The sequence below is a fragment of the Bubalus bubalis genome, chromosome 2 (genome assembly GCF_019923935.1).
Source record: "Bubalus bubalis isolate 160015118507 breed Murrah chromosome 2, NDDB_SH_1, whole genome shotgun sequence".
NCBI lineage: Eukaryota > Metazoa > Chordata > Mammalia > Artiodactyla > Bovidae > Bubalus > Bubalus bubalis.
Window position 1 is genome coordinate 187,987,584 of NC_059158.1, and position 138,893 is coordinate 188,126,476.

The 138,893-nt window shown below is 54.4% G+C and overlaps 4 protein-coding genes, 2 long non-coding RNA genes and 1 other non-coding gene across 14 annotated transcripts; 3 read left to right on the forward strand and 4 right to left on the reverse strand.

Moving 5' to 3' along the window:
- The first annotated feature begins 23,536 nt into the window (after positions 1–23,536).
- FAM131C (family with sequence similarity 131 member C) lies at positions 23,537–45,420 on the forward strand. Its single transcript, XM_025278906.2, has 7 exons — positions 23,537–23,695; positions 38,700–38,803; positions 40,188–40,223; positions 40,440–40,533; positions 42,706–42,891; positions 43,324–43,434; positions 44,610–45,420. Exons 1-7 carry the CDS (start codon positions 23,674–23,676, stop codon positions 44,732–44,734), a joined length of 678 nt encoding a protein of 225 aa, XP_025134691.1. The 5' UTR covers positions 23,537–23,673; the 3' UTR covers positions 44,735–45,420.
- Positions 29,270–29,342, reverse strand: TRNAG-UCC. The gene has a single exon. It is a non-coding gene; the product is annotated as a tRNA-Gly (tRNA).
- Positions 45,421–45,867: 447 nt separating the features above from the next.
- LOC102413079 (chloride channel protein ClC-Ka) lies at positions 45,868–59,055 on the reverse strand. 4 transcript variants are annotated; one of them, XM_006066593.3, is made up of 20 exons: positions 58,976–59,055; positions 58,294–58,400; positions 57,592–57,720; positions 56,739–56,867; positions 55,814–55,953; positions 55,446–55,523; positions 55,274–55,352; positions 54,538–54,663; positions 54,140–54,224; positions 53,962–54,063; positions 53,387–53,471; positions 52,741–52,914; positions 52,240–52,309; positions 51,973–52,083; positions 51,390–51,603; positions 50,398–50,531; positions 47,693–47,781; positions 47,481–47,564; positions 46,659–46,745; positions 45,868–46,329 (listed from the first exon to the last, which is right to left on the reverse strand). In XM_006066593.3, exons 2-20 carry the CDS (start codon positions 58,391–58,393, stop codon positions 46,282–46,284), a joined length of 2,064 nt encoding a protein of 687 aa, XP_006066655.2. In that variant the 5' UTR covers positions 58,394–58,400; positions 58,976–59,055; the 3' UTR covers positions 45,868–46,281. The 4 variants fall into 4 exon arrangements, with proteins under 4 accessions (XP_006066655.2, XP_044794184.1, XP_006066656.2 ...); XM_044938249.1 differs by lacking the exon at positions 53,962–54,063; XM_006066594.3 differs by lacking the exon at positions 51,973–52,083.
- A 4,098-nt stretch (positions 59,056–63,153) lies between these two features.
- On the forward strand, positions 63,154–66,044 carry HSPB7 (heat shock protein family B (small) member 7). Its single transcript, XM_006066595.3, has 3 exons — positions 63,154–63,431; positions 63,948–64,093; positions 65,196–66,044. Exons 1-3 carry the CDS (start codon positions 63,254–63,256, stop codon positions 65,373–65,375), a joined length of 504 nt encoding a protein of 167 aa, XP_006066657.1. The 5' UTR covers positions 63,154–63,253; the 3' UTR covers positions 65,376–66,044.
- A 9,793-nt stretch (positions 66,045–75,837) lies between these two features.
- Positions 75,838–79,425, reverse strand: SRARP (steroid receptor associated and regulated protein). Its single transcript, XM_006066596.3, has 2 exons — positions 78,842–79,425; positions 75,838–76,732 (listed from the first exon to the last, which is right to left on the reverse strand). The coding sequence occupies exons 1-2, from the start codon at positions 78,927–78,929 to the stop codon at positions 76,218–76,220; spliced, it is 603 nt and encodes a 200-aa protein (XP_006066658.3). The 5' UTR covers positions 78,930–79,425; the 3' UTR covers positions 75,838–76,217.
- Positions 79,426–97,531: 18,106 nt separating this feature from the next.
- On the forward strand, positions 97,532–130,550 carry LOC102414273. Of its 4 annotated transcripts, none has more exons than XR_006549074.2 (5): positions 97,532–98,083; positions 99,486–99,568; positions 100,099–100,224; positions 100,479–104,589; positions 104,976–105,571. It is a non-coding gene; the product is annotated as an uncharacterized LOC102414273 (long non-coding RNA). The 4 variants fall into 4 exon arrangements; XR_003107363.3 differs by having other exon boundaries at positions 97,534–98,083; positions 99,482–99,568; XR_003107364.3 differs by having other exon boundaries at positions 97,537–98,083; positions 99,482–99,568; positions 100,479–100,822.
- On the reverse strand, positions 118,954–120,424 carry LOC123465481. Of its 2 annotated transcripts, none has more exons than XR_006640707.1 (2): positions 119,885–120,424; positions 118,954–119,045 (listed from the first exon to the last, which is right to left on the reverse strand). It is a non-coding gene; the product is annotated as an uncharacterized LOC123465481 (long non-coding RNA). The 2 variants fall into 2 exon arrangements; XR_006640705.1 differs by having other exon boundaries at positions 119,728–120,424.
- Positions 130,551–138,893: the final 8,343 nt, after the last annotated feature.

A 138,893-nucleotide genomic window follows, 5' to 3' on the forward strand; every position in this document is an offset into this window, starting at 1 on the left:
GAGGCTTTTTTAAAAATCTGAGATATAATTTGCATACGATAAAGTTCACCATTTAAAAATATACGATTTGTCGTTTTTAGCACATTCACAGGGCTGTGCAGCCATCAAACTGTCAATCCCAGGACACGCTCATCGCCCCCACATGAGACTTTGTGCCTGTCAGTCTCACTCACCCTCCACCCCGGCAACCACTAATCCATCTTCTTTTTTATTGTTTAATTTTTTAATTGCAGTATAGTTGATATACAACATTATATAATATGGGTATACAATTTAATGGTTCACAATTTTTAAACTGCGTTTATAGTTACTATAAAACATTGGTTACATTCCCTGTGTTATACAATATATCTTTATAGTTTATTTTATACATAATAGTTTGTATCTTTTACTCCCCTATTCCTAAATTGCCCTCCCCCCAACTGGTACTGCTAGTTTTTTCTCTGCATCTGTGAGTCTTTCTTTTTTGTTATATTCAGTAGTTTTGTTTTTTTTTTTTAGGCTGAGCCACGCAGCATATGGAATCTTAGTTCCCCAACCAGGGGTCAAGCCCCTGCCAGCCGCATTGGGAGCATGGAATCCTAACCACTGGACGGCCAGGGAAGGCCCTGTGCATGTTTCAGACTCCATATGTGGGTGGTACCGTACGGTATTGTCCCTCTCTGTCTGACTCGTTTCATTTAGCATAATATCCTCCAGAGCGCGTCCGTGCTAGCTCAGGGTGGACAGACCACCTGCCAGTGCAGAAGGCCAGGGTTCAGTCCCTGGGTCGGGAAGAGCCCCTGGAGAAGGAAATGGCAGCCCACTCTGGAGTTCTGGCCTGAGAAATCCTATGGACAGAGGAGCCTCGCAGGCTACTGTCCATGGGGTCACAAGAGTCGGACACGACTTAGTGACTAAAGCACCACCGATGAACCTGCAAGTCCATCTATGTTGCTGCAAATGGCAAAGTCCCTTTCTTCTTTATGGCGAGCAGTATTCCACTGTGCATATGTATGTACACACGTCACATCTTCTTCAACATGTTCATCTGTTGATGGGCGTTTAGGTTGCTTCCCAGTCTTGGCAAGTGTACTGTGAATAATGCTATAATGAACACTGGGATGCACATATCTTTATGAATTAGTGGTTTAATTTTTTTCTTGATATATACCTAGGAGTCGAATTGCTGGATCATCTGATAATTCTATTTTTAGCATTTTGAGAAACCTCCCTACCATTCTCCACATTGGCTGCACCAATTTACATTCCAACCAACCGTATGTGAGGGTTCCCTTGTCTCCACATTCTCGCCAACATTTGCTTTTTGTGCTCTGTTTGATGACCATCATTCTGAAAGGAGTGAGGTGACATCTCATTGTGGTTTTGATGTTCATTTCCCCAATGATGAGCATCTTTTCACGTGCAGTTGGCCATCTGCACTTCCTCTTTGGAAGAACATCTATTTAGTTCTGTCTAAATCAGGCTTCTCTTTTTTTGATGTTGAGCTGTATGAGCTGTTTATATATTTTGGATATTAACTCCTTATCTGTCATATCATTTGCAAATATTTTCTCCCATTCAGTAAGTTGACATTTTCGTTTTGTTGATGTTCAACAAAACCTTGCTCTGCAAAAGCTTTTATGTTTTGTTGTTGTCCAGTCTCTCAGTCGTGTCTGACTCTATGTGACCTCGTGGACTGCATCATGTCAGGCTTCTCTGTCCCTCACTGTCTCCTGGAGTCAGCTCAAACTCATGTTCATTGAGTCAATGATGCCATGCAGCCATCTCATCCTCTGTCACTCCCTTCTCCTCCTGCCCTCAATCTTTCCCAGCGTCAGGGTCTTTTCCAAAGTCAGCTCTTCACATCAGGTGGCCAAACTACTGGAGCTTCAGCTTCAGTATCAGTCCTTCCAATGAATACTCAGGACTGATTTCCTTTAGGATGGACTGCTTGGATCTCCTTGCAGTCCAAGGGACTCTCAAGAGTCTTCTCTAACACCACAGTTCAAAAGCATCAATTCTTTGGCGCTCAGCTTTCTTTATAGTTCAACTCTCACATCCATACATGATTATTGGAAAAATCATAGCTTTGACCAGATGGACCTTTGTTGGCAAAGGAATGTCTCTGCTTTTTAATATGCTGTCTAGGTTTGTCATTGCTTTTCTTCCAGGGACCAAGAGTCTTTTAATTTCCTGGATGTCCACAGTGATTTTGGAGCCCAATAAAATAAAGTCTTCCACTGTTTCCGTTTTTTCCCTATCTGTCTCTTACAGGTTTAATTATGCCCATGTGGTTTTCCCAGGCGGCAGTAGTGGTGAAGAACCCGCCTGCCAACGCAGCTTAGAGGTGAGAGACTCACGCTCCACCCCTGGGGGGAAGGTCCCCTGGAGGAGGGCATGGCAACCCACTCCAGTGTTCTCGCACGGAGAATCCCATGGACAGAGGAGCCTGGTGGGCTGTGGTTCATAGGGTCATAAAGAGTCGAACATGACTGAAGCGACTTAGCACGTAGGTCCCATTTGCTGTTATTTCCCTTGCTTTAGGGAAACAGAGCCAAAGGAAAATATTGCTGGGATTTATGTACCACTTTCCTGGTGGCTCAGACAGTGAAGAATCTGTCTGGATGTGGAAGACCTGGGTTCAATCCCTGGGTTGGGAAGATCCCCTGGAGGAGGGCATGGCAACCCACTCCAGTGTTCTTGCCTGAAGAATCCCATGGACAGAGGAGCCTGGCAGGCTACATACAGTCCATGGGGTCACAAAGAGTCGGACACAACTGAGCGACTAAGCACTGCATAAACTACTTTCTATCTCTACGACTTTCCCTATTTGGGACATTTCATAAAAAATGGGAATGCACTGTTTTGCATTTGGCATCTTTCATTTAACATAATGTTTTCAAGGGTCATTCACAGTGGTATCAGTATTATGTTCCTTTTCATGGCTGAATAATATTCCATTGTATGACTATACCCTTTGGGTTGTTTCCACTTCTTGGATATTATGAATAATGCGGCTATAAACATTCATGTACAAGTTTCGTGTAAACATGTTTTTTATTCTCTTGGGTATCTCTGCTGGAATGGCACGGCTGGGTCACATTTAGCTTTCTGTGGAATTGCCAAACTCTTTTCCAAAGTGATTGCACCCGTTCATATTCTTACCAGCCATGTGTGAAGATTCCAGTTTCTCTAAAGGCTTGCAAGCCTTGTTAACGTCTGTCTTTTTTATTGTAACCATCTTACTGGGTGTAACTGGTGTCTCCTGATTTACGTTTTCCCAATGACTAATGATGTTGCGTATCGTGTACTTGTTGGCCATTCATATGTCTTTGGAGAAATACCCATTGACTTCCCTTGCTCGTTTTTTAAATGGGTTGTTTGTCGATTTTACTCTTGTGCTGTAAGAATTCTTTTTTTTTTAATTTATTTATTTTTAATTGAATGATAATTGCTTTATAGAATTTTGTTGTTTTCTGTCAAACATCAACAGGGAAGAATTCTTTATATATTCTAAATAGTAGGCCCTTATCAGATATCTGAATTGCAGATACTTTTTTTTCCATCCTGTGGGTTGTCTTTTCACCTTTTTAATGGTATCCTTTGAAGTATAAAGGTTTTAAATGTTGATGAAGTCCAGTTTCTCTATTTTCGCTTTGCTTGTGCTGAGTCGTCATTTCTAAGAAACCATTGTCGAATAGCCAAGGTCACACAGATTCACACTTGTTTTCTTCTTCTTCTTTGTGGCCACGTCACGCGGCTTGTGCGACGTTACTTCCCCAACCAGGGATCACACCCGTGCCCCCTGATCTGAAAGCTCAGAGTCCCAACCAGCGGACGGCCAGGGAATTCCCTAGTCTTGTTTACTTCTAAGAGTTTTGTAATTCTAGCTCTTAGATTTAAAACTTTGGGCCATTTTGAGGGAATGGTGTATGTGGAATGTGGGGTCAAACAGAAGTCCAACTCCATTCTTCTGCAGGGAAAATCCAGTCGTCCCACCTTTATTTGTTGAGAAAGCTATTTCCCCATTGCATCTTCTTGGCACCCTTGTCAAAAACCAATCGGCCATAGTGTATGGGTTTATTTCTGGGCTTTTAGCGCTATTCCATAGGTCTGAATGTCTGTCTTTATGCCAGTATTACACAGTCTGGATTACTGTGGCCTTGTAGTAAGTTTTGAGGTTAGGAAGTGTGAGTTTTCTAAATTTGTTATTTTTCAAGATTTTTTTTTTTTCCTAGTCTGGGTCCCTTGAATTTCCAAATGAATTCTAGAATGAGTTTGTCCATGAGGCTCTTTGAACCTATAATTCTGAAGCCATAATTTTTGAAAATTTCAATATCTGAAGTCATTGTGGTCTGTGTCTGTCATAGTTTTAAGAATTTATTGAAATATAATTGACATATACCATTATGCAGGTTTAAGGTGTGCCAGATGCTGGTTGGATACATTTATATATTGTGATGCACTTTCCGCCTAAGCTCCAGTTAGCGCCTCCAGCACCTTCCATGACGGTTATTTGCAGCGCCTTCTGTTGCTGCTCGTTTTGTCTTATTTCCTTATGTACCCAGTTATCCCTGACTGTGTTCAACTCACTGTATTTGAAAATTTGAAATAATTTGAAGTGACTAAGATTATAATTTGAAAATTATCTGTGAAAATGGCACGAGGCCTAAGACGATGGCGTCTCTGGCCAGATGAGCGCATCGTTAGTTTCTACCAGCACCTGGAGACGCTGCTAACCCACGGCCACCGCCACGCAGGTCTTGAGTTTCCTGAGTCATCCTGGTGACGGGGCTCAAGCCTGGGTTTTCTTCTGGTCCACCTTATTCTGAGGATGTTCTGCTTAAAGATGTGGGGTATCAGGCTCCCCGTCTTGGGCAAAAGCTAGGTTTCCCTCTTATTCTTCCTCTTTCCCTGCCTCCCTTGAGGCCATCACAAGAGCTCAGTTTCAAAGCTGATTCTTCCAGATTGGCAGTTACCTTCAGGGCAAACCGGACCTCCAGACTGGGCTTTCCCCTCTGGATTTTTGCCTTCTGCTAGATTCTTACTATGGAATTCTTTTTTCTTTCTTTCTTTTTAAAAATTTATTTATTTTTGGCTGCACCATGGGGCATGTGGGGTCTTCGTTTCCTGACCAGGGGTTGAACCCAGGCCCCCTGCATTGGGAGCATGGAGTCTTAACCACTCGACCACCAGGGAAGTCCCCTTCCTTTCTTTTTAAAACACTGGTTTATTTATGCACTTCTTGACTGTGCTGGGTCTTTGTTAATGTGCACAGGCTTTCTCCAGTTGTGGAGAGCAGGGGCTACTCTCCATAGTTGCAAACCCACGTCCCCTGCATTGGCAGGTGGGTTCTTAACCACTGGATCACCAGGGAAGTCCTTGGAATTCTTGTTAATTGTTCGATGGTCTTAAGAAGATGATCTTTTTGAACTGGATCTAGGATTCTGGTTGTCTTCAGAGGAGGGTTGTTCCAAATTACATCTCCCAGGAGCCCTGGTGTAGAAGTCTCTGCGCTTCTGCCCCCACTGGCATTTCTCTAGCCTTGCCCAGGCTGTGTTCTGGTGGCTCAGACGGCAAAGAGTCCGCCTGCAATGCGGGACACCTGGGCTTGATCCCTGAGTTGGGAAGATCCCCTGGAGGGGGGCCTGGCAACCCACTCCAGTATCCTTGCTTAGAGAATTCCATGGACAGAGGGGCCTGGCGGGCTACAGTCTGTGGGATTCCAAAGAGTGGGACACCACTGAGCGACTGAGCATAGCGGCAGGCTGTGTCCAGGTGACAACCCCTCCCGCCTCATCTCGGGTACGCCTACCCTCAACGCCCTACTCAGAATTTGGCCACTATAGGCTCTCCCAACTCACGGTCCCTTGCTCGCAGCCCTGGTCTCTAGAGTCCACATCTCCACGCCTGTGTTTATTTACCATCAAACATGTGTGTGGTACTCACAGTCTGCCAGGCCCGTTCCAAGCCCCGGGGACTCAGCTGTGACCAACACAGAGGCTGCCCCTTACCCTCCAGGAGGGTAATGAGAAGTTGGTAGCAACACAGTGGGATCTGGGTTGGGAGGAGGAAGCAGGAGCCACGGAGTACATTGCAAGGAGATTCAAGCAGGGGAGGCTTCCAAGAGGAAGTGATATTTCAACTGAGGCCTGAAGGATGTGTAGCAATTATCCAGCAAACACGTCTGTGAAGGTGCTGAGCAGAGCCGGTGAATCAGCCTGGAGGTCGGGGTGGGGGTGGGGGTGCAGAGGGAAGCTGGGAGGTGGCCGCGGCACCCCGACTGCCTTTATGGGTCCCCTCTTCCCACCTCCCCCCAGAGATGGGCCTACAAAGATGAGAGGCCCCTTGCTTGAGGGAAAGCAAACACCCTTGACCATCAGTGCCACGCAGTCTCTTTCAGGAAAGGTCGCCGTCCTTGGCTCGCCTCAGTCCTGGACTCCAGCCTCCTCCTCTGCTCCTGCTGGGGGCGGAACGGGAGAAGCCGGATGCAAGGCTGAATGAAGCCACAGAGCCGGCTCCCTCAACCGCGGCTGCCAGGGCGCCCTCTGCTCAGCCCCGAGGCCCTTCCTGCGCCACCTCCGGCTCCGTCCTCCCATCTGTTTGCCTTGGACAGGATCCCTGTGCTCGGGAACCTGAGGGACGGGGTGATGGGGTGATGGGGTGCAGAGGAGGCCTGAGCCTTCAGAGCAGGCTCCAGTGATGCTCTCTGTGCAGCCAGGGGTGCAGCGACTGGAGACATACGGGACCCCCCAGCCCCTTTCTTGCCCCTACGTCCCCCTTGATGTGGGCCCAAGCCTGGAAGGGAAGGTTGGTTAACCCTCAGGAACCAGGAGCTGAAGGGGCGAAGGGGAGGTCTGTCCTGACCGCTGAAGGCTTATTGCAGGGAGCTGGGAAAGTGACCCTACCTGAGGAGGGACTCCTTTATCCCACCCCATCCCATTGTCCAGATGGATAAACTGAGGCTCAGGTCACGTGCAAATGAGGGGCAGAGGCAAGAGCTGAACCCAGGTGCCCTGCTTCTTCTCCCATCCCCTTCTCAGACACCCCCGTGATGGGGGGGCCTCAAGGCTCACACTCGGGCTGCTCTGGACGGGACCGCAGGAGTTAACCGAGGAGTTAACCGTTCTCCAGCTCCAGAGCCTGAAACTCAGCCTCCTGGGAACAGATGGGGATGACAGGCCCCATCCCACCCCGTGACATTTCATCAGAGGCTGACACCTTCCTGGCCCACAGCTCCAGGGCCAACCACAAAATGCGCTGAACAAAACAGGTCCTGTGCAGTCTCTCTAGGCCTCTGTCAACGCCTCCCAGGCAAAGACCCTCAGAAACACAGCTGAACAACATTGGCTACTGCTTGCGGCAACGAGGGTGGATGCTGAGGGGCGGCTCTGTGAGAAGCAGTTGAGTAGGGCTTGGGGAGGGCTCCGGCTGCTGTTAGGAGCTCTGGGAAGGGCTCGAGGGAGTGGAGTTTCACTCTGGGCTGGATGCATCCGGAAGCGGGGGTGACTGTGTGGCGGGGTACCCTAATGGTTTTAATCTGGAAGTAAAGAGGGATGAATTGAAGCTCAAGCTGTGATCAGCAAAGAAACAGTCATCACTCACTCAGCTGGGATGTCTGGTCATTTTTGTGGTTTGGATCACATTCATCTTTTGTCTGCATTCAGACTTGATTATCGAGTGGTCTTGATTTTTGTCTTGATCCCTCATGGTCCTCGAGGGGCCCTGTCTGATGCTGGTGATCTGTGAAACTGCTTCTGCTTAATGGGAGTGCACGGGGGCCCAGGTTGGGGGGTCGGGCCGCTCCCGGCTGTCTACAGGGGCTGCGTTTCTCTTTCTCAGCGTGAAACAAAATAGCGTGGAGCCTGGGAACGCCGGCCACCTCACACAGGAGATCTGTAACTAGATAAATGTCAGCTGTGCCTTGTCTGTGGGTCCCAAGGCCGCAGAGGAGGTTCAGCTGAGAGAGAAGCCAAGAGCCTCTGGAGTCAGGCCTGGGTTCAGAATCTGCCTCTGTTCAAGCTCTTAGACAGATCACCTTCCTCCTTCCAAATGCATCCACCCACGAATACTTAGCGAATGCCTACTGTATGCCAGGGAAGGGGAGCCTTGGGTGAGAGCCTTCACTCTCTGGACTCAGTCTCGGTTCAGTCCAGTCACTCAGTCATGGCCGACTCTCTGCGACCCCATGGACTGCAGCATGCTAGGCTTCCTTGTCTATCACCAACTCCTGGAGTTTGCTCAAACTCATGTCCATCGAGTCAGTGATGCCATCCAACCATTTCATCCTCTGTCACGCCCTTCTCTGCCTTCAATCTTTCCCAGCATCGGGGTCTTTTCTAATGGGTCTGCTTTTCACATCAGGGGGCCAAAGTGTTGGAGTTTCAGCTTCAGCATCAGTCCTTCCAATGAATATTCAGGACTGATTTCCTTTAGGATGGACTGGTTGGATCTCCTTGCTGTCCAAGGGACTCTCAAGAGTCTTCTCCAACACTGCAGTTCAAAAGCATCAATTCTTTGGTGCTCAGCTTTCTTTATAGTCCAACTCTCACATCCATACATGACCACTGGGAAAAAACCATAGCCTTGACTATACGGACCTTTGTTGGCAAAGTAATGTCTCTGCTTTTTAATACTCAGTTAATGACTGAGTTGGCCATAGCTTTTCTTCCAAGGACTCAGTTTGCTCCTCTAGAAACTGGGAAGAAGGTTGGTCCGTAAGATTAACTACTATCTCCCAGGGTTGCTGTGAGGTTCACTGAAAATCTGTGTGGAGTGTCTCAAGCACGGTCTGGTGCATGCCATCTATTCTTCCCAGGGGCCCCCGCCTCTCCTGATCACCCCAGCCTTGTGGGCCCTCAGTTGGTGGGAAAGAAGGAGAAGAGGCACGTTCCAGGTTTAGCCTGCCTGGGGGAGTGAGTCCCAGGGACCTGAGATGCCAGCTGGTTGCCGAGCAGGTCTGGGGCTCACCAAGCAGGAGGAGGGCCTGGCCCCTGCGGTCTGCGTGTTCAGCTGCTTCCTGGGGCTGGACCATGTGGTAAGCGGGGTGGGAGTGGTGACCCCATATCTCAGGGTTTCCCTGAAGAGAGCCCAGGTACCCCAGCTCTGCCCAGGTACCAGCTCCACCTGGCTGCACCGTGGTCTGGATGCTGCCTGTTCTTGGGCCTAAATCTGTGCCCTATGGGGGCGCCTTCTCTGGCCTTCTGCAGAGCAGTGGTGCCAATTGCTTACCGGGGCCTGGGGAGGCTGCGAGGGTGCCGGGTGTGGGGGTGGAAGACAGCATGCCCTGTCCGGCCCTCTCCCAGTTGTGGAGGAGGGTGGTGACAAAGGAGGGCATGAGGCCAGTCCCGGAGGAAGCGTGTGTATCTGCCGGAGGTGGCAGAAGGGAAGGCCCATTGCAGGGCCTCAGTGGTGTGGCAGATGGGGGCCTCCATAGATGGGGGTCTCCGCAGATGGGGGCCTCTGCAGATGGGGCCTCCACAGATGGGGGCCTCCGCAGATGGGGTCTTCCATAGATGGGGCCTCCACAGATGGGGGCCTCCGCAGATGGGGTCTTCCATAGATGGGGCCCTCCATAGATGGGGGCCTCCGCAGATGGGGGCGTCCATAGACGGGGGCCTCCGCAGATGGGGGCCTCCGCAGATGGGGGCCTCCATAGATGGGGGCCTCCGCAGATGGGGGCCTCCACAGATGGGGCCCTCCGCAGATGGGGCCCTCAGCAGATGGGGGCTCTGCAGATGGGGGCCTCTGCAGATGGGGTCTTCCAGAGATGGGGCCCTCCATAGATGGGGGCCTCCGCAGATGGGGCCCTCCAAAGATGGGGCCTTCCACAGATGGGGCCCTCCACAGATGGGGCCCTCTGCAGATGGGGGCTCTGCAGATGGGGGCCTCCGCAGATGGGGTCTTCCAGAGATGGGGCCCTCCGCAGATGGGGGCCTCCACAGATGGGGGCCTCTGCAGATGGGGTCTTCCAGAGATGGGGCCCTCCATAGATGGGGGCCTCCGCAGATGGGGCCCTCCAAAGATGGGGGCCTCCGCACATGGGCCCTCCGCAGATGGGGCCTCCGCAGATGGGGTCTTCCATAGATGGGGCCTCCGCAGATGGGGCCTCTGCAGATGGGGCCTCCACAGATGGGGTCTTCCAGAGATGGGCCCTCCATAGATGGGGCCCTCCGCAGATGGGGGCCTCTGCAGCTGGGGCCCTCCAGATGGGCCCTCTGCAGATGGGCCCTCCGTAGATGGGGCCCCCGCAGATGGGCCCTCCATAGATGGGGCCTCCGCACATGGGGCCCCCGCAGCTGGCCCCCGCAGCTGGGCCCCGCAGCTGGGCCGCACTGAGGGCTGTGGGGTGCATGTGCAGTGCAGGCTCTGGCACTGGGGAGCGGCCCCTGCACTTCTGTCCGTGTGGTGCCCCCACAGTGGTGGGTGGGTCTCAGGAACAGCCTGGGCTGAGGATTTGAAATAGCTGGGGTCGACCCTCAGAAGAGCGACCTTCTGGCTGTGTGTCCGTGGCCGGGTTGCTCGCCTTCTCTGAACCTCCTTCATTCACTCCACAAGCATCACTTGAGCTCTTGCCGCGTGGCAGGCATTGGGAAGACAGGGACGGACAAGTGAGAGAGAGTCCAATCCCCCAGGCAGCCACCAGTCTCACCTGAGCGTCCCCATTTTTAAAGTGGGGGTGGCAACGCCTGTCTCCCAGATAGTGTGTGCCAAGGGCAGGGCCTTGGGTCTCAGTGGTCTGTGGAGACTGGTTTTCCTCCTCGTCCTGGAAACCTTGGAGCTGCACCCCTCCTTCCAAAGGACACAGCTCTCAGCTGGAGGGGACGGGGGCCAAGGGGGCCCCTTCAGGTGTGACCCAGCGCCCAGATGGCCCTTGTCCTGCTCCGTGGGCCTGGGGAGCCAGTGGCAGAGGCAGGTGGGCCGGGGTGGAGGAGGTGGGGGCCGGGGAACCCGAGAGCCTGGCACCTTCCTGGCACCAGTGCAGGGAAGACGCGGGCTAGGTGCGGGCCTGGAGCATAGAGAGTCTCTGTGGGCACCCCCGCTCACCCCCCACCCCACCCAGGACGGGTACAGGTGAGGGACGGACAGAACTCCTCTAACGAGTTGGGGCACCCTCTTCTCCCAGGGCGGGGCTCCGGGGAGAGGGCTGGGGAGAGGGCAGCGGAGGCGGCTGCCAGTTTCCCACTGGGCTGCTGTTTACACCCAGGCGGTGAGCTGGCTCTTGGCTTCGCTGCCTGCTCACCTGGCCAGGTATGTCAGGAGAGGTGGCCCGGCAGCTCCATCGGCACCCAGCGCTCTGACCCTGCTGGGTCTGGGCCAGGAGAGGTGGCAGCGGAGGAGGACTCTAGGCCCCTGCTTACAACTGTCTGATTTTTCTCACCGCCTGCTTTCTGACATGGGCCGACGGCAACTCCTCTGAGTCTAAGGAGCTGCAGATCCTCTTGTGGGGGGAGGAAGGTAGTGCCTCAGGCGCCCCTGGGCTGGCAAGGCAATCCCACGGGGGGAGCTGGTGACCTCTCTTCTGCACCCACGGGCTTGGGGTGGGGGGGGTGCATCTCTACAAGGGCAGCTGCTAGCTGCTGGCCCAGAGGCAGGTGAGGAGGAAACAGGCCGCAGCTCATGCAGGAAAGATGCAAGTGAGGCCCAAGAGAGTCGGAATAGTCAAGGGGGGCGCTGGCTCAGCAGAGAGGCTTGCAGTTGCTGACCTGAGCCGTCTCAGGGCCAGCCGTTCACAGCAGTGGGGAGGCGGTCCAGCAGAGATGGAGGAGGGGCTGGGAGTCCAGTCCCCTCTCCTGACACCAGCTGGAGGGCACATGGATCCTGTTCCAAACCCACCCACCCACCTGTTCCCTTCCACGTCCCAGCCATAGCCGTGGAAAGAACCAGGCTTGGGAGCTGCTTGGTCAGAACTGTGCAGCAAACCTCTTCAACCTCTCTGAGCCTCAGTTTTCCTCTTCGAAGTATGATGGGCAAAGTGTATCTGCCTCTCAGGGCCCATGTGAGGCCATATGATGTCACACCAGTGGTCAGATTGTTGTTGTTCAGTCGCTCAGTCATGTCCGACTCTTTGTGACCCCATGGACTGCAGCACGCCAGGCCGCCCTATCCATCACCAACTCCTGGAATTTACCCAAACTCATGTCCATTGAGTCGGTGATGCCATCCAGCCATCTCATCCTCTGCCATCCCCTTTTCTTGCCCTCCATCTTTCCCAGCATCAGGATCTTACCGATGAGCCTTCACATCAGCCAGCTGTGCCAGGCAATTTGTATCTGCCACGCATGGTTTAATTTATTCCTCTTGTCAGCTCTCTGAGGCAAGCGTCATTATAGCCCCATTTGACAGTCAAGGAAGCTAGGGCTTAGAGAGTCCAGGGAGACACGCGGTGAGCTGGGAGAAGGGAGGTCTGTGGCCACTCCTGTTGCTCTCAGAGGACAGAGGAGGGAGGCAGGGGCTTGGGTCGGGGCCTGGACGTGTGGCAGCTGCAGGAGAACAGACCTGCAGTGCGGTCCCGGGCTGCAGCTGGCCCCCTCGGAGGGGTGTCTCACCATCCAGACAGGGGTTTCCTTCCAGCCACCTTCCCGACTTTCATTTTCCGCAGCAAAGGGTCCCAGCTGCACGGCTGGCTCCCTAGTGACATGGACTGGCACCCAGGCCCCCCACCCCCAGCTGAGGGGGGTTCTGCTCGCAAGGATGGCCTCGGCTTCTCAGTCCTTGCCCCAGGGGACACTGCCTCCTCCCAGCCCCTCTGCTGTCCAGGCCAGAGCCCTGCCTCCATCCTGTGCACGTTCCCTGCTTCCTTGGGCTCCTGTCGCCCTGGTCTAGGCATCCTCTGGCCGGGGCACTGATGCTGGGGCATCCAGAGAGAGGTGGGGAGGGGTTCTGTTTTGGCCCAGTTCTGACCTCACTTTCCTTTTAGGGGCAAAGAGCAAGGTGCAGGGACTTAAGGCGCCATCAGCACACAGCCTCGGAGGAGGAGCTGGGAGTGGACCCCAGGGAGCCCACTCTGGTGCCCGCACGTCCACCCCCACTCACTCAGCCTCTGCTAAGCCCCACGGCCCCTTTTCCAGACCCCCGCTGCCGCCCAACCTGCGGCCTCCAGTCTGCCCCTTTCAGAAGCCACATCTGGACCATCTCCTGCCCCTCTGCTGAACCGTCATCGGCTCCGCTGCGCTTCCTGGTGACGTGCTGGCTCCTAGCGCCCTCCCAGTGGTGACCGGCCAGGCCACAAGCCAGCTGGGCCTGGGGCCTCCTCCTGGCCCTGCGTCCAGAGTGAGGGGGGCAGAAGTTCCCCGTAAGTCGCCAGGAGACCCCTCACGTGCTCTGGGTCCCACTTGGGCAGTCCAGCAGGGCCCCGCCCAGGGCTGAGTCCTCCCCCTGGAGACCCTTAGGCCCCTGGAAACCAGAGCTGGTGAGCGGGCAGGCGGCCTGTGCAAAGCTCCCTGCGGCGCAGGCGCGCACCGGCCCTGCTGGGCACCCCCGGCCCTCTCCTCCCCAAGCAGGTCCCCTTCCAGGGAGCAACGAGCCGACCAGCTGCCTCCTGGCAGGCAGGCTTGAGGGGCAGGGCGGCGAGGCCTCATTTCTGTGTATCTCCACCTCCCGGCAGGGAGGCCTCCGCCCCAGGGCCCACCCCACGTGCCCAGCCGCCCCCCGCAGGTTGCTTTCCGGCCTGGGCCCGGCTCAGCCTCAGGGCTGCGGGTCACGTAGCCAGGCTCGTTCGGGCCGGGCTGCTGAGCACAGCGGTTTCCTGCCGGGAGCACACAATGAGGCCTGCCGCGCGGGACCCACCCGGGGAGGCATGCCCGCCAGTGCTTAGCGCAGCGACCTGGGACAGGCGACGCCCTCTCCGAGCCTCGGGTGCCCTGGTGAGAAGTGAGGGGTGAGACAAGGTCACCGGAGGCCACTCTCCCACGAGGATAAGAGAAACTCTCCGTGAGTCCCGAGTGTGCGTCCTCATGAACACCGCAGAAGCTGGCGCCGGGCGAGCGCACAGCCACACCGAGCCCCGCTCCGCGGCCCCGCTCCCCCTCCGCGGTCCAGCCCCGCTCCGCGCCCGGCACCCTTCCGTGGTCCGGCCTCCCAGAGCTTCCCCTGCTGCTCAGAGGTCTGCGCCCCGCGCCAGCCCCACGCTCAGCCCATGTCTCCCCATCCTCCCCGCAGAAGGCACCCAGCCCAGATGGGTTGAGCACGAGAGGCCTGTTGGTTCAGATCCGATCAGAGGGACCTGGCCTGCGGTGACCCGAGTCTGCGGACCCCGGGGGGCAGTGGGACAGAGGGTTAGGGCGACGTTGGAAGCGGAACTGAAAACGGAAGTGAATTGAGGCTGAAGGGAGAAATGAAAGCTGAAAACGGCCGCAGGGGCAGACGGAACCAGCCACCTTGGGACCAAGAACCGTGTGACAAGTCCCCAGCCAGGGGGTTTCCAAGCCTGGGAGCCCAACATCTTGCAGAGTTAACTTCTGACCCCCACCTGGCTTCCCCTCCACAGGACCCTCAGCCTCGACAATCCCTTATTAGTCTCTGGGTTTGGACCGGGCTTTCTGACCCAGAGCCTAGGCCCCAGGGCCTGACCATGAACCAGAGCCTCCCAGTGGCCGGGAGAGGGGATGTGACCACACTCTCCAGGTGACAGCGCTCCAGGATGGACCCCAGAGCCCCCTGGCCTGACTCTGCCGAGGATCAGGGTCGGTACAGGGGGTTCCTGGGAGAGCGGGCCCCAGGGAGGGTCTTCCTCAGAGCAGGGCAGGTGTCTGTGGATGAGGAGACAGCTTTCCGCCTGGACGCTGAGGCTTCCCTGAGGGTAGGGGTCGTAGCTACGGTCCCCACGGCGTGTCTCCCCCTCCTCAGGCTCAGTGTCCAGAGCCTGACAACGCCCCTGCCTCCTCACCAGCCCTCCAGGATTAGAATGGACCCTGGTGATGGTCAGCCATGACCTGCATCCTGCCCCCCGTCAGCCACTCAACTCTGAAGCTCAGGGTCCCCAGAAGGATCAGCCCTGGACGAAGCCCCAGTGATGCATCCTCGCCTCCTGCCTCTGGTCTTCTCCTCCTGACGTGGAGTGTGGCCGCCCTGCTCTCCTGGGCAGATGGCATGCAGGATTCCGGCACTCATGTCTGAGTTTCCTCAGCCGTACAAAAGTCCTTAAAATAACCCCACTCCCTAGGTCAGCTGTTGTTTAGTTGGTAAGTCGTGTCTGACTCTTTGCGACTCCATAGACTGTAGCCCACCAGGCTCCTCTGTCCATGGGATTCTCCAGGCAAGAATACTGGAGTGGGTTGCCATGCCCTCCTCCAGGGGATCTTCCCGATCCAGGAATCGAACCTGTGTCTCCCGCATCGGCAGGCGGATTCTTTACCACTGAGCCACCTGGGAAGCTCCTAAGCTTTTAGGACCAGAAGGACAACATGTATGGGAACCTCCACCCAGGGAGGTGCAGGATCCTGAGGACTTTAATAAATTGTTAACAGGATTGACTTGCCGTCCCTCTGCATGCCTGTTCCTTCCCCTCTGCCTCCCTGCACTTCTGACTTCCGTATCTCATGGTTGCCACCACCTTGGGCATCCAAGCCTGCTGGAAGAGCCCTTGGTCCTCAGACAGACCCTGCCCCAGAGCCACTAGCTCTCACGCCACCACAAGCCTCTCCCCAGATCAGCTTCTGCCTCTCCCAGCAGGCCTTGCTGGGCCTACTCCGTCGGATGGCCCAGGGCTGAGGTCATTGCGAATCTAGGGAATTGGGACCCGGGTGGTAGGGCCTGTGGGAGGACAGGAGCAGGGTCCTGGGACCTGCATGTTGAACCTGCTTCCCAGTGGGTTCTGCTGCCCACTGTCCTGCCAGCTGGAACAGGAGCATCTCACCTGTCAGCTGAGTCCTGGGGGCCCCTATGTCAGCTCTACCCTGACCTGGTTACTGCCACTCCCTGCACTGGAAAGAAACACTCGCAGAGTGTCTGTTTCTCCCCCGACTCACCCCACCTGCTTCTTGGGCCGCAAAGGCAGGAGTGGGCAGGGCAGGGCTGGGCAGGGCTGCAGAGACCAGCTGGGCTGTGTTTGTGTTGGGGGTTTTCCTCTTTAGCTGGTTTTCTAGACAAAGAACCTGGGAGGTTGTGGGGCCAGAGCCAGACCCACCCCATTATGGGACTGGAGGGGTCACAGTGGAAGAGGCGGGCGTCCCAGAGCCAGGCGCTCTTAAGGAATCCTGCAGCTCTGTGATGCAGAAGCTATTACCCCATTTTACAGAGGAGGAGACTGAGGCTCAGAGAGGCCCAAGGACATGCCCAGGAGCACACAGCTGGGGAGGGAGCTGGGAGGGGTGACTCAGCAGGGAGCCGAGTCTGGGGCTGCCGCACTGGGCCCCCAGCTGCTCTTTCCTCGACCCTCCTGCCTCACCACGTCCCTCCTCCCCACTCTGTGCTCCTGCCCCCCTCAGGCAGCCTCTTTCCTCTTCAGGAGGCCGGTCCTCAGCCTGTCCTCAGCGCTCTGCTCCTAAGTGGACGCAAACTCCTCGTGGCTTCACCGGTCAAGGTGCAAACTGTCCAGACTGGGTCACAACGGCAACGTTTAAGAGGCTGGCCCAAGTCACGACCTGCTCTCAGGTGTCACCCACGGCTAGCTCGTTCGGTTCTCACAGCAGCTGTGTGAAGCGGGTGCAATTATTACTCCCATTTTACAGGCGAGGAGCACGAGGCCCGGAGAGGCAACCTGCCTGCGGGGGGCACAGCCAGGATTCAAGTCCAGACAGCCCAGACTCTTCTCCACAGTCTCCGCCTGGCAGTCCAGCCCAGACCGCCGACCTCCTGCTTTCTCCTGGGCCCCCGGCCCGGGGGGTCACTACCCCTGCCCGGCCCTGCCATGCTGCCCATCGCTCGCTTCAAGTGCCCACCGCCGCCCCACCGCGAGGTCGGGGGTCTCTCAGGCCCCTTTGATGAGTCCGCGCTGCGCGGTGCAGGTCCGCGCTCAGAGGGACAGGGCGAGTTCGGCCTCCGCTTCCCCACAGCGCCCCCTGCTGGTAACAGCGAACGCTGCCCCGGGACCCCCGGCTCAGGCCAGGCCCCACCGCCCTAGGAACCCTCTGGGTTTATAGAGACCCTTTCTTCCAGCAAGCTCAAAGCACTTTCCCATCTGTGATCTCCCTGGCCAGGGCCCAGCCTCAGGAGTGTGGGAGGGCTCAGCATTTCTCTCCCCACTTTACAGAGACAGACCGAGGCCTGGAGACAGACGGGGCGAGCCCCAGCGTGCCGCTGCAGATCCAGAGAAGAGCTCTTTTCTCCAACCTTCTCAGCTACAGATGAACAAACTGAGGCCCAGAGGGGAACAAGCTTGCCCAAGTGATACCTGGGCTAGAGCCCTGGGGTCCTAAATACTGTCCAGGGCTTTCCCACGACATCAATATCTCTGCCTGCAGCTCAGCTAGACTCGGCCAAGTCATTAAACGTAACGAGCCTCTGTTGTCTTGGGTGTAAAACCAACCCTGCTTCCCGCTCTGCCTGCCTCCCAGGGGACAGGGAGATGGCGGACAGTCATGACCGGCTGAGGTCTGGTGAGGTGAGAGAGAAGGCGGTGACCCCTCAGCACACATTTCAGTAGGACCCCACGCCTGCCGTAGACACAGCACAGGAGGAGACTCCAGTCCCAGGCCCGCCCTTCAGACAGGCCAGTGCGTTGATGTTCTGCCCATGTCCTGCCCCCACCGACTGCTCAGAGAATCAAGGGCGGGAGGGAGGAAGTGGTGACCGTCTCACCCTGTGTCTCAACTCCTGACCCTTGCGGTGCCCCTCCTCGCACATCTCACCATTTGTCAATTTATTTATTCCAGTGACTTGTTCTTGTCTGCCTTCTCTGCCAGACTCTAATCCAAGTGTCAGCAAACTTTTTCTGCAAAGGGCCAGGTAGCAAATATGTTTAGCTTTGAGAGCCATGGCATTTCTGCTGCAAGAACACAATTGTGCTGCTGTCAGGCAGGGCGGCCATACATAAACAAATGAGTACAGATGTGTTTCCACAAAACTTTATTTTAAAACGATGGCCAAGGGCCAGATTTGGCCCATGGGTCATAGTTTGCTGACACCCACTCTAAACTCCATGACAGCTGGGGCCTTCTGATTACTCTCAGCTGTGTACCATTATCTGCGCAGACAGCACACTGCTGATGCTGATTTGATCAATATTTGATGAAGACACGAATGAGGAGGGACACAGGGAAGGCCTCTGCGGCTGAGACTCGAGGGATGGATACAGGGGACATGAACTAATCGAGGGGAATGCACAGTCTGTGCAAACATCCAGAGGCGGGAATAGGGGCAGACTTCGGGACGGGCACGCCTGGAGTCTCCCGGCTGCCCCAGCACGGCCACAGCTCGGGCCTATCTTGCAAGGTTCCTGGAAGGATTAGTTAAACAGGACAGGACTGGGAGGGTCTCAGTACAGCAGCTGGCATACAGGAAGGCCTCAGCTGCCATGATTATCATTGTTGTTGTTATTAACCCAAACATACCCACCTGCCCCCCAAGCCCACACCAACGGCCCCCTGAAATCAGGAGGCTCTCCCACACTGGGGGTGTGCCTCTGATGCCCATGAGAACGGCCCCCGAAACAGCTGGGGGACAGCTGTCCTGACGCAGGAGACACCTCACCCCGCTGGTGCCTCCTCAGTGCCTCGTGCTGTAACTGATCCTCCTCCATCAGACTGGGGCCATATTCCCTGTCCCTCCCCCGTCTAGTCCCCCTGGTCGCCTGGAGGGACTCCGACCTGTCATCTCAGTCCATCTGGAAGCCCCCCCAATCTCGAGCCTGGAGCTGAGAGTGCAAAACTCTGAGGTCAGCCTGCGGCCTTTCCTCTCACTTCCCTGAAAGGCCCCGAGCCCTGGTCTCCGGGACCCCTAGGCAGGGCCTGACCTCCAGAGGAAGCCCCTGGCAACTGAAGCCTCCAGGTGGAGCAGGCAGTCCCTCCAGCTGCAGGGTTCCAGGCCCAGCTGTACTCCTAACTGGCCTTGGTTGGCTTCCCAGGCCTCGGTGTCCACATCTGTACAGTGGGAATCAGGACCAGGTAACGTGAGCTCAGGAGTGTTGCTGGCCTAAATGAAGACTGTGTGCAAATCTGGTCAATGCAGCCTTGTATTCTGAGGCATGGAAGGGAGATAACAACTTTGTGCTAATAAAAAGGCACCCTGGGACTTCCCTGGTGGTCCAGTGGCTGAGACTCTGTGCTCCCAATGCAGGGGGCCTGGGTTCGATCCCTGGTCAGGGAACTAGATTCCACATGCCACAACCAAGACTTCACATGCTGCAACTAAGACCCAGCAGAGCCAAAAAAAAAAAAAGAGGCAGCCCTTACTAGGGCACACCCAGCCCGTGCCAGAGCCCAGGGCTTGCTGACCAGAGCACAGGCAGGGTTTCCATGTCCTTCTGCTTGGCTGGGCCCCCTCGTGCAGAACACACCACGCACAACCTCACACAGTGGGTGAGTCCGAGTCGCTAAGCTCCCGTACTTTCCAGGTAAATTGGCCTTTGAAGGTTAATGACAGCCGTGAAGAATGAGGCTGTCTCAGGCTGCCCCCTGGTGGTCAGATAGCGCATGACACACACGGCCCCGGAGGCGCATCTCAGGGGGGCCTTAACCCGCCTTCGTCCCTGCAGGGGGCCTCCTCCCGCCGGCAGAGTCAGGGTACCAGCCTCGGAGCCCTGAGAAACGGGTCCTGTCATGGAGCAGCTACTGTAGGCCAGGCCTGGGCCGGGCACTTTAGAGATGAGCTCAGTGAGCCGCGCTCACTCACTGGGCCAGGGCCGGCCTCACCCGAGTATCACCGGTGCCCATCACAGCAGCTCCTCTGTCACCTGGGAGCCCGGTGCAGAACTTACCTTTTTCCGTTTTCCGGTCCCACGCAGTCATGAGGGAGGAGGCGGAGCTCTCACTAGGCCCCCGCTCTGGCTGGAAGCCGCGGCCGACGCTGGATTGCAGAGCACGCACCGTCTGAGGTCAGCAGTGGGCTTCTTGCCCAGGCGTCTCAGAAAGGCCCCCGGCCCTGGTCCTCAGGACGCCTGGGTCAGGCTGGGCCTCCAGAGAGACAAGGAGCTGTACTGGGGCCCTCATCCGGGCCTCGACAGCCCCCAGCCCGCGCCCCAGGGGTGACTGGAAGGGAGGCTGGCTTGCAGATGGAGAAGGAGGATGGGGCTTCCCAAGGCCCTCTGGATGAAGACGAGATCCCAGCACCTGGGGATCTGCGCCCACGGCCTGGCCAGCTCTGCCACCCCACCAGCTCACCCTGTGCGCGCCAGCCACACAGGCCTGGCGGGGAGGGAACGGTGCAGGGCAAGGGGAGCCACACGCAGAAATAGCTAGGTCAGGGAGGCCAGTGGTGCACACCCGTTCCAGCCGAGTGTGGCAGAAGAAGAGCTGGAAGGCCAGCTCGCAGAAGAAGAAACACAGACTCGTCCTGCTGAGAATCGGACCCTTCCTCCCTTCTCCACACCATCACCCACGCCGTCTCTCTGCCGGGCCGGGTCCCACACACCTTCCATCTGTGGACTTATCACCGTCACCTCCGCTGGACGCTCCATCCACCTGAGAGACCAGACCAAGTCCTCCTCTTCCACCCTCTCAAGAGCTCTTGTCTAGAACCTTCCAGGGCGGTGGGTCTCAATTTGCCTGGGCCGTTATCAGGTTAATGCCAACCTCCCCCACCAATCTGTTCTCCCTCCCCAGGGAATGTGTCTCCATCACCACCCCACAGCTCTGGGCACATAGTAGGTCTCTGGGAGTATCTGCAGGATGAAGGAGAGTGAAATCAGACAGCCCTGGCTGCAACCACTTTCTGGATGTGTGGCCTCGGAGAAGTCTCAGGTTCTGTCCTCTTTCCACTTATCCAGCTCTGTCTTTCCTGAGAAAACCGGTGTTGAGGAGATGTCTGAGGCTGGGAGGTGGGCACCTCCAGTCTGAAGTCTCATCCTCCCCCACTGGACCCTGGGTGTCATAGATGCCAGTCCCTGTGGGCCCATCAGCACCCTGCCTCCGAGTCTTTGTGGACACGGAGCCCTCCTTCATCTCTGCATGCCAACATCCCTCTTAACCTTTAAACTTCCACTGCGGGCTCACCCTTGCCTTGACACCGTCCTCCTGACCCTTGGCAGAAGCAGCTCTCCCCCGACCACCCCTCGCTGGCGTGGGGTACCCCTCTGGCCACCCTGACCAGAGTTACTTATGCACGTGGCTCCCCTGCACCCCGCCGTTCCCCCTCCCGGGACTGGGCGGGGACCGAGTCCGACTCATCCCTAACCTCCCGTTGGTTGACCTCTCTCCCAACAAATGCTGCAGTGTCTCCTCTCCATGCTCCAGCGCCCGCCCAGGGCTAGGCACTCAGCATGGTGGACGTTCACTGTCCACCAGGAGCAGCGGGGCAGGCCACGCAGAGGGGGTGCTGGCTGGACCCCCCAAACCATGTCGGGAGAGCACAGCTGGCACGCTCCTCTGGCCCCTCTCCCACCAGGAGCCCCCCTCCCCCATGCATGGCTGGGGGTGGGGGGTGGAAAGTCACCAGGCAGATGGGCTCTGGGCTGAGCCGGAAAAGGACAGCCTGCCCCCGGGGAAGGACAGCCACACATCTTGGCGCTGTTGGGGAATCGTCCACTTCGGCAGAATTCCAAGGACTGGGAAGGTGAATGTGGGTGTGCTGGGGGTGGCCCACCCCCTGAGGCCCAGTTTCAGCCGAGGGCCAGGGCTGGGCTGACGGGCAGCAGGCCTGCGTTCCAGTCCTCACTCGGCCACCAGCTGGCTGTGTGACCTTGGGCAGGCCCCTGCCCCTCTCTGAGCGTCCATCTGGACAAAGAGAGCAGCAGTCAGTGGAGAGCTGACCAGCGTGAATGCTGAGGCTGGGCTGGCCAGAGCCCCACCCTGGACGTGTCTCTGGCCGGGGGGCAAGCGGCCTGGGGTGGCACACTGCCCAGCCTGCCCGCGGGCCTCTGTCTCAGCCTGAAGGGGTGCCGTGGCTCCCCAGGCACCCTCCCCCGTGAGTCCGGCACCCCCGCTGCCCCCGGAGCGGTGGGCCACCAGCAGGGAGCCTCCGAGGCTATGACCCAGCGTCCTGCGTCAGGGTGAGTCACAGCCCTCCCTCCAGCCGGAGCCAGGCACCCCATGCTGGGAGGAAGAGAAAGGACCCCCCCCACCCCAGCCTGGGCCGCAGAGCACGGACGGGGCCTGGCTGCAGGCGCAAGGGCGAGGGCACATGGCGCACGGCGGGTCAGAGCTCCCCTCCAGAGCAGGCTCGGCGGCAGGCTGGGGGTGTGAGGCAGGCAGGGCATGGCGGCCTGGAGCAGCCCAGTCCGAGGGCCGTGCTGGGCTCCAGGACCAGCGCGTCTGTTGTGGTCACGCTGGCACCTTGTAGGCGCTTTGCATGCGTCCGCTGAACGGAGCTTCCTCAGCATTCCCGCTGCGTGAGGAAATGCCGCGCACCTGTGTTCACCATCACTCTATTTTTGCTCTAAGTACCTACCACGGCGTAGTCATCTTGCACACATTACCTCACGGGGCCTTACAGCAATCCCGTGAGGTAAGACTTCTACCCCAGTTAACAAGCAAAAACCCTGAGGCTCAGAGAAGGGAAGCAACGCAGTGGGTGTGAGCTGAGCCCACGTTCTCACCAGCTGTGGACACCCCTGGCCCGGGTCGCTCCCCATCAGGACTTTTCTCCGGAGAAGGCTCCAGGCCTGAGGAAAGAGGAGGCGGCAGTGCCCACCCCAGGCCCGGATCCTGCCTGGCAGCAGGCCCCGAGCCCCACCACACGGCCACCCCAGCTGCCTTCATCCCTCAGAGCCCTGCTGGGCGGGCACCAGGGAACCTGGCCTGCTCACTCGTAAAAGGGGCACCGTGCTACCCGCCCTGCCTGGCGCACACGGAGGTGTCAGGATGGATCGAGATGGAAGGAGGCGACAGTGAGCGCTCGGTGCCTGAGGGCTGTGTGGGACCGCGGGCTGGGGAGCTGGGGTGTCTGAGCACGACTGCGAGTGGCTAGAGTGTGTGAATGTGGGCGTGCGCGGCGGTGAGCGTGTGGGTGAAGCATATGTTCACACGTGCAACTGTACGCACGTGTACTCACGGGTGGGCATGTGAGAGGGTGAGTGTGAGTGACTAGAGGGGCCCCGGTCACCCGCCCTCACGCGGAGGGGAACGCAGGCCCTGACCCTGACCTACGGCTCACCATCCCCACCGTCTACAACCCCGGCCTGGCCCATCGACCCCCAGTGAGGGGCTGACGGGCAAAAGTCGCGGTCCCTCCCCGCGCAGGAGCCCTGGGCAAGGCGTGTGACCGCCTCTGTTTCTTCCCTGCAAAGCGGTTCACTGCCGGTCCTGCGCTCCGCCCGGCTGGCCGGACGCTGGAGCCTCCCCGCCCCCGCCGCCCGTCCCTGCCTTTCACCCCGCACCCCGGCGGCCGGAGGGCCCCGGGTCCCCACCGCAGCTCCGCCTCCGCGCTCAGCACCGCCCCCGCCGCGCGGCCACAGGTGCGCGGCCGCCGGGGCTCGGGCCCCGCCCGCGCTGACCGCGGCGGGGCGGTGCCAGGCTAGCGGGCGGCGCGATCCGGACGCCCGGGCGGCGGCGGGAGCCGCGGGCCCGACCCCTCCCCGCTCGTCCGCGCCGGCGCCGCGCGTGGGCCCCGCGCCCGCGGAGACATGAGCGCCCGGCGGCCCGGCCCCGCGGCCCCGTGATGGGCTCCTGCGTGTCGCGAGGTGAGGGGGCCCGGGCCGTGCTGGGGGAAGGGGCCCCGCGCCGGGGTCGCGCGCAGTCCCTCAGCCGCTCCGAGGGGCCTGGGCGGGTTTGGGGGAACCACCTGCCCTTCCCGGCGGCCGCACCCCACCGGCGCCCCGGGGACGCGGTGCCCCGCCTTCATCCACACCCCAGCAGGCGGCGGGAGCCGGGTCTAACCCTAACACCCCTACCTGGGGCGGGGGACACGGAGCGTCTGAGCGCCCCCCCGGCCTCTCCGGAGGGACTCGGGGCACTCGCGGCGCAAGCCGACCCCCGTTCCCACGCCCCCCAAGACGCAGGGCCCACCGCTGTCCGCGAACCCCACTCCCTGTCTTCAGACTGCCTGAACACCCACGGCAGGGGTTAGTGGGATGAACAGGGTCTAAAGAAGGCCCCCTCCCCTCCTGCCGGCGCCTCACCCCCCCCCCCCCAGCCTGGTCCGGGGACAGGTGGGGACAGGCAGGGACAGGCGGGGACAGGCGGCCGGGCCCCCAGGAAGCTGCGGCCTGTGTCTCCACCCGGATCTCTGCTGCCCGCCGGTGCCTGACCCCTGGCTGTCCTCGGGGTGGAGCAGGGAGCCCCCGGAGCTGCCCTGGGGGGCGGTGGGGTGGGCAGGGAAGGGGTGGGCAGGTGTGGGAGGCTGCGCCTGGTCCCTTCAACCCTGCAGCGGGAGCAGCTGGGCTGAGGTGAGGGGGGACAGACCCTGGCTCCCACTCTGCGGTATGAAGCCAAACCCACTGACCCCAGGCACGGCCTTGGGGGGCCGCCGCCTCATCATGCACCCCAGCCCTCCTCAGGTGTGGAGGGGTAACCAGGCATTGGGAAGGGGCTGGGCCGGCTCCAGGGGACCCGCCATGGGAGACAGTGGGGAAAGGGTGCTGCCTGGGCGCTCTGCTCACCAGGCCCCTGGGCTTCTGGTAAGCCGCTCAGGATGTCTCAGGAGGGTGGGATTGTGCGTGGGGGCAGGGCTGGGTGAGGTTCTTTCATTCATTCATTAAACTGACGTCAGCCTGACACCTACTGTGTGCCAGCCACTGTGTACACGCTGGGTGCCGAGAGGCGGTGAGCCCAGCACAGCGTCTGCTCTGAGGCCTCCAGCCTGGCCAGAGGGGAAGGTACTGTTTAGAGTGGAGAGTACTTAAGTTTCTTTAGAACCGGCAGGCTCTTGGTGTGTCTGCAGAAGCCCGGAAGGCTGGGCAGGCTCCTGGTGTTGGGGTCCTGGGGTTCCCTTTTCTGTGGCCCTCCCGCACACTCGGCTGTCCTGAGCCAGGTGCCGGAGGCCCGGCCCCAGGGGACTTGCCCGTTAGCCGCAGACCAGGGCGGTGCTGTCAGGACTGGGGTGGGGGCTCGAGTCCTCTGATGCCCCTGTAGCTGGTGCTGGGACCCTCTGCAGTGCCCTCTGTGTGAGGTCACCCTGAGGTCTCCACCCTTCCTGCAGTGGCTTGGGCTCCTCGTTGTGTATCCTGACCTTGTGCCCTCCTGAGGGGGTCTGCCCACTCCCAGTGCCAACATGCCCTCAGGCAAGTTGGATGCAGGTACAGAAAGTGTGAGCCATTACTCTGGTTCTGGGGGTCTGAACCCCTGAGTGGAGGCCACCTGCCCCTCTAGCTGTCACTGCTCCTCCCAGAGTACGCTTGGCTCACCAGGGAATGTTCCAGGCTCAGCTCGCCAGTGCGGGGTCTGTACTAGCACAGCCCCCATTTTACAGACAGGGAAACAGAGCCTGGGCTGCATGGTTAAGAAAGAGCAGAAGCGAGGCTTGAACGCGGTCATGCTGGCTTCGGAACCTGCGCCCTTGTTCTCTGTAATACACAGCCAGCCGTTGGACCCAGGGCTGGCCTGGCCCGCTCCTCTCCAGCCCCCGGCCTCTGGCTTCCAAGAGCCTCTGAGTCTCCACGTGCTAAGTCACTCAGTCGTGTCTGACTCTGTGCAACCCTACTGGCTGTAGCCCTCCAGGCTCCTCTGTCCACGGGATTCTCCAGGCAGGAACACTGGAGTGGGTAGCCATGCCCTCCTCCAGGGGATCTTCCCGACCCAGGAATTGAACCCGCGTCTCTTAATGTCTCCTGCATTGGCAGGCGGGTTCTTTACCACTGGCACCACCTGGGAAGCCCTGGGAGTCTCCACACCCGCCCCCATTGCTAACAACAGCCCCCCGTACTCCACGTACCAAACTCGCAGCCCAAAGCCAGGCCAGAGACTGCATCCTGCTGCTGCCCATAGACACCCAGAGCCCGCAGGCGACTGCCACTGCCCAGCCAAAGTCCAGGCTTCGGGCCACAGCTGAGAGAGCCACCCCGCCCAGCCCCGGGCAGCAGTTAGCCCCCTCAAGCAGGCCCGAGTGTGAACTTTGGAGCCGGCCAGCCTGCTCTGCCACCTCAGCAAGTTACTTAACCTGTGTATGTATCTCAGTGTTCTCATCTCTAAAATGGGAATAATACTGCTATGGATGTCTTAGGGGGACTGAAAGTGAAAGTGAGAGTCGCTCAGTTGTGTCCGACTCTTTGCAACCTCATGGACTGTAGCCCGCCAGGCTCTTCAGTCTATGGAGTTCTTCAGGCAAGAATACTGGAGTGGGTTGCCATTCCCTTCTCCAGTGATCTTCCCAACCTAGGGATTGAACCCAGGTCTCCTGCATTACAGGAGATTCTTTACCAGCTGAACCACCAGGGACACTAGGAGGGGATTAAATGACTTAATTCATGTAAAGCACTCAGACCACTACCTGGCATGTAGCAAGCCCTCTAAGTGCTGGCTGTCACTTTAGTTTTTAATTTTTATTATTACCCTTCTGTGCAGACAGCTAATCCAGACCCTCTTGGCTGGGACAGGGGAAGCTACAGGGGCTTTGAGCACCATCCCGCATTGTAGGAAAAGACACGCGTGAGGGGCTGAGGACGTGGGGAAAGTGATTGGGCCCAGATGGAGGCACCAAACGCCTTTCCTCAGAGCTGTTTTGTGTTGTCTTGAGTGCTTATCCTGAGCTGGCTGAGGCATCACTCTCCTGACCTTGTTAGACCCCATTCAACCCCGAAAGGGGGGTGTAGGGCTCAGAGATGGGAAGGGTCTTGGCTGAGGTCACACAGGCAGGACCCAGAGAGGCAGGATTTGAATCCAGGACTGCCTGATCTTGGAGCCTGAGCAAAGAACCCCTGCCTTTTGCTTTCTCGGGTCCCCACTTGGAGAGCGGTGCCGAGCAGGTGGCCTGTGCTTGAGACAGTCAACTCTGGAAAAACGCCCATGTTGGCATTCGGTTTGGCTTTGCCGCCACCCACGGTGACAGTCTGTACGGAGCGATCTGTGTCTGCCCGCCTCGCTCCAGCTCCAGGTCTCTCCGGGCCCATCTCCTGCCCCTGGGGCTGAAACTCTCTGCCTGCCCCTGCCGACTGCTCCAGACCACCCGTCACCCTCCTGGCCCCACCCTGGGTCCAGTGCCCTGGGAGCTGTGAGTTGTGAGACCGGGGAGTTCCTTCTGGAAGGTCAAGCATCTGATGATGCCTGGGAGGGGCTGCAAGCTCTAAGGGGCTGACCCGAGCACCCCCAGCACCCCCAGCGCTCTGACCCCTGACTGTGACCCCCATCCCCACCCGCAGTGCTCTGACCCCTGACTGTGACCCCCCCATCCCCCACCCCCAGTGCTCTGACCCCTGACTGTGACCCCCCCATCCCCCACCCCCAGTGCTCTGACCCCTGACTGTGACCCCCCATCCCCACCTCCAGTGCTCTGACCCCTGACTCTGCCCCCCCATCCCCAGCACCCCAGGCCCATGAGCAGAATCCCTCTGGGCACCATGGGGGGACTGAGGAAGGGGTGGATGGGGCCCTGCCCTTAGAGGCTCACAGTCTGAGGCGGAGACGCAACCTTGTCCTTGCAGCTTTGTCTCCGGGGGAGGCAGGACACACACACTGGGACAAACAGCCTGAGGAGCCGCTCAGGAGCTCAGCGCTGGCCAGCGGGCAGGGCACACGCTCTGGGGTTTGACTGGCCCAGGCTTCAGCCTCTTTCTGCCACTTACGAGTAGGTGCCCTGAACCTCTCTGAGCCTCAGTTTCCCCATATGTAAAATGGGTGTGAGTGAGTGAGTGAGTGAAGCTGTGCAGTTGTGTTTGACTCTTTGCGACCCCATGGACTGTAGCCTGCCAGGCTCCTCTGTCCGTGGAGATTCTCCAGGCAAGAATGCTGGAGTGGGGTGCCATTTCCTTCTCCAAGAGATATTCCCGACCCAGGAATCGAACCCGGGTCTGCTGCATTGTAGGCAGACAGTTTACTGTCTGAGCCACCAGGGAAGTAAATGGGCGTTCAGTTCAGTCGCTCAGTCATGTCTGACTCTTTGCGACCCCCTGAATCGCAGCACGCCAGGCCTCCCTGTCCATCACCAACTCCCGGAGTTCACTCAGACTCATGTCCATCGAGTCAGTGATGCCACCCAGCCATCTCATCCTCTGTCGTCCCCTTCTCCTCCTGCCCCCAATCCCTCCCAGCATCAGAGTCTTTTCCAATGAGTCAACTCTTCGCATGAGGTGGCCAAAGTACTGGAGTTTCAGCTTTAGCATCATTCCTTCCAAAGAACACCCAGGGCTGATCTCCTTTAGAATGGACTGGTTGGATGTCCTTGTAGTCCAAGGGACTCTCAAGAGTCTTCTCCAACACCACAGTTCAAAAGCATCAATTCTTCGGCGCTCAGCTTTCTTCACAGTCCAACTCTCACATCCATATATGACCACTGGAAAAACCATAGCCTTGACTAGATGGACCTTTGTTGGCAAAGTAATGTCTCTGCTTTTGAATATGCTATCTAGGTCATAACTTTCCTTCCAAGGGGTAAGCGTCTTTTAATTTCATGGCTGCAATCACCATCTGCAGTGATTTTGGAGCCCCCCAAAATAAAGTCTGACACTGTTTCCACATCTATTTCCCATAAAGTGATGGTACCAAATGCCATGATCTTAGTTTTCTGAATGTTGAGCTTAAAGCCAACTTTTTCACTCTCCTTTTTCACTTTCATCAAGAGGCTGTTTAGTTCCTCTTCACTTTCTGCCATAAGAGTGGTGTCATCTGCATATCTGAGGTTATTGATATTTCTCCTGGCAATCTTGATTCCAGCTTGTGCTTCTTCCAGCCCAGCGTTTCTCATGATGTACTCTGCATATAAGTTAAATAAGCAGGGTGACAATATACAGCCTTGATGTACTCCTTTTCCTATTTGGAACCAGTCTGTTGTTCCATGTCCAGTTCTAACTGTTGCTTCCTGACCTGCATACAGGTTTCTCAAGAGGCAGGCCAGGTGGTCTGGTATTCCCATCTCTTTCAGAATTTTCCACAGTTTATTGTGATCCACACAGTCAAAGGCTTTGGCATAGTCAATAAAGCAGAAATAGATGTTTTTCTGGAACTCTCTTGCTTTTTCGATGATCCAGCGGATGTTGGCAATTTGATCTCTGGTTCCTCTGCCTTTTCTAAACCAGCTTGAAACAGCTTGAAAACGGGCGTAATTTGTAGAGCTGTTGTTTGCCACTCTGACTCTCTCGTTTGGCACCTGGCTTGCAGGGTCTTAGTTCTCTGACCAGGGATTGAACCTGGGCCCCCAGCAGTGGAAGCACTGAGTCCTAACCTCTGGACCATCAGGGAATTCCCTGAAGGGTTGTTGTTAAGATAAAATGGGAGATAACGGATGGCAAGGCCTAGCAGAGGAAGTGTTCAGTCAACAGTGTAAGGAAATCACTGTACACCAGACTATGCCGAGTAGGGCTGCTGGTTAGGTAACGGCCTAATGCAGCTGAGGCTGATCTAGGCAGGCTGCTTGGAGGAGGTGAGGCTAGATCAGGGTGTTCAGAGAAGTTGGGCTCTTGTTGCGCAGGCACACCAGCCCGGGGAGTGAGGGGCCAGGATTCGTGCTCGGGGCAGGCCCCTGGGGGGAAGGCTGTGCCTGCCATGCTATCTCCAGGGCGGGGCTGGAGCCTGGCCCGCCCCTTGCACTCAGCCCTGGGGCCCCGAGACGCATGGGGGAGGCCCGAGACGGCCCAGGGAAAGCGTCACAAGGGCCTTCGGGCCTTGGTTGTGTCTCAGATCCTGCGTGTTTTCGAGAGGAGCCTCACCCTCTCTGGGCTGCTGGGCTGGAGCAGGGTGAAGCCTGGGACCACTGTGCCCCCCAGGGCATGGGCCCTGGGCAGACGGCAGGCACTGACTGATGGGCAGGGGCACCAAGGCCCAGCTCAGGGGCTGGAAGGCAGAGAGAGGAGTGCGGAGGGTTACGTGGCGGCCTCACCCCAGGCACGAGCGGAGAGGACCAGTGTGGGAGCTTTGCCGCAAAGGGTGAAGCATCGGGGGCAGCTGCCTGCGTGGCTGGACGCGGGCGGACTGAGGAGCCGGCATGGGAAGGCAGGGGGCACCTTGGCGTGCTGAGCAGCTCTGGTGGAGGCAGGGGATGGGGGGGATGGAAGGAGAGGATGGCGCCGCCCTGCAGGGCCAGAAGGCCCTGCTGCCACAGTGACCGGGCCTGTTCTGCGCCCGGCCCGTGGTGGAAGGGCAGTCAGAGAAGGGACCTCAGACTCTGGGTTCAGGGGAGTGGGCTGTGCACTGGGAAAGAGCAGGTGCCCCACGGCTCCCGTGGGAGAGGAAGACGCCCCCAGGAGCGCAGGCTGGGGGTTTCTGCAGGCTGTCCCCCAGCCCCCGCCTGCATGAAATGCTGTGTTTTTCCAGTTGCCTGTGGTGACGTGGCCTCTGGTCCCAGCTGGGCGAAGAGCAGCCTGTGATTTCCCTCGGGGCTGGTTCATTACCTGACGTCTCCATGGCAACCAGCCTGTGACATCACGGGGCCAGAGTCCTCAAGGGGAGAAGGCGGCTTTGGCAGAGGCGCCTGCACCCCTCCTGAGCTGGGGGGTAGGAAAGCTAAGGAGGGGCTGGGAGCAGGAGTCCAGGTCTGCACCACGTGGACAGATAGTCTTGTCCGAGTCCCATCTCCTCCAGGCTTCAGCATTACTTGCCATCTCCCCTCGTTTCCACTCTGTGGTCCCAGTTTCCGAGCAGCTTCTGGCAACGGGCAGGGGCCTGGAGGGAGCCCTGCACCCTCGGGAGTTCCCGGGGCAGCTGGTAGCTAGTGTCACCCGGCCTGAACATTGGAGGCCCTGGCTGGTGGGTGCAGGACCCTCAGAGGTCCTTTCAAACTTTTCTGACTGGACCCATAAGAATAAATGTGCTTTGTATTATAACCCAGGACACACACATAGAAAATCCTTACTGTATACACACGGGTGTCTTTGCAATTCAAAAGAGGCTTCACGAAATAAGGCTTAGCCTGATTGTGCAGTGAGTTCTGATATTTTTCTGTTCTACCCCATTCTGTTTCATTCTTTTAAAATACGACCTAGGAAATTGCTTGCTTGACCCACTGAAGGTTTCCACCTGCCCTCCGCCTGGTTTGAACACCAACTCTGAAGGGCCTGGAACATGGCGTCTGTACACTGGAAAGTCTGAGGGCCAGTGAGGCACAAGATCTGCCCAGAGTCACACGGCCAGAGCTGAGGGTAAGGAGCACAGTGCGTTGCACGCTCCGGGGGCACACGGCCCCATCCTCATGGCCCTGCACTGCCCCACTGCTCCTAGCGCCCGGGTCACTGAGCTCTGGATCCAGGGCTGGAGCTTCACCTGACTCCACTTCCCTTTTCTCCAGTCCCTGCCCCAGACGGTCTCACTGAACCGCCCCGACCTGCCAGCCCGTAACACCCTTTGGGCAGATCACAGAACCCTCTCGCCTCTTCTGGACATAAGTCCAGTCCATCCAGTTCAGATGACAGCTTTCCTCTCCCGTCCCATCTGACCCTCCCCTCATCCCCTGTGGCTGAGGCTTGTTCTTGTTTTGTTGCTAAATTGTATCTGACTCTTTGCGACCCCATGGACTGCAGCATGCCAGGCTTCCCTGTCCATCACAAACTCCCAGAGCTTGCTCAAACTCATGTCCATCGAGTCCGTGAGCCCATCCAACCATCTCATCCTCTGTCATCTCCTTCTCTTCCCACCTTCAATCTTTCCCAACATCAGAGTGTTTTCCAATGAGTCAGCTCTTTGCATCAGGTGGCCAAAGATTTGGAGTTTCAGCTTCAGCATCAGTCCTTCCAGTGAATATTCAAGACTGATTTCCTTGTATTCCAAGGGACTCTCAAGCGTGTTCTCCAGCACCACAGTTTGAAAGCATCAATTCTTTGGCGCTTGGCTGGCCGTACCCAAGGGTCATGGTCTGCTCTTTGCTCTGCTGGCCCCTGTCTCCTTTGGGTCCCATTCTCCTGCGGCATGCTGGAGTTGGGCACAAAAAACTTGAGAAAAAATGGGGCAGAGACCATTTTGTATTTGTATCTATCTGGAGCTCTAACAGTCTCCCTCGGCTACCCCTGGCTCACTGGTGACTCCTCTGTGTGGTTAGCACCCAAATGTTCATTCCTTCCTTCTTACATCGAATATTTAACGAGCACCTACAGTGTGCCAGGCCCTGGGCAGGTGCTAGGGCCATTGTGGCAAATAAAACAGAGTCTCAGCCCTCCCAGAGCGCGTGTTTTAGGGGAATCCATGAACAAGGAAACAGACACACGCTTTGTGGAGTGATGGGTGTAAAACAGGGTGAGGGGCTGGAGAGGCGTGGGTGTCCTGTTAAATGAGACAGTTGGGGAGGCCTCACTGAGGTTATAGCATCTGAGCAGAGACCTGGGCGGAGTGAGGCATGAACCGTGTGCATGGGGAGAGAGTCCCAGGTGGAGGAAAGAGCGGCCGGCTCACAGGATCTGATGCAGGAACGCCTGGAGTGAAGGGGCAGAGGAAGGCTGGGGGTGGGTGGTGGCCAGGGTCTCCCAGGTTAGCACGGGAGATTCTCCAAGCCCATGGCAGTGGAAGGGGGTGGGCCCATCATGGGAGATCTGATCTGGTCTGACCTCTTCATCCCCTGTTCAACTCGCTTTTCTCCCTACAGTGGTCCATCTTCCATCCTCTTGGGGCTGGGATCCCACTGCCTGCAAGTGGCCCTCTTAGGGGGCACCAGCAAGACACACCTGGCCCCTCTGTGTCTGCCTGAGCTGTGACAACACAAACCTTGCCTTACTGGAGGTGGGAGGGCAGGCTGCCCCTGCCCCAGTCATGGACATCCAAGCAGGGAGGGGTGAAGTGGGCAGATGTGGTGGCCTCTCCTCTGCAGGCTTCCCAGATCTCTGCAAGTGTGTCCCTGACATCCCCTCATTCAGCCTGTGGGGAGAAACGGGTAGAGTCAGAAGACGCTTGCTCCTTGTGGTGGGGGGGCAGGAACTATGACAAACCTACACAGCATATTCAAAAGCAGAGATAATCACTTTGCCGACGAAGGTCCGTACAGTCAAAGCTATGGTTTTTCCAGTAGTCATGTATGGGTGTGATTTTCATTCTTTATGTGATTCTCCATAAAGAATGTGCAGTGCCAAAGAATTGATGCTTTCAAACTGTGGTGTTGAAGACTCCTGAGAGTCCCTTGGCAGCAAGGAGATCAAATCAGTACATCCTAAAGGAAATCAGTCCTCAATATTCATTGGAAAACTGATGCCGAAGCTGAAGCTCCAATGCTTTGGCCACCTGATGTGACGAGCTGACTCCTTGGAAAAGACTCTGATGCTGGGAAAGATTGAAGGCAGGAGGAGAAGGGGATGACAGAGGATGAGACAGTTGGGTGGCATCACCGACTCAATGGACATGAGCTTGAGCAAACTCTGGGAGACAGTGAAGGACAGGGAAGCCTGGTGTGTTGCAGTCCATGGGGTCCGAAGGAGTTGGACACGACTGAGTGACTGAACAACAAGAGTCAGAAGGGGGTTGACGGCTGGGGCGGCAGAGCTGGTTTCAGCTGCTTTGAAGAGGGTGTTCGCTCCCCCCACTCCACGTCCACCCTCTGAGTGGTTTTCTTCAAAATCGGGGCCCTGAAAGCCTCCTGGGTCTTAGCTTTGGATCCTAGTAGACAATTCCTGAGGAACGAGAACCACCTCCCTCAGTTGCCCGTTTTACAGATACGGAAGTGGAGGCTAGGAGAGGTGAAGTCACTTGTTCAGGGCCCACGGGAATAAAGGGATTTGAACTGGACAGTCTGGCACCAGAGCCTCAGCCAGCTGTCTTCAGGGCAGTTCCTCGGGAGCCGACCCTGAAACTGGGATTTGGGTGCGACTGGAATGTGAAGGGAACCTTCCAGACGAAACCAGTGCAGAAGTGGAGAGAGCGGGGCGGAGGAGACGTAGCCAGGAGAGGTGTCCGTTGTCTTGCAGGGGTGGTTTCAGCCTGATCCCACCGGGGACTCGGATGAGAGTGAAGCTCAGAGTTTTCCCACCCGGAATAAAGTACGTGGGGCCCTGCCCCTCCAGTCACGGGCGAGGGCCGCTCCGCTGGGAGCAGCATTGCTTCTTGGCTAGTTTCAGCCCAGTTGCCCTTGGGCAGCCGTCTAGGAAGAGCCTCAGGAGCTGCCTGGTGGAAGCCCAACCCGCGGGGCGGGGACTGTGGGCGACAGAAGCAGATGGGGGTCCATGGGGCCTGGGGGGGCTGGGTGGGGCACCCGCAGCCTCCCCTGCCTGCTTTCCCTCCTCGTTAACCCCGATCTCTGAGTCTCCAGTTCTGCCCACTCTCCTCCGCCCAGCCCTGCCTTTGGGGTTGCCTGGCGCCTCCCATCTCCAGCCTCAGACCCTCTCTGGCCTCCGCCTCCTCCAGGAAGCCGCGTCTGTGTCCACGCCATCCGTTCGTCTGCTTCTGTCCAGGCGGCTCCCAGCCAGAAAGGGTGATGGGAGTCAGTGCCCAGGGCAGGACAGTGGAGGCCCGGACAAGCGTCCTACAGAGGCTCCCCTCCCGGCATCGCCCCAGACGCTCCTTCCAGACTCCATGGCTTGGCTCAAGCCCCGCCCGCCTCACCCCCTCCCCGCCCTCCTCACCCCCCTCCCCTCCCCACCTCACCCCCTCCCCTCCCCACTTAACCCCCTCCCTTCCCCCCCTCACCCCACCCTCCCTACCATCCCTCCCCGCCCTCCTCACCCCTTCCCCTCCCCACCTCACCCCTCCCCTCCCCCCAATCCCTCCCTGCCCACCTCACCCCTCCCCGCTCGCCTCACCCCCTCCCCACCATCCCTCCCTGCCCGCCTCACCCCTCCCCTCCCCACCATCCCTCCCCACTCGCCTCAATCCCTCCCCACTTGCCTCAACACCTCCCCGCCCGCCTCACCCCCCCCTCCCCACCATACCCCTCCCCTCCCCACCATCCCTGCGCCCACCCAAACCGTCCACCTCCAGACACCCCCTCCTGGCCAGCTGCCCCATCAGCGCTCCCATGCAGCCCCTAGTCCCCACCGAAAATCATCACAACTCCTCCTGTGCTTTGCGAGAGGAAGAACCTCGGCATCAGATCCTCAGGGTTCAGGTCCTGACCGCCCGTGGAGGGCCGTGTGCCTGGGGCTCTGACCCCCCCCACCTGCCCTGGGTTTCCTCACCTGCCAGGCTGACCACGGAGCCCCCTCTCTAGGTCATGGTGAGGACTCTGCGACCACGCCCGGACAGGAGGGTGAAGAGAACAGCAGTCGGCGGGTGCTGGCGTTCCTGCCGCTCAGCCTTGGGTTTGAGTGAGGGGCTTTGCAGGGCTTCCTGCATGTAACTGTGAGCTCCCTGAGGGCAGGGACAGAGTTGATCCCACCTCGGTCCCCAGGTGCCTGCACAGTGTAGACGTCCAGGAGATGGGTGCTCAGTGGCTGAAGGAATAAATGGCTACATGGGTGAATGAATGAATGATCAGTCTACAGCTCTTCATATAACTGGACTTTTCTGGATACCCAGACCTCAGCTCTGAGCAGCTCTCAGAGCTTGTGAGTTCTGGGTTAACAGTCTGTCTCACTTACTAGAATGTCAGCTCCACGAGGGCAGAGAAATCATCTCTGTCTTTTTTTTTTTTTTTGGATCATGCTGCACAACATACGGGATCTTAGTTTCCCAGCCAGGGATCAAACCCACGCCCCTTGCAGTGGAAGTGCAGTTTTAACCACCAGACCACCAGTGAAAGAAAGTAAAAGTGAAGTCGCTCAGTCGTGTCCAACTCTTTGTGACCCCATGCACTGTAGCCCACCAGGCTCCTCAGTTCATGGAATTCTCCAGGCAAGAATACTGGAGTGGGTAGCCGTTCCGTTTTCCAGGGGATCTTCCTGACCTCAGGATCGAGCCCAGGTCTCCCACATTGTGGGAAGATTCTTTGCCATCTCAGTTGCTGGGGAAGCCCAGGCTTCACCACTGTGTCCCTAGTACTCAGAACAGTGGCGGCACATAGTAGTTGCTCAACTAATACCGTTCAGTTAATAGAAGAGTAAGTAGCACATTAATCGGATAAAGTGTTCCCTGTCATCCTGGGGAACTGGAGGATTCCTCTTGGTTAGACCAAGGATTTAGTCCAGCAATTCTAGTTGCTTGGTTCAAGGTGTTCACTCCCTCAGCAATGACTGTGAACCTAGTATGTGGTAGGCCCTGATGATTCGTCAGTGGCGGGCTGATCTGGCCCTCCCACACGTAAGTACTTTTACCAGACAGTAGACGTCATCCCCCAGGTATTTACAGAGCACCTATTAAATGCAGGTGCTGTGGACGCAGAGCCCCAAGCAGAGCTGCCATGGGCTCCACCCTCGCGGCACTCACATTTGTTGTGGGGGGAGAGGCTGGACACTTAAATAAACACAAATATCGGGGTGATGACTGTGGGGGGGTGACTGGTGGCCGACATGGCAACAGGGAGGTGGCCAGGGACGGCCTCTCTTGAGCTGAGCGCTGGATGATGAGGTTCCAGAGGATCTGGGGAACGAGTGTTCCAGGCACGGGGGGGACAGCAAGGATGAAGAGCAGGCCTGGCCATTTGAGGAGCAGCACGGAGCGGAGTGCCGAGGACAGTGAGCGCGGGCGTGGGCCGGGGACTGTGGTCAGAGTGGGCCGGCTGGAGGCCCCCAGGCTGCGAGGCTGGAGCTGGCTTTGACCCTAAAGGTGATGGAAGGGAGGGAGCCGGGCAGATGGAGACAGCCTGACCGGGTGTGACGTCTGTGCTGCTGGTGGAGAATGGATGGTCAGCAGGGGAGGGAGGAGGAAGGCGACAGCTCTTGCGGGGCAAAGCGAGAGGCAGCAGTGCTGATGGAGAGGGCTAACTCTGGGGCAGAGGCCAGAGAGAGGGCCCAGGGGGCTTGCTGGGTGATGGATGGGCTTGGTGGAAAGAGTTGGGGAAGCAGGACTCCAAGAAAGTGCCTGGGTTTTTCATTGGGATAGCTGGGTGGACCATCGCATCATTTTCTAAAGCTGGGGAAGGAAAGGAAGATGGATTGTGGCTCACAAATTCCATTTTGCCTGCGTTTGCTTGACATGCTTAGTGGGCAACCATGTAGGGAGCTGGAAATTCAGTCAAGAGCTCCAGCAAAGTCGGGGCTGGAGGCATAAATGTGGGTGTCAGCTGCAGGGGTGAGACCTCCTGGCAGAGGGGAGAAGGGAGGTGAGAAGGGGCCTGGAATGAGCGGTGGGTCGGCTCCGGGGTTGAGCAGAGGAGGAGGAAGAGGAGCGGCCGTGGAGGTGGGGGGTCAGGAGAGGGTGTGGCTGGAGGGGGGGCACACTCGTGCCTGCTGGGGGGCCGCCTAGGACGGGCCAGAGGTTCCCTCTGAGCTTTCTGGCCACTTGCCAAGGGCTGTCTCAAGGAAGGCTGGTTGGAACCGGTGCAGGAGAACAGGAGAAGACGGGGAGTAGAGGCTGGAGACAGCTCTAAGTTGGGGGCAGAGGCTTAAGCAAGGAGCGGAGGGACAGGGGTTGGGAGAATGTCTTCCAAGGGTGGAGAGGCTTGGGTTGCCAGGACGGGAGGGGCTGGGGGCCAGCCCAGTGCTGAGGGGACCCCACGCAGCAGGAGACAGGAGAGGCGATGCCAGCAAGAGCCCTTGAGCCCAGAGGCAGCGCAGCCACACCGGTGGGCCGACTCTGGGGAGAGAGACTCGGACAACATGGGAAGAGAGAGCACGGGGCCCCGGAGGAGAGCAGGCACAAGACCCCAGTGGACGGGCTGGGCTTGGACTGGGCGGACGGTTCTTCCTTTGTCACAAGAGGGAAAGTGGACGGTGTGGCATGCGGGCGGGGCAGTAATTTGAGGCAGAGAGAATGGGTGATACCTGCCGAAGGCCCCTGGATTGCACTGAGAGCCGGAGAGGAGCCGGCAGTAGGGTGCAGGGACCCACAGGGGTGTCAGTGTGAAAGTTCGAGAAGGGAAGAGGAGCAAGTGGTCAGCCTCACAGGATGCAAACTCTCAGGAATCAGAGACACGTAGAGGGATCCCTGGGTAGACCGGTGGGCACCAATTTAACTTGACACCCGTGACTTCCCCCGGCAGCCAGCAGCTCTGAGGGTCCCCACAAAGCGGGCGGAGGGTTAGGCCAAAACAGGGTTAAGAGAGGCGAGTCAAGGACATCTGCAGAGGAGACCTTTAAGGATATGCCAAGGAGTCTAGGTGGGGCACAGAGGGAAGCGGGGACATGAGTGTCTTACAAAAGACAGGCGAACAAACGGATTGGAGGTCTCCGTGAGGTCAAGGAGTTGCGGGAGTGTGAGGACTAGAGGTAGTAAAAATGGAGTAACGAGGAGAGGGCAGGCAAATCCCACTGGTGGGATCTGGCTGGACTCCTCACCTGCTGTGGGCCTGAGTCTGTGTTCTTTTTCTTTTTTTAAATTTTGTTTACTTGGCTGTGTCGGGTCTTACTTGCGGCACGCGGGATCTTTTGCTGCACTGCGCCAGCTTAGTTACTCCAGGGTGTGTGGGATCTTAGTTCTGTTATCAGGGATTGAACCTACATCCCCTGCATGGCAAGGCAGATTCTTAACCACTGGACCACCAGGGAAGTCCCTGAGTCTGTCTTCGATGAAATGATGTAATAATAAAGTAACGCCATCTCTCTGAACTGGCTTGTAATCAAGAGAGCTCTGGGCTCGTGTCTTCCTTTTTTCCAGATTTGCTCACAAGTGCCCACAAGGACTGCCCCATGCCCCAGGGCACGGCCCCCCTGAACCCAGACTTGCCCTCCATCGTGGCTCCAGACCATGTCACTGGCAAGGTAACTGGTCATGCTTCGTCCCCCTGGTTCCTGGGCTGTGCCCTGGAAGCAGAAACTGTTTCAGCCTCCTTCTCTCCCCGCTGGGCCTGGCTCCTTCCTGCAGGGTCAGGCCACCCAGGGTTGTATTCAGCTGATGAAGCTCTGAATGGAGCGGGGCATCCAGGCCCTGAACCTGGTCTATATAGATAAGAGTCCCATCATGAAGGGTCTCCCACCCAGATTCACTCAGTCCTGCAGAAAAGATATTGTTACGAGCCCACGACTCCTTGGCCGCCTGCACTGCAGGCTGGGGAGTAAAGGAATGAGTCCTCAGTTCAGACAGATCAAGCCGAACTTGTTAGGGGCCTCAAATCTGGTGCACAATTTTGACTTTTGCCCCAGAAGCTGTGGCCTGAACTGACAAGTTGATATATATATCACAAATCTATATATATGATATGTATATCATAAACAAGTGTGTACACACACACACACACACACACACACGATTGCCAAGTGGCGCTAGTGGTAAGGAACCTGCTTGCCAATACAAGTAGACGTAAGAGGCGTGGGTTTGATTCCTGGGTCTGGAAGATCCCCTGGAGAAGGGCATGGCGACCCACTCCGGTCAGTACTCTTGCCTAAAGAATCCCATGGACAGTGGAGCCTGGTGGGCTACAGTCCATAGGGTTGCAAAGAGTCAGACATGACTGAAGCTACTTAGCACGTAATTATGTTGTTTAATCTGTAAGTCATATCTGACTCTTTTTGACACCATGGACCAGAACACCAGGACCCACGGTTCCTCCACCCGTGGGATTGCCCAGGCAAGAATACTGGAGTGGGTTGCCATGCCCTCCTTCAAGGGATCTTCCTGACCCAGTGATTGAACCCGCATCTCCACTGGCAGGCGGATTCTTTACCACTGAGCCACCTGGGAAGCTCAGTGGTAAAGAACTGGTGTGTGTGTGTGTGTACATATGTATATATAGAGAGAGCCCACACACCACGTGCTCAGTGTTGTGCCGGCACTTTGCCTACATTATGGCGTTTACGCTTCCCCACAGCCTGTGGGATGAACGGCACTGTCCCATCTTACAGAGGTGCACAGTAAGGCTCTGGGATGTGAGGTGACTAGTCCAGGGATGTCCAGGAGAAACGGCAGAGTCACAGTCTGAGCCCAGGCCTGCTTGGTCCCCCACGCCCGCTGTCTCTCCTGCAGAGTCATGGTCGCCCCGTACCCACCCGCTTCTCTCTGCATGCCAGGGGACAGGAGGGCATGCCCCAGGAGCAGGCAGACCCCTGCTCTGTCAGGGAGCACCGCCCCCTGGGGCTGCAGGAGCTGTGCCCTCTGCCGGCACAGCGTGCCCGGCCCAGCCTGTTCCTTTTTCCCCTCTTGTTGCAGGACAAACGGATGGATTTCTGTTGGGATCCTTGGCAGGTGAGTGCTCTCGCCCCTCCCGCAGTCTGGCCAGCCCCAGCTTGGGCACACAGCGCTGCCAGCCCTGGGGGGGTCTGATGGACACAGGGCTGGGGAAGGTCCTGTGGGGGTTGGCAGGACTGCCCAGGACCTGGGGAGGGTGGGTAGTGGGGTGGGAGGGGTGGGGAGTCATCTTGCCCATCTACCCCCTTGCTCACCCCGCTCCACTTCCTACAGAGGTGCTTCCAGACCACCAATGGCTACCTGTCCGACTCCAGGTCCTGCTCCAGCAACTACAGCGTGGCAGCCCTGGCCACCTCGTCCCTCGTGGGTGAGCTCTGGCTGCCCCCTCCTGCCCTGGGAATCTGCACAGCGTCCCCTAGCCACTGGCGGTGGGAAGGTCAGGGCAGAATTGCAGCTGGAGGGACTGCAGCCCTGTTGGACGCAAGAGTTTTCTAAGCGCCCCGCTCCGTGCGGGACTCTGCAGGACTTGGGGGTTCCTGCCCCTCGGGGGGGTTCAGTTGCTGGGTTCTCCTGAAGTTCTGGGTGTCTCCCCGGTGGTCTCCCTGCCTCTCTGCAGCACATAAAGCAGCCAACGTGTGATGGGTCCCCTAGAAGCAGAGCCGAGAGGGGCGCTGCGCCGGGGATTCACAGAGGGGTTGTTCTCGAATGAACCCTTCGGGGAGCGAGGCGGGCAGGGCAGGGGCGGGGCTCGGGGCGGGGCTCGGCGGAGGGCTGCTTGCAGGTCTCCTCTCTCCCAGCCTGACCCACAGAACCCGCGGCTCCGAGGCCGTGGCTGATTTCACACGGCTCCTCCTTCCGTCAGTGTCGGCTGCCACTCGGGAGGACTCCCAGCTTCCGGGCCTCTCTGGGTGAGGCAGTTCCCGTCAACCAAGGGCAAGGCTCCCGAGGGTGCAGGTGTGAGCACAGGTGTGAGCACAGGTGTGCTCCCGCGGTGCCCGCAGCAGCAGGGGGTGGTCGCCCCGGCGCGGGGCCTTCCGGGCTCTGCTCAGCCGGCTCTGCTCACAGGCTGCTACATCCTCAGCCCCTCGCAGCCCCCCCGAAGCTGCCCCCTATTTCCTCCACCCGAAATCCCTTCCCTCCGCCTCACCTGCCCCTCGGGGGCTACTGAACCACCCCCTTCAGAAACGTCCTCCAGTTGCCAGCGCTCCCCAACCTGGGGGCCTCCACCTTCTTTCCTACCTTCATCTTTCCCATTCTCCCAGAGTTTTGTCTCAGCTTCCTTCATGGATGCCTTCCTTCCTTCTTTCCTTTCTTTTTCTAAAGCAAGTCAACATTAGCTTTTTTTGAATTATTATTTTTAATTATGTATCTGTCTATCTGTTTGGCTGTGCCAGTTCTTAGTTGGGTCGTGAGGAAGCTCAGCTGTTGCATGTGAGATCTAGTTCCCTGACTGGGGATTGAACCTGGACCCCCTGCATTGGGAACGTGGAGTCGTAGCCACTGGACCACCAGGGAAGTCGCCCTTCTTTCTTAAATATTGCTTTTCCTCATGTCCTGCTTTCTGGGACCAGTGATCCGCAGATCTTTGTTCTCAGCCTGGGTTCGAGAAGATACTGGGGATCGTCCTTGACAACGTGTTGTCCATCAGCCTGCTCATCCAGCTGGCCTGCTCCTGAGAGCCCCCCAAGCCCTGCTCCCCATCTCCTCACCCTGTCCGGTCCCTCTTTGACCCCCTTCAGTGGCCCCTAAGGCCCACCCTTGGCCCCAAGTCCTCCAGGGAGGACATTCTTCCTCAACGGCGGGCACGCCCTGTGCTGCTCTCCTGCTCGTCACCGAGCCGTCGCCGTAAGGACAGGGCTGGTCCGCCCCAGTCTGGACTGTGTTGAGCTTCCCAGACTCTTGTGCCACCCTGTTCCCAGGGTTGCCCTGTGGGTTGCCCCCTGGTGGTCCTGGAGCCACGCCAGACTCCTCTATGCCTTTATTCTCTTCTCATCTCTGAAATAGCCTCCAGCCTTGCCTCTTTTTATCCAACCCAAACTGCCTTCAAAGGCTGCCTCCAGCCCACCTCTCCCAGGAAGCTGTCCCTGCCTGCTGCAGGCCTCGCCCTGGGAAGAGCAAGCAGTGTCTAGGCACAGAAGATGCTGTCCCCTAGCTTGTTAACTGCTGGAGGAAGGGACAGCTGGTGGGTCTTGAAGGATCCACGAGTGAATCTCCTTGAGCAAATGGGTGTGAACTTGGTCAGAAGAGAGCAAGGGGTGTGGCAGGTCTGGAGAAGAAGGGCCAGGTGGGCGGGAGCACTGCCTAGGAGCAGACCGCTGGGAGGACGTGGGGCCTGCAGGTGGGTGGGGAACGTCTGTGCAAGGGGACCTCGGGGTTTGGGAGGGTGTGGGCAGGCGGGGCGTGAGGAGCGGGGAGGGTACGGGCACTGCGGGTGGGACTCTGAGGACACGGCTCTGGAGGGACATGGGGTACAGGGCACTGGACCGGCTGGAGGTTCTGGGAGGGCTGGGGCTGGCTCAGCCGCCCTCAATCTCCGCAGGAGTGGTGCAGAGCATCAAGGACCACATCACAAAGCCCACGGCCATGGCCCGCGGCCGGGTGGCCCACCTCATCGAGTGGAAGGGCTGGAGCGTGCAGCGGGCGGGCTGGGAGCTGCCCCCGGCCGCAGACGAGGAGCCTTACTGCCGCCTCCCGGATGAGCTTCGCGAGGCCCGCTTTGCCGCAGGTCAGCAGGGGCGGGGGCTGGGGGATGGACTGGCCGGGTCTGGTCTTGAGAGGCCCTGGGGTACCCCCTGTGTGTTGTCGGGGCGTGCTCAGTCGCTTCAGTCATGTCCAGCTCTCTGTGACCCCATGGACTGTAGCCCGTCAGGCTCCTCTGTCCATGGGATTTTCCAGGCAAGAATACTGAGTGGGTTGCCATTTCCTTCTCCAGGGGATCTTTCCGACCCAGGGTTTGAACCTGCATCTCTTATGTCTCCTGCATTGGCAGATGGGGTCTTTACCACTGGTCTGAGCAGGGAATTACAGTGCTGAGTGTGGGGGCATTGATGGGAAGTCCGATCCCCTGGGCCATGGATGGGCAGCCTCGAGAGCCAGCATGTGGTGCCCACCCACCCATACCCTCTGCGCCCCTGCTGAGCTGGGTCCATCCCCACAGGGGTTGCTGAGCAGTTTGCCATCACGGAGGCCACACTGAGCGTCTGGTCCTCGTTGGACGATGGAGAGCTGGGCCTGGAGAGCGGCCCCGCGGACATCCTGCAGCTCCAGGGTACGGCCTGGGGGCCGGGGTGGGATGCCGCAGAGCCGGCGTGCAGGCCTGCTCTGCTACCTGTGCCCTGGGACCTCAGAGAAGCCCCCCGACCCTCAGCCTTAGGTTTTCTTCATCTGAAAAAGGGGGCTGGTGATCCTTGCCCTGCCCATTGCCCTGGAGCGCCATGAGCATAAAGGGGATGACAGATAGAGAGGTAGGCTATAGGTCAGATGAGGGACGGAGAGATGACAGTAAGTAGGTGGCAGACAACGTGCATCAGGTGCTCACTGTGCCAGGCACTTTACACATGTTATTTCGATTTATCCTGTGATACTCTGAGAAGCAGAGCGGCTATTATCTCCATTTCACAAATAGGGGAAACTGAGGCATCAGGAGACTTGCCTCAGACACTTCCCTGGTGGTTAAAACTCTGCGTTTTCACTACAGGGGACATGGCTTTGACCCCTGGTTTGGGAACGAAGGCCCTGAATGCTGCATGGTGCAGCCAAAAGGAGACTGGCCTCAGACTGTGCTGTGTGCTAGTCGCTCAGTCGTGTCCGACTCTATGTGACCCCATGGACTGTAGCCCTCCAGGCTCCTCTGTCCATGGGATTCTCTAGGCAAGATTACTAGAGTGGGTTGTCATGCCCTCCTCCAGGGGATCTTCCCAACCCAGGGATGGAACCCGGGTCTCCCACACTGCAGGCGGTTCTTTCCAGCTGAGACACCAGGGAAGCCTCAGATTACACACGCTGAAAGCATCAGGATCTGAACCTCAACCTCAGGCACCATCAGTCACCTTTGTAGATACCCCATTACCCCTGAGGGCTTCCTGGGTGGAGCTCGCAAACCCACTGTGTGCTCCTCCTCCTGACATGAGCAAGGGGAGGGGCTGAGGCCTGGGGAGAGCACTGGTCAGCCCAGTTCTCAGAGCACAGAAGGATTTGAGGCCAGCAGGCTGGCTCCAGAGTCTGTTGTTAACCATGCCGCTCACTGCCACCACCACGCCATCACCCAGGGAGAAACAGGCTCAGAGGGTCAGTGACATGACCGAGGCCACACAGCTTGGTGCTGATAAAGCAGGATTCCGAGGCAGGTCCTCTGCCGCTGGCCCCCACCTCCTACCCTGGGGAAGGCGAGGGGCAGGGCCTTCCCAGCTCCATCCTCACCCCCACCCCCCGTTGCTTTTGCAGACCTGGGGAGTGTCTACCTTCAGGACAGCCTTCTGAGTGTCCGCTCGCAGGACGACAGTCTTCTGGCCTTCTCCTCCCCCGACGGCTGGCCCTCCCCTGACGAGCCCCCCAGCCCCGGATGGTAGCTCTGGCCGCGGCTCCCAGGGGCCCTGGGCCTGAGGCGGGGCCGGACCGCAGGGCCCCCTCCGCTCCGGGGACGGCGGCCTGCCCTCTGAGGAGGAGGACGAGGTGTTCTACAACTGAGGAGGGCCAGGCCGCTCCCGCTGTGGCCCAGCAGGCAGCCCAGAGCCATCAGGACCCAGGGCGCTGGGTGGGCGTTTTGTGACCCCTCGGGGTAGGCGCGGGGTTGGGGCGGCACTCCTGTGGAGTGTGCCTCCTGGACATCCCCTGCCTCCCCCATGGGAGCCGTGATCCCCTTCCCCCTCTCTACCTGGCTCAGGAGGGCGCCTTCCCTGAAGGGTGTCTGCCATGGGCAGGCTCGAGGACTCTCAGCAGACACCCGGGCAGACTGCCCAGAGGAGCCTACAGCTACGCAAGGGCGTGGGGACCCCGCTCAGCCCCAGGCTCAGCCCTCCGCCCTCTGCCTGTGCTCTGGCCCCATCAGAGGCGGCGGCCCCTCGGGGTGCTGACCCCTGCTTCTCGGGGCGCTGACCCCTGCTGCTCAGCGCTCTTCACGGGACTCTGTCTCGGGGTGTTTGTTGGCCCCTCACTCTCCAGATCCACTCCCTGGGGCCCTGCTTCCCCTCCTCACACCCCCTTCCACCTCCAGGAAGGTTCTCAGCAGACATTAAAGTGGTGGATTCTCCATGGATGACCTTGGCCTGGTCTCTGCAGGGGATGGCATGTCCTTCGGCTCCCAGCTCGCGGGAGAGGGCCCTGACCCCTCAACACAAAGACTACCGGTCACCCTGCTGCTGGTGGCCAGGATGGTCCCCATGGAGGAGACTTAAGGCTCTGTGGACCATGAGGAGCCCCACCTGGGGACCCTGCTTTGTCAGCCCCGGCTCAGCCAAGGAGGAGGCTGAGGCTGGAGTGGAGGTAACTGAGTCACAGGGTCATGTGTACCCATGAGGACAGGCCTCATAAGACCCAGTGGGAGCCCGCTCTCCCCCATAGCTCCCTGCCAGGAAGGGGGCACAAGGAGTGGGGGTCCAGGGTCCAGGCCTGGAATGCCCACGCAGCCACCTGGGGACCCCCGAGAGCTCACTCGGGGTTGGCGCAGGTGAGCCGCTAAGGAGGCGAGACACCTGGATGCTGAGATGAGCGCGGAGCGCAGCTCTGGGAACCGGCTTTATTTGCCTTGGAAGCCTCCTGTTGGGAGTCACACAACCCCCAGAGGGCACCTGTGCCTGCCCTTGCTGACAGAGGACACCAGGCTCTTCATCTGTGAATCGGATGCTTTCTTGCAGTACCCACCACATGGCTGCTTTCTGCTGTCTCACATCCTGAGCTCCCAGGGTGGGGTTTGTCCTTCAGGACATGTGGCACTTGTCCCACGAGGATGGGACATGGCGACCGTGGTAGGTCAGTGATAGGTCAGCTGCCTGTTTCGCTGAGGAGTTGAGCTGGGCTGGAGGGGAGGGGTGTGCTGTCGTGGGGACACAGGCAGGGTCTTTGTGCTGCTTCCTTCACGGGGTAGCTGAGTGGCTCTGTTTCATCCTGCCAGGCTGGCTCACTTTGGGGCCTGAGGGTTTGTCAGCTTGGAAATCGCTTTCTCCAACTAGAACAGAGACCAGAGAGAGGGAGAGTGAAGAAGAGACTGAAGATGGAGGCTGCAGTATAGTCTGCCTCCTCTGAGGGCTGATTTTGGAGTGAGTTTTAGAGCCAGTGCCTCTCTACTGCATAAATGGGATCACAGAGGCCCAGAGGTAATGGCAGGGCCGGCCAGTGGCTGCAAGATAAGGTAGGCGTAGCTGGACCGAGTGGCCGGCTCATCAAAGTCCCACGAGGCCCCTCCCCATGTGACGGCGGTTACTGGTCCCCCCGCCCCCACCCCCAGCTGCTCAAGCTTGGCTGCTCCCCTTTGTTTCACCCTCGGGGCCACGGTACCTCCACCCAAGACACGAAGCCCACAGCTCTGCCCTGAGATGTCACGAAGAGGGACTGAAGATTCAACAGCTCGAAGAGGTTGTGTGCCTGCAGGAGAGGGGTTAGGAAATGCTGGAGGACCGGCTCCCACCTCAGTTTCTTCCCAGCCTGTGAGTCCTGCGCAGAGATGAAGGCCCTGGCCAGCCTCTGTCCCGGGGTGCTGCCCCCGCTCCCCCTGCCCGCCCCGCTGCTTCCGAGCGGATTCTGAGCTGTTTCTCAGCCTGGAGGGCTGGGCAGTTGGGATGGGCCTGCAATGTCCACTATGACCACCAGGGGTCCCCAGAGTCCACACAAGGGACCAGTGGGCCTCACCACTCAGGATCATCCAGCATCAGCCGTGGACACAGGGGTTGAGCCACCTTTAGGCCCCCAACACGCTCTGTCCCTCCATGGCCCCATGTGCCAGGCTCTGTGCTTGCAGCGGGGAGGGACCAGCAGTCAGAGTGATTAAGTAATTTGCCCAAGATCACACGGGCAGAATGTGGGAGACCTGGAATTGAAACCCACGTGTGCCTTGATGAAAGACAAACTTCTAACCACTATTTCTGTCCGTCCAGAGTCTTCAGCTTCCTAAGCTCTCCCTTTCCCCGAGTCTGTGTCCCAACAACCCTGGGACTGAGGGGTAGAGAGGTGGGGACTGCACGTGCCTTCCACAGCGGGGAGGTAGACGCAGGAGGAGCAGAGCACACTGTGTGTCGAGGACTCGAAGCTGAGTTTCCCTCTCAGGTTCCTCCCCTCCGTCCCAGGACCAGGTCTGCCCACAGCTGGAATTTTGCCCATTACCTGGTGCAGGGACGTCTCCGGGGACAGCTTCAGGGTCACTGGCTCCACGGGGCACCCCTCAGCCAAGATGTCCTGGAGGCACCGCTGGGGATGCGGGAAGGGTTATGGGGGCCTGGGATAGCCCCCTCTCAAACCACAGGCGATCAGCTGGCCACTCTGCGAAAACCCTCCTGACTCCCCATCCCCTCCTGACACCTCACGAGAATACTCACCTGCTGTCCTGGAGCCCAGGAGGGTGGCTCAGCTTGGAGGGCCTGCACCAGCTGTGCCCTTCGCACGGTGCCCACCAGGGTCTGGGACTCTGGACAGGCAGAGAGGGAGATGGAAAGAGCCACGTTATGAAAAGGAACTTCTGTTTCCTGGGCTTCCGTGATGTGCCAAGAACCGTGCTGGGTGTTCTCATGACTCTCAGGAACCTGCAGCAACCTGTGAGCCAGGAACTACCATCACCCATTTTACAGAAGAGGAAACAGGCTCAGGGGCACAGAGAGGTTAGTTGTCTTGCCCAAGGTCACTCAGCTTCTGAGGGCAGCTGGGCAAGGATGCCAGGGGGCCAGGAGGACACTTGCCCACCCTGAAATGCCCCATGTGGTGGGGCCTCAAGCAGGAGCAGGCCTGGGACACCTCCTGAGGACAGCTGTGCCCTGGGGCTGGGCTTTGCCTCTCATTTCCCAGTGAGGGCGTGAGTCCAAAGCCCACCTTGTCTGTCCTCCCTACTTTCCAGCTGAGGCAACTACAGTTCATAGAGTTTAAGGGGTCTATTTACCATTCTGCTGCTCATAATCGCTTCACGCTTCTTGGGTTCGGGATGTGGATGGCACGTATGGCTGTGCAGGTTGCTCAGTGCCCAAGAAACCGGCTCACAAGACAAGCGGGGACCAACGTCCAGCCACACTACGCTTGCCAAGTGTGCACCTTTCCTCATTTACACAAAGGGGATGTACGGGCTGACGGAGGCCCTGAGTGGACACGGCTGTCCCCTCCCTAAGCCCTGCTTATCTTTCCCACTCACACTGTCCTTGTCCAAGAGAGAAACGATGTTCCAGCTAGGCCCTCCCTCAAGATTCGGCTTAGGAGGCTTTTAACAAGGGCCCCCATCCATGTTTCTGTGAAAAGATCTTTCTGATGGTGCCAGGACTGAGGGAGGTAGTTAGTTAGGCTGGGGAACGCTGGGCGGGGAGGCTGAGGGAGGAGCCTCCTGGGAGGAAGGTGTGCTCCCATCATGCTACCCTCCTCCCCAAGCACACCAGGCCTATTCTAGGACTCGCACTGTGCCTTACCAGCCCCCTCTCATCTCTCATTCAAATGTGTCGGGACGTCCCTGGTGGTCCAGTGGTTAAGATTTTGCCTCCAATGCAGGGGGGTGTGGGTTCAATCCCTGGTCAGGGAGTGAAGGTTACACAAGCCTCATGGCCAAAACAAACAAACAAAACCCCGAAAAACAGAAGCAACACTGGGACTTCCCTGGGGGCACAATGTATAAGAATCCACCTTCCAGTGCAGGAGACAGGGGTCAGATCTCTGGTCTGGGAAGATCCCACATGCCGTGGTGCAACTAACCCCGAGTGCCACGGCCACTGAGCCCGAGTGCCTGAGATCAGGAACCACAGCCACTGAGCCCGAGTGCCCGAGACCAGGAGCCACAGCCACTGAGCCAGAGTGCCCGAGACCGGGAACCACAGCCACTGAGCCCGAGTGCCCGAGACCAGGAGCCACAGCCACTGAGCCCGAGTGCCAGGGACCGGGAACCACAGCCACTGAGCCCGAGTGCCCGAGACCGGGAACCACAGCCACTGAGCCCGAGTGCCAGGGACCGGGAACCACAGCCACTGAGCCTGAGTGCCCGAGACCAGGAGCCACAGCCACTGAGCCTGAGTGCCAGGGACTGGGAGCCACAACCACTGAGCCTGAGTGCCAGGGACCGGGAACCACAGCCACTGAGCCTGAGTGCCAGGGACTGGGAACCACAGCCACTGAGCCTGAGTGCCCGAGACCGGGAGCCACAGCCACTGAGCCCGAGTGCCAGGGACTGGGAGCCACAGCCACTGAGCCTGAGTGCCAGGGACCGGGAACCACAGCCACTGAGCCTGAGTGCCAGGGACCGGGAACCACAGCCACTGAGCCTGAGTGCCCAAGACCAGGAGCCACAGCCACTGAGCCCGAGTGCCCGAGACTGGGAGTGCCCGAGACCAGGAACCACAGCCACTGAGCCTGAGTGCCCGAGACCAGGAGCCACAGCCACTGAGCCTGAGTGCCAGGGACCAGGAGCCACAGCCACTGAGCCTGAGTGCCCGAGACCAGGAGCCACAGCCACTGAGCCTGAGTGCCAGGGACCGGGAACCACAGCCACTGAGCCTGAGTGCCAGGGACCGGGAACCACAGCCACTGAGCCCGAGTGCCAGGGACCAGGAACCACAGCCACTGAGCCCGAGTGCCAGGGACCGGGAACCACAGCCACTGAGCCCGAGTGCCAGGGACCGGGAACCACAGCCACTGAGCCTGAGTGCTGCAACTGCTGAAGCCCTTGAGCCCTAGGGCCCTTGCCAAAAATAAATAGATAATTTTTAAAAACCCAGAAGCAATATTGTAACAAATTCAATAAAGACTTTACATGAAAAAAAGAAAAAAAAGAACCTTTAAAAGAAAAGGACTGCAAGGTCAAAAAAAGATCAATAAATAAACATGTCGAGGACCCCAAGATGGGATGGTTATTATCTCCATTTTACCAATGAGGAAGAAGGCTCAGAGAGGTGAAGTGACTTGCCCCAGGTCACACAGTTGCAGAGCCTGGGTCTGGATTCAGGTTCCTGACAGGTCCAAGGCCCTGCTCACCCTTTGCTGAGTCTGACTCTCCCAAGTGCAAGAGGGAGCAGATGGAAGCCCCTTCCCCATCCACACCCTGCTTCCTGTTGGGCACCTGTGCTCGCCACCAGTGGATACTCGGCCATGTCTGTGGAGGTCACGACCTTGACCACCTCCTCCTGTGGTGTGTCTTTGGCCAGCGTGGTGATGGCTCGGTTCATGAAGTGCTCCACAGTCACCCTGTGAGAGCTGCAGGCAGAGGAGTGCTCCCATCAGGCCCTGGAGCAGTGTGTCCTCCAGACCCAGGGCAAGGCGGGGTCCCCGGTGAGTTCCGCTGGTTCTCCAGTGCAGGCCAGGACTAAGGGATTCCTAGGAGGAACAGTTCCTCACATCCCAGGTTGGGGAGGAGCCTGGGGAACGACTCACCTATGGCCTGGCTCTGGATTCCCAGCCCCCCAACCTCTATCTCCCCAAGACCAGCTCCAGTTTCATCAGAAGCCATCCCTGGAGAATTTCATTTGAAGAAAAGCTTTATAGCATAAAGGGGGGAAAAAACTTCAAAGTTTGAAAATGACTGGAGTAACCACCCCCATTTAACAGATGGGGAAACCGAGTCTGGAGAAGGCAGCAGCTTGCTCATCTTTGAGTTGGGCCTTGGACCCAGGAGTCTCAGAGGCTCTTGGTCCTGCTTTGCTGGGGACAGAGGCTGCTCGACCCTGTGTGGTCGAGCGAGGCCCTCAAAGCCTGTTTCCCATTCTAGTATTCCAGCCCCACCTCTAGCTCCCAAGGCCCCAGTGAGGACCGCAGAGCAGGAGCAGGGGGAGGGGTGGGACCTCCCCGAGCTGGTGCTGACTCGCTGTGTGACCTGGATCAAGACACGGCACCTTTCTGAGCCCCAGCATCTGTCCTCCTGTTGTGAAGACAGACTGAGGACCAGGAAGACACTGAGGCTCGGGAGGCCGAGGACTCATGTGAGGTCACACGGGGAGCTGGAGGGCATGCAGACTAGACAGCCGCGTGTGTCAGCCCCTCCCACACTCACCCGGGACCGGGTTCAGCCCACCCGGACTCTGTCGCCTCGGTCCAACCTGAGCGGGCACCGCTCACCTGATTTTTCGGCCCCGGATCCACGGAAGGTATGGCAGCTTCTTGACGATGATCGTGCCGTCGTAGAAGGAGGGCTGGCAGCTCTGGGCGATGGCGTTGGCAGCCAGCACTGCCATCAGCACGGGCAGCGCGTGCACGATCTGACCAGTCATCTCGAAGGCCAGCAGCGCAGTGGAGATGCTGTGGGTCACGGCCCCTGAGAACGCAGCAGCCCCTGCAAGCCGGGGAGGGCGTCACAGCCAGGGAGCGGGGTTCAGGCTAGGAGACAGCTTCGTGCAGAGGGCAAGGCTGCTGTGAGGATGGCTGTGGGCTCAGCTGGGAATTGTCCAGAGGCTACAACTGGCTACTGTGAGAAATGCCTCGGGCCTGGGCTTGGTGACGGAGAGAGCAGTAAGGGAGAGGGGGCATCAGGGCCCAGAGAGAAGCTAGAGAGTAGTGGGGGCTTAGAGGAGGGGTCCAGGGTGGGGTGGGGCTCATGGGAGGCTACTGACCTCCCCATGCCCTGCAGAGCTGCTAGCTGATTCTCCAGGTCCAGCCCAGACCCATGATGTATGCCCACCCAGTAAGAACCTGGTCCACTCACCTGCCAGCGCGTACCCCCCAGGCATGATGGGGTTGGTGACCCCTCCGGCCACGATGCCCTCGGGGAAGGCCACAGAAAGGGCCTCTCCTAGGAAGCGCCCAATGGCAGCTCCTGGCCACAGACTTAGTGTGAGGATGGGGGCTAGGCTGACCTGCTTCCCAGAGCCCTCCCCACCTGGGGACCAGTCTCAGCACCATACTGGGGAGGCAGGTGGACGAGTGGCCACGGCCCTGTCCCAGCACCCTGAGCCTCAGACCCTTGACTCACCGAAGATAAATATGGGCATGAAGTACCCGGCAGGCATGGGGATCGTGGTGGCCAGAATCAGCATCCAGAACTGCGGGGAGAATGGGGCAGGGTTGTGGGGGCGGAGGTTAGAGGCGGCAGAGGAGGGACCAGCTGGGGCGGGGAGTCTCCCTGGAGGAGGAGGAGGCCCAGGCGCACACCGGTCAGCAGCGTCCGGTGTGAGCGGAGGTTTGAGCCAGGGAAGGACCTCCACCCTGGCAGCGTGCCTACTGTGTGCCTGGCACTGCACCAGAGCCTCTCGTTTCTTCCCTCCCAACCTGCTATGATGTAGGCCCGGTGACGACCCCACTTTAAAGACGAGGAAAGCAAGGCTCAGAGAGTTGAAGCAACTTGCCAGGGACCACACAGCAGGCAGAGGTCAGGGGAGGGGGTCTGGGGGAAGGTGCAGGCCCTGTGCTGCATGCATGTCGTGGGGAGGCACCCCGGCCCACCCAGGCTCTGTGCACACCCCTGGGGGCCCACCTTCATAACGAGGAAGAAAGCGAGGGTCCCGAAGATGGTGAACTGTGGGTGGTACCATTCGAACCACAGGTTCTGGGGGTCGGGCTCCACGGGCCAGGGCGGGGACGCGTTCCGGGTCAGCAGCGCCCATGAGTTATGGTCGAGCAGGGAGTCCAGATACTCCCTCATGGACAGCTGGAGGGGAGGGGGGTCAGAGTTCCGCCCAAGGGCCGGGCAGCAGTGTCCCCACCCCTCACGGCCTCAGACCCCCCTCTGTCACTTCCTGCCGGGGAGACTCCTTGGGAACCGCTCTGTCGCTGCAGGAGCGGCTATGTGCTCAGTCGCGCAGTCGTGTCCGACTCTTTACCACCCCGTGGACTGCAGCCTGCCAGGCTCCTCTGTCCATGGGATACTCCAGGCATGAATACTGGAGTGGGTTGCCACGCCCTCCTCCAGGGGGTCTTCCTGACCCAGGGATCGAACCCAGGTGTCCCATACTGCAGGTGGATTCTTTGCCATCTGAGCCCCCAGGGAACTGCCATGGCCTCCCATGAAAAGCGCCACACAGCCCTCCTCTTCTGGGTGTTGAGGGGACTCAGGGAGATGGTGGACACAAAGCGGACAATGATGGGTGGCTCCCCCCGGCTCCCCCAGCTCAGGCCCTTACCCGAGACGCCATGAAGCGGCCCGCGCCAGGGGGGTAGGTGACGGAGGCAAGGACCAAAGCCGCCAGTGCTGAATACAGAGGCTTGCTGTGGGGGGTAGGTGGGGCGTCAGCGCTGGGCCAGCCATCGACTCCCCTCACCCCACCCCACGGGCAGGCCCGTCAGTCTGGGGGCGACGCTAAGGCAGGGATGGGGGGAGGGGGCAGGAGCAGGGCTCTGATTCGGGGGGCCGCCTCACACCACTGGGTGACCAGAGGCGGGAATATAGGAGAGTTCAGGACAGTGGCCACCGTCTGCCAGGCGGGAGTGACCGGAGTGGGACCGGCCTGGCGAAGGAGGGCTGAGTCTGAAACAGCAACGACAGGGCTCAGACTAGGTTGGGGGAACAGGGCTCAGTGAGGTCTTGGGCTTCGTAGGCAGTGGGGTGGCCGTTAGCAAGGGAGTGCTGGAATGTTGACGCTGGTGGCCGAGTAAGGGGGAGGCAGACCCTGTGGGGGCCTGCAGAGGGTGGTGGTGACCAGGGACAGAGGGTCTGGGGCATCACCCTGACGGGTCCCGGACCCCACCCAGGGCACACCTGGTGGCCATCAGTTTGGAGAGGACTGGATTTGTTTTGACAAAGCCGAGAAACTTTCGCTGGCAGAAGAGGTAAGCGCAGCTCGCCACTCCGCAGATGGCCCTGCAGGGGCGGGTGTGAGTCCAGAGCCCCTCCTGGACCCAGGGCAGCTGTGCAGGCTGGTGGCGCCCCCACTCACCCCAGCGCCACGAAAAAGAAGATCTCTGGCAGGTCGAAGGGGACTTCCACCCGGAAACTGGTCTTGTAGAGGGAGGTGATGGTCTCTGGGGAGATGGGGAGTGGGGTCAGGGCCCGGCCCAGCCGAAGGCTCAGAATCAGCGGGCAGGAGAGGAGGCCAGCAGGTGTGCCCCAGACGCCTTCTTCCGGCCGGCCTCCCTGACTGGCTTCACCCGCTTCTACCCTGGGGGCTCCCATCCTTCAGGCCCAACACAGGTCAGTTCCTTCCAAGCGCCTAGGAGGGGGCAGTGGACGGGAGGAAGCGGAGAGGGAGGGGAAGAGATGGGAGGGGGGAGGGGCGGGGGTCAGGGGGCAGGGGGCAGGGGGCAGGGCCAGGGGGTTAGGTTAGGAGGCGCTCACCCTGCTCGCTGTTGAAGACCGCCAGGAGGCGGAACATGAAGGCCCCGCAGGTGGCGGCGAAGAAGCCCCTCCAGTAATCCCAGACAGAGAAGTGAGAGGACACGACCTCGATGCAGAACAGGACGCCTGGGGGCGACGCGGGGCTGAGAGCCCGCCGTGCTGGGCCTCCCGCCGCCGCCGGGTTAGGGCCACCCGCTCCCGATTCTGAGCTGAAGCCAAGGGCGGGCACGCGGGGCGGGACCCGGCGCCCCCATCCTGACCCCTGCGGTGGGGAGGGTGCCCGCCCTCATTTCACAGACGAGGAGTGAGGCTGAGAGCCGGGCTCAGCCGCTCCGGGACGCGCAGGGGGCCCGAGTTTAAAGCCCAAGTCTGTCCAGGGGACCGCCGCGCGTCTCGGCGCCCACCCGCGGGACGGTCAGCGCTCCCGGGAAGACGGCGGGAAGGACCGCGACCGCCCCATCTGCCCCCCAGGTCCCTGCGCCGGGCGGAGTGGCCGGGCTGCGCCAGGGGCCGTGGGGGCCGGGCGTGGGAGCCCGGGAGCTGTGGGGGCCCCAGGGGTGTGGGGGGTCCCCGGGGGTGTGGGGGCGCCCGGGGGGTGTGGGGGGTCCCCGGGGGGCCCGGAAGCTGTGGGGGCGCCCGGGGGGTGTGGGGGCGTCCCCGGGGGTGTGGGGGCGCCCGGGGGGTGTGGGGGAGCCCGGGGGGCGGGTGTGGGACCCGGGGCCGGGCGGGGCCTCACCGCTGAAGGGCGCTGCGAACACCGTGGCCACGCCCACCGCCGCCGCGGCCACCAGCATTTCATTCCGTTTGCTCTTGTTCTGGAGGGATCCAGAGTCCCGGGCTGAGAGCCAGCCCGCGCCCACCCCTCCCTCTCATTCCTCCAGCGGAGGGGGTCCCCACGAGCCCCTTACCTCGGACTCCCCAGTGGCCTTGGCGCGCACGCGGCCCAGGTAGGCAGCGATCATCACAGACAGGTGCACGAAGGGGCCCTGCCAGGGAGGTGTGGGCACAGCGCGCGGGGTCGGGCCTTGACGGGAGCCCCCGCCCTGCTCCTCCCCTTCTACTCCCTCGGTCCCAGGGCCCCTGCTCATCCAGGGACGGCGTGCCCCCCGCCCCTCCACCCCACCTCCCAGGTTCCAGAGTCACACTCTGGGGACCTGACCTGCCTCCACCCTCAGGTGGGCACTGGCCTCAGTGGGTGATGCAGAAAACGCAGCAGGGGCTGGAGGGCAGCGGGGGGGAGGGGGGGAAGTAGTGGTGCGCTCACGCCCGTCCGTACCACTTTGCCCAGGAAGATGGTGCTGCCGCTGGCCAGGGTACAGGTGAGGCCCACCACCTTGGCCCCGAAGTTCTTGATGTCCAGGTAGTCCTCCAGGACCACGCCTGACAGGATGGTCTTCAGCTCCGGAACCCCAGAACCTTGGTGGGGTGGGTGGATGGGGGCAGGGGAGGACCACCTTTAGATTAGTCCTCACCCCTAACCCTGCACAGAGCTCCACACTCGGGTCTTGTCGGGTCCCCTACACCCCGTCAGTGAGGAGCTGTGAATGCATTCTGCGGATCAGGGCTTCCCTGGTGGCTCAGACAGTAAAGAATCCACCTGCAACCAGGAGACCTGGGTTCAATCCCTGGGTCGGGAAGATCCCCTGGAGAAGAGACAGGCTACCCACTCCAGTATTCTTGCCTGGAAAATTCCATGGACAGAGGAGCCTGGCGGGCTACAGTCCATGGGGTCACAAACAGTCAAACGTGACTGAGTGACTAACACTTTTCACTTTCTGCGGATGAGAAAGCTGAGGGTCAGAGAGGGGATGCGAACATCCACCTTCCTCCAGCTGGGCCTGCTAGATGCTACTGCAGGATGGGGGGAACCAGGAGGGGCTCTCAGACCTCGCCCCCGGGACGCACCCCTGCACCCCCCTCTGCTGGCCGGGACCGGAGGCAGAGCTGCTAGGCCTGGCAGAGACGTGCGCCTCCATGAGCCCCTCAAAGCAGAGTCAGCAGTGACCCGAGGCAGGCTCTGTCCTTTTCCCTGCGTGACTTCGGGCAAGTGCCACGACTCTTCCAAGCCTGGCTTCTCTGCTGATAAGTGAGGTTACTGCTTCCTGCCATCCCCCAGCAGGAGCCCAGCAGAACAGGAGTCTTTGGCCAGCAGTCACTGCCGGGCAAGGCACACAGGCGGATGGCGTGGTGACTGGGCTTACCTCCCGAGAAGGGCGTGATGCTCTGAGAGAAGCCTGAGGAGAAGGAGACCAGGGCCACGGGGTACACGGTCCAGGAGAGATACCGGAGGAGGTGGCTGTCCCCGATCTCCCGGTACAGCCACTTGTGTGCTGGGGACAGCGGGGCATCAGGGAGCCGTCCACAGGCTGCACAGCCCTCAGACGCCCGCTTGCTGGCCGGAAAGTACACGCCCAGAGGCCGCCCAAAGAGAGGTGACCAGGGCCGCCCTGTGAGCAGCAGACCCCCAGGAGGAGGAGGAGCAGGACCCTGGATCCCTATCTCAGCGTTGCCACTCCTTAGCTGAGTGACATTTTGCAAGCTGTTCAACATCGCTGAGCCTCTGTTTTTCCCATCTGTCAAATGGGCTCTGATGGTAACTCCCTTACAGGGTGATTGTAAGAAAGCCAGACGTGGTCTGGTGCCCGGCAGGTCCTTGTAATGCCACCAGAGTAACTTCCTGTCCCTCACTCCCCTTGCAGGGGGACCTCAGGTGGAGGGAGCCTGCGGAAGCATGGGGAGGGATTGTCCTGTGCCTGTGGTCTAGACGAGGGCCCTACCCAGGGTTACTGGGCTGAGACCAGGACAGGGGGAGCAGGGGCAGTAGGCAGGGATGGGCATAAAGCCCAGAGAAAGGACGGTTTGGTCTCTCGTCACTGTGCAGACATGGAGTCTGAGGCCCAGGGAGGTGCCCAGGGTCACCCAGCATGCCAGGACCAGACCCAGCGCCCTCCCTGCCCCCTGCACCTGGCGGCCCCCTCCATCCCTGGCATCCCGAGAGCGTGCTCAGAGGCCTGGCTCCTGAGCGGGCGGGCGTGTCGGGGGTGGGGGGGTTACCTCGGACCACACGCCCAACGGTGAAGCTCATGGTGAAGCTGATCAAGGCCATGAGCACCCCGAGGACCATCAGGAAGTACCAGTCCTCACCCACGCAGAACAGCTTCCGCTTCAGCCAGTCCAGGCCACCTGGGGCAGGGGCAGCGGGTCAGAGCCCAGTGCCAAGGAAGGCAGGGAGGGAAGGTGCTGTGTAGGGCTGGGGTCAGGTGGGCCAGTCCCGGGAGGCTGGGAGGGGGCTCTGCCTTACTTGAGGGACGGCAGGATTTGTGGCAAGTGGAGGCGGTGGCACAGTGGGTGCCAGGCCCCACCAGGAGGGTGCCTCTGATCATCTGCCCCCCGCACCCCTGCCCCTTCCTGAGGCTCTGATGGAGGAAGAGAGGGGCAGGGCGTGGGGGCCCCGGAGTGGTGCTCTCTCCAGCATCTCTGCAGGGTCCACAGCAGAGAGAACGTCGGTGTCTAAAGAGACTGCTCTGTTGTCCCAAGAGCTCCCCAAAAGCAGAGAGCCAGCCGCGAGCACGTCTGACCCACAGACAGGCGGACAGACCCCCTCCCTCCATCCTGTCACCCAGGAAACGCTGGACCTGGGGAAGGAGGGGCTGCTCCCAGGCTCCAAGGAGAGTGGGGAGGCGGGCTGGGCAGGGTGCTGTCACGAGGGGACTCCCACCTCGCGATGGGGTCAGGGGTATGGAGCCCAGCTCTCACCTCGGATGCCTCGGCGGACGCGGGGACATGGGCCCCAGAGCTCCTGGAGTGTCACAGGGTTCCCCGAGGAGCCCTCACGAAGCCCCACCAGCTCCTCCATCGGGCCCCTGAGGGAGTAGACGGGCCCTGGTGGGCGGCTCCAAGGCCCTTCCCCTCCCCGCCACTGGGCCCTTCCCATCTCTGCTTCCCCCATAGGAAGGAAAGGAGGCGTTTTCAGGAGCAGACACAGCTCTGATGTGCCTTCCTTCCTGAGGAGGTACCCCGAGGCTGCACGCATGCGTGTTAACATTCGGGGTGGGGCTGGGGGTTTAGAGTGGCCCCTTCCATGTCTAGCAGCTGGTTGACCAAGGCCGGGCCCCCAGCTCTCTGGGAGCCGTTACTCCACCTTCCCAGGACGCTCGACTGTTAACACTGCTCGGGGCAGCCTCCTCGCCCAGGGGAGTCACCGTCTCACTGTGGGGTCCATCAGTGAGCCCCCTGAGTCCCCTAAGTCCCCATCCCTGAGCCCCCCTGCCCCTGCAGCTGAGGCTTGAGTCAAGAAAACCCCAGGTCCAGAGGGAGAACCCCTGAGGGTCAAAAGGCGGTGCTGGCTCCCTGTCCCCAGCCTCCCATTCCCACCCTGCGCTAGCCCGGGCAGGTTTCGTCCGAGTCCATCCTGGCGCTGTACCCTGCGGACTCTCACCTCGGTCAGTCTGCTCTGCTGTGGCCCCAGCCAGCACGCTTCTGACAGAGACTCCTTTGCTTGCAACTCAGGTGCACCTGTATAGGTGTGCATTCCACCAATCAACACCTGGCCCCCGTCCTCCCTGCCCCTCCCCGCCGGGGTTTACCCTGGCCTTTAAGAATGTCCTTGACAAACCGACTGGAACTGCCCCGGCCAGCCGAGCAGTACAGGCCAGAGCCGCCAGGAGGGGCCAGGGTGGGGGCTCCCCAACCTGCCAGAGCCATGCAGAGGCAGGGGCACCCACCTGAGCTGCGGGCTGGTCAGAGGGCCTGCGAGGGGGATGCTCATGATGCAACAGGACAGGTAGGGGTCATCTGCAGGGGCTGAAGGTCAGGGCTGCACACTCTCAGAGTTGGGCATGGGAGGGATTTGGAAGATCAGAGGAGAGAGAGTGGAAGGGTCCACCCAAATGGTGATGCTGTCCCTGACTGACAGGGCTGCTGGGAGGAGGAGCTTGATGCAGCCGCTCCCACGCTCTGTTGGGGCAGGTTAAAGTCTGTGGCCTTTACCCGGAAGCCTCAAGCACAGCCACTGCCCTTGGGGTGCTATGGTGGGAGAGGCAGTTTCGCAGACTGGGGGGTCTGGACATGAAGATCTAGTCCAAGTTCCTCCCCCCGCCCCAACTCCCTGTTCCTGCTCCAGCCTGTCGGCCCCCTGCCCCCAGCTCTGAGTGAGGCAGGTCATCAAGGCAGGATCTTGGAGAGGTGTCCAGGCTTGGGAGCCAGGCAAACCAGGGTGGAACTTTGGGCTTTGTCCCTCGGCCTCTGTGACCCTGGGCAAGCACCCTCGCCTCTCTGAGGCTCCGTTTCTTTAAAATGGGCTGACATCTCTCACCTGCTTGGGTTTCCCTGAGCACTCACTGACTTGGAGGAGGGTTGAGCACAGTGCCTGGACACAGCAAAGATGCAGTAACAATAAATGGAGCATCGGAGAGGGACACTCACTCATCTAAGATCACAAAGCAGACGCTGAACCCAGACTCAGATGCTATGGCTCTTCCTCTGCCCAGAGTCCTGCAGTTTCTGTGGCTTAGGCATTCAGGACGAGGGTTTAGGCATAGAGAGCAGAGGATCTCTGCCCGATACCACTTTTTGAAGACTTGGGCCAGAGATCTGGGACAACTCCCGCCCTCTTCCAGACAGCGCCCCCTTTCTGAAAATCATAATGGACCTTCAGTGACTTAAACTCCTGAGACCCTGAGCCACCCTCTGCCCCTAGACGTCAGGCCAAGTCAATCCGAGCTAGGAGCGCATGCGTGCTGTGAGGGGTGGGGTGGGGGCTCACTGCTCTGCACGGACCGGGGCCCACCATTGCTCGGCTGCTCCAACCCGTGTATAGTGACAGTGTTACCGGCCGCCCTGTTGACACCCCAAACCCGGGTCTCTGGTCTCAGGCAGCCTCGGCTGGCCAGCCAGCAGCAGATGGCCACACCTCATCCCCTAGCCCTGCGAGCATCGGGAACCTGGGGTGAGGGTGGCGGGCGGACACTGTGCCCGCGGCGAGTCCCCCCAGAGCCAGTCCCTGCATTGCAGCCCCCCGCGTCTCCTGCTTCTGCGTCAGGCCATGGGGGCGGAGGGCAGGCTTGATGCCAGGATAGCTCTCTCACCCCTAACTGGTCCCTCACCACTCGGGGCCTCGGTTTCCTCTTCTGTCCAGTGAGGGCTTCCCTGGGGGCTCAGACTATAAAGAATCCACCTGCAACGCAGGAAGCCCAGGTTCCATGCCTGGGTCGGGAAGATCCCCTGAGGAAATGGCAATCCACACACCAGTATTCTTGCCTGGAGAATCCCAGGGACAGAGGAGCCATGGAGCTACAATCCATGGGCTCACAAAGAGTGGGACACGACTGAGCGACTGACACTTCACTTCTTTCAATGAGGGGAGCGCGAGAGCCATGGGGCAAGGCTCTGTCTCTGCCTTGCTCATCACCGTCACAGGTACCCCAGAACCCAGACAATGCCTGGCACAGAGCAGCTGTTCAGCAGTTACCTGCTGAGCCGTGAGTTGTTTCCAAACATTGGCCTGTGGGCTGGTTGAGCAGGAAGCTGACTGGAGCAGATTCCCATCAGAATCTCTGGGCATGTGGGAAGAGTCTGTGTTTGTTAAAAGTTCCTCCAGGAGGCTGAGGTGCCCTGGCAGGTCTGGGATTGAAGATCTGGTCATCTCTGAAGCCCCTTCTGTCCCTAGGGTCTGAAGGGAGAGACAGGCGCAGAGACAGAGGAATGCCCTTAATGACCTTTCAGGGTCCCTCCTGGCCTCTGAAGCCAGTAGATCCAGTGCCTGTGTGGGTGACGCCTCGGGGACGGGGGAGGGGGAGGCACGGGGGGCGGGGGTGGGTAATGAGAGCTGACGTCCAGGAGCAGTGACTCAGGCCTCCACACCATGACTGTGTGTCTGCATTTAGCCACGGGCTCCTGTTTCCTGGCGGGCGGGCGGCAGGCCTCTGGGCCCCCCAGCCCCACCCCCACCGTCCCTCTGTCTCACCTCAGTGCTGGGGACTTCCTGGCAGCCCTGCTGGAAGCCCCTCTTTGGGGTGGGGTGACCCAGCCAGGCAGGAATCTCCACTGGAGAGACAGACCCCTCTGTTCCAGCCGCCACCCTGACCCCACTGCATGGACCACCAGCCCCAGTCATCACCCTGTAGCTGGACCCCCACCACACACACACCAAGGAGGAGGGTGTGCAGGAGCCAGACAAGAGAGGAGCCCCTGTTCTGATGGGGCAGACAGGCGAAAACCTGCCCCAGGGAGCTGCCAGTCTGAGAGGGGATGGGACACTGGAAGCCCGAGTCACACCCAGTGCCGGAGTGGGCAAGGCCAGCTGGTACAGCAGACACCTGGGCAGGACCTCCTGTGTGGGCTGCAGCTGTCAGAGAGGCCCCACGGGCAGGAGGAACCAGGGCTGGCCTGGGCAGGAGGGGAGCCAGCCTGGGGCCCAGGCTCCCAGGTCAGCCTTCCCTGGCTTCACCCCCTGATGCTGCGTGACGTCAAGCCGGGCTCCGCGGACCTGTCGGTGGGCAGGGGCCTCTCGGGGGGTTCTGGGCCAGCCTGTCTCCTTACACAGATGTTCAGGGTGCCCTGGCTTCCTGAGGGGTTTGGGTCAGATACCTCGTTTCAGATCCTGGCCCCGCCACTTCCCAGGTGCAAGCCCCAGTCTCTCTGTGAGGCTCCGTTTCTCCATCTATATAATGGGAACACCCTCTCCTTGCAGGGATCGAATGAGGCCACGCTGGAAAGCTCCCAGCCAGGAGCCCTGGCCCAGCAGGCCCCTCAGAACTCAGAGCTAGAACGACCGTCTCACCGAGCCTCCTTTACTCTGAATAAAACCTCGCCTGCTGCCTCCCCGGCCTCTCCTCTGAGCTGGAGGTCAGGCAAACACCTCCTGGGAACAGAACCTTCTATATCGTTAAGGACCATTCCTGAATCATCTGCTCTCCTCCCCTGAGTCCAGACCCAACCCACCCTGCCTCAGCTTTCTCCTCTGGGTCTTGAAATATTCCAGAGTCGGGGTGGTGGAAGGGGCAGGGGGCAGGGAGATAAGCCTGACATCTGGGTTCCCTGGGGGGCTGGGAGGGGAACAGCTGCACGTTCTATATCCTCCTCCAGGGCCGTCTCAGGCCTCCCAAGAGATGGCCGTGAACGTTATCTGTTCTGGCTGGGGAAGCCCTTGCCTCACACAGGGATCCCGTGGATGGGGGTCCCCCATGCACCCCTGACCTTGCATCTCCTGACCTCCCCAGATCCAGGGCCTTGGGCTTCTGCCCTGATCCCTGGCACCAACGACTGAGAAAGAAAACCCTCTGCAAGAGGTCTGCAGTCTGATGGGGGAGGCACAGTTCTTCGACTGCTGGGGGAAGACAGGCCCAGAGACAGGAACGCACAGGGTCCTGAGGTGGGCCGGGGTCTGAGTGGTGGGGGGGACAGCACAGGACCCCACGCCGTTGCCACGGCGGCTCCGGGGCTGGAGTTATCAGCCTGGAATGCTGGGCAGTGAGCTCAGCCTCGCGGCCTCCCGCGCTGGACTGTCAGCAGGGCGGTCTCACTGGAGAAGCTCCCCAGCCCCTCTGGGCCACGGAGAGGACTAAATTTAGCCGGTAGACAAGGGGCTGGCCCTGTGCCCAGGGCGGCCGGGCCTTATAAAGCGGCGGTGGCCGGTCCCCGGCAGCTCCCCGAGCCCGCTGCCCCCGCGCTGCCTGTCTGCCCAGCCCGCCGGCCGGGGCCCGCTGCCGCCCCGTGGATGAGCCACAGGACGTCCTCCACCTTCAGAGCGGAGCGGAGCTTCCATTCCTCCTCCTCCTCCTCGGCCTCCCACAGCCTCCCGGCCCAGGACCCACCCATGGAGAAGGCCTTGAGCATGTTCTCCGAGGATTTTGGTGGCTTCATGCGGCCCCACTCGGAGCCCCTGGCCTTTCCAGGCAAGCGCTCGGGCCCTGTGGGGAGGGGGGCCGCGCAGGGCGGGACCACCCGCTGCCACTGCGCCTCCAGCGACAGGTGCTACCGCTGCAGCCCCGTGCAGCCGCCGGGGCAGATGTGGCCGAACAGACAGACGTGGCCAGGACGTGCAGGCCTTCAGGAGACAGTGCTGGCCTGGGGTCAGCTCTGGTGCCGGGTTCCGCGGGGCCTGGGGCCAGATCCTCTCTGGAGTCCTGAGAGCTGCGGGGCTCCGGGGAGGCACGCGGACCCCCTGCAGGCCTGGGGTGGGTCCCTGCAGATTGTCCTACATGCACACCCCTCCCCCACAGCCTCTGCTGGGCAAGGCCCCGCCCCCTCGGTGCAGAAGGTGGGCTGCAAGAGGTGAGGGGGGCGGGCTGGTTAGAAGTGGTGGTTGAGGGGGCAGTCAGGCCTTGGGGTCTGCCCCTTCACTCCACACCCGAGAGGGAGCCAGAAACCTGGCCCTGGGGACAAGCCTGCCCTGTGCTCTGCCCACCCAGCACTCCCCACGGCCCGTGCTGGGGGGCCGGGCAACATCAAGACCCTGGGAGATGCCTACGAGTTTGCTGTGGACGTGAGCGACTTCTCACCTGAGGACATCATCGTCACCACCTCCAACAACCACATCGAGGTGCGGGCTGAGAAGGTGAGCCCGTCCCCCTGCCCCAGTCCTGGGCTTCACACCTGTACCCTCTGCACAGGGGCCCTCTCCCAGGTCCCATCCTGGGACCCTGCACCCTGACCGCAGCCCTCAACCCCCAGGACAAACAGGAGGCCTTGCGCCTGCAGCTGGTGGGCCACAGGACCCCTGTCACTAACCCAGGCTCCCAGGTGCTTTCTTCAGGAGCCAAGGGAGCCACAGGGAGGGGTGAGGGGCAGAGGGGTGCAGGAGGGGGCCCCTGGGAGGTGAGAGAAAGGGAGCTGAGAGGAGGAGGACGGCCCTCCCTCTAGGCCTGTGGGTGGTGGGCACCCCATGCCCGGAGGCAGCCGGGAGAGGAGCTCTTGCCCCTGATGCCCCTCAAGGCCTCGTTTCTCCCAGACCCAGGGGCCCGGCTAGCGTCTCATCTCGGGACCCCTGAACTGGGCTCAAGGCTGGGCAGAGCCCTGCAGGTCAGGGCCTCACACCCTCCAAACCCCATGCTGCCTCCACCCACAGGTCCTCAGGGTCAGGAGGCTTGCACCCTGGAGGAGGGGTGGCTGTGGCTGAATGGGGAGGTGCCCCTTAGAGGAGAGGGGCTGCCCAGGGCCGCCTCTGATTCCCACGGCCCGGCTTCCTCCTTTGAGCCCGGAGGGCCCCCATCAGGGAGCCAGGCCCTGCGGATGCCAGGACCAGCGGGCAGCACGTGCCCACCCTGCCCCCGCCAGTGACTCAGCGGCCCCGGCTCTGCTGGACACTGTTCTGGCAGTGTCAGGGAGCGTGCTGCCAGGGGCTGATGGGCACCCACGAGCGGGAATTCCAGCGCAGGGACCCGGAAACGCCCCCTCCTCCTCTGAGCTCCTCCACCAAGCCCCGCCCTCCCCCGGCCCGCTGGGGTCCTTTGAGCTCTTCTGCACGCGTCCACGCTCGGCGCTCAGCCCGTGGGCACCACTGCCCCAGGGCAGCTCCGACGCCAGGCTCTCACGCCTGAGAGCAGGAGCCCAGGGCGCGTGGGGCCCAGCTGGGGTGGGAGCAGGGAGCAGGGGCTGGGGCTTGACATGAGCAGGCGGGGCGGGGTACAGCCAGCCCTGACCCTTCGCCCCTTCCCCAGCTGGCAGCCGATGGCACCGTCATGAACACCTTCGCTCACAAGTGCCAGCTGCCTGAGGACGTGGACCCCACGTCGGTGACCTCGGCCCTGCGGGAGGACGGCAGCCTCACCATCCGGGCCCGGCGCCAGCCCCCCACGGAGCACGTGCAGCAGACCTTCCGGACGGAGATCAAGATCTGAGGCCGCCCCTGCCCCACCCCCAACTACCCCGTGTCCTGTTCTCCCCGCTGGCCAGCCAGAGTGGCTCTCCTGATCCCCTCGTGACAGCGCTGGGGACATCTCAGCCCAGGTTCTGGGCCCTGACACCCCACCCCACCCCAGACCCCAGGTGGGTCACCCCCACCCCCAAATGAGGGCTTCTGATCTACCCAGGGCAGGTCGGGGACCCCCCGCCTCACTCGTGACCCCCAGATTGCAGATGCGGCCTTAATCCAGAAGAAAAGGTTTGCGATGGGAACAGGAGATCCAGAGAACCCGGTTTGGAGAAGGGGCTTAGGACAGGCAATCTGGGCAAATAATCTGCAGGACAGACAGACAGACATATTCTTTCATCTTTGGAGTCTCTGCAGGGCAGGGGAACTGGGCGCCCGGGACCCCCTTGGCCAAGGGGAGCAGGAGGGCGGAGGGAGATTGCTGGCAGAGGTGCCCACAAAACCGAACTGCCCAGGCACAGAGAGGCCAGGAGACAGCCCTGATGGTCCGCTTCCCCGCGGCCGCTCTCCAAGCCCCGAGCCGGCTGCCAGGCTGCCCGCCCACAAGGTGCCCCATCCAGCCCGCTGCCCCCCGGGCAGGGCCATGTTGTGTCTGTATATAGACGGGGTTTTTCCAATACAGCTGGTTCGTGATGAACTGTGTGAACCGTCTGTTACCTGCTCATGCCTCCAGGGAAGGCTGGGCCGAGGGGCGGGGCTGACCCTTCCTCCTCCCACCCGGAGACCTGGGCTCCCAGGACTGTCTCTGCTGCATACAAGTCACCCCACAAGAGGAAGTATGGATGGGGCTTGAGTCCTCAAGGTAGGATCCCAACTTCCCACCAACCTTCCCTTGTGGCCGTCGGCCTCCCCCATCCTCCCTATCTATGATCTGTGAAGCGATAGGCGTGGCATGTGTGTATAGCACACACACACACACAGGTGCACACACACACATGCCCGGTTACCCTTGTCCTTCAAATACAAAGCGTTACACCATTGATTGCAGCCAAATTCAGAACATTCTATTTTTATTTCTCAATTTTTGGTCACACCCTGCAGCCTGTGGGGCCTTAGTTCCCTAAGCAGAGATTGAACCCGCACCCGCAGCGTGGGGAGGTGGAGCCTTAACCACTGCCACCAAGAAAGTCTCAGAGCACTCTAAAAGCAGGTTTACAATCTCCACTTGTATCAGTGGGGACAGAGTCTGAGCAGCTGAGCGGCCAGCTTGCCCACTGAAGGCTGGGTTTGAACCCAGGATGTCAGAAGCTGCTCTCCAACCAGCCGTGCCCCTCCGTGCAGAGGGGAAGAGCTCCCTGTTCTGCCTTTCAGCCCTGCACCCACCCCACAGCTTCCTGTTAGAGAGAGAATGCCCCACCCCGGTCCCTCCTCATCTCCAGGCCAGGACAAGGACCTCCTGCCAGCCTCCATTCTGGGGACCTCCAGCTGCCCCCCACGGCCTGGTGCAGTCTCCCACATTCAGAGGCAGGGCTGGGGGGGTGCAGTAGGGGGCCCCAGTTCTGTGAGGTCGCCTCAGGGGACGACGGGGGTGGTGGGGTCCTTGTGTTGTATCCTGCACACACAATAAACAGCAGAATCACCGGCTTCTGGAGGTCACCCGCCTGAGGTTTTCAAGCTTGGGGTAGGGCAGGAATGGAAAGCTGGGTAAACGGCGTCTTTCTTGAGATTGGGGAGTGGGGTGGTAGCTCAAGTAAAGGTCAAGACCACTCAGAAAGGTGGGTTCCTTTGGCCTCCTGCCTTGGCTCCCAGGCCCACGTGGGGAGTCTTCTGGGAATGGTTTCCCTGAAACCCTTGTGTCGCCTTCTCTTCCAACTGCCAGCCCCTGCTCCTACCTGCCAGGCGCTGTCCCAGGCATGGGGACGCCTACAGTTGGTCAGCTGCACTGGGCGGCTTTTGAAGCCTGTCTTGTACCAGCTGGGTGCTGACGACCAGTGAGGCTAAGGGACTAACCTAGGGGCACACAGCCCCGGGCAGAGGCCGGCTGGGACCTGGCTGGGGAGCAGACCGGTTCAGGGAGTCTGAACGCCCTTTGGAAGGACGCCCCACACGCACCACCAGGCGCTACTGAAATCGGAGTTCCAGGCAGCTCGGCGCAGTCTGGAGGAGGGGAGGGAAGGGAGGCAAGGGGCGCGGTATTTCCAGTCTTCGTGACTCACTGATTCCACCGGGCTATTTGCAGCCCCGACACTCATCGCTGAGGAGCTGGGGGGAGGAGGGACCAGCTCTTCCCCTTCTCCGACCCCCACTTGGGGCCAGGCTCACCTTGGCGTCCCCAGCCCAGCGGCGTCCCTCCCTGGGCCAGGAAAGGGGGCAGCTCCCCGGTGGCCAATGGGGCCGAATGTTCCCACCCCGCGGGCCCCAGCGGCCCCTCCCCAGCCTGCGCTTTTAGAGGCTGAGGGAGCTCTGGAGACTGAAGGCGCCCCACTGCCAAGGTGACCCGCGGAAGAGGAGGGCGGGGCTGGGGACAGCGGGCTCCGCGCGCTGGCTCCGCCCCCTGGCGGCCGGGCTGGCGGCCGCGCTTTGTCTCCACTGGTCCCCTACGCTTTCCCGGCTAAAAATAGACCTGGCTGCGGGTCCTGGGCTCCGCCCCTACCACGTGAAAAATAATTATAGCAGCCCCATTCATTGAGCGCCTAGTGTATGCCAGACACCTGCTCATGCCCACCATCCTGCGAGGTGGGCACCAAGGAAGACAGGAGGCTCAGAGAAGTCAAGTAACTGGGCCAAGGTCACACAGCTGGGAAGTGGCATGGCTAGAATGTGAATCACTGTGGCTCTAGAATGTCCTCTGCTGGGTCAGCTCAGATCAGTCCCCCACTCCCTGCCCTCCTGTATAGAGAAGGGGAACCCTTACATCTTATAGCTTTAACAGAGGGTGTGGGCAGGAGGCAGGGGAGGTTGAAAGCATGCAACCTTCCAGGGCTGGAGATCTGTGAGCAAGTCCAGGTCCAGTACCTGATGGGTGTGGAGGACCTAGGAGGTGCCTTCACTTTCAAAGACCTACCCCAGACCAAAAGCCTTCTCTTCCTGGAAGTCCTCCAGAGTCACCACCTCAGAGTCACAGAGCTCAAGGAACCCTAGGCCCAAAACTTGTGTTTAAAAGAAGCTCAGATTCAGATGAGATGAGCACATGCCTGGGGCTGAGGGCAGACCTGAAGCTTGGTTGGCTAGCCCTATATCCTCTGGGAGTCACTCCCAACTCCTCATGGTTTGATGGGGGGACCCAGGCCCTGGGAGGGGTAGGGCCTTGCCTTCAGTCACACAGCAAGTCAGTGGCAGAGATGGGGTGAAGACCAGGCCTCTGGAACTGCAGGCCAGAGCTTCTTTACCAGACCATCCCCTAGCCCCAGCCCACCGTTCCCTGACCCACCTCCCCGTTGCACCCCTCCATTGGCCCTCACCCCTTCTGTTTCCCTTCCGCTTTGGATCCCAGGTCTGCGATGGCAGAAGATGCCTTATTCTGCCTTCTTGCTTCCAAGCCCAGCATGGGAAAGGAGCTAAGTAAATGCTTGTGGAATTTTTAAAAAAGCTCAGAAGGCTTAGTAAAGAGTGGAGGGTCCCTGGTGGCCCAGTGGAGAAGAATCCACCTGCCAATGCAGGGGATGTGGGTTCATCCCTGGTTCTGGGAGATTCCACATGCCGCGAAGCAAGCAAGGCCCTGTGCCACAGCTACTGAGCCCGCGCGCTGCGGCGGCTGAAGCCTGCACGCCTAGAGCCTGTGCTCCACGGAGAAGCCCGTGCGCCGCAGCGAAGAGCAGCCTCCGACGCCGCAACTAGAGAAAGCCAGGGCGCAGCGGCGAAGACCCAGCGCAGCCAAAAATACACAAATAAAATCTAAAAACTTCCTTTTTAAAAAAAAAGAGTGGGGGCTCAGGACTTCCCTGGTGGTCCAGTGATTTGGGTTTGACCCCTGGTCAGGGAACTAAGATCCCACATGCCGGGGCGGGGAGGGGGGCAACTAAGCCGGAACGCCGCGCATATGCCGAGCTGGCGCGCCATAATCAGAGTCCGCGAAGCCTCAACCAGAGGCTCCTGTGCGCGGCAGCTGAGACGCGATGCGGGCAAATAAGTCAAAGAGCATGGTTCAAGCGGGGCCCTAGACATGGGCAGGTGACTAACGATCGAAAGTGTATGATGTATTAAGCGAAGTGAACTGAAGTCGCTCGGTCGTGTCCGACTCTTTGAGACCCCATGGACTGTAGCCTACCAGGCTCCTTAGTCCACGGAATTTTCCAGGCAAGAGTACTGGAGTGGGTTGCCATTTCCTTTTCCAGGGGATCTTCCCAACCCAGGGATCGAACCCGTGTCTCCCGCACTGCAGGCAGACGCTTTACCGTCTGAGCTACCAGGGAAGCACGTATAATGTATGCTGCTGCTACTGCTGCTGCTAAGTCGCTTCAGTCGTGGCCGACTCTGTGCGACCCCATAGACAGCAGCCCACCAGGCTCCCCCGTCCCTGGGATTCTTCAGGCAAGAGTACCGGAGTGGGTTGCCATTTCCTTCTCCAATGAATGAAAGAGATAAGTGAAAGGGAAGTTGCTCAGTTGTGTCCGACTCTAGCGACCCCATGGACTGCAGCCTACCAGGCTCCTCTGTCCATGGGATTCTCCAGGCAAGAGTACTGGAGTGGGTTGCCATTTCCTTATCCAATGTATGAAAGTGAAAAGTGAAAGAGAAGTCCCTCAGTCGTGTCCAACTCTTCACGACCCCATGGACTGCAGCCCACCAGGCTCCTCCGTTCATGGGATTCTCCAGGCAAGAGCATTGGAGTGGGGTGCCATTGTTTTCTCCCGTATGATGTATAGATTTCATTAAAAGAAAAGGAGTGGAGGATCAGTTGTAGATTCTGGAGCCACATCACCTGGGTTCAAATCTCGTCTCTGCTGCTTGTGAGCTCTGTGATCTTGAGTAAGTAACTTATCTCTGTTGCACCATGGCAAGAACACACAGAAGAGCTGGACAAAAAAGATCTTCATGACCCAGATAACCACGATGGTGTGATCATTCCCCTAGAACCAGACATCCTGGAATGCAAGGTCAAGTGGGTCTTAGGAAGCATCACTATGAACAAACCTAGTGGAGGTGATGGAATTCCAGTGGAGCTATTCCAAATCCTAAAAGATGATGCTGTGAAAGTGCTGCACTCAATATGTCAGCAAATTTGGAAAACTCAGCAGTGGCCAGCAGGACTGGAAAAGGTCAGTTTTCATTCCAATCCCAAAGAAGGGCAATGCCAAAGAATACTCAAACTACCACACAATTGCACTCATCTCACACGCTGGTAAAGTAAGGCTCAAAATTCTCCAAGCCAGGCTTCAACAGTATGTGAATCGTGAACTTCCAGATGTTCAAGCTGGTTTTAGAAAAGGCAGAGGAACCAGAGATCAAATTGCCAACATCCGCTGGATCATCGAAAAAGCAAGAGAGTTCCAGATAAACATCTATTTCTGTTTTATTGACTATGCCAAAGCCTTTGACTGGGTGGATCACAATAAACTGTGGAAAATTCTTCAAGAGATAGGAATACCAGACCACCTGACCTGCCTCCTGAGAAATGTGTATGCAGATCAGGAAGCACTAGTTAGAACTGGACATGGAACAACAGACTGGTTCCAAATAGGAAAAGGAGTACATCAAGGCTGTATATTGTCACTCTGCTTATTTCACTTGTATGCAGAGTACATCACGAGAAATGCTGGGCTGGATGAAGCACAAGCTGGAATTAGGATTGCCGGGAGAAATCGCAATAACCTCAGGTATGCAGATAACACCACCCTTATGGCAGAAAGCAAAGAAGAATTAAAGAGACTCTTGATGAAAGTGAAAGAGGAGAGTGAAAAAGTTGGCTTAAAACTCAACATTCAGAAAACGAAGATCGTGGCATCTAGTCCCATCACTTCATGGCAAATAGATGGGGAAACAGTGGAAACAGTGGCAGACTTTATTTTTTTGGGCTCCAAAATCACTGAAGATGATGATTACAGCCATGAAATTAAAAGACGCTTACTCCTTGGAAGGAAAGTTATGACCAACCTAGATAGCCTATTAAAAAGCAGAGATGTTACTTTGCCAACAAAGGTCTGTCTACTCAAGGCTATGGTTTTTCCAGTGGTCATGTATGAATGTAAGAGTTGGACTGTGAAGAAAGCTGAGCACCAAAGAATTGATGCTTTTGAACTGTGGTGTTGGAGAAGATTCTTGAGAGTCCCTTGGACAGCAAGGAGATCCAACCAGTCCATCCTAAAGGAGGTCAGTCCTGAGTGTTCATTGGAAGGACTGATGTTGGAGCTGAGACTCCAATACTTTGTCCACCTGATGCGAAGAACTGACTCATTTGAAAAGCGCCTGATGCTGGGAAAGATTGAAGGTGGGAGGAGAAGGGGACTTCAGAGGATGAGATGGTTGGATGGCATCACCACTTCAATGTCAAGGGTTTGAGTAAACTCTGGGAGTTGGTGATGGACCGGGAGGCCCGGTGTGCTGCAGTCCATGAGGTCACAAAGAGTTGGACACAACTGATCGACTGAACTGAACTGAACTGTTGCACCATAAAACGGTGGCAGCAGGCTCTACCTGCCGTGGTTGTTTTGTGATACACTTAGAGGGCTTGGCACATGACGGTTGACTATAGTTCACATATGCCATGTGCTGAAGACACCCAGAAGGGCTCATTTAGATCCCCTAATCTCATTTCTGTTTGGATCCTGACACTGTCTCTGGCTCCATTAAGATGAAGACTCGGACTGGAAGGGCAGAGGAGCTGCCTTGTACCTGGGGTCCTCTTTCCAGGAAAAGCAGGTGAAGCAGACGGAAAAGGTAGGTTCCTGGGACTTCCTGGTGGTATGGTGGATGAGAATCCGCCTGCCAGTGCTGGGGACACGGGTCCAATCCCTGGTCCCAGAGGACTCCGCATGCCATGGAGCAACTACAGCCCTTGCACCGCAACCACTGAGTCTGAGCTCTAGAGGCACCCACTGAGCCTGGAACCCGTGCTCTGTGACAAGAGGAGCCGCCGAAACGAGAAGCCCCAGCGCCGCAAGGAGCAGACCCCGCTCACCAGCCTAGAAAGCCCAAGTGCAGCAGCACAGACCCGGCGCCACCAAAAATAATAATAATAATAAAGTGGTCAGTTCTGCAAGGCCCTCCTGGAAGACCTGTCTGGGCCCTGAGGGTGGGGGAGGTGGGCCAGAGAAGCACTTGGAAGCCTTGGTTTCTTCTTCCACAAACAAAAATCAGGTCGCACCCTCCCAGGTCCACTGTGACAGCCAGAGCCAGATGGTGTTTAGTGTAAGCTCGGGAAATGCTAAGCTCCTGTAAAATCTCTGTGCTTGTTTTCTGAATGAGGAAACCCAAGCTTCCACCCTCTGACTCTGCCCTCACCCAGGAGAGGGTCTTGAGGAGCAGGGAGGCTGGGGTCTGCCAGGCTGGGGCCCCAGGCAGGAGCCTCTGGGCGGCGGGATGGTGCTGTTTACAGTCAGCACAGCTCACCCCGAGTAGCCCCAAGTCTGTCCTGAGCTCTGGAGCCCTCCAGCGCCTGGACCCAGGGGCAGCTCTCCCTGGGGGTCTGAGGAATGCTGGTGGGGTGGGGGCCCTGGGGACCCTCCCTGAGGGGCATCAAGCTGGGCCGCTGGCCCCAGGGAGCCGGAGGGGAGAGAGTGGACCGCAAACCTGCCTCTCCCTCCCTGCTTCCCTCCCTCCCTTCTGCTTCTCCTCCCTTTCTTCCCTCACAATTCTTGAGCACGCACCACGCCCCAGGCGCTTGTAGCACACTGGCAACGCAGTCCTGATAGGCGTGGCTGCCAACCTGGAGACACACTCACCGGTTCACACTGTTACTCGCTGGTTCAGGAAGGTCTTTCTTCTTTGTTGGTTCATTGTCTCAACAGCTTTTCGGTAAGTTTCTGTTATATGGTGGGTAGATAAAGCTCTGAGGATGCGCCGTCGCTGTTTCAGCCCTGGCTCTGCCACTTGCTGTCTGCATGACCTTGGGCCAGTCACTCCTCCCAGCCGGGCCTCAGTCTCCTTATCTGTACAATGGGATGGCCCCCACAGGACTGTGGGGAAGAGATGAGGTTTCCTCCTCCACCCGTGTGCCCAGCTCAGTGAGGGCCTCAGTCACTTGTTCAACCTGCAGATGCCCCTACCCACTGCCAGGCCCTGGGGACTGCTCCTTGGGGACTGTTCCTTGGAGACTGCTCCTTGGGGAATGGTCCCTGGGGACTGCTCATTCACTCCTTCCGCAAACACGAGCGGAGCACCTGCAGCTCAGTGCAGGCTTATGACGCTATAACTGCACGGTCACTCTGCCTGGGGTTTGGACTTGGTGACCTGGGGTAAATCATTTCATCTCTCTATGCCTCAGTGTCTTCACGGGTCCAGTGTGAGAGGAACTGGAGTGGCATGTGGTGTGTATAAAACCATCAATAGCGGCTATTCCAGAGGAAAGGGACACTGATTAGAGTGAAAGCGGGGCTTCTGAAAGCTCGGCTCTCCCGCAGCCCGGAAGGCGGGGCCGCCCAGTCTGATGCTGGGGCGACACCTGCTGGCAGGAATCTAGGCCTGCAGCCCCACCCTCTTCTGAGGGCTCTCAGACTCCCTTCCAGCCCTGTCTCTGGGCTCTGCTAGTCCAGTGATTCTCAGCAAGGGGAGGACAGAGGAGGGGATGTAAACGGTCCAGACTCCTCTCTCACCACCTCTCTAGGACGGATCATTACTCCCTTTGCCTGGAGTAAGATGCAGCTTCCTCCCCTGCCTTCCTCTCCCAGCACAAGAGCTAAGGAATCTTTTTTTATAAGGCAGGTTGTGATTTCCAGCAGTCCCGACCTCAGAGTAAAATAGAGACCTCCTCGTGGCCTGCGAGGCCTCCCGTGAGAGGGCCCCTGTCGCTTCCCTGGCCTCTCTGTTTTCAGTGTGTATGTGCATCCTCTCCCCCAGCTGGAGGACAAGCTCCTTGATGGCAAAGCCTTGTCTGTCTGTCACGGCTCCATCCCAGGGTCTATCCCAGAGCCTAGCACACAGTAGGCACCCAACAAATACTTGGTGAATGAATGAATGGCTCCTCCAGCCAGACTGAACGACGGGCCCTTCTCCCTGGAGCACTCCGCACCCTTGCCCCTTGCCCTTCTCCCTGGAGCAACCCCCACCCTTGCCCCTTGCCTTGGTATGACTCACTCACTGGTCAGCTTTTAGTTTAGATGCCACTTCCTGCACGAAGGCCTCCTTGATCTCCTCTCCTGAGTGGCCTGGGCGCCCTCCTCCAGCCCCAGTCCCATTCTGTGTGCCTTACTGCTGCACGTACCAGAAGTCACGACAACCAACAGTCGTCTTTCTCGCCTCCCCTACCAGGCTACGAGCTCCTTGAGGACAGGGTCTGCTTTCTCTAGGTCCCCTCTGTTTAGAAGAGACCCTGCCAGAAGGAGAGGCCATGTGCTGTAGGGCTGGTTTGGCTTCTAAGCCCAAATGCACCTGTCTATGGGCCTTGAGTACATTCCTCAACTTCTCTTTGCCATGGTTCTCTAAACTGTGAAATGGGAAAAAAAAAAAAAAGCGCTTCTCTGTACTGGCATTTGGAGGATGCCATTTCCCTGGCACAGAGCAAATGGTCAATGCATGTCATCCACCAGCGTTTGTGTGTGCACGCTAAGGCGCTCCCGTCGTGTCCGACTCTTTGCATGTCTATGGACTGTAGCCCACCAGGATCCTCTGTCTGTGAGATTCTCTAGGCAAGAATACTGGAGTGGGTTGCCATGCCCTCCTCCAGGGAATCTTCAGGACCCAGGGATTGAAACTGTGTCTCATATGTCTCCCACATTGGCAGGCAGGTTCTGTACCATGAGTCCACCTGGGAAACCCACCAGTGTTTGTAGAAACCTAGTAAAGCATTAGCGAATAAATGAACATTCAGCAATTTTAATCCAAGAGGCTTGAGACCCTCTTTGTCAGCATCTCTTAGACCTCCCTCTCTCCTCACAGCAGCTCCTACTTCCTGCTGAGGACCAGGACTGCCCTGAGGGAGAGGCATAGAGCTCCCCCACCTACTTTTCTGTCCCTAGGGGCAGTGGAAGCCTGGCATGCAGTGGGTGCTCAGTAAATAATATCTCATTTTCATCTGTTCAAGCATGCTACTCCCTTCCCTTTCTGAGTACTTCCACCCCCTCCTGAGAAGCCAGTTCCCCTTATCTCCCACCCCACCTGGGTCCTTAAATCGCCCATTCTGAGTCCCATGCCCTCCCGGTGATCCCTGGTGACCTATACCCTCGCACGCCAGCAAAGATCGCTGTAGTTACTAACCGCCCCTCCCCGTTGTGCTGGGAGGTTCTGACTCCTGCTCTGGATGAGAAACCAACCAGAGGACCATAGGGAGAGTACTTCCCAGTGCTGTTCCACCATTTTCCATCCCACCACCTTGCTCAGTGTCTACACAGCATTCATTACACTGTTCGGATAGTCTTTATTCGGTTGTTTAACCTTTCTCCCCCACCCTCAAGCTTACAAACTCCAAGAAAGCTGCAGTGTCTTTTCCAGCGCTGTGCAGAGCTGGCAGTTGGGAGATGCTGTGTTAGAGTGTGCTGTGTGACTGAGTCAGCCTCATTCTACGTGGCGGCGCCTTATCCTGCTGCCGCTGAAAGGCTAGCAAAGATGCAGAGGAAGGAAGGAGGATACTTGGTGCTGTTTCAGATGTCCTTTAGGATCTAACTCTCCTTCCCTGGCTCAGGTACAAAAGCCTTCTGCTCAGCTGGGGAAGCGGGAGTGGACGCTGGGAATCGTGCACGGACCCCTGACCCTCTCCGCCAGGGCCAGGCTCCTGCAGTCAATCAGCCTGTGCGCAGACGCAGGAGGAGAGGGCCTTGAGGGAGCCGATGACCGTTCCCCACGCGGAGGACCTCGAGGACACGGCCTTCACGGGGCTCCCCTTGGCTTCAGGAGCCTCCGCAAGGCCTTCGGGGCTGGCTGGGGGGGAAGCTGGGGCCGTAGTCCCTCGGCAAGGCCCCCCGGCCTGGGCAAGGCCCCCCCCACCTAGCGGAGCCTCCGGAGTCAGGTTGGGGGACTGCTTTTCTCCGCATAACAAGATGTAGGTCTTCATCAGAGGGACGGCAGGTCCCGGGTTGGGACCAGGGGTGCGGGGTGGCCCTGGGGGTGCTGCCAGGGAGATCTGCTTCCCTCGCGCACAGTCGATGACGAAGGTCAGGTGGGCTCCGGGGACGGCCTTCTGCCGGCGCGCCGGCCTTCCACTTGGAAGGGAGCAGAGGGCTGGAGGTTCGTGCTGGCGCAGCACGGGGCCGGCTCCAGTGGTTCGCGTGTTCGTCCACTCAGCCGGGAATTTTTCTGTTAATAAAGTAAAAATAAATAATTTTTATTTTATATTGGGGTATAGTTGATTTGGGCTTCCCTGGTGGCTCGGGGTAAAAAATTCGCTTACCATGCAGGAGAAGGGGGTTGGATCCCTGGGTCGGGAAGATCCCCTGGAGAAGGAAATGGCTACCCACTCCAGTATTCTTGCCTGAAGAATCCCATGGACAGAGGAGCCTGGGGGGCTACAGTCCGTGGGGTCGTAAAAGTCTTAGCAACCAAAGAACAGCGGTAGTTGATTTACCATGCTGAGTTAGTTTTAGGTGAACAGCACAGTGATCCAGTTATTTATATATCAAACATACATCCATTCTTTTTTAGATTCTTTCCCCATATCTGTTATTACAGAATTTTGTAAACAATATGTATTTACTTATTTATTTGGCTGCACAGGGTCTTAGCTGCAGAATGCCGGATTCTTTACCTTTGTGTCACGTGGGATCTTTTAGTTGAGACATATGGGATGTAGTTCCCCAACCAGAGATCAAACCCAAGCCCCCTGCATGGAGAGCACAAGGTCTTAGCCAGTGGACCAGGGAAATCCTGTTATCACAGAATACTAAATAGACTTCCCTCAACAGGGATTTAACTGTATGTCGTACGTGCTAAATTGCTTCAGTCGTGTCTGACTCTTTGAGACCCTATGGACTGTAACCCACCAGGCTTCTCTGTCCATGGGGATTCTCCAGGCAAGAATACTGGAGTGGGTAGTCTTTCCCTTCTCCAGGGGATCTTCCCAACCCAGGGATCCAACCCACATCTCTTACGTCTCCTACATTGGCGGGTGGGTTCTTTACCACTGTGCTACCTGGGAAGTTCTAACTGTAGGTTAGTTGACACACAAAAATGGGAAGCTGGTGGGGCTTAACAGCATGGATTTCAGCCCTGGGGAGGCCTGAGTATAAATCTGTCTCCTTCCCACCCCCCATCAGCCCTCTGCCTTCCAGGAGCACAGAGCCCACCACATCAGAGCCTCTCAACCCCACCACGCCTACAAGCTGCTTGGGCATCTTGTTATCATGCAGATTCTCAGGTGGTTCCATGGAAAAGAATCTGCCTGCAATGTGGGACACCTGGGTTCGATCCTTGGGTTGGGAAGATCCCCTGGAGAAGGGAATGGCTACCCATTCTAGTATTCCTGCCTGGAGAATTCCATGGACAGAGGGGCCTGGCAGGCTTCAGTATACGGCTCTCAAAGAGTCAGACGTGACTGAGCGACTACCACTTTCACTTCGCTTTCTGGTACAGCAGGTCTGGGCTGGGGCCTGACGGTCTGCATTTCTGAGAGGCGCCCAGGGAATGCCGATGCTGCTTGCCCACGGACCGCACTGTGGTGAGTAGTAGGAGGAAAGCCCGGCCTCCTTTTACAGGCGAGGGAACTGAGGCTCAGCTGGTGCAGATGTCAGTGGCCTCAGGAAACACTGCTGCTCCCCCATCCCCCTACCATACTCTTATCCACCTGTCCCCTCTGCCCCGGGGATCCTTGCTCTGTCTTTCCCCACCAAACAGGGGGCAACCATGAGCCAACCCAGGGGCTTATCAATGAACCAACCCGGGGATTTATCAATGAAGCAAGTGCCAGAGCAGGTCTCTCCGAATCCAAAGCCTTTGCTCTTTGAAAAAAACGTTTCAAGTTGCCCAAATGATAAACAAAACCATCCTCTTGACTACGTGCTCGTCGCCACAACCCAGGCTCAGAAGGAAGCTTCTCTTCTGCTAAGTTAGTTAATGCAGGAAATGTGGCTGATCCTTGAACAATGCCAGTTTGAACTGTGGGTCCACTTACATGTCGATTTGTTTTCAATAAATACCCATTCCTACACAATCCGTAGTAGGTTGAGTCTGTGGATGTGGACTCTCAAACACAAAGGGATGATTGTAGTTATAGCCTGATTGTCCACTGCTCAGAGAATCAGCGCCCCAGCCCCAAGTTGTTCAAGGGTCAACTGTAAATGAAGCTCACCTGTGGCTTGAGAATCCTGGCAGCCCTGGAGGGAGGCTGTCTGTCCTTTCCTGCCACCCCCACTCCACGGCCTCCCCAGTCCCTCTCAGCTGCAGGGCTGAGGCCCCCTCTGCACCTCTTACCTGAGCTGGTCTCCAGGTTCGTCTCAAGGCCCCCGGGGTGGGCACTCGGGTCTCTGGTGTCTTCTGAGGGGGCCGTGACTGCTGCCATGGTGCCTGGCTCAGCACTGGCAGAGGAAGCTGTTTTCAGCAGCCTTGTCCAGAATGCGGGTCCGCACCCAAGGACCAGACCTTTTATATTTACCAGATCCGGATCTGCTGAGTGAATTCCACCAGGAGCCACAGGAACTGGCCTGGAGCAGTTGGGGGATTGCTTTGATCGACGGGTTTATGTCAACAGGATTGCAGTCCGGTGGCTGGGAGGCAGGCCTTCTACCAAACACACAGTTTCTTCCAAGCTCAGCAGCTTCCTCCCCTGGGACGAGGCTGGGAACCATCTCTTCCAGGTCTCAGTTTCCCGAACCTCAGTCATTGCCTGGCTGCATTCCCAGTTTTTAGCTGTTTTATTTATTTATTTTTGGTCCCACCTAAGAGAAGGGACTGGCAGAGGATGAGATGGTTAGAGAGCATCACTGACTCAAAGGACATAAATTTCAGCAAACTCCAGGAGACGGTGGTGGACGGAGTTCTGGATGGCGGGAAGTCCAAGATCAAGATGCTTATCGATTCTGGTGTTTTGTGAGGACCTGCCTACTAGTTCATAAATAGCTATCTTTTTGCTGTGTCTTCACCTCACAGAAAGTGCAAGAAAGGTCTCTGGGATCTCTTTTTATAAAGGCACTAACCCCATCATAAGGATTCTACCCTCATGACCTAATTACCCCTCCCCGAAGACCCCACCTCTTCAGTTCAGTTCAGTCACTCAGTCGTGTCCGACTCTTTGTAACCCCAAGGACTGCAGCACACCAGGCTTCCCTGTCCATCACAAACTCCCAGAGCTTGCTCAAACTCATGTCCATCGAGTCCGTGAGCCCATCCAACCATCTCATCCTCTGTTGTCCCCTTCTCCTCCCACCTTCAATCTTTCCCAGCATCAGGGGCTTTTCCAGTGAGTCAGTTCTTTGCATCAGGTGGCCAAACTATTGGAACTTCAGCTTCAGCATCAGTCCTTCTAATGTATATTCAGGACTGATTTCCTTTAGGGTAGACTGGTTGGATCTTTTTGCTGTCCAAGGGACTTTCAAGAGTCTTCTCCAACACCACAGTTCAAAAGCAGCAATTCTTCGGCACTCAGCTTTCTTTATAAGTCCAACTCTCACATCCATACATGAATACTGGAAAAACCATAGCCTTAACTAGACAGACCTTTGTTGGTAAAGTAATGTCTCTGCTTTTTAATATGCTGTCTAGGTTGGTCATAACTTTTCTTCCAAGAAGCAAGCATCTTTTAATTTCATGGCTGCAGTCACCATCTGCAGTGATTCTGGAGCCCCCCAAAATAAAGTCTTTCAGTGTTTCCATTGTTTCCTGATCTATTTGCCATGAAGTGATGGGACCAGATGCCATGATCTCCGTTTTCTGAATGTTGAGTTTTAAGCCATCTTTTTTACTCTCCTCTTTCAGTTTCATCAAGAGGCTTTTTAGTTCCTCTTCACTTTCTGCCATAAGGGTGGTGTCTTCTGCATACTTGAGGTTATTGATATTTCTCCCAGCAATCTTGATTCCAGCTTGTGTTTCTTCCAGCCCAGCGTTTCTCGTGATGTACTCTGCATATAAGTTAAACAAGCAGGTGGCAACATACAGCCTTGACGTACTCCTTTCCCAATTTGGAACCAGTCTATTGTTCCATGTCCAGTTCTAACTGTTGCTTCTTGTCCTGCATACAGATTTCTCAGGAGGCAGGTCAGATGGTCTGGTATTCCTGTCTCTTTCAGAATTTTCCAGTTTTTTGTGATCCACACAATCAGAGGTTTTGACATACATAGTCAGTAAAGTAGAAGCAGATGTTTTTCCAGAACTCTTTTGCTTTTCGATGATCCAGCGGATGTTGGTGATTTGATCTCTGGTTCCTCTGCCTTTACTAGGTTTCAGAATATGAATTTTGGGAAGATGTATTCTATCTACAGCATCTTTTAGGTCAATCAAATTTTAAGTCAATTTTTTTTTCTTTTACTGAAAAAGAGAAATACTTGTCTACTGAAAAAAAATGTACAGCCTAAAGTTCAGAGTCATGTTTTTTCAGTGAATTTACTGAGGGCTTAAGTCCAAGAGAAAACCTGATCAAAAGAGTTAAGTGTAGAGCCAGGATATATAGGAGTTAAAAACAAAACAAAACAAACCAGGTAGTGGAAACATGAAAAGATCACTGTTAGGGACGTTTCTGGTGGTCTAGAGGTTAAGACTCCCAGCCTCCAATGCAGAGGGCTCAGGTTCGATCCTGGGTCAGGGAATGAAGATCCCACATGCTGTGCAGCGTGGCCAAAAAATAAAAAAAGAAAAGAAAAAGATTACTGTTAATTAAAGAAAATCAGACATCTCATGTTAGTGAATTTAGTGCTTTTACACGTACGGGAAGATGCACGAGTTTGGGCTTATTGGAATTATTCCTTTAATGTGCACCTTGACTATCCTGTTTTTCTCCCTCCCGAGCCCCGTCAGGTGCACCGTTGGGGTGGCTGCAGTGGCGGCTGGCCTGTCGGTTGCAATATTGTTTGCTTACTGACAAGGCAGGTGACATTCTTTGTAGTAGTACTTCTATAAATGAATATTTATGGTAGAAGATGCTGCCCCAAAGAAGAGCATGCCCTAATCCCCAGAACCTGTGAAAATGTTACCTTACACAGCAAAAGAAACGTTTGCAGGTGTCTTTCAGGGTATTCCAGTCTGACACCAATTCTGATGTGTGCTTTTTTCCACATTACCAAGCAGTTAATGCTTTTCTGACACTGCCTACCTGGAGGTTGCTTCAGATTTCACAGATTAAGAGGTCAGTCCTACAAGACTGCCCCTGGCACAGATATCAATCACACGTCCTGGTGGTCAGATGGGTTTCTGACCTACAGATGGGAGGGTCCCAAAACACACTCCTTGGATTCAATTAGTTTGCTAGAGCAGGTCACAGAACTCAGAGAAGTGTTTTGCTTATTAGATTGCCAGTTTCTTATAAAAGGATATAACTCAGGGGACTTCCCTGTGGTCCAGTGGCTAAGACTCCACACTCCCAACGCAGGGGGCCTAGGTTCAATCCCTGGTCAGGGAACATAGATCCCACATGCCACAACTAAGCATTTGAATGCCACAACTTAAGTTCCTGTGTGCTGCAGGGAAGATGAAAGATCCCACATGCCCCAACTGAAAATCCTGTATGTCTCAGTGAAGATCAAAGAGCCCACGAACTGCGCCTAAGACCTGGGCAGCCTGAATAAATAAATAAATGTGTATATATTTAAAAGAATGTAACTCAGGAAGAGCCAGATGGCAGAGATGCACAGGCAAGCTGTGTGGGAAGGGCCAGGAGTGTCCACCGCCTCTGAGAATGCTGCTCTTCCCCAGTCTCCACGAGTTCACCAACCCAGAAGCTCTCAAAAACCTGTTCCTTAGGGTTTTAATGGAGGTTTCAGTGCATAATCATGATTGAGTAAACCATTGGCCATTGTTGGCCACGGATCTCCAGTCCCTCACTGTCTGAAGGTTGGGCGGTGGGTGGGACGTCCGGCCCTCTAACCAAAGGCTTGGTCCTGCTTCCATCCTTGGGTGATGTTGTTGTTTAGTGTCTGACTCTCTGCGACCCCATGGACCGCAGCACACCAGGCTCCTCTGTCCTCCACTGTCTATCTCCAAGAGTTTGCTCAGATTCACGTCCTTGGTCTGACTCTCGGCGACCCCGTGGACCACAGCACACCAGGCTCCTCTGTCCTCCGCTATCTATCTCCCAGAGTTTGCTCAGATTCACGTTCCTAGAGTTGGTGAGACTATCTAACCATCTCATCCTCTGCTGCCCCCTTCTCCTTTTGCCTTCAATCTTTCCCAGCATCAGGGACTTCTCCAGTGTGTGAGTTCTTCACATCAGGTGGTTGTAGGGCCTTTTTAAGAGTCACCTCGTTACGATAACAAAAGCCACCATTTTCCCTCTTCTCAACTGGGAAATTCCAAGGCTGGTAGGAGCTCTGTGCCAGGAACCAGTAGGAAGACCAAATATATATTTACTTAACAGATCTGGGTTCAATCCATGCTTCAGGAAGACCCCCTGGAGGAGGGCATGGCAGTTCACTCCAGGATTCTTGCCTGGAGAATCCCCTGGACAGAGGAGCCTGGTGGGCCATGGTCTGTAGGGTCGAAAATAGTCAGACATGACTGAAGCTACTTGGCACGCATGCATCTATCAGAGGTATGGACGCAGGGATGTTGGGTGGATTGTCTAAGTGAATACACCGTAATGACACCAGTCCTTAAAATGGGGCCATTTTCCAAGCTGGGTTAGAGAGATATGACAATGGGATAAGGCCAGAAGGAAGCGAAATGAGAGACTCGGTCTGCCACTGCTGGTGTTAAAAGACAAACCGGGATGCGGTAAACATTGTAAGAGTTTGTTTGAATAAAAATCGACTTCAATCAGGTAGCATCCAATCTAGAAGACAGAAAGGACCCCTGAGCAGTGGTACAAAGGCAGAAAGGAGCAGAATTGGAAGTTACACTAGGCAAGAAAGTGGGCTGGTTATCGCAAGGTTACTTTCCCTCTGGAGACAGCAAGGTTCCATCAGGCACCTAACTGGTGCCCATCAGGTGGTTCCTGATTGACTGGTTTAAGATTCCACTTCTGGAAGAGCCAAAACCTTCGTGAAGTTAACTCTTTGTCTGCTGATGTGAGGCTTAGTATAAGCAGCTCCATTTGGGGCTTGCTGTATTGTTTGGGGTATTTTCGTTACCTTTTTAAATTGAAGGATAGTGTGTTTACAGCATTGTGTTAGTTTCAGGCATACAGCTTTGTTGCTGATTAGTCACTGAGTGGTGTCCAACTCTTTTTCGACCCCATGGACTGTAGCCTGCCAGGCTCCTCTGTCTGTGGAATTTTCTAGCAAAGAATAGGGGTTTTCCTGACCCAGGGATCGAACCCATGTCTTCTGCATTGGCAGGCAGATTCTTTACCACTGAGACACCAGGAAGCCCAGCAGATGTAAAGCATCGTTCCTCAAAACTCATAACCCTGGTCTAATCATGAGAAAAACACTGGCAAGATCCAAACTGAAGGACATTCTGCAAAATACCCACTTAGTGCTCCTCACAGTGTCAAGATCGTGAAAAACAAGGCGAGACTGAGAAAAAGTCACAGACCAGAGGAGGCGGAAGGGACGTGATGACTGCATGCCACGTGGAGTCCTGGGCCGGATCCTGCGAGAGAGGAAGGGTGTTAACAGGAAACCTGGGGAGATCCAACAAAGCCTGGAATTTAGTGAGTGGCCACGTACCAGTGTTGTTTAAACAAATGCTCCCTGGTCACGTCAGATGTTAACAATGGGGAAAGTGGGTGTGCACTGAATGGACTCTCCGTACTGACTTTGCATCTTCTCAGTACGCCTACAGTTATTCAAAAATTTAAAAAGTATCTTTAAAAAGTTAGTGGGGAAGACTGTCATTGGGCGCTAGTGGAGGTAACCGGTACACCTTCTCATTTCTCTGATAATTCAAAGGAAATGAACGTCAGGAAGACAGTGCGAGCGGGGGTCTGGAGAATTCGGACTCCTCTTAGATTACTAGTGGGATTGCTAAGTGTTTCAGGCACTCTGAGTGGGGGGAATAAATTAGGAATTTGGGATGAACAGATACACACCACTATACATAAAATGTGTTAACAGTGAGGACCTACTGTCTAGCACAGGGGACTGTGTTCAGCGCCTTGTGACAATCTATAATAGAAAAGAGTCTTAAAATAGCATATATATGTCTGTGTGATTGAACCACTGAGACACTGGAAACCAGTTGTGATTCAGTTTTTAAGAATGGTGCTGTCATCTTGGAAAATAATTTGGCAGTTCCTCAAAATGTTAAAGATCGAGTCATCATAGGCTTCCCTGGTGGCTCAGTGGTAAAGAATCCGCTTGCAAATGCAGAAGACATGGGTTTGATCCCTGATCCGGGACGATCCCACATGCGGCACAGCAGCTAAGCCCGGGAGCCACAGCACCTCGCTCCTGAGCCCCGGCGCTGAGACCACTGAAGCGGCACGCCCCGCAGCCCCTCTCCACAGAGACGCCGCCACAGCAAGAAGGCCCAGTGCCGCAGTCAAGAGCAGCCCCGCAGGAACCCGGCGCAGCCAAAGGAAACAAGTTTGCAGAAAGACCCACAAAAAATCCTGTAATATGGAGCTTATGTTCCAGTATGATGAGTCAAAAAATAAAGAACATAGTGCTTAAAAAAGTTGTCATAAGACCCAGCAATTCAGTCAATGCGTGTACCCGAGTGAAACACGTCCACAAAACACTGGTACACACATGTTCACGGCATAATTATTCACAACAGCTTCCCTTGTGGCTCAGCTGGTAAAGAATGCGCCTGCCATGCGGGAGACCTGGGTTCAATGCCTGGGTTGGGAAGATCTCCTGGAGGAGGACGTGGCAACCCACTCCAGTACTCTTGCCTGGAGAATCCCATGGACAGAGGAGCCTGGCGGGCTACAGTCCATGGGGTCAAAGAGTCGGACATGACTGAGCAAGCAAGCACAAAGTGAAAAGGACGCCAATGTCCATCAGCTGTTGAACAGATAAACCAAATGTTGTATATTTATACAGCAGGATATTATGTGACCATAAAAAAGAGTGAAGTACTGATCCATGTTACGATGTGGATGAAGCTTAAAATCTAAGTGAAAGAAGCCAGTCATTAAAGACCGCATTTGATTCCATTTTATATAATGTCTGGAATAGGCAAAGCCGTGAAGAGCAAAAGTAGATTAGTGGCTGTCAGAAGTTGAGGGAAGGAAGAAGTGAGGTTTGGTAGAGTGATGAAATGTTCTGAAATTAGATAGCCGTGTTGGCTGTGCAATTGTTAATATACTAATAACCAGTGAATTTTATACTTCCAAATGGTGGATTGTATGGTATGTTTATAATCTCAATAGAGCTGTTATCTTTAAAAAAATGAGAGCTATCCTATCTTCCCTAATGAACTGTTTTTCTGGAAAATCACGTGGCCCTGGATGAGGGAAAGCTCTTGTTTACAGAATTTCAGCTAATAAATGTGGAAAGAACGATAGGATCAGAAATGCATCATTTTACAACCTCTAATGAAGTTATTTACTCAGACAAGCATCTTCAAAGGAAGAAAGTATTGGGGAAGGTTGATGAGAAACTTTCCCAAGAATCAGGCTGCTGCCACTCAAACCACCCAGACCACCCACTTTATCATCACTAAAGGATCGGGAAAATCCCCTGGAGGAGGGCGTGACAACCCCCTCCAGTATTCTTGCCTGGAAAATTCCATGGATAGAGAAGCCTTCTGGGCTACAGGTCATGGGGTCTCAAAAGAGTCAGACGCAGCTGAACACACACACAGCACACACAGCACTCAACAGCACCTAGGAAGCCTTCTTACAGAAAACGGATCTGAATCTACTCTATAGCTATTTTACAGGAAACGGGGCTAATCGCAAGACAGCATAAGGAAGGACATAGAAAAATCCAGAATGTAGGTCATTCTACAGGACAAGTGACCCCAGTTCTGCAATAAAGCAATGAAATGGCAAAGAAACAAACAAAAAGATTAAAAAAAAAACAAAAAATGAGACAAGGAGAAATGATTACTTTGGAAAAAAAGTGACTCAAAAGCCAAAACTAACTGTTGACTAAAAAAGATGCACAACATGAGAGCTGTGAGTTAAGTTTTCTTTGGGGCAAAACGAGGACTGCAGCCCAGGAGGCAGTGCCTCAGACGCTCTGAGAGGCCGCTGGAAAGCGCCAGATGCGCCTGAGCAACTGGGCTGAACTGATATTAGTCCAAGTCCCAATCTAAGGTAATCAGTTTCAGTTCCACTGCAGGAGGCGCGGGTTCGATCCCTGGTGGGGAAGGGGTGGGGTGAGGGGAAGAAGGGTATCTTAAGTACATTTAGCAAAAGTTAACTGTTGAATCTGGATGATAGCCCTACAGAAAATACTTCACTGTTTTCACTACTCTGTGTCCTTTACAAAGTTTTCTTTTCTTTTAACAATTTATTTACTTGTTACTTTCAGCTCACTGAATCTTCCTTGCTGCCTCCGGGCTTTCCCTAGTTGAGGAGAGTAGAGGGCAGCTGCTCTCTAGCTGTGCTTCGGGCTTCTCGTAGCAGCAGCTTCCCTTGTTGCAGAGCACAGGGCTCCTTAGCTGTGGGCATGCTCGGACTTAGTTGCCCCGAAGCATGTGGAATCTTCTTGGACCAGGGGCTTAACCAGGGTCCCCTACTTTGGCAGGTGGATTCTTTACCACTGGACCAGCAAGGCAATCCTACAAAATTTTCAAAATGAAAAGGAGTTTAAAAGTGAATGTCAAGGGTTTATGCCGAGGATGTCCGTGGAGACTAAAGGAAAGCATTGCATGACAAGTGAGCAGAGAAAACATAAAAGTAGCATTTATAAGTTAAAACACTGTTAGATAATTCCTGATTGCAACATGTTTGTAGTCAGTGTGATAAACTAAATTGTGTAAATAGACATTTGTTAGTTTATCTACAGCGTTTCAGGTTTATATCCTCAGGCTGGTCAACCAAATAAAAAAATTCTACTTCGGAAAATGCAAGGTAGCCCACGTGTAAATAGTGACCGAGCTTTGGGAAGACTTTGGTGGGGGTGGTGGTGAGTTTTAGGCTGGAGACTCTGGGGATGGTGAAGGGCCCTGTGTGTCACTCTGAGGGGAGAGGGTTCTGGCGGGGAGAAGCCGGGGTGAGGGAGCTGGTTAGTAACTCACACGAGCACTAGCCCTTGGTGAGAAGGCAGGCGAGTCAGTCCTTCACTCAGTCAACCCGTGCGTGTGTACTTACTCTGGCCCTGTCCCGGCCACCCACCCCAGGGTTCTGGATTCCTTCTTCTCTATTTCTCTGAAGAGTTTCTGGCATCTCAGTGTCATTTAATGAAGACCAGTAGTGAGTCCAGATTTTATTCAACCAACTGTGCTGTTAGAACCATTCTCAGCTGAATCATTAAAACACCCAAATCTCTGTAACATGCATTTATATAATGATACATTCTGCCAAGTCTAATCCAGTTACACCCATATTCCCCGGTTTCAGCTCATTTATTAGTTAAGACTGCTGTCTCTTCCTCTTTGTCCTTCCTTCCTTCCTTTCCTTTCTTTCTTGTGGGTAAGCCACCTCCAAGATCAGACTGGGCATTTTGAAATTAGACTTTCTGTAGATCTGGAGACAAAAGAAGGGTGGTGGAGTGAGAGGTCTGAGAGAGGAACCAGCGTCTCCTTGCAGAAGAACTTTCTTGCTGTTTGTTGTTCGGTTGCTAAATTATGTCCAGCGTTTTGCGACCCTGTGGACCGTAGCATATCAGGCTTCTCTGCCCTCCACTAACTCCTGGAGTTTGCCCAGATTCAAGGCCATTCATGTCATTTCACATGCTAGCAAAGTTATGTTCAAAACCCTTCAAGCTAGGCTTTAGCAGCACGTGAATCCGGAACTTCCAGATGTACAAGCTGGGTTTTGAAGAGGCAGAGGAACCAGAGATCAAATTGTCAACATTTGTTGGATCATGGACAAAACAAACAAGTTTCAGAGGAACATCTGCTTCACTAACCACGCTAAAGCCTTTGACTGTGTGGAACACAACCAAATAACTTCCTAATTGGGCTTCTCTGATAGCTCAGTTGGTAAAGAATCCGCCTGCAATGCAGGAGACCCTGGTTCAATTCCTGGGTTGGGAAGATCCACTGGAAAAGAGATAATCTACCTGCTCCAGTATTCTTGGGCTTCCTTTGTGGCTCAGCTGGTAAAGAATCTGCCTGCAATGTGGGAGACCTTGGTTCCATCCCTGAGTTGGGAAGATCTCTTGAAGAAGGGAAAGGCTACCCACTCCAGTATTCTGGCCTGGAGAAGTCCATGGACTGTATAGTCCACAGGGTCTCAAAGAGTTGGACACTGAGGACTCTCATTTTCACATAAGGCTGTTACATGCCCTCCAGGGAAAGCAGTTTGGCCTCATGCCATGGGAGGAGGGGCTGCCTCTGCCGGCAAGGGGGTTTCCTTGAATTTTGGATTTCGGGAATCAGGGGAACTCATTGTCTGCATCCACCCAAACATCCCCATTTCAATTCCTAAGTGCACCTTGTTCCCGCTCAATGTATCTGGCCAGGTGCAGTTATATCGCAATTATGTTACAGTTTAGCAACCCACTGATCACTTCTGTTGAATTTTTGACTACACAAGCCCTGTGGCTACAAGAGATAAGAAAACATAGAACAGTCAGGAATGGCCTAGTTCTCTGGCTCTGTCTCGAAATTTTAAATCCTATTTCTTTTTTGAACATCTTCAGTGTAATCATCACCGTTGTATTAGTTCACAGCTCACCCCACACTTCTTACAGCCTTCACTCCCATCCTAACGCTCAGCTACAGCAGCTGCAACTAAAGAGAATCATGATGAGAGTGAAAGAGGAGAGTGAAAAAGCTGGCTTAAAACTCAACATTCAGAAAACTAAGATCATGGCATCCAGTCCCATCACTTCATGGCAAATAGATGGGGAAACAGTGGAAACAGTGACACACTTTATTTTTCTGGGTTCCAAAATCACTGCAGATGGTGACTGCAACCATGAAATTAAAAGATGCTTACTCCTTGGAAGAAAAGCTGTGATCAACCTAGACAGCATATTAAAAAGCAGAGACATTACTTTGCTGACAAAGGTTTGTCTAGTCAAAGATATGGTTTTTCTAGTAGTCATGTATGGACGTGAGAGTTGGACTATAAAGAAAGCTGAGCACCAAAGAATTGATGCTTTTGAACTGTGGTGCTGGAGAAGACTCTTGAGAGTCTCTTGGATGGCAAGGAGATCCAACCAGTCCGTCCTAAAGGAGATCAGTCCTGAATATTCATTGGAAGGAGTGATATTGAAGCTGAAACTCTAATACTTTGGTCATCTGATGAGAAGAACTGACTCTTTGGAAAAGACCCTGATGCTGGGAAAGATTGAGGGCAGGAGGAGAAGGGGACGACAGAGGATGAGATGGTTGGATGGCATCACCGACTCAATGGCCATGATTTAGAGCAAGCTTCCAGAGTTGATGATGGACAGGGAAGCCTGGCATGCTGCAATCCATGGGGTGGCAAAGAGTTGGACACAACTGAGTGACTGAACTGAACTGAACAGCAACTGCTCCATCCACCAAAGCTTCATCTTCAGTAGACACTTTCCTCCAGGCAACAATACTTATTGTACTATTTTTTTCCCTGAGTGAAATAGACTACATCTGAATTACCTTCAAATTTAATGCCCTGATTTCCATCTTTGAAGGTCCTTTTCCTGCAGAAATAGAAATCTCACTGGGCTTTCTCTTTAATTAAACCTTTTATTTTGATTTTTAAAAATTTTGAATATTTTTTGGCTGCACTATGGGGCATGTGGGATCTTAGTTCCCCAGTTAGGGATTGAATGCATCTCCCCTGCATCAGAAGTGTGTAGTCTTAACCACTGAACTGACTGCCGAGGAAGTCCCAAATTTTTTCATTTTGAAATAATTGTAGGTTCACATGCTATTGTAAGAAATGATACATAACAATTCCATCCCCTTCCCCATCCTTTATGGGCTTCCCAGGTGGCTGAGTGGTAAAAGAATCCATCTGCCAATGCAGGAGACACTACTTCAATCCCTGGGTCTGGAAGATCCGCTGGAGGAGGAAATGGCAACTCACTCCAGTATTCTTGCCAGGAAAATCCCATGGACAGAGGAGCCTGGTGGGCTACAGTCCATGCGGTCACCAAGAATCGGACTTAGCGACTAACAAAATGATCGCCTTAGGAAAGACAAAGAGCTGCATCCCAGCGGTGGCCCTTTAACTTCACTTACTTGTCTGGCAGGTATCACCTGTGGGCCCGACCCAAGGGCACCTGTGAGGTGGGGGAACGTCGTGACCCACACGAAGTGTGCGGGGTCACTGGGTTTCTACTGTGGTGCTCACGGGCCAGTCAGGGGTTGGAGTCCACGGGGACACAGTCGAGGAAGGTTCTGGTGCGGTATTAGAGCAGCTTAGGTGAGGAAGGTGGGACCTCGAGCCCCATGGCCTTGCACACTGCAGACAGGAGTGTGTGCAGGTGTGCAGTGGTTCGTGAGGGTGCCTTTCACTCCGGTGGTGTCTCTGGAGGATCAGATCAAGAGAGAGCCACATGGGCTGCCAGAGGAAGCGTGTTAGATGCAGGTAATGTGAGATGCTGACTTTATTTCATGAAGAGACAAAGCAGACCGGGTCTTGTGGAGTCTATCCCAAGACCATGGGCGGGAGGCCTTGCACCAAGGCCCAGAGGCAGAGCCCAGAAACAAGGTCATCTCCAGAACTGACTGAGCCCCTTTGTAACCCTTGCTGAGTTGGGCCCATGGACTGTAGACCGGATCACCACCAGCAGGCTTCCTGACTTCACATTGGGCAAAACCACCCAACCCGGCGCTCACCCTGTTGCTGTGCTGTTCATGCGCTCAGTCGAGTCTGACTGTTTTGCATCCCTATGGATTGTAGTCCCAGGCTCCGCTGTCCATGGCATTTCTCAGGCAAGAACGCTGGAGTGGGTTGCCACTTCCTTCTCCAGGGGATCTTCCTGACCCAGGGATCGATCCCTGGTCTCCTGTATTTGTGTCCCCTTGGCTTTCCCTGGCCCGTTGGGAGGTCGGGCCACTGTGCTCACAGCACCTTCCTTATCTTTGCTCCTTGCTCTTAATAAACTCACTCCCTTCGAAAATGCTCCGTGTCTGAAAATTCTTTCCCAATCTGCGATCAGACTGCCATGACAGGTCTGTTCCCTAAGACTCACAAGGTTCTTATGAACGTGACCCTGGCCTGTGGATGTTAAGGTCATCCTTGCCCTTGGGATGTTGACCAGGCACTTTAAGGTCAACTCAGCTGCTTTAGATTCTTGGGCCACGAGTGATGGTGGTTCTCAGGGTGAAGCTCAGAAGCGTTCCAAGCAAAAGGAGCATAGACACTGTGTGGAAAACTGTTTTCACATTGGCATTCTTGCAGCTTCGAATAAACTACAAATGTTCTCTGCACATGTGCAGATTAATTGGCAGCTTCGAGGGGCCCTGGAGGTCATTCCAGCAGAATGCACTGGGTGCTGGCGCTGCTGCACCTCTGCCCCTGTGCCCACTTCTTCCCAGCTGCAAGGAAAACACTGGTGGGCACCATGGGGCAGATACAGGTATTTCTGTGTCAGCGGCACAGCTGGGCACTGATGCTTGGGGTCCAGGACTCACCCCCACCAGAGCCAGCCCCTCATGAAGTCCCAAAGCTCTCCCAGCACACCTGCCCCATGCCCCCCTTCCTCAGAAGCCCCAGAACCTGAATTAGGAACAACTCTGAGCACTTGTGGGCTTCCCTGGTAGCTCAGATGGTAAAGAATCCGCCTACAATGCAGGAGACCAGCTTCCATCCCTGGATTGGGAAGATCCCCCGGAGAAAGAAACGGCAACCCACTCCAGTGTTCTTGCCTGGAGAATCCTATGGACAGAGGAGTCTGGTGGGCTACAGTCCATGGGGCCACAAAGAGTTGGACACGACTGAGCGAGTGACACTTTCTAAGCACTTGTGGGGAGCCGCCCGCTGAGTCCTGGTCTCCTCGTGGAGATGATGGGCTCTGGTGTCTCAGAAAGGCTCCTCCCCTGAGGGCCGTGAGGTGAGCGCAGCCCTGGCTTTGCCAAGAGGCACATCCCCGAGGAAACGCTGTGACCCTAACTGCAGGCTGCCAGCTCTCCCTGTTGACAAGCTTATGCTGAGAAAAAGTGAAAGTCACTCAGTGGTGTCCAACTCTGTGGCCCCATGGACTGTAGCCTGCCAGGCTGCTCTGCCCATGGAAGTCTCCAGGCAAGAATACTCGAGTGGGTATGCATTCCCTTCTCCTGGGGATCTTCCCAACCCAGGGATGGAATCTGGGTCTCCTGCATTGCAGGCAGGTTCTTTACCGTCAGAGCCACCACTTGTCCTGAGACTTGTCAATCTTTGGAGGTTCTTGTTCAGTTAGCACCATTTTTTAAAAACTCTTGCACTCAGTGAGAAAAAGGAAAACAAGTTATACTTACTTGTTGGCACTCCCTTCATTACTGTCCATTAGGTCCTTTCACATCAGAGCTATTTTTGGGAATGGGCAGTGTTTACACACTTAAGACCAAGTCTGGAAGGGCTCTGTGAGTGCCCTGGTGGCTCTAAACAGAGGGACTGAGCTCTGAGCGCTCAGACTTCTCTCAAGGGGTGACTCTGCATGCCCACTGTCTCCCCGGGAGCATTCAGTCCAGGGGACGGTTGCGCCCATGGTCGGGAAGTCACCACCTTAGGCTCCCCTGTTGGTGCCCTTCACGAGGCTCTGGGAGGCACCCTTGTTGGTTTATTGGCTTCACTTGGGTGGGATTTCTGCCTTCTAGATGTGGATTCCAAGGGGCAAGATATGGCTGTGCTTGGCACTGTGTTGGCTCCCCCAAGTCAGCCCTTGGCCAGTAAAGCAGGAGGTGATGGGGCTGGGGGGGAGGGTCTCTGTGCACTAAGGGAATGGCAGGCTGGAAGGCCTGCTGATGTGGGCAGGTTGGTGGTCAGTAGTGGGACAGTGAGCCCCGAGTTTTGCCCATGTACTCAGGATATAGCAGGTGAGAGTTAAAAACCCAAGTCTGTAGCATGAATACCTGCTTTTGCAGAAGTGGTGTTTTTTGTAACTTGCAATGCAAACCTAGGAAAATAGAGTAATATGTAATCCAAGGATAAAACAACATTCAGTAAATGTTCAGATTTTCAGGGGAGAGAAAATGCCCGTTGTGGGGCAGAGCTGGGCGTTGAGGCTGAGTCGCTGGTGGGACCAATGGCAGCCCTGGGATGCCTACGGGCTCTGCTGGTGCTCCTCCGGGCTGGGCCGGGGGCTCTACGGTCCCTGAGCCCTCAGTGAATTCGGGCCTATAGTCCTTTTAGGATTCAAGCAGTTTGTTGGACTGTAGCCCACCAGGCACCTGCGTCCATGGAATTCTCCAGGCAAGAATACTGGAGTGAGTTGCCATGCCTTCCTCTAGGGGATCTTCCTGACCCAGGGATCAAACCCAGGTCTCCTGCACTGCAGGCAGATTCTTTACCATCTGAGCCACCAGGGAAGCATTAAAGGGTTTAATTTTGGTTTTCTATCCACAAGCAGGAGTTGGGTTGAGGGTGGAGAGGATCCCACAGCGGCAAGTGTGGCCGAGGAGCAGCTATCTGACGTGGCCCGGCCTGTGAGTAGAGGCAGACAGACCCACCTGGTGGGGTGCACACCTCCCTCCCCCCAGGGGACTGTCAGCCGTAGTGCAGGAAATCTGGGTTCACCTGACCCTCCCCGGACATGTAGGAGGTATCTTTCCTTTGGATGACTCTCCAGCGGGTGTCCTTGACTATGAGACGGTCCACCTGTTTCAAGTGTGTGGTCCACGGGCACCCAGCAGACTGAAGAACAGTCTCACCCCGGGAAGCCCCTTCACCCGCTGGCCCCCTCCCTGCCTGAGCTCTGCCTCTTTTTGATCGATGGTCGTACAACATGGGAACTTAGGAGGTGGCTTCTGCCTAACATCCGAGGTTTGTCCAGAATGCAATGAGTCTTCAGGTGTCCTTTTTTAAGTGTAAATTCACCCTCCCTCCCACAAACTTGACCTTAATTTTTTTTTTTTCTTTCCCTTTACCTTGGAGTCCTTTGGAATACAGAGCAACTTCAAACTTGGTGTTCCGTGTGGGGCCCAAGTATAGCTCTTTGGTCAAGTTGGAGGGGCTTCCAGATTTTTTTCATTTTCTGCCAGAATTCGTTTTCATACCTGAACTTCCTTTTAGGGCTTCCAGCGTCAACTGAGCAGACTCTGGGGCTGAGCCCTCCACCCTACTTGGAGCACCTTTGGGGAAAGATAAGTCGTTTTATTCTATTCCCTCTGGGGTTTAGATTGGTTTTTTTAAAAAAACTATTTGTTTATTCATTTTCATCTTCTCTTTTAGGCCTTTGATTAATTTCTGTAACTGGGTAATTTTTGTTGTCATGGGGTAAAAGGTAAAGATAAGCGTGATGTCCATGCCTCGGGGTAACTAAGCTCTTGCGTCATGGCTGTCAAACCTGTGCTGTAGAGCCCGGAAGCCGCACTACGGGGGCCCGCGAGCCCTGGAGCCTGGCCGCCCAACCAGATAAGCCGCCTCAGTGAGAAGCTTGCGCACCACCGCAGAGAGTAGGCCCTGCTTGCCGCAACCAGAGAAAGCCCAGCAGCCATGGAGACCCAGCAGAGCCAAATAAATGCATACAAGTAAACATTAAAAAAGAAATGTGATTTCTAAGACTTGAAAAAGCAAACACATCACCACAGCGAGTGTCCATGGATCTAGATTTGGGACTAGACGTGGGTTCCCAGGCACCAGAACGCTGAGTTTGGCGGCCCCCATCTTACAGATGCTTCTGAACACTCAGGAAGCTGCAGACAGGCCACAATGCACTGCACGCTGCAGCTGCTGCTAAGTCGCTTCAGTCGTGTCCGACTCTGTGCGACCCGTAGACGGCAGCCCGCCAGGCTCTGCCATCACGCTGCAGCACCCCATATTTGCATGACCTTTCTTGCCCCCAAAATCGGTTAACATCAGCAGGCCAATGGCTTCCGAATCTTACCTACTGGCAGAACCTACCTGTACCTGGGATTCCAACTGCTACTGAGTCTGGGAAGTAAAAATTTTAACTTTTTAGATTCTGAAAGGAATGAATGGCAAGTCTCAATTGACTACATCCAACACAGATAGACTCAGAAGTAGAAACTTACATGTTTAGTATTGGGAAGACAAGAGGTTTCCTATCAGATTTGCTATTATTAATATTTTCCTGTAAAAGACAGGGTGACATCAGCTGTTGCTGAGTGTTTTAGTTTCTCTAGCTATTGTGAAGAGAGGAGCAGTGAACTGGCCAGACTGACATCTGTTGAAGTGCCTCTTAAGGCTGGCAGTCATGAGTTTGTAGAGAACAGTCTGTTGCACTGGGTACTTTCTCCAGTTGTGCTTGGCTCTTTAGGTGTTGGTAAAGGGAAAAAGGAGCAGTTGGATTGATCCAGGGTTGAAATTCTTACAAAATCCACATGACAAAAGAGAGCACAGGAGATCAGGGTTTTTGCAAGGGTGTTGTTAAAACTATGGATCATTAAAATAAACAGGGTCAAAAATGAAGAAAGGAGAACTATTAGGAACTATTCAGTTCAGTCGCTCAGTCGTGTCCGACTCTTTGCAACCCCATGAATCGCAGCACGCCAGGCCTCCCTGTCCATCACCATCTCCTGGAGTTCACTCAGACTCACGTCCATTGATTTGGTGGTGCCATGCAGCCATCTCATCCTCTGTTGTCCCCTTCTCCTCCTGCCCCCAATCCCTCCCAGCATCAGAGTCTTTACCAATGAGTCAACTCTTCGCATGAGGTGGCCAAAGTACTGGAGTTTCAGCTTTAGAATCATTCCTTCCAAAGAAATCCCAGGGCTGATCTCCTTCAGAATGGACTGGTTGGATCTCCTTGCAGTCCAAGGGACTCTCAAGAGTCTTCTCCAACACCTCAGTTCAAAAGCATCAATTCTTCGGGGCTCAGCTTTCTTCACACTCCAACTCTCACATCCATACATGACCACTGGAAAAACCATAGCCTTGACTAGACGGACCTTTGTTGGCAAAGTAATGTCTCTGCTTTTCAATAGAAAAGTCAATGGCCTGGTGGTGCTGAAAAGTTGGAAAGACACCACAGAGGCGCTGGTGAAGTCTGCAAGCTGACTTTTGTTTTCAGGCACACTCATTGACACAGAGGTTAACCCTGGACATCCCCTAAACAGGCCCAGGGGCAATGTTTAGCTCAGAAGATAGAAAGATGTAACTGTGGTTCTACAGCTGTGAAGCCACAACTGGGTTCACATCTCTGCTTCACCGCTTGTAAGATGAGTGACAACGGCAATTCATTTACCCTGAAACTCCGTTTTCCCTTCTTCAAAGTGGAAGAAAAACATCGTATGATGGTGAGAGGACGATGCAGTGCACGTAAAGCGGCTGACACTGTGCCTGGCACACAGGGAGCGCTGAACACGCACAAGCTGTTACTTTTATGTTTGAAGCGTAGGAACCCTTCCTAACCCAAGGAAGGGTTACAATGAGAACAATTCTAACTCGAAGAATTGATGGGTTTGCAGAAGACTCTTGAGAGTCCCTTGGACTGCAAGGAGATCCAACCAGTCCATCCTAAAGGAGCTCAGTCCTGGGTGTTCATTGGAAGGCCTGATGTTGAAGCTGAGACTCCAATACCTTGGCCACCTGCTGCGAAGAGTTGACTCATTTGAGAAGACCCTGATGCTGGGAAAGATTGAGGGCAGGAGGAGAAGGGGACGACAGAGGATGAGATGGTTGGATGGCATCACCGACTCAATGGACATGGGTTTGGGTAGACTCCAGCAGTTGGTGATGAATAGGGACGCCTGGCGTGCTGCGGTTCATGGGGTCGCAAAGAATCGGACACGACTGAGCGACTGAACTGAACTGAACTGAACTGAACAAACTGCAGTGTTTTACAGACCGTCTGGATTACTAGGCGCATGCGCGTGTCCACGAGCTACGCCTAGGGCGGGCGCTGCGCATGCGCCGGAAGTTGCGCCGGGAAGCCAGCGCGGTCCGTTCCGCCCGACTCTAACATGGCGGCGCCTTCTGTCTGCCCTTAAGTGCCGTCCCGCCTTCTCGCGGCCGTGACGCCCTCCGCTGCCGTGGGCTCCGGGACACGGCGGGTGAGGGTCAGCAAGCACCGGGGCCGGGGGCGTCCCAGGAGTCGGGCGGAGGCGGCGGAGGATGCGGCGCGGCGGGCCGCCGGGGACGTTTGTGTGTGGGAGGGGAGGGCAGCGGACTGGGACCGGACCCGGGACTGAGGGGACCCCGCACAACACGAGGGTGCGGGGCGCTGCCCGCCGAGCGGGGCCGAGGACACAGGCCTGTGAGGCCCTGGAGGAGCTGGTCATGGTGGAGACCGATGCTGCGCCCGTGGGATCACTTCATTCTTTCGTTCGCTCCGCCAGCGGTGGCTCAGCTCCTCGTGGATTATGAGGGTGGAGCGAGTGACCCAGACCGGCGTCGCGGTTACAAAGTGTAGGCTGTGGAGCCAAGCAGCCGGGTTTGAATCCTGTCTCGGTGCTTGCCAACTGTGTTCTCAGGTACGTTGGTCCATCACCTCCTGCCTCAGTTTCCGCATCCTTAAAGAGAGCTGAGAATGAAATCTGCCTCCTAAAGCGATTATAAAGGTTAAATGAGATAACAGGTGTAAAGTGCTGAGAAGGCTTGCTGGCACAAAGTAAATGCTGTGTGTGCTTGTTGCTGGTATTTTTTGTATCATCATCATCACCACCACCCAGAGCTCAGAACCTCACGTGGGAGACCTCCAGAAGTGTAGGCAATTCTGATATGATGGAAGAAAAGCAGAAAAGTTCGTGCTTTGGAAACACTGAGCAGAGGCACCTTACTCGGTTTAGGCGGATCCAGGAAGGCTTTTGTTGCCCAGGAAACAACTGAAGGATGCTTGGGGAGTGTAGGCAGAAAAGCTGAAGAGTATTCTCAGCTGAAGATGGAATGTGAGACATTCTCTGTGCCTGGGGACAGAGATGAAAGAGACTAGTCTGTGGTCTGGTCCTCAGGGGTCTTGTTTTCGGGAGGGGAAGCAGGCATGGGGCATGAGGTGTCCTTACTTCCCCAACCACGGATCCTGTAGTGGAATCTCCCTTAGGGAGGCTTTTAAACCTAGCTGTGGACTTGCAATTTGGGGTTAATGAGGACACATTTAAGAATCAGATTTGTGGATTACAAAGATCACTCTAGTGAAGACTAGATTAAAGGGAATGGGCCTGGAGGCCCGTTAAGAGGCTATTAGAACTGTGGAGGTAAGAGATGACCATGGCCTTGAGTTAGATTAGAGGCAGAAGGTGGGGAGAGATGACCAAAGCTGGTGATGACTTAGATGGGGGATTTAGAGGCTGGGGGAGAGATCAGGGTTGGCTCCGAGTTTTTGACTGGTGGATGTGATGCTGCTCAGTGAGATAGGGAACAGGATGGGGAGGGGGTTTAAGGAGGGAAGATACATTTTGTTTTGAACATGTCTGTAGTAAATGCCTGTAAAACATTCAGATGGAGCTGTACTGTGGTGATCTAGCGTCCATCAGAGGTCTCTACAGTTGTGGGAAGGGATGTGTCACCTGGGTGAGGGTCTGGAGTGAGAAGCACGGGGTCTGGGACATCCCAGAGGATGCTAGGGCTGCAAGACTACTTGGGCATAGCCTCGTTGCTTTTGCTTATCAACCATGTGCTGTCGTTGGTCAGCAGGCTTTCCTGAGCTGCAGGGACTGGGACTGCGTGTATCCATCTTTGTGTCTCAGCTGCCCAGCACAGGGCCTGGTGTGCAGCAGCCCAGTCACAATCCACTGTGACGTTTATTGAGCACTGACTTTGTTGTGCCAGGCTCTGTGCTCAGTGCTCTGCATTTGCCTGTGTTTGGTGAACACAGAGCAGCTCTTAGAACCCTACAGGTTCTCATCAGATTTTCCACTTGGTCTTTGATTCAGGTAGTGAGCTGGAGGAGGAGAGCCAAGCTGGAGTTTCCCTGGACAAGCTATCGGAACAGAGTAGCCTGGGCTTCTTGGAAATCTGAGGTATGTCTGTTAAGACTCACAGATGAAACAAACCAGGAGGTCAGTTTGTTTGCCCTCTTCTCGGGCGCAGCGCGCTCCAACCCACCTTTTCAAGAGAACCTTTCTTTAAAAGTGCACAATGATGACAGAACCCGAGGTAGTGTGGTTAGGAGAATGTTGATGAAGTTGTCGTTTTGCTGACAGAGATCTTGCTAGGTTAATCCCTGGGCAGCGTTCACACCTAAAATGCTCCAAAATACAGTGACTGAAAGGAAATAGAAATTTATTCCTGTCCCTTAACAGTCTGGAAGTAGGCAGTCCAGAACTGGTCAGGGCAGCTCACCGTGTTCTGTGAAGTCATCCAGAGGCAAGGTTCCATTGATCATGTAGCTCTCCTTGCTCAAACCCTGGCTTCCATCTCATGGACCGAGCAGGCTGCTCTGGCTCCTGCCATTGTGTATGCACTGCGTATGGCAGAGAGAGGAGGAGTAGGGAGCACATACCCTTTCCTTCTAAGGTTCTAATGTTTGAAGATATGTATTTTTGTGCAGTGTGTCCCCAAGCCCCCGCCTCTGGCATACAACCAAAGGAGGAGTCACGACTGTTCCACTGCTGGAGGGAAAGCTGGCTGAGAGACCCGTTCTGTCCCCAGTGCGACTGGACTGCTGACTCTGACGGTAGGCCTGAGGGAAGTCCACTGGCCGGTGAAACAGGGTGGGGTGTGTCCCGGGCCTCTGGGCCCCGAAGGCAGGCCCTCTGGCTCTGGGTTGTCCGTGTTGCTTGGCCCAGCGAGCCCAGGCTTGCTCACACAGTGCTTTCTGTGCCTGGCGTGTCAGACACTGCACTGGGGCTCAGGCTGTGGAGGTGAGGGAGCTGGGTCCTGGGGTCAAGGCGCCCTAGCCACATGGTAATCATGGTATGGGCTTCCCAGGTGGCTCAGTGGTACAGAATCCAGCTGCCAATGCAGGAGACGCAGGAGTGGCCCTGGAGGAGGAGATGGCACCCCACTCCCTTATCTCGCCTGGGAAATCCCATGGACAGAGGAGCCTGGCGGATTACAGTCCATGGAGTCACGAAGAGTTGGACACGGCTGAGCACGTGTGCACTCACAGTGCAGCAGGAAACGCCAGAGGCCTGTCCAGAAGCGTGTGGAGCACAGGAGGATGCCTGACGTTGCACGGCTCTGTGAGGTGGTGAAGAGCCACGGTACACCACGTGCTTCGGAGTGCGTTAGAAAGGCCCCCGCAGATTGAGCCGTGAGGACTCCAGGGTCAGGTGTGTATCTCTGCTTCCCGGGTTAGAGGCTCTCTGTCCTGAGGGCCAGTCACTCCCTTGTCGCTCCTCAGTTTCCTCATCTGTGAAATAGCGGCAATGTCGTTGACTCCAGAGAACGGTCTTGAGAATGCCGGGAAATCCAGCATGCAGTTCACAGGGCCTGCTGTGTGCGAGTCGGTGTCCTCCTGCCGCACGGTGCGGGTTGGTTCGAAGCCAGAGAGATTGGTTCGCACAGCAGTCACAGAAGCCCAACCTCCGGGGAGGCCAGGCTGTGGTCTGTCCATCTTGAGGCAGGTTGTCCAGATTGGACTCAGAGGATCAGGGACTGCTCTGCACACCCCCTGTTTTTCTCAGGAGTTCCACCAAGCTTTCTAATTGAAGTGGTCTGTCCAGATTCTCAGAGGCTGTCCTCTGAAAGGGCTGCTGAGGGGTCCTTTGGGAAGGAAAGGATTCCCTCTGCCTGGTTAACTCCTTCAAGCGCAAATGCTTCTGGGAAACGTTCTCCCAGTCCTACCCACCCTTCCCACCCCCTCCTCAGCTGACTTTGAGCTCCTCCTCTGTGACCTCCTGGCATCCTTCTGTGATCTAGCAGTACGCTCTTACCTGCTGTGATGTTACGGGTCTCCTTGCCTGTCCGCCTGTGAGGCTGCGAGCAGCTCACGTGCAGGCACAGGGCCTTGTCTCTCCAGGTACTCCCTCTGTGTGGGTCATTTCCTGGCACGGAGCTGGTGCTCAGTAAACAATGGGCTCAGCCAGTGGGGCCAGAGAGACCTCCAGTGTGATGAGGGTTTGGCATGCTGTTGATGAAGAGAGGACTCATGATGATTTCCTTGGTATCTGTGTGAAATATGGCATGCGAACATGGTGAACTATGACCTAAAGTACGAAAGTTTGGGTCAGAGACCGTTTCTCTGTCTTTCTGTCCTTTTCCAGTAGAGCAGTTTCTCAGCTCTGACGTGGTGCCGTTTGGGGCTTGGTGAGTCTTTGTTGTGGGGCTGTCTCGTGCACTTTGGGGTGCGGAGCAGCACCCTGGGCCTCTGCCCACAGGTGCCAGCAGCCCCCGTCTACCTCCAGCTGTGATAAATGGAAACGTCTCCAGAGGAGGCCATGTGTCTCCAGAGCAGAATTGCCCTCAACTAAGAACCTCTGAGGGCTTCCCACATGGCTCAGTGGTAAAGAATCCACCTGCCAGTGCAGGAGAAGTGGGATCGATCCCTGGATCAGGAAGATCCTCTGGAGAAGGAGACGGTAACCCACTCCAGTACTCTTGCCTGGAGAATCCCAAGGACAGAGGAGCCTGGTGGGCTGCAGTCCATGGGGTTGCAGAGTCGGACACACCGGAGCGGCTAGACACAAAAACCAACAGAGAATCTCTGGGCTGCTGGTTAGAAGCATGAACGTCTAAGTCCAAGACACTTGAGCCGAGCATACCTGGTCCTTGTACTTACTAGCTGTGTGGCTTTGGACAAAGTACTTGACCTCTCTAAGCCTCCGTTTCCTCGGGTGTGTAGTGGGAATAATGATGACCTCACGCTAGCTTTATGGGGTGGAATTATTAATGAGGTAATGCGTGTAAAATGCTTTATCTAGCCTTTGAGTCCACAGTTGGTATCGAGTGGTACCATGTGTTAGGAGAGGGTGATCTAACAACAGCCTATGAGGGTCAAGAGAGCAAGCGTGCAGAGTTGAGGAAGAAAAATGCTTAGGGTGGGGAAGTGAGTGGCCCTCTCAGGTCTGACCCGGTTCCTGTCCCAGATGACTGTTAACGGTGTCTGTGTGTCCTGCCCGGGCCCTTCTGTGCATGTGTGTGTCTGTTTGTGTGTATAGGGGAGACACTTTGAACAGTGTCACGTGGCTTGATTTTGCCGCACGTGAACTGAGCCTTCAGTCTAGAATGCCGAAAGGGCAGCCTCTGTGGGCAGAGCTGCAGTTGGAACAGTTTGCCACAAAAAAGACCTAGGTGCCCCACTCTGTACCGTCCTGGAATTCCCTCGAGGACGGTGCCACACGGGTGGCAGAGGTTCTCAGACCTGGTGAATGGCAGGGTGACGGACATCACCAGAGGAAGGGACCCCAACCTCACGGAAATGAAAACCTCCAAGCACATTTAGTGCACAGAGCATATCGTCCCAGAGACCGTAATTTACCACAATCTACTTTCGCCAGCCGCATTTTTAAATGATTGCAATAATAGAGGTCACAAGACTAGGCATTTTAGCAGCGAGTGATTTTAGCATTTGCTCCAGGTGTCTGGCACTCTCGGAGGTCCTCGTGGGTATCAGTAGCTTAACAGTCTGAGGGCGCCTACGTTGACCTCAATGATGCAGTCACAGATGCTACAGAAAGCCCGGGCGTGGGCTCTTACGTTCACACCCGCTTGTTAGGAGAGATCAGCCTGGAGCTTCAAAGGAAGGAAGCGGAGGGCACGGTTAGAGGTGAGAGTTGCTCATTCACGTGTGCAGAGGCTCAGATGTGGCAGCGCCTGCTGGGAGTCTCATTCACGTGTGCAGAGGCTCAGATGTGGCAGCTCCTGCTGGGAGTCTCATTCACGTGTGCAGAGGCTCAGATGTGGCAGTGCCTGCTGGGAGTCTCATTCACGTGTGCAGAGGCTCAGATGTGGCAGCTCCTGCTGGGAGTCTCATTCACGTGTGCAGAGGCTCAGATGTGGCAGCGCCTGCTGGGAGTCTCATTCACGTGTGCAGAGGCTCAGATGTGGCAGCGCCTGCTGGGAGTCTCATTCACGTGTGCAGAGGCTCAGATGTGGCAGCTCCTGCTGGGAGTCTCATTCACGTGTGCAGAGGCTCAGATGTGGCAGCTCCTGCTGGGAGTCTCATTCACGTGTGCAGAGGCTCAGATGTGGCAGCGCCTGCTGGGAGTCTCATTCACGTGTGCAGAGGCTCAGATGTGGCAGCGCCTGCTGGGAGTCTCATTCACGTGTGCAGAGGCTCAGATGTGGCAGCGCCTGCTGGGAGTCTCATTCACGTGTGCAGAGGCTCAGATGTGGCAGCTCCTGCTGGGAGTCTCATTCACGTGTGCAGAGGCTCCGATGTGGCAGCGCCTGCTGGGAGTCTCATTCACGTGTGCAGAGGCTCAGATGTGGCAGCGCCTGCTGGGAGTCTCATTCACGTGTGCAGAGGCTCAGATGTGGCAGCTCCTGCTGGGAGTCTCATTCACGTGTGCAGAGGCTCCGATGTGGCGGCTCCTGCTGGGAGTCTCATTCACGTGTGCAGAGGCTCAGATGTGGCAGCTCCTGCTGCGAGTCTGCCGAAAGCAGCCCTGGTGGTTCGTTGTCACAGCAGAAATGTACTCAGCTTCTGGTCTTAAAAGGTCTGGCAGTAGAACTTGTTCCCCCTACCCCACCCACCCCACTTCCTCTACTGACCCGATTCATCTAAGCACTGCCTTTCCTGTCCTGAGTGGAAGGCTCCAGGGCCCAGTGGGAAGTTGTCTCCAGCTCAGGAGCCTGGCTGGTGAAACATTTCTCATCTCTGTAGGCTCAGGGCTGGGTGGGCCCCTGTCAGGGACTTTCCTGGTTGAGTGTAACTCAGTCAGCTGCCCAAGTTAATGCTTCAAATCATGGCCTAAAGTCAGAAATAACATTGGTTAATTTTGTAAGCTGTCTTGTTAAATATTGAGTAGATACAAAAGCATATATGCCACCTGAAGGATAAGCATTCAAGGAACACCCACAGTCACCAAGTTTGCACAGAAGAATCTGCCATCACCTTTGAAGTGCCCTCCCTGAGCCCGCCCCACTCCCACCCCACGTAAGCACTGAACCTGCTTTTACTGTTTCCATGCTTTTCTTTTTCCTTTACTGCTTTTCTGGCCCCATGGCTGGTGGGGTCTTGGTCCCCTGACCAGAGACTGAATCCAGGCCAGGACACTGCGAGTGCCGCGTCTTAACCGCTGGGTCGCTAGGCGATTCCTGTCTCTTGCTTTTCTTTAGTTTTACCACATGCGTTTGTGTTGCTAAACAATGTTATTTTATTTAATTTTGCATGTTTTTGAACTCAGCACACCATCATGTTTTTTTCAAGGTCTAAATTTTTTGCTTAACATGTGTTCTTGAGATTAATCCATGTTGCATATCGTTTTTACTGATTTATATTCTGTTGTGTGAGAATTTACATACCCTTTCTGTTGTTGACAGGCATTTGTTTCCAGTATTTTGCTGAGACAGCCAGTGATACTGTGGCCATTCCTGGGGTGCACGTGTGCAGCCTGTCAGGACGCACCCCAGGGAGAAGGACTGCATCCTGGAGTGTGCGCACCTTCAGTTTGTCTAAATGGAGCTACACCAGGTCGTTTCCAGACTGGTTTCCCCAGTTTACAGCTCAAGTGACGATCTGCCCGCTTCACAGCCTCTGAACAGCAGTGTTGTCAGATTTAAGCTTTTTGCTAATCTGTTGGCAGCTCAGTGATACCTCACATTCTTCATGGTTATTAGTGGGTTGAGCATCTTTTCATGCACTAATGGATCGTTCAGCTTTTAGCTTCTCTGAAACAGCTGCTTAAGTCTTTTCCCTCATTGTTTTATTGAATTGCCTTTTTATTATACAGAGGCGCCCCCCTCTCCCCCCGAAACTATCCACTTCCCGTCTGTGGCTTGTCTTTTTGCTCTAGTGTTTTTTTAATGTACAGAAATTCTTAATTTTAATGTCATTTATTAACTTTTTTCTTAATAGTTAGCACTTATTATTTAAGAACTTCCTCCCTACTTCAAGTTTATAAAGATATTTCCCCATATATTGTCTTCCAAACATTTTATGGTTTTTACCTTTTTCACTAAGGTCTTTAGTTTGTTCATAATAATTTTGTATATGGTTTGAGATGGGAGGTAGTTTTTTTCCTTTTTTTAATAAGCACATCACATTAAGCCAGCACTATGTACTGAAAAATACATTCGTTTCTTGTGGATCATGAAAGCCATCCGCGACCGTTATTGTGCATCAGGTGTCCACAAGCGTCTGGGTCTGTTTCTGGGCTCTTTACCATCTGTCTCTGTGTGCCAACATCCCACCAACTAATGCTCCCTGCTTTTATCGCACAGGTGAGCGGTGCAGCTCTTTAACTGTGGAGACGCCGTTAGTCCTGTGTCTGTTCAGGCTCACTTGTCTCTTACTTGCTGGTTTCGTTTTCTGGCTGTGCTGGGCCTGCACCGCTGCTGGGCTCTCTCTGCTTAGGGCGAGCGGGGGCTGCCCTTCCTTGCGGCGGCCGGCGGCTTCTCTTGTTGCTGAGCGCAGGCACGAGGCGCAGGGGCTTCAGTAGCTGTAGCTCGTGAGCTGGGTATTTGTGGTGCCCTGGCTCAGTTGCTGTGTGGCGTGAGGGATCTGCCCAGACCAGGGATCGAAGCGATGACTCTTGCACCGTGAGGCGGATTCTTAACCGCTGGCCCACTGGGGACGCCCCTAGAGTTTCTTAGAGACTGCTGTAGTTGGTCCTTACTCCTCCTTGCACTGAACCCTTTCATGTGGGATTTCTCTTTATCTGCCTGAAGTGTGTCTTGTACAGTGTGCGACTCTGGGCTGCAGTCCCTGGGGGCCGTCTAGTGGTTACAGATTCTCCCAGAGGGATTGTGCCCCTCTCCATGTGGTGCCGGGATTTGATATGGGCTGCTTTCTGTGCCATCTTCTTTCCACTGAGATATAACCCTTTGGGACCCGGCTTTATCCTGGAGGGCCCTCCCTAGAGACCTTGAGCTTGCTGAGTTCTGCAGATGCCCTCGCTGCCCACTCTCAAAGCCCCACTTGCTGTCTGAATTCCAGCCTTTGCTTAAGTTGGTTTGACCTGCAAGTATTCCTTGCTGACCTGCCGGTCCTTTGACGCATTTAAAAGCATCGTACAGTGTTTCTCCAGCACTGGGGCCGTGCGTGGTGAGTCAGCCGGCGCCTGGTCTGCTGTGCTGTTGTTGTTTAGTCACTAATTTGTGTCTGACTCTTTGCGACCCTGTGGGCTGTAGCCCACCAGGCTCCTCTGTCCATGGGATTTCCCAGGCAAGAAGACTGGAGTGGATTGCCATTTTCCTTCTCTGGGGGATCTTCTTTCTCCAGAGATCAAGCCCAGGTCTCCTGCATAGGCAGGTGGATTCTTTACCACTGAGCCATCAGGGAAGCCCCTACCTCCTGTGCCACGCTTTCAGAAATTAAAATGCTTCAGGGTTTCAATTGTATCTTTCATTTGGCAGTTGCAGACTCTGAGGATCAGAACTAAGACTTAATATTGCTCATTTTTGGCTTTTTGTTTAATATATATAACATGTTCTGTAACATCGATTAGTATAAGGAAAGGGAGTTGCCAACTAATGACAGAGAACTTGCCCTTTGGGGACAGACTGAGGATCCAGTGAATCAAGAATTCTGTATCTGTCCATGGCAGCCTTGCCCCTGTTTAAAGTGGAAAGAGCACACCTCACAGAGTGTGGTGGACTTTGGCCTCACATCCTGGCAAGTCACTGAGACCTGGGTGGAATGACAACCTCTCTAAGCCGTCGTTTGCTCATCTGCACAGTGAGGGGGACCATATAACTGCCTTCCGGGAGAATCAGTGTGGGTGTTTGGTGAGGCTGCGTGTATGGAGGAAACACTGCAGGCAGGTTGCCCAGCAGCTATTCCGGTTTCTCCCTCGTGGGCACTGTTGAACTTGTGCGCCGCACGTGCTGCTCCCTTGGGAAACGGCAAGCCTGCTGTTTCTCCTGCCGGTAGCCTCCCCACAAGTGTCCAGCATAGGGGGACTAATCGTAAGCACGGCTCTGTTTTCTCTGGTCACAGGCCCACAGGCCCAGCCACAGTCCTTTCCCAGGACTCACTGTTTCCTTACAGCTGGGTAAGACTCCATCAGGCTAGGAAACCGTGGCTGCGGCACAGTGGGCTCTCTGGTCAGTTAAGTCACATCCAGGCGTTTTCCCTTTGTGCCTGGCCAGTGAGCGCACTTAGCCTCTGCAGAGGCGTTGGCAGGCCGTGGTCTGGCACAGTGAGCCACTCGCTGCTGCTCGCCGGGCGCGCTGGCTCACAGTGGGAACTCAGTGTTTTCCATCTCTGCCACCTTGAAACCGGAAGTGCTAACTTGTACTTATTCATGTTTGTGTGATTATTGGTGAGATTGAGCCTCTTTTTTTCTGTATTGAGTATATTGACCACACGCATATTTTTTCATTTGTGAATTGCCTGTTCATTTCTTTGGCTCATTTTTCTGTTGGAAGATTTTTTTGTTGCTTTTTAATTTTTAATAACAGCTTTGCTGAGACAGTCACATACCCTATAACTCCCTATTTTCCGTGCTCGCTCAGCGGCTGTCGTTCATTCACAGAGCCGTGCAGTTGTCGCCGCGTCCCCGGAGAACCCACCACTCGCTCGCAGGCGTCCTCCGCTCACCTCTGTCGCCCCAGCCCGAGGCAACCATTCCATCATGATGGATTTGTCTATCTAGGCGTTGTGTATAAATGGAATATTGCAGGTTAGGGTTTTGTGGCTGGCTCCTTTCACAGAGCATGATGTTTTCAAGCTTTGATTCAGACTGTAGCACGTATCAGTACTTAATTATTATCACATAATTCTCTGCATACCACATTTTCAAGCTGTGTTCTGCATACCACATTTTCAAGAAGTTCAAGCTGGTTTTAGAAAAGGCAGAGGAACCAGAGATCAAATTGCCAACATCTGCTGGATCATCAAAAAAGCAAGAGAGTTCCAGAAAAACATCTCTTTCTGCTTTATTGCCTATGCCAAAGCCTTTGACTGTGGACCATAACAAACTGTAGAAAATTCTTAAAGAGTTGGGAATACCAGACCACCTGACCTGCCTCTTGAGAAATCTTTATGCAGGTCAGGAAGCAACTGTTAGAACTGGACATGGAACAACAGACTGGTTCCAAATAGGAAAAGGAGTACATCAAGGCTGTATATTGTCACCCTGCTTATTTAACTTATATGCAGAGTACATCATGAGAAATGCTGGGCTGGATGAAGCACAAGCTGGAATCAAGATTGCTGGGAGAAATATCAATAACCTCAGATATGCTGATGATGCCACCCTATGGCAGAAAGTGAAGAGGAAGAGAGCCTCTTGATGAAAGTGAAAGAGGAGAGTGAAAAAGTTGGCTTAAAACTCGACATTCAGAAAACTAAGATCATGGCATCTGGTCCCATCACTTCATGGAAAATAGATTGGGAAACAATGAAAACACGAGAGACTTTATTTTTTTGGGCTCCAAAATCACTGCAGATGGTGACTGCAGCTATGAAATTAAAAAGATGCTTACCCCTTGGGAGAAAAGTTATGACCAACCTAGACAGCATATTAAAAAGCAGAGACATTACTTTGCCAACAAAGGTCCGTCTAGTCAAGGCTATGGTTTTTCCAGTAGTCATGTATGGATGTGAGAATTGGAAAGCTGAGTGCCGAAGAATTGATGCTTTTGAACTGTGGTATTGGAGAAGACTCTTGAGAGTCCCTTGGACTGCAAGGAGATCAAATCAGTCCATCCTAAAGTAGATCAGTCCTGAATATTCATTGGAATGACTGATGTCGAAGCTGAAACTCCAATACTTTGGCCACCTGATGCTGGGCAAGATTGAAGGCGGGAGGAGAAGGGGACGACAGAGGTGAGATGGTTGGATGGCATCACCGACTCAATGGACATGAGTTTGAGTAAACTCCGGGAGTTGATGACGGACAGGGAGGCCTGACGTGCTGTGGTCCATGGGGTCACAAAGAGTCAGACATGACTGAGCGACTGAACTGAACTGATGTATATCCTGGGAAAAATGCTGACTCCCCACTCAAAAACTCAGGTTTTGGGGAAAGCTGTTGCTTTGGAGATGAACGGCTTGGTAATAGCCGCCCTCCCCACTGGGAATCAGGTGGTCCCAACTACAGAACTAGACTGGGACTACAACATGGCTAAAGGAAGATGGGATCAGAGTCATTTTGTCAGATGTGTTCTTGAAGGACTCAGGCAAGCACGTGCTAAGACTTTAAACTCTGCCAAATTGGCAAACACAGAACAGGAGGAGAAGGAAGCTCATGGTAAATTCCTAGATAGACTGAGGGAAGCCCATCTCAGATTCACTAGGATTGATCCTGAAAGTGAAGAGGGGAGAGTGATAGATAGATAGATTAAAAGATTTCTCACTCAGTTGGCTCCAGATATCTGCCATAAGCTATTAAAACAGGCATATGGACCAAAGCAGTCTTTAGATAATCTGTTGCATCTGGCTCGAACAGTCAATTACAGCAGGGAATATGAGGAAAGAAAGGCAGAGAAAGATAAGGGAACAGGCGGAAGCCCTTGTTATGTCTGTCAGAACCGTTCTTAAACAGCCTGAGAAAAATTTCTGGAGCGACACAGGTGAAAAGGGATGGGTTTGCTATTACTGTGGAAAGGAGGGGCACCTCAAGCACCTCAAGCGGGATTGCCCTCAGGTGTCTAACCGCCCCTGGCGCAATGTCCGGTCTGCGAGGGACCACACTAGAGGAAAGACTGCCCCCAGAGGCATAGGTTTCAGGGACCTAGGTTTTAAGAAAACCAGGGCTGAAGGTGCCTGGGGGTCCCCACACAAGCTCCCATCCTAATTACATCTGAGGTACCCCGGGTATTAATAACTGTGGGGGCAAATCCATCGATTTCCTTTTGGACACTGGGGCAGCTTACTCTGTGCTCACCGAAGCCCCTGGCTCACTTTCTTCTCGATCTGCTTCCATAGTGGGACTATCGGGACAAGCCAAACGTTATTATTTCAGTCGTCCTCTAAGCTGCAACTGGGACTCTGTGCTATTTTCACACGAGTTTCTGATCGTGCCAGAGTCTCCCTCACCCCTTTTGGGGAGGGATATACTAAGCAAGGTCCATGCCTCTGTTTTCATGAATATGGAGCCCTCCCTTTCTCTCCCATTAATTGAATAAAATATAAATCCTAGAATGTGGGCTGATGGAAAATCTGTGGGTCGAGCACAAAATGCTATTCCTGTAGTTGTTAAGTTCAAAGACCTGCACTTATTTCCACATCGAAAGCAGTATCCACTGAAACCTGAGGTTAAGGAAGGGTTAAAACCCATCATCAAGAATTTAAAGGAGCAGGGACTATTTATTCCCTGTAACAGTTCATGCAACACTCCTATTTTGGGTATAAAGAAGTCAAGTGATAAGTGGAGACTAGTTCAAGATTTACAAATAATAAATGAGGCTGCAGCTTGTACTCTATTGTCTGAAATCCCTAAACGAGCCATATATTTTTCAATATGCTTTCTAGAATTAAATCTGTACTAAGTCATCCCCTACCTATGACTTTAAGACAATTTAGAGGCTTTTTGGGAATCACAGGCTACTGTCGCATTTGGATCCCGGGTTATGGGGAACTTGCCTGGCCTTTATATGAACTTATAACTGAAACTCAACAGGCCCAAACCGACAAACTGGTGTGGTCTCCAGATACAAGGCTTTTAAGGCTCTTCAGACTGCTCTCCTGCAAGCTCCTGTTGAGTTCACCCTCAGGGTCAGACTTTAATTTGTTTGACACTGAAAGAAAAGGTAGGGCCTTGGGAGTTTTGACGCAACCCTGAGGGCCTCAGCAGCAGCTTGTGGGAGTAGAATCTTAAACTCTGAAGTTAATATTTGGGTGACAGACAGTTGGCTTCTTAAATATCAGTCACTGTTGTTAGAAGGACCAATAGCTAAGCTTAAAGTTTCTGGGAACTTAAATCCTGCCACTTTCCTTCCTGAGAAGGAAAATGAGACACCTCATCACTACTGGGGACAATCCCAATTTCTAACTTTAAACTGTGCAGCTCGGGAAGACGCATTAGACAATCCTGACATGAAAATATTTACAGATGGCAGTTCTTTGATTTGGGATGGGAAGCAGGTTATGCCATGGGGACAGCTAAACAGGTTTTAGAAGCAAAATCTCTCCCCCAGAGAACGAGTGCTCAGTTAGCGGAGCTTGTGGCTCTGACCCGAGGTCTAGAGTTAAGCAAAGAGCACCAAGTAAATATCTACACTGCTTCTAAGTGGCTTGTTTGACTTTACACGCTTATGGTGCAATGGAAAGAAAGACAGTTTAAAATGGCAACAGGAGAACCTATGAAGCATTTCAGAGAGATTGAGAGACTTTTAACTGCTGTATATTGTCCTAAAGAAGTAGCTGTTATGCAAAGGGCACAGCAGGGATGGGAGTAAAGTGGCCGAAGGTAATCAGTTGGCTGACTGTCGAGCCAGAAAAGCGAGACTTTACGAAACCCCTTCACTGCAGACGCCTTTGATCTGGACAGGTCCTGTGGAACAGGAAAAACCACAATATACTGAGGAAGAATTAGAAAGATGAGAAAAGAGGAGCCAAGATTACTGATAAAGGATGGTTACAGTCTGAGGATGGACTATTAATAATTCCTGAAAATGCTCAATGGAAAATTCCAAGGGTTTACACCAGAGTTTTCATTCAGGTGTTGAAAGTACTTACCAGATGGCTTCTCGTTTGTTTGAAGGTAAAAATATAACAAAAACTTTAAAGAGCATTATCAAAAGATGTGAGGTTTGTCATAAAAATTACCCAAAGACTGGAAAGCTAGCAAAATCTGGGTTACAACGAAGTGGAAAATACCCTGGAGAGGAAAATACCCTGGGAAATTGATTTTACTCATATGCCAAAAGCTAATGGGTATTCTTGCTTACAAGTGTGGGTGGATACTTTTACTGGATGGATTGAGGCTTTTCCCTGTCGTAGTGAGCAGGCTAAGGAGGTTCTAAGAGTTTTAATCCTTGAAATTGTCCCCAGGTGTGAGCTGCCACGGAGCCTTCAGAGTGACAACGGCTCCGCCTTTAGAGCTGCTGTAACTCGGGGGTGTCTAAGGCTCTAGGAATAGAACACCGCTTACCCTGTTCCTGCAGGCCCCAATCCTCAGGAAAGGTTGAGAAAGCTAATGACATTATTAAGATACCTCTGTGCACATCAACTCAAGAGACTCAGGACAATTGGACTAAAGTTCTACCCTTAGCTTTAATGAGGGCTTGAACTGCCCCCAAAAGGAGAGACTGTCCCCCTTTGAATGTCTTTATGGAAGGCCTTTCTTATGCACAGACATTGTTAGAGACCCTGAAGCCTTGGAATTAACTAATTATGTAACTCAGCTCTCAGCTTTTCAACAGGCATTAAAGGAACTCCGGGAGGTGACTTCTGACCCAGCCTCTGAGTCAAGCAAGCCTCTGTTTGAGCCAGGAACTGATGTCCTGATAAAAACATTGGGATCTGGGGGCCCATCCCTCGAGCCCCTCTGGGAAGGCCCTTACTAGGTTATTCTTTCTTCTCCCACAGCTGTCAAAGTGCCAGGAATTGATTCGTGGGTACATCACACTCAATTTAGGAGGTAGCACCCTGACCAAGACTAAGTGACATCATTTTATGTCTTTACTCTCTATGCTCTGACTTTGTCCTTTCCACATGGGCCTGATAATCTATGTGAGCCTACTTCTGTGGACTCCAAAAATCCTGAGTCTGCCGTTTGATCCTCAACACAATGCTTTTCTGTCCTGTGCTCACTCCTATGCTGCATTCCACAATCGGTCTAACTGCTGGGTCTGTGGAGCACTCCCCTCTTCATCAGTGGAAGGCTTCTGGTGGTGGATGTCTCCACTTCAAGGAAAAGACTTTCTCCAAGTCTGCGAACACCTTCGACATCAACAATCACATGTGATGTCTCTTCTTCATCTGATGACATCTAACAATCCTAAAGTGGACTGGTGCAACACTTTGTACCCTAACTATGGACATAATGTGACTTTAACGTTGCTGATTGTTCTGTTCTTGCTGTTTGCTCCCTGCATCTGTAACTGTGTAGCTGGATTTGTTTGTAGGTGCATGAAAGCTTTTAAGTTACAAATGGTTGCTCAAACTCCTGCCACTGTGGCAGCTTCCTCCAGCTACTCCTCCAACTACTACTTGGGGCCCCTGGATCAGAGACCCTCGATATGAGGGTTAGGAGAATATGTTGCCTCACCAATTTAGAGGCGATGCCCCTTTGCTTAGGCAACGTAATCCTCCTAAGAGAAAAGTGGGGAATGAGAGGGTAACGGGCAGGAAGGCCAGGGGTCTCCAAAGAGGAGGAGGAGGAGGAGACAGGCTGCACACGTCAGACACTTTTTATCTCTCAAGCGGCAGGAGGAGACAAACTACAAGTGTCAGATGTCTCAGCTGGTAAAGAATCCCCCCTGCAATGCGGGAGACCCCGGTTCGATCCCTGGGTTGGGAAGATCCCCTGGAGAAGGGAAAGGCTACCCACTCCAGTACTCTGGCCTGGAGAATTCCATGGACTATACTATACAGTCCATGGGGTCACAAAGAATAGGACGTGACTGAGCGACTTTAAATATAAATGTAAAATACAAATTTAAAAAGAGGTTTCTTTTATAATCTATGTTGCCATGACGACACCTGGTTCCACCTGAACTTAACTTTCCTCAAACCTTGAGCTAACCGATGCGTTTTTCTTATGGAAATGTTTTTCTAAGCTCTGCTAATGAACTATGTATTTACCCTAGGCTGTGTCTTTAAGTCAGTTCCACCTAAGACTTAGAACTGACTTGACAAACCAGTGCGTTTTACTCTTGCAAATGTTCTCTCAAGCTGTGTTAATGAGACTATGTTTTTGCTTGGAAAGCTGTCTTTCTTCAAGATTCATGTTGATCGTTTATGGCCCGGGATGACCGCCTGGTGCCAGTGTTAGCTCAGTGCACGTTGTGGGTGAGGGGCCTGGTGCCAGTCTCCGAGTTTTGAGACGTTTCCTTTCTCTAATCAGCAGCCTGCTAGTAGCTATGTATCACCTGGCTAAAGACTAGCAGGGGGGCACTCTTTCTGCCCCTTTCTGATGTCTGTGTCAGAAGCTTTCTCTATTTCTTTTGTACTTTAAAAAAATATATTACACAGAAGCTCTGAGTGATCAAGCCTCGTCACTGGCCCAGGATTGAATTCCTCTCTGGTGGCCAAGAATCCTGGCGTCATTCATAGCTCAGCAACAGCCTTTCATCTACCTTTGGGCTATTGTGAATAATGTTGCTAGGAATAGTTCTGTACCAGTTGTTTGAACAGCTGTTTTCAGTTATTGACATGTATATCCAAGGGTAGAGTTGGTGAAATAAACAGTGTATTTTTATCTTTCTGAGGAAATGCCAAACTATTGTACATATAGTCTACTATTTTCCATATCCACAAGCAAAGTGTATGGTTTCTGATTTTCTACATTGCTGTTAATATTTGATCTTGATTCTAATTGTTTAGTGAATGTGAACAGATATTGCATTGTGACTTTAATCTGTATTTCCATCATTACAGAAAGGGAATATACCCAAGACAATTTTTAACTCAAACGTCAGCATCCTGCTTAGTGGCCATGGCTATTGCATTTCCCAAAGCTACTAACAGTTACCCTATATATTAAAAAAAATTAATCCCCAAAATCACTCATCAGAATTCATTAGGATAACACAAACAGTTCTACCATGTTAATAAATCCAAACCTATAAATGTATGAAGATTGTGGAAAAGACCTTATAAAACTGTCATGCTAGTGTATGTTCCTTGGCTCTTTGTCTCGTCACAACAAAGGTGTGGAGCGACAGACATTAAAGCCCCCTCGGCATGTCGCAGCTCTCGGGTCTTGGATAGACCGTGTTATAGCTCTCAGGTCTCAAAAGGACCATGTTATAGCTCTTAGACAAATTAGCGTTACAGCTCCATTTTATTTAGAAGATAGCAAGAAAATCCATCTTCAAGGTGTGAGGGCACGTCGATCCAAAGACACAAGAAGAAGGGTGGTGGGGGTGTGTTTGGGTGGCGAGGCGGGTGGGAGGGAGGGAGGGAGGGAGGGATAGCGAGATAGCTTTGGCTCCTCTATTATATGTTTATCTCTCCCTGGGCCTGTCCTATGTAAATTGGGCCAGCCAGGAATGTTTGTTTTACTTGAGGTCTGGGTCCTCGGACCTTCCTTTGTTCTATTTTCGCGGGCTTTTCCCTTCCTTGTCTTTTAGCCACCGCCATTTTGGACTCCTTTTCCCTATTCTACCTACCTAACAAAACTAACAATACAATGAATGTCATCAGTATTCTTATTTGGAATTGAAACATGGCAATGAAAGGAAAAGTCATTGTATTTTGACTGTAAGAACAATAATGATGAGCACTTGAAAATTCAAGATGTTAGTCATAATTGTTAACAGTGCATTTACTGATCTGCCGTCCCCATCAAATATCATAACGAAATTCTCTTGTTTGCTTTGTATTTGTTTACTTTTTCAAATAAAATCACAACAGATTTATTTCTAGCAATACGTTGTACATGAAGTGCAAGTCACATGTACTAATATGTAAATAGTCCATAGATTGTTTGTTACTCACATGGGAACGGAGGTTCCATGTTCGTTCTTTCTTTTACTCATGTAGCAAGAAGCCTGCCATGTGAACTTTACACGGTATTAGAATTATGAACGTTAGAATCAGCTTACTGTTTCTTTAATAGCCATAGCGTTTACATGTTACCTGTTGCAATGAGTCTAAATGTCCTTTTGAGGAGAAACAGGTTTGTCAAGCTTTATTTTAGCCATTCCTCCCATTGGCACTGAGTTATTAAAAAGAATCAGAGGAGGATTCTGGTCCTCATTTGATTCTTTGCCTTCCATTTTATCCTCCCATTTTTTTTAAATTGCAGTTTTAGCAGTTGATTACTAATCTTTCATGAAACAGAGTCTAGTAATCTAACAGGAATCTCATCCAGTTCTAGCAAAATCTCATTTCATCCAAACTACAAAGTTGAGGATCCCTGGGTTGCTTTGTTCTTATTAATAATCTTAATAATTCTAATAGTATTCTCATCTGACCCTCTAGGAGACCCAGAAAATTATACGCTGTCTAACTCCTTCAACACTCTACCTTCACACCAAACTGAAATAATGCTTGTAATTTGCACGTGCTGTTCTGTGGTCTGTTCACACTAAGTGGGTGTATTATCCCTAATGCTCCCAAATGTCATTTGGCAGTCGTCACAGTAGTCTGTATATCAGAACAATAAAGTACGACATTGATGCCCCTCAGCTCATGTTTTTTGATTCCCAGTAGTGGACCTATTAACAGACGTGAATTGGAAGAGATTCCATTGATTCCATTGATAATGATATAATTGGAGAACTAGCTGCTGCTGCTGCGTCGCTTCAGTCGTGTCCGACTCTGTGCGACCCCATAGATGACAGCCCACCAGGCTCCCCCGTCCCTGGGATTCTCCAGGCAAGAACGCTGGAGTGGGGTGCCATTTCCTTCTCCAATGCATGAAAGGGAAAAGTCAAAGTGAAGTTGCTCAGTCGTGTCCGACCCCCAGCAACCCCATGGACTGCAGCCTACCAGGCTCCCCCGTCCATGGGACCCTCCAGGCAAGAGTACTGGAGTGGGGTGCCACTGCCCTCTCCAGTTATAGCACTAATAAGCATTATTAAAAGTAACCTGCTAAAGTGTAAGAGTCTTTGTCAGAAATGGAGAGTAATATATCTCCTTAAGACTCAGGGAAGGTGCTCTAGCTCTCCCATCAGCACAGGAAGTTGAAATTCAACCTAAGCTATTTCCCGAACAATTTGCTTACAGGACATAAACACTTCATTAAGTGGCACACAAGCATTCAAAATTGATGCTGTAAAAGCAAACAGTACTATTTGCTTGGAGAATTATATGCCCTTCTACATATATAAGTACAGTACTATGGTTTATTATAGTACTAACCATGTACTATACATACCCTAACCATGGTAATTTTTATTTAAATATTCATTACATGATACATAAAATCATGAATTATCTTATGTGTATAAGCATGTATATCAGCCAGTGCCGGGGTCCAGCCCCGGCTGATCCAGGGTATTCGAAGGAGAGACGGCTAGGCGACCTATTCAAATGTTAATTAGAGATAATAAAGAGGAATAGAATGAGGATAGCTCAGTAGGAAAATTCAGTGGAGAAAAGAAGCTGAGTGACTTGGTTTACGCAGAAAATCAATATAACCCGTGACACCAGGTTAGCTCTGACCACGGAGGCCGCAGGCGCCCTCTCGAATAGCGGAAGGTGCCCCACCTTAGACACCTTCTCGAGTGGGTCTTAGAAGCCCAGGCAAATAAATGGTCGCAGAGGACATCCACGCTCCAGATGGACACTCAGCTGGAAGTTAAAGGGAAGAATGACATGGGGAGACCAAGCGTTGGTGAGCAAGGCCCATAGCTTTATTTTCAACAGGGGCTTTTATACCCTAAGTTACACATAGAGGACAATAGGGGATGCAAAATCAGCAGTCTTTGATGCTTATCAAAAACCAGGGTTTCTTTCCTGAAAATTTATCGTATACAAATGGTTTGGGTGATTTACATCATCTTCTGGCCAGAGGCCTATTAACATTTTATGACTCTTGACAAGCACTTATCAACAAAGACTTATTTTCTCTAAGAGTAATTATTTTAAGGTTTGGTGCCATCTTCCGAAGATAAGATTACGTTCCTATAGGGTGGATGTGTAATGGGTTTACAAAGGAAAGAATTTACTACCTTAAGGGTCTAAAGTTACTAACACCAGGCCACTACTTATTTTTTCTACATACCAACTATATTAATTAATGCACATTCAAGGATACAATTCAGGGGATGTGAAAACTTGGCAACAAACATTGACTCATCAATGAAATCTTTTGCTAGCTTTATTCTGACAGTTTCTAATTCTCTGAGAGGCTCTAAGCTATTTGAATATCTTAAGCTTCCCGTGCCTCTGGAGGCTGGGAGACTGTAAACAATCGTATGCATAGCTGTAGGTGTCCGGGTAAACTTGTCAGGCGAGTTAGAGAGCCATCTGAGGGGTTTGGATTTAAACACTCCTAATTGCCCAGGAACTTTATTAATTGGAGCTGTAAGTTAACTCTTTGACAGAGAGAGTGAGATGGTGGTGGGGGACAGCCCCCAGTAAAGTCAGAGGTGAGAGCACAAAGCAATAAAGTAGGCAGACTCTGGTTTTTTGGGGGGTAGATGCTCGAGAATATCCGGGGGCACTCCCGAGGCTCGATCCCGCCTTTGCGTATGCCGAGCCCCCTTCCTCATGACCTTTGTCACGAGTGGAATGTCTCTCGCCGGCTCCCGGCATCTCCCCCTTTTTTATTTCTTAAAACAGCCAGATGTAGCTCAGTCGCGAGCCTCTGAATGCTCTGCCGAAGAATCCTGACAATACAAGGAAGAATGATTATGAGAAGCAGAATTAAGTTAGAGAAAGTATGGAAGAAATCATTTGCTGTTCCAGCGGCAGTAAAATCTAATCGGGAGTGTTCCATGGTTGCTATTTGATTGTGAAGTTTCCCTAAGTCTAGACCAATGTCAGAGCTGTTCCAGATACCTGAAATATGGTTTTTAATCTTTTCCCATTCAAAATCTGTCTCATTTACTTTCAGGGGTGTTACACATATCCACCGATAGTCAGCATGACAGGACAATGCCATTTTCACCTTTAAAGCCTGCAATTCAGTCCCAATATGTATTACTGCTTCCTCTAGGGCGTCTACCCTCATTTCTAATTTCCTGTCTATAGCTTCCTGTGTTGCCAATGCTAAAGAAACATTTTTGGACATAGAATCAACATATTGAGCAGTATGTACTTGTTGAGTCAATGATATTGCTGTCACAGTAACAGAAGTGATTGCACTTATCAAAGCTGCTATTCCCAAGATAAGTAAGCCCACAAACCGTCGGGTTCGCATTAAATCCTGCAGTTGTTGTAATACAGCCAAACCGTAATTATCATACCAATAAGAATGCACAGACACAGGTATCATGAGATAGGGTGGGCGTTTCAACACAACAAAAGAACAAACATTATATTGGGGGGTCAAACAAGATGAAAGCATACATTGTTCACAACACCACTACCACAAAGGAGCAAACATTATATTGAGGGTTTAAACAAGATGAGCCAGGAAGCAGCTGCAGGCGTCGGCCCGGGGGAGCAGTGTCCCCAGCATCAGGAGGCAGAACGCGAGCGGCAGGCTGTGGGCCTCGGCGCTTACGGCGGGCGGAGGGGCGGGGCTCGCGGCCTTGGGCTAGCCGCCGCGGCTTGGGCTCCCAGCGTTCCCCTCTCGCCTGCGGGAGCGCGCTGGTCTGGACTGCATTCCGCGGGCGCGCTTTCCTCTCTGGCCCTCACTCGCCGCACAGACTTCTTTGCTCTAGGTCGCGGGGTGCAGCGAGAAGGGTACCGGGCGCTGCTGGCGGCGCGGAGGCGAGAGCTGGCTGGGGGAGGGGGAGCGAGCGAGTGCGCGCCGCGAACCTGGTCTTTGGGGAACGTGACATGACGAATTTGTCTGAGATCCAAATCGAAGAATCTGCATTCTGTAGAAATATACAAGCATACCCTCTCCCACAAGTTAGCAACACATCTGGCCTTTTTCACGCTCCAGTATGGAGGTCTTTTTACTTGACCAGGGGCCGAGTCGTAGCCTGTAATTCAGGCATCTAGTGTCTCATCATTGTAGTCTGCCCCTGTGTGTTTACGTTTAAGTGATTAATTACAATTTGGACATAACTATTTGTCTAGCTGTTTTTTTTAGATATGAAATTTATACCTTGAACCAGCTGCATTTTGATGGTGAATTTTGTGAGAATTTTTGGCTTTATCAATCTTTTTATTTAAGTTTAAAACAATTACTTTAGTCAATGCATCTGCCAAAGCATTTCCTTCATGTAAAGGGCCGGGCAAGCTGGAATGGGCTCTATGTCCCACAAAATATTTTTTATCTCTGTGTTTAATCTTTCTGTAAATCAGATAACAAGGAGAAGATAGTAGTTTTATTTTTTGGAATATTAGCAGTTTCAATATGAGGAAACAACCCAACAATATATCAGGAGTCAGTCAAAAGATTAAAGGTGTGGTCTCCTAAATGTTGAAAGGCCTAAATAACTGCTTGTAACTCAGTCTTGACATTTTATTCCCTTGAATTAAAAGATCTTTTAAAGGCCTTGGAGCTGTAATTTCCTGCACCCAAAAGGCTAGATCACTAGATTCAAATGTTTTGTGGCTCTTAGCTTGAGAAGTCAAGTTTTTTCTTTTCTGATAATAAGGTAAAAGCAAAAGCTATGTTACTCTTTGACCTTTATTAATTTATACAGTTTTGGTAGGCAGTGAGATCAAGACTTTAATTTCTCAATATAATCAGAATCTACTACACCATGCACCACCGAAATTTCTTCTTTTTTTTTTTTTTTTTATTTGAAAAGAAAGCGAGCTACGCCCCAGGACAAATCTTCCAAAGTCCTCGGGTAGGGGGCCAGCCACTCCCGTTGGAATTGGAGTAAGCGGCACGTCAGGGGTTAATATTGTTGCTCAATCCTCTTGCCTTTTCTCCTAGCCTGGGTGAGACCCCCCCTGAGGGGGTTTTCTCCAAGGAGCACGCTCTGCATATTGTGTACTAAAAGCTCCTTTGTTTAAAAAACTTTTTATCTTCCTCAGGCTTAGGCAACTCTTTGAGAGGCTTTGGGGGCAAAGTGGGGAACTCCTGGGTCCTGGGAGGCACAAACGGAGGCGGTGGCAATCGCCTTAAATCAGAAAGTGGTGGATAAGTTTTTTAAAGGTTTGCGCAGAGGGGGAGGGAGCTCGCCAGGGCGCTCAGCCGCAGCGTCCTGTAAGCCCTCTCCTTCCTCGGGAGGTAAAGCACTTTCTCCCTCTTTTTTTTTTTTTTTTTTCCAATAGCAGAAATTATGATCTGTGCAGAAAGTGGAGACTCACCACCATCCACCGCTATAGCCTCTCCCATAGGCTATTTAACAGCCTCATGACGGAGGTCCAGGACATGTCTAATCATAATACACAGAGCCAATAAACATTTGTCTATTCTTAGATGCAGAGAAACCCATATTTTCTTTTTTGAGAATATTTTTATTTATCTTGTACCCTCTTTACCCTATCTAAACTGCAGAGGGGACTAGAAAAGAAGCCTCAAGGTGAGGATCAAATTTATCCTCGGGACTAGAGAAAACCCCTTTCCGGGAAACTCTTAGCGGAGGCCCTTTACCCCCACATGGAGGAGGAGGCATGGGGGGATGGGAGCGTCCCGTATTTCTCTTCTCCTGTTTTGGAGATCTTTTAACTGTTTGGTGACTAAATCTTACAGACTGTCTGATAAGGGATGTTTCCCTCAAGCTCCTAGGAGCGGATGGTCTGACAGGGGAAGTTTCTCTTAGGCCTTTTGGGGCATCATTGTTTAAGAGATGCCGATCTCCATCAGAGTGATATTTAGCTATTATCTCGCCTAAATTCTCTTTTTCTTTTGGGGAAGGCTGATCTTGTTTCTCATCCATAACTTTAAGTTGTTCCTGAGTAGTCATGGCTGCTAACATTTTTCTTAGTTGCCGATAGTCAGGTGGGTCTTCATTTTTCTCATTTTCCTGAGGTTTAACTACAGTTTCGACCTCATTTTCCTCTTTAAAGGTTACTTTTTTAGATTCAGGGGCAGGTTTAGCCACAGCATTTTCTTCACTATCCCCTTTAAGATGTACTTTTTCTGAATCGGGGGCAGGGTCTAAGACATCTCTAATGATGTTCCATAAGGAAAAAGCGTCATTAGGAACATTTTCTGAGCCATGTTCGGCATGGTAAGTTTTTAGCTGTTTTCCTACTTTTTCCCAGACATCTAAGTTAACAGAGCCTTCGTCTGGGAACCAGGGACAGTGCTCTTGTACAAATGAAAAAAATGATTGAATGGCAGATTTTTTAACTTTGATTCCTCTTTTATTTAATAACTGTAAGATTACTCCTATAAAGAGCTGTCTTTCATTTGATTCAGTGTTACCCATGTCAGAAAATTAAGTATAGTAAAAGATTTTGCTTTTAGCTATCAAAAGATCAGGCTTTTCTTTGGCCTTTTAACTTCAGAAACTGTTTTCTCTCTCTAAGTCTAACACTTTAACACTTTCGACACTTCCCACTCCTCTCGCCCTGTCTATCCTACAGGGGGGTCCGCGGCACCCTTGAGTGGGGTCCTAGCCGTCCCGAACACTGGAAGAACAATAGGGCTGATGACCCAGATTGTCCCGGGGGAGAAACAGAAGGCTGATGACCCAAACTGTTCCGAGGGGGGAGCAGTAGAGCTGATGACCCAAACTGCTCCGTGGGGGAACAAGAGAGCTGATGACCCAGTTGTTCCGAGAATGGGGGAGCAAAAGGGCTGATGACCCTAATTGCTTTGGGGAGCTTACCTTCGAAAAACCTGTTTTGGGCGCCACCTGCCGGGGTCCAGCCCCGGCTGATCCAGGGTATTCGAAGGAGAGACGGCTAGGCGACCTATTCAAATGTTAATTAGAGATAATAAAGAGGAATAGAATGAGGATAGCTCAGTAGGAAAATTCAGTGGAGAAAAGAAGCTGAGTGGCTTGGTTTACGCAGAAAATCAATATAACCCATGACATCAGGTTAGCTCTGACCACGGAGGCCGCAGGTGCCCTCTCGAATAGCGGAAGGTGCCCCACCTTAGACACCTTCTCGAGTGGGTCTTAGAAGCCCAGGCAAATAAATGGTCGCAGAGGACATCCACGCTCCAGATGGACACTCAGCTGGAAGTTAAAGGGAAGAATGACATGGGGAGACCAAGCGTTGGTGAGCAAGGCCCATAGCTTTATTTTCAACAGGGGCTTTTATACCCTAAGTTACACATAGAGGACAATAGGGGATGCAAAATCAGCAGTCTTTGATGCTTATCAAAAACCAGGGTTTCTTTCCTGAAAATTTATCGTATACAAATGGTTTGGGTGATTTACATCATCTTCTGGCCAGAGGCCTATTAACATTTTATGACTCTTGACAAGCACTTATCAACAAAGACTTATTTTCTCTAAGAGTAATTATTTTAAGGTTTGGCGCCATCTTCCGAAGATAAGATTACGTTCCTATAGGGTGGATGTGTAATGGGTTTACAAAGGAAAGAATTTACTACCTTAAGGGTCTAAAGTTACTAACACCAGGCCACTACTTATTTTTTCTACATACCAACTATATTAATTAATGCACATTCAAGGATACAATTCAGGGGATGTGAAAACTTGGCAACAAACATTGGCTCATCAATGAAATCTTTTGCTAGCTTTATTCTGACAGTTTCTAATTCTCTGAGAGGCTCTAAGCTATTTGAATATCTTAAGCTTCCCGTGCCTCTGGAGGCTGGGAGACTGTAAACAATCGTATGCATAGCTGTAGGTGTCCGGGTAAACTTGTCAGGTGAGTTAGAGAGCCATCTGAGAGGTTTGGATTTAAACACTCCTAATTGCCCAGGAACTTTATTAATTGGAGCTGTAAGTTAACTCTTTGACAGAGAGAGTGAGATGGTGGTGGGGGACAGCCCCCAGTAAAGTCAGAGGTGAGAGCACAAAGCAATAAAGTAGGCAGACTCTGGTTTTTTGGGGGGTAGATGCTCGAGAATATCCGGGGGCACTCCCGAGGCTCGATCCCGCCTTTGCGTATGCCGAGCCCCCTTCCTCATGACCTTTGTCACGAGTGGAATGTCTCTCGCCGGCTCCCGGCAAGCCAGTTGATATTACAGAACACATTAAACAGTTCAATCCACTTTAGATTCCAGTTGGTATTCATTTTTACAGGGGTCATTGAAGTCATTAATGGTATATGATAGCTATGTGTATTTATCATATATAACGTGTTAAATCAAATCATCTGTGGTCAACATGCTTATCATTGCTGATAATCAGAGCTTAATTATGAAGATGTGAGAAGTCCACATCCATTTGCCCTAAAATATGCCTCTTAATTTCTGGCCCATGCTCCATGTGGATTTCTATAAATGAACTGTATGTGATATCTGATCCTTACTTCAGGGCCATCTCACGTAAAATCATCTACTTTCCCCCTTAAATAAGACATCACGATGAGCTTAGGCCTAACCCACCATGCTCACAAGTAAGTGGTTTCATGCATTTGCTATTTTTTAATTTTGGGGAGATTTAGGAGTTGGCTCTGGATACTTTGGCCACCTGATGCAAAGAACCGACTCGTTTGAAAACACCCTGATGCTGGGAAAGGTTGAAGGTGGGAAGAGAAGGGGATGACAGAAGGAGATGGTTGGATGGCATCACCAATTCAATGGACATGAGTTTGAGTAAACTCCAGGAGTTGGTGATGGACAGGGAGGCCTGGCGTGCTGCAGGCCACGGGGTCGCAAAGAGTCGGACATGACTGAGTGACTGAACTGAACTGAACTATGGATGTCAGCATCCTTAACAGAGTCAAGCAACTTCAGCGGAAATTGAATATTGTATACAAACATCACGAACCATTGTATGTTATTGGTTGAATGGTCACAGGACAGAGAGCGATGACGTTCATAGGTACACATGCCCATTCCAGATAAGTAGTCTGTTTAATCAAACCCTCGGGAAGGAAAGAGAGAGAGTGCTAAGTCATGTCCCACTCTTGCGACCCTATGGACTGTAGCCTGCCAGGCTCCTCTGTCCATGGGATTCTCCAGGTAGGAATACTGGAGTGGGTTGCCATTTTCTTCTCCAGGGATCTTTCCGACCCAGAAATTGAACGCAGGTCTCCAGCATTGCAAGCAGATTCTTGCACATTTCAGATAAATAGTCTGTTTATGTGTTTCCATGCATGGACAACCACATACACACAGTGGACTATTCCTGAGCCGTAAAGCAGGATGAAGTAATGCCTCGTGCAGCCACATGGAGATGGACCTAGAGATGATCATGCTAAGTGAAGTCAGAGAATGACATGTGTCACATGGTATCAGTTGTATGTGGAATGAACGTTAAAAACATGATACTAGTGAACTTATTTATGAAACAGAGGTAGACTCACAAAAATAGGAAACAAATGTGTGGTCACCAAAGGGAAAAGGTAGGGATTAATTAGGAGTTTGGGATTCGTAACAGATACACACTACTCCACGTGAAAGAAACCACCAGGACCCACCGCTTAGTGTGGTGGTGGCAGTTTAGTCGTGAAGTTGTGTCCGACTCTTGTGACCCCATGGACTGTAGCCTGCCAGGCTCCTCATTTCATGGGATTCTCCAGGCAAGAATACTGAAGTGGGTTGCTATTTCCTTCTCTAGGGAATCTTCCCGACCCAGGAATCCAACCCAGGTCTCCTGCATTGCAGGCAGATTCTTTACCGACTGAGCTACGAGGGAAGCCCACTGTGTAGTATGGGAAACTATATTAATACCTTGTGATGATGTATAATGGAACAGAGTCCCAAAAGGAATATATGAGAAAGACATGAAAAAACAACCGTTGTGCAGCACTAATAGCTGTTGTAAAGCTGCGCAGCAGGGCTTACACAGGCCGCTGCAGTGTGCACATCAGTAAGTATATCGTCACCCTGCAGTTACATACGGCTCCTTATTCTCCACAAATGGTCCAGCATTTATTTGTAGACTTTTTAATCATGGCTATTCTGACAGCTGTGAGGTGGTTTCGCTAAAATTTATATTTTATTTTCTTCCAAGTAAATGCCAAAACTATGGACTGTCTGTCTCTATGAGCCTTACGTATTTAAGTATTTGATTAGTATATTTAAAAAGCTAGGTCGTAGTTCTAATAACTTGGGTTAGAAAAATAAGGGCAATATTTTAGTTTTTTTTTTTTAAAGAACTCCCTATGCTGCTTTGCATATTTCCTGTGCGTATTTGCATACCGACAAGGAGGAATGCTATGCTGTGCTAAGTCACTTCAGTCGTGTCCGACTCTGTGCGACCCCATAGATGGCAGCCCACCAGGCTCCCCTGTCCCTGGGATTCTCCAGGCAAGAACACTGGAGCGGGTTGCCATTTCCTTCTCCAATGCATGAAAGTGAAAAGTGAAAGTGAAGTTGCTCAGTCATGTCCGACTCTTAGCGACCTCATGGACTGCAGCCTACCAGGCTCCTCCGTCCATGGGATTTTCCAAGCAAGAGTACTGGAGTGGGGTGCTATTGCCTTGAGGGTTTATTTTCTCTAAGCCCTCTGTGGGACTTCGTCTCAGTACATCTTAGTGTTTCTGAGCAGTATAAGGTGATTCCCCATGGTGGGTGTGATTGGCCTCGTTTTAGGAGGTAGTCACGTGGAATGTGTTTCCACGTGCTCTTGGCCTTTGGACAGTGTGAGTACAACGTGCCTCTTGAAATGGAGCCCTGCTTTGAATTCTTTTTTTGATGATTTTCCTAGGGACATTACTTGAAGGGCAGGTGTCATTTACAGCCTCTCAGGCCTTTTGAATAAAATTAGGCTTCCCTGGTGGCTTAGTTGGTAAAGAATCTGCCTGCTATGCAGGAGACGTGGCTTCGATCCCTGGGTTGGGAAGTTACCATGGAGAAGGAAATGGCAACCCACTCCAGTATTCTTGCCTGGGAAACCCCATGGACAGAAGAGCCTGGTGGGCTACAGTCCATGGGGTCACAAAGAGTTGGACACACAGGCCTTTTGAATAGTAAAACTCCTTGAGAACTGGTTTTAAAGTGGTTCTACTCGATGTAGCCACAAGGTGGCAGCAGTTCCTCATGCTCAACTCTGGTTCCAGGGCCAAGCAGAGCCTCAGGGAAAATCCTATATGTGGATTGTCAATCAGAGTGAAATACTTTGGCCACCTGATGTGAAGAACTGACTCATTGGAAAAGGCCCTGATGCTGGGAAAGCTTGAAGGCAGCAGGAGAAGGGGATGACAGAGGATGAGATGGTTGGATGGCATCACCGACTCGATGGCCATGAGTTTGAGCAAGCTCCGGAGTTGGTGATGGACAGGGAGGCCAGGTGTGCTGCAGTCCATGGGGTCGCAAAGAGTCAGGCACAATAGCAACTGAACCAAACTGAACTGGGCCAGGAGAAACACCAAACACCGAAAGGTTTGGTGTTCCCCCTTACGCTTGATCCACAGGACACGTCCTAACTCCTCTTCCCTGGGTTGGCAAGATCCCCTGGAGAAGGAAACGGGAAACCCCATTGACAGAGTAGCCTGTCGGACCACAGTCCATGGGGTCACAAAGGGTGAACAAGCCAGAGCACACACGCATTACGGGAAACACAAACCTGGTTCGGCAACACACGTAGTCAGATCACTAAAAGTCGCAACGTCTGTGAATTCCTAATACCCAGCCCAGTGCGTGACAAATGCAGAGAAAATGCTCCTATTTCTCACGCAAGCTGGGAGCTCAGTGGAAGGTTTTGCTGCCCACACTGAGAGGCAGTCCAGACGCTCACCTTGGTGTGTAAATGCATAAAGCCCAGGTGAGTCCATGGTAAATGTTATATTGTTGAGGTATTAACTTTTATTATTTACTTTGTGGTTCTAGTAACTATTTGCTCCAGGAAAAACATAAACAATTCTGAATAATTGAACATTAGGTTTCTGATCAGCTATATCTTCTAAAATTCAGTTTCTCTGATGGCTCCATGTGGCTTCTGAAGGGAGAAAATTGTGAGCACACGAAGAACCACTCCGACTCTCATCCTAGTGAACAGGCGAAGCCAGTGAGAGTGTAAAGGAGAAAACAGAGTGTAAAGGAGAAAACAGACCACTGCAGGTCCTGGAGATGGGCCGGTCCTCCTCCCGCCCCCAGCAGCATGTTAAAGGGCACAATTCAAGGCTGAGGTTAAGGGTTCCACCTCCCGTCTGTCTCCTTGGAAGCAGGAAATCAGTCTCTCCTGTGAAAGGTACACTCTGGGAGCTGAGGCCCGAGGGTGGAGGGCTGCAGGCCCAAACATCAAAGTGATTAACCAAGTTAATGCAATGATTTCAGCACTTGAGTTGGATATTTCGAGTATGCCATCTGTTGCCTGTGTGGTATAAGGTTGATTGTTCTGTTAATGTCTCTGTTTGATCACGGTCAACTTAAACAGGTCTACCCGAACATGGAGCATCGTCCAGCGAGAAATCTCCAGCATAAAACTTCACAAACTACTTTGGACACATTGACACAGTGTGGGCTCCGGGGACGCCTGGACTCCAAAAACTGGAAGAAGCAGGAAGGAGCCTGGGCTGGAGCCTCTGGAGGGAGCGCGGCGCTGCGACACCCTGACCTCAGACGTCTGGTTTCCAGGACTGAGGGAGGGCAGGCTTCTGTTCAGAGCGTCCGTGTGGTCGTTTGTCACCACCGCCCCAGGAAGCTCATGCAGCTGGTGGGCAGCTCCCTGTCCTGATCTAAAGCCTCCCTCCCATTAGGGGCAGCCCCCTGCACCTATGCTGTCTGCACCAACCATGAGGCTCATGCTGAGCGCTGGCTCTCCTGCTCGGCACTGGCGCTTTGGAGGGTGTGGGCAGACACCACCACGTGACCAGCCCCCAGCCGGGCGCCAAGTCTCTAGTGCGCTTCCCTGAGGGGACGGGGTGGGGGTGACTGTCAGGGTTCCGCCCTCCATCGCTGGGGGAAGAGACACCCAGACACCCTCGAGGGCCGAGGGGTGGGAAGGTGGTGAGTGACTGGCTCAGGGCCCCTGCCCCGGGCAGCCCCACTGCGCCCTGAGGCGCACCTCAGCTGTGAGCACCCAGCCTGTGCTGAGCCTGGAGCCTTGCGGCAGGTCCCGAGGTGAGGCGGCCCCTCAGACCCCGCCCTTTCCTCCAGGTCTAGTAGGGGGACACCCCTTCTTGCCACTGCAGAAGTGGTTCTGGAGCTGATCTGTGAGTGGTTCTGGGGTTTGCAGGTGGAGCCCGTTGCTGTGCCCCTCCTCCCCACGCGAGCCTCTAGAACAAGCTGTCTGCGCTGCGACCTGAAGCCCCCCGCCCAGCGGTGTTCTCAGGAAAGGGTCAGGGGTACTGTAGCAGCATCTGAAACCTCCTTTAATAGGGGTATCTTTGTTCCCAACCCTTTAACCTTGTTCACACCTTTAGCACGATGTAACAAAAGTCTTTAGGGTAGATGGTCTAGAGAGAAGAGAGGAAGCTACGAGCAAAACCAGATGGAACCAGCTGGGACCACAATGGCGGTGAATCTGACCTCCAGCAGACCCCGAGTCTCACTGTGTGGTGATTTTAGTGTATTATTGATGTAGGGGATAGATGGGCTCCAGATTAGATATTTATAACTGGCCTCCTGTTTGCATTTCATGGGACATGAAGCAGTGGGCTTCAGGCTGGATGCTTACAACTGTTAGCATTTCTGAGAGAAGGGAGAGGTGGGCTTCAGTCTAGGTATTTACGGTCAGCCTCCTGTTTGCCCTCTGAAGTGGAAGTAACAACAGAGAGTAATAGCCAGTGTTCTCTCTTATAAACACCGTAAGGCGATAGTCACGGCAAGGACGAAGAGAGGGCAGAAGCCGGCGTGAGTGACGATTCAGGGATCTCTGCGCCCAGACTTCTGGGACACAGGAGACACTGCTCATGCACAGAAAGGCTTCTTGGGTCAGAACTCAAGAGAGAATGCCAGGCCATAGATTCTTGCTCCTCCCAGAAGCCCTCACTTCGCGATCCATCCTGCCTGAGGGGTGAGTGTGCACCCAGTGGGGGGTCCCAGGGTTGGTCAGGCGTGGGATAAGAAACCAGGTAATTGGCCTGAGGGAAGACAAAGACCCGGAAGAACTGCCTTAAATGACTGGTATAAATGACTGCCTCTTTGCTGCCCTAAATGACTGGTATCCCCCTCACTGGGGGACACCCACACCTTCCCCCTGCCTTGCTTAACAAACCATTTCTCTGCGTGCTCTCCTACTTGTTATGCTGTGTCCCTAATAATAAATTTTATACCTGCATTTACAGTTTCTGCCTCCATGGTAAAAACATTTTTCTCTGGGGGCAAAGATCTGGGGAAAAATAACTTCTGGCCTCTAGCCCTTGCTGGTGTGGTGGCTAGAATTCCTGGTTTGCATCCAGGCTTCCCAGGCTCCATTCCTGGGCAGGGAATTAAGATCTCACTTCAGGTCACTGCTCGCTGCTAACTTGATCATTATATTAAGTGATACACCAACCATTGGCCATGACCGAACATGAAGAACCAAAAAAAGGTAAAAAGGAGGTGGCACCCCACTAACTCAGAAAGCCCTGCCCTTCCCATAAGCATACCTGTCTCCCCAGCATTAGCCTCACTCCTTCTCCCTTTGTCTTTACTTTTGAAATGAAACCACTCTCTCCAGGTGGGTGAGAAGTTGAGCTGTGAACTTGGTTCCCACTTCTCCATTCTTTGGCCTCTGAACAAAGCCTGTGCTATGTTGGCTTTGGTTTCATAATCGCCCACTTGAGCCCGAATGGAAGAAGTAAACCTTCCCTGTTGAGGCAGAGCCCCAGCCAGGCTAGGACCCGAGCAGGGTCCATGGACTGACTTGGTGACAGTCTGTAGGGTACGGTGGTCTGCCTGGGGGGCGGGGAGGGCGGACCTACAGCCGCAGTACTGGCAGGGACGGCACGGCCCCCCGGGGCCTGGCCTGTGCTCTCGTCCCTGCGCCCCGACACCACCCGACAGTCGGCCTCGGTGATGCGGGCTGCCGGGTGAGTGGTCAGGAGGGACCCAGAAGCAGCAGCTGGAGCCAGGTCAGCTGTGTCTCCTCACGGGCGGTGGGTGTCCTGGGTGTCAGGACTTGGCGTGCAGAAAACAAGCAGAGCCATAGAAACTCATATGCGCTGTGGGCTTGAAACTCCTGTGCAGGGCAAGAGCTCCCACTGGACCCTGCTCAGAAGCTTGTGCACATGTGATGGCCACACCAGTGCTTCCTCGCCAAGTGCTCCAGGCCTCCCTGGTGGGCACAGGCCTCCCTGGTGGGCACCACACCCCACGGGCTCCCCGACCCGGAGCCTGAAGGGCCAATGCTGGCAGGGCCTGGGGACGGGAGTGGTCACTCCACCAACCACCAGACCCAGCCCGTCCCGGGCTCTGCTGCAAGTCTGCTGTCCGGGTCCTGCAGACAGGCCTGCACGAAACGGGCCGTGAGTCCCGTCCTGATGGTGTTCTGTGGAATTTCCATGAGGCCCCTTTCTGCGCTGTTCTGAGCAAATGACTGATCAGTCCGTGCTACTGTCAGCCCACAGGCAGGCTGTGAGGCTGAGGCTCTGAGAAGCCAAGTGACCCGTCCAGAAGGACAGATGTGCAGCCATGGAGTGGGGTGTGTGCCCCCCTCCCAGGGTTAGTGCCCACTCACAGCAGGTTCTCGTCTGATCCTTCACCCCCTCCCGGGGCAGCTCCAGAGCCTCCTCTTAGGGGAACTCACTCACCATCTTTTACCAGGACTCTTGCTCACATCCTGTGTCTGGGATCACCTGGAAGGCTTGTCCCTCTGAGACGGATTCAGTCTCCCTTCAGCAGGGCCGCTTTCCTGGGTCACACTCATCGCCTGCTCGCCCACTCCCCCTCACACCACAAAAGCCCCCTCTGGCCCCGTGCCCTCTGGCTCTGCCTGGGTGCTCACCCCGCTCTGGCCTGGCCCTTCCCTCTCAGGGCCCCTGCAGGGCCTCCAGGAGCTCCCACCGCCCGGGGCAGGCTGTCTGCTGGCCTGGGGAGGCCCCGTGGTCAGGTTCCTGTGGGGCCTCCCACTCGGCACAGTGGCCAGCACCCGCCTCCTGTCCTCCTCACTCTGGATGGGCCCAGGCGGGTTCAGGGCCCCACTGTGTGCTGGTTCTCATCTCCTCCCGGGGCTGCCTGCGGGCGAGTCACCAAGCTACTCTGTGCCTGCTGCACAGAGGGGGCGCTCGTTCACACACCCCTCCCTGGAGCACAGGGTTCTGCTGGGCAGGCTCCTCCAAGGGTACGGGGCTCACCTGGGCAGGTACCCGCAGGGCTCAGCACCCAGGAACCGAGTACAGGGCCCTCATTGCAGAGCACTCCCAGTCCCCCTGTTGTTCAGGTCTGACTCTGAGCCCCTCAGAGCAGGACCTGAGCTAACAAACAGCTGCTCCTGGACAGGGCATTGACCCTGGGCTTCACTACACAGCCTCCCTCCACCGAGTCTTCCAGAGACTTTCACTGCACCCAGGCACCGGGCCCTGTCTCCACACCCCACCCCTCCTCTCCCTGACTTGTGGTTCCCCTCATTAGGAGAGGGTCTTCTTGAAATTACCTCCCACTCATGGGCCAGATAAAATGATTAGAAAACAAGCCAGAGCTCCAGCCCCATGTCTGTCCTGACCCTCAGGACCCACCCCTGTTCCTTGCACCTGGCAGGCCCAACAAGGCCCCTTTCTGCAACTGTGAGCCCCGATGGGGGAGGGTTGGCTGACCTGACCCCCGGCCAGCCCTTCCAGGTGAGCCTGGGCTGAGGTCTCTGTAAGCGGGTGTCAGAGCGCCTGCAGGTACACTCGACGCATACTCTGCGGGGCGTGTGGGCTGGGCTGGCGAGACGGCCTTGCGGTTGCTGTTTGTGATCAGGTCTTCTCTAGACCAGGTAAGGAAGCAGCGTGTCACCTGTGCCTGCTGTTGGACGTCTCCCCAGGCGGGGGCAGGGGTGAGGAAGCAAGAGAAAAGGCAGTGGAGCAGGACTGGAGAGGCAACTCAGGGAGGGGATGGAAAGCTTCCAGAAGAGCCCCAGGTCAGGACCACGGCAAGCGTGCTATTGCTGGGGCGGCCCCAAGGCCTTCCCTCCAGCCTGTGAGGTCTTTGCTCATATTCGGGTGTTTTACCTGGGAACGGTGGATGAGGTTCAGGAGCAGCTAGCCTGGGGCTCAGCCAAGGTTTACTTAAGAGAGGCCTCAGATGGGTCCCCCAACTTCCTACTGAGGATGCTCCTTGGGGGGTGGGGTGGAGGAGGGGATGGGGTAAGGGGGTGGAGACGGTGAAGGGCTGCTGGCTGCATGTGAGTCCCCACCCCTGACCATCTTCAGAATTGATCATCAGTGTGGCAAGTATCCTAACTGGGTTTTCACCTGTGTAACTGGTGAAATTAACAGTGTCCTCAGTCAGGACTGAGATGTTACACCACTTGTTCAGGTGTAAGAACCTGGGGAGGCGTGTGCAGCCCTAGGGACAGGCTTCAGACTTGACCCCTCAGCATTCTGGGGTCCAGCCACTGCTTTAGCATTTCTGAGGTCCCAATGCTGACTCCAGGGGTTCCGTAATCCACCCTCCTTCTGCCTTTACTGAGACCCACACTTCTAGGATCCTACAGAGCAGGGTCTCTGTGGCTGCTCTGTGGCCCAACAAATGATCACAAACTGGGTGGTTTAAAACAACAGGAGTTCATCCTCCCCCAGTCCTGGAGACCAGACACCTGAGATCAAGGTGGCACAGGGCTGAGGTCCCTCCAGAGGCTCCAGGATAGGGTCCTTCCTGCCTTTTCCAGCTTCAGGGGCTCCAGGGGTCCCTGGGCTTGCGGCCCCTCCCGCCTGTCTCTGCCTTCATCTTCATGCGGCTTGTCCCCTGTGTCCGTCCCCCTTCTTTTGTCCCCTACAAGGAACATTCTAGTTAGACTGAGGGCCACCCACACCCAATGTGACCCCACCTCGACATCTTTAACTGCATCTACAAAGACTCTTTTCCCAGATATGGTCTTGTTCACATGTTCTGGGGGCACACACCATTTGGGGCCACCGTTCACCCCATTATCTGTGTGAAAAATCACCCTCATTTTAGCAGATTACCAAGGCCCCATAGAGACAGGCACAGGTGGCAGCCATGTGGGTGGGGGGCTGGGGAGAATGAGGAGCATGGAATCACCTGGAGAGGATCAAGGCCTGGCTTCATCAGAAGGTGAGCTCTTCCACCACGGGGCCCGTGAAAGCAGTCACTCCATCCTGTCTGTGGAAAGGGGCCTGGTGTCAAGTCCAGAAGTGTCTGCCTTGCCAACTGGCTCTGCTGAATGGCATCATCACTACCGTCATGTAACCAGTGACGACGGGCTTAGGTGCAGAGGGGAACTAGTGCGGGACTGGCTGTGGGCTCTGGAGGAGGAGCTGACAGTCACCGGGCCACAAGGAAGTGGGAGCCTGGGAGGCCCCTGTGTTACTGAGCCAAACCTGGGCCCACACGCCTGAGTGCAATAAAGCCACTCTACAATGCCAGGTTGTGTGAAGGAATGGGAAGTGATGGTTACAAAAGTACCGCTACATGGAGGACAGCTAACTCGTGCTCCAAACCCTGGACTCCCTGGAGGGCGTCAGCAAAGCAGTTTACAGGCCGTCTGAGGGAGGGGGTCACAGAGTTTGTGATCCGCTGGTGCACGGTTCTCTGGTTGGTGAGGTAACAGGTGGCTAACCTCACAAATCCTCAGGCACTGGATGTTGGGGTCCTTTAATGGACCGGGACCTGGTGGTCTGGAGGCGACGATAAGAAAGTGAAAGAGAGAAAGAAGCTGATACTCTCTGGTTTATGCAGAAAACCAATAAAGTCCTTGATAGAGGACTTGCATCTCTCATGAAGGCACCTGGCGCCTTCTTGAGAGAGTCTTAGAAGCCCGGGCAGCAGAGTAAGCAAGACGGGTCTCTGCGCTCCAAGGAATCAGCCGGGGGGGGGGGGGGGGGGGGAGAGAGAGAGAGAGAGAGACACGGGGACCCAAGCTCTGATGGAGCAGAGGTGCTTTAATGAATTTTCTGTGAGTATATATAAGCTGTGGTACAAGAAGTTTCTTACGACTATGATAAAGATCAGAAAACCAAGCGTATCACAACCGTTACCAAGGGAACAAGGGATTAAAAATTGCCACAAGGTCAGAAGAACATCCATAGCTCAAGAAAGGGAATCGAGACTAAGCAGTTTTGTCGTAAAGAGAATGTTTACTGAAGGAGACTCAGGCCTGTCTCACACGATGACCCTGGTTTCTGGGAGCAGCGTGCCGCTCTGCGTGAAAAGAAACAGAGGACCTGTGAGAAACAGCGCGTAGGAATCCTCCTGCTAAACACTCCCCAACAACTGGACGCTCTGGGGTGACATTCATGCTCAGCTAGTAGGTAACTTCTTCCACTCAGTGGGGCTTTTAGTGCCTGTAAAACAATGCCCGGAGTGTGCATCAGGTGCTGTTACCCCAAAACTTCAGAGAGGAGCTGCAGCAGAGGATACAGGACAGGGTCTGTCCTGGGAGGGCCCACAGGCTCCTGCTCGGTCACACCAGGTGTCTGAGCTCAGCAGCTGGAGAAGGAAGGTGGGGCTGCCTCCTGGGCGTGGGGAGCAGCATGAGCACAGTCCTCAAGGGGCCTGTTAGTCCCCAGGGTGAGATGAGCAGCAGTGGATGGACAGACGCATCTGGGCTGGGCGAGGGGACCAGCCAGGAAATGTCACTGGAACTGTCGCCGGGAGGAAGAGAAAAGGCAGGAGGGGGCAGGTGGCTCACGGCCGACCCCACGCAGGTGATGGTGGTCTTTTGGAAACAACTCAGAGCTGGGAGGACGCTGTCAGGAGGTCAGCTTCATTCTCCTGTTCCTCTGTAAAACATGGTGTCAGAGTTTGAGACACCCTCAGGAGACTTCTGAGCCCATTGCTGCTGTGGCTTCATCAAAGTGGCTCAGGCTCTGCCCATGTCCCCACTGGGGATGAAGCCCCTCAGGGCACTGGGGCCCACAGACTTCAGGGAACACCTAACCTCAGGGCTGATCTCCCTTCCAACCAGCTGCTGAGGCCACATTGTCCCATCCTGACTCCACCCCCAGAGCCTAGGGGTGAAGTGCATAGATGTGTATAGAGTCCAGTGTATAGATGAAACACTCAGTCTTCATGTTCCTGTCGTTGGACATTTTGGTGGACTCTATGTCTTGGCTGTTGTAAATAGTGCTTCTCTGAAAACAGGGGTGTATGTATTATTTCAAATTGTGATGTTCTCCAGGTCTGAGCCCAGAGTGGGGTTGCTGGGTCCCGTGGCTCCTCTGTCTCCTGTCCTCAGGACCCTCCATGCTGTTTTTCCATCGGGGCTGCACCCTTGTGCACCCCCACTCAGAGTGAGGGAGGATTCCATTTTCCCTACGCCCTCTGCAGCATTTATTCTTTGGAGAGCGTTCTGACGATGGCCATTCTGACTGGTGGGAGGGGATTCGTCAGTGTAGATTTGATCAGCATTGATTTCATAATGAGTGGGTCTTCCCTGGTGCGGCTCAGCAGCAAAGAATCTGCCTGCAGTGCAGGAGATGCAAGAGATTCAGAATTGATCCCTGAGCTGGGAAGATGCCCTGGAGAAGGAAAGGGGAACCCAACCAGCATTCTTTCCTGGAAAATTTCATGGGCAGCAGAGACTAGCACGCTACAGTCCATGGGGTTGCAAAAAGCTGGACACAACTGAGCAACTGAGCACAGAAGTGAGTGAGCGGGGATGTCTTTCCAGGTGCTTGATTCATGTATAGCTAGACATATATATATGTTCTTTTTCAGGTTCTCTTCCCATATACGTCATTATGGAGTGTTGAGGAGGATTCCCTGTGCTGCGCAGCGGGTCCTTGTGGATGATTTTATAAAGAGTAGTGTGTGTATGTCAATCTGAACCAGCTCATTTCTCCCTGCCCTCTTCTTTTCCTCCTGGGGAGCCGTAAGTTTCTTCTAGGGAACATGAGTCTGTGAGGCCATTTCTCTTTGGTAAAGAAGTTCACGTGTCTCCATTTTCAGATTCCACCTAGAAGTGCTGCCATACGATTCTTGTCTTTCCCTGCTCCCCTACTTCACTTAGAATGATCACCTCTATTCCCTCCCTGTGGCTGGAAATGTTACTTGACCCTTTTAAAGGCTGGATAATCCTGTTGTGTCTAGGTGCCATCTTCTGTGCCCTAATCTGTGTGCTGCTCTTGGATTTTGCTGCCGTGCCCTCTTTATGGTCCTAGTGCGGCTGTGATCACAGGGCTGCAGGCATCTTTGCAAATTTTGGTTTTGTCTGTACCTAGCAATGGCATCCCACTCCAGTACTCTTGCCTGGAGAATCCCATGGATGGAGGAGCCTGGTAGGCTACAGTCCATGGGGTCGCTAAGAGTCGGACACGACTGAGCGACTTCACTTTGACTTTTCACTTTCATGCATTGGAGGAGGAAATGGAAACCCACTCCAGTGTTCTTGCCTGGAGAATCCCAGGGACAGCCTGGTGGGCTGCCGTCTATGGGGTCGCACAGAGTCGGACACGACTGAAGCAACTTAGCAGCAGCACACCCAGGTGTGGGATTGCTGGATCTTATGGTACTTGTATTGAAGGAGGATACAGAAAAGGCTCTATCTTGAAAGCAGGACTCCATCTTGGGCTGGACTATGGACTTTGAGCCCAGTATCTATGGAAACAACATACCAACTGGAAAACCAGGTTCCCAGAAGGAAGAGCCTCAGGGCTCGAACCTAGACTCTCCATGCCTATAAGATTACCCTAATTATCTGTGTAACTGAATAGAATCATACATTCTATTATGCTTATTTTGGTATGACCACAGGCCTATTGATAATTGTCCACTGTTAATTACCTAGGCTTAAGGTATATGAAGCACGGGTTAACTTTGATTGTATCTTTCTTTTTCCTTTGTTCAGATTAGTTTCAGGGAACCTTATACACTTAGGGTATATAATGTTCTCACAAAAACTGGTCGGGGTCCTTGGCTAAGAGGAGACGCTGCCTTGGGCCCGCCGGTGTAATAAACTGCACTCCACTATCTGCATTGTCCTTCTGAGTGAGTTTGCTTCCCGGAACGCGGGGCTACAACACTATGTTTAGTACTTTAAAAGAAACTTCATACTCTTTGCCTAATGGATAGACCGATTTACATTCCCACCAAGAGTGCAGGGGAGTTCCCTTCTCTCCACATCCTCTGCAACGTGTACTGCTGGGATTCTCTGCGGTGGCCATTCTGACTGGGGTGAGGTGATAGCCCACTGGACTTTTGAATGGTCCTCCTCTAACCACGAGCGATGCTTAATGGCCATGTGTGTGCCTCTTCATGAAATGTCCACTGAGACCTGTGGCCCATTTCCTATTGGGTATTTTTGTTTTTTGATATTGAGCTGCTTGAGCTGTCTGTATGTTTTGGAGATGAATTCTTTGTGGGTATCTTTGTTTTGAAATATATATATATTTTCTATTCTGAGTGTTGTCTTTTCCTTTCACTTAGGGTTTCCTTTGCTGTGAAAATGCTGCTAAGATTAATTATGTCACTTTGGCCTACTTTTAAATTATTTATTGTTACTGTTAAGATGTGGATCCAAAAAGAACTTGCTGTGATTTACAAC

Coding starts and splice junctions, on each gene's coding strand:
- LOC102413079 (XM_006066593.3), bottom strand. CDS start 58,393: ATGGAGGAGCTGGTGGGGCTTCGTGAGGGCTCCTCGGGGAACCCTGTG. Junction 55,954..56,738: donor CATCACGCCCTTCTCGGGAG/GTAAGCCCAGTC, acceptor CACCCCACCAAG/GTTCTGGGGTTCCGGAGCTG. Junction 46,330..46,658: donor GCTTCGTGTCTTGGGTGGAG/GTACCGTGGCCC, acceptor TCTCTGTTCTAG/TTGGAGAAAGCGATTTCCAA.
- SRARP (XM_006066596.3), bottom strand. CDS start 78,929: ATGGCAGCAGTCACGGCCCCCTCAGAAGACACCAGAGACCCGAGTGCC. Junction 76,733..78,841: donor GAACCTGGAGACCAGCTCAG/GTAAGAGGTGCA, acceptor CTTTATTAACAG/AAAAATTCCCGGCTGAGTGG.
- FAM131C (XM_025278906.2), top strand. CDS start 23,674: ATGGGCTCCTGCGTGTCGCGAG. Junction 40,534..42,705: donor GGCCACCTCGTCCCTCGTGG/GTGAGCTCTGGC, acceptor CAATCTCCGCAG/GAGTGGTGCAGAGCATCAAG. Junction 42,892..43,323: donor CGAGGCCCGCTTTGCCGCAG/GTCAGCAGGGGC, acceptor CCATCCCCACAG/GGGTTGCTGAGCAGTTTGCC.
- HSPB7 (XM_006066595.3), top strand. CDS start 63,254: ATGAGCCACAGGACGTCCTCCACCTTCAGAGCGGAGCGGAGCTTCCAT. Junction 63,432..63,947: donor GGAGCCCCTGGCCTTTCCAG/GCAAGCGCTCGG, acceptor CTGCCCACCCAG/CACTCCCCACGGCCCGTGCT. Junction 64,094..65,195: donor TCGAGGTGCGGGCTGAGAAG/GTGAGCCCGTCC, acceptor CCCCTTCCCCAG/CTGGCAGCCGATGGCACCGT.